This window comes from Patiria miniata, unplaced genomic scaffold, assembly GCF_015706575.1.
Source record: "Patiria miniata isolate m_02_andy unplaced genomic scaffold, ASM1570657v1 HiC_scaffold_23, whole genome shotgun sequence".
Classification (NCBI taxonomy): domain Eukaryota; kingdom Metazoa; phylum Echinodermata; class Asteroidea; order Valvatida; family Asterinidae; genus Patiria; species Patiria miniata.
The window spans coordinates 576,044-720,222 of record NW_024037062.1 but is presented as its reverse complement, the minus strand read 5'-3'; the positions used below and the strand labels follow the sequence as shown (position 1 = coordinate 720,222).

General features: G+C 40.3%; 4 protein-coding genes and 1 non-coding gene across 10 annotated transcripts; 2 read left to right on the top strand and 3 right to left on the bottom strand.

The window, feature by feature from the left end:
- Positions 1 to 8,468: 8,468 nt before the first annotated feature.
- LOC119731314 (pituitary homeobox x-like) lies at positions 8,469 to 38,488 on the bottom strand. 3 transcript variants are annotated; one of them, XM_038204461.1, is made up of 3 exons: positions 37,757 to 38,488; positions 23,312 to 23,529; positions 8,469 to 10,161 (listed from the first exon to the last, which is right to left on the bottom strand). In XM_038204461.1, the coding sequence occupies exons 1-3, from the start codon at positions 38,190 to 38,192 to the stop codon at positions 9,619 to 9,621; spliced, it is 1,197 nt and encodes a 398-aa protein (XP_038060389.1). In that variant the 5' UTR covers positions 38,193 to 38,488; the 3' UTR covers positions 8,469 to 9,618. The 3 variants fall into 3 exon arrangements, with proteins under 3 accessions (XP_038060389.1, XP_038060391.1, XP_038060390.1); XM_038204463.1 differs by lacking the exon at positions 37,757 to 38,488 and adding an exon at positions 30,858 to 31,610; XM_038204462.1 differs by lacking the exon at positions 37,757 to 38,488 and adding an exon at positions 27,133 to 28,084.
- Positions 38,489 to 46,519: 8,031 nt separating this feature from the next.
- Positions 46,520 to 88,002, top strand: LOC119731167 (cyclin-dependent kinase-like 4). 2 transcript variants are annotated; one of them, XM_038204222.1, is made up of 12 exons: positions 46,520 to 46,771; positions 51,000 to 51,266; positions 56,778 to 56,987; positions 70,823 to 71,017; positions 73,416 to 73,594; positions 74,088 to 74,200; positions 76,079 to 76,218; positions 77,757 to 77,969; positions 78,959 to 79,060; positions 81,034 to 81,290; positions 82,260 to 82,498; positions 84,252 to 88,002. In XM_038204222.1, exons 3-12 carry the CDS (start codon positions 56,802 to 56,804, stop codon positions 84,422 to 84,424), a joined length of 1,797 nt encoding a protein of 598 aa, XP_038060150.1. In that variant the 5' UTR covers positions 46,520 to 46,771; positions 51,000 to 51,266; positions 56,778 to 56,801; the 3' UTR covers positions 84,425 to 88,002. The 2 variants fall into 2 exon arrangements, with proteins under 2 accessions (XP_038060150.1, XP_038060149.1); XM_038204221.1 differs by having other exon boundaries at positions 46,521 to 46,771; positions 78,959 to 79,105; positions 84,252 to 84,830.
- Trnal-uag lies at positions 68,240 to 68,312 on the bottom strand. Its single transcript has one exon. It is a non-coding gene; the product is annotated as a tRNA-Leu (tRNA).
- Positions 88,003 to 94,512: 6,510 nt separating the features above from the next.
- Positions 94,513 to 118,674, bottom strand: LOC119731142 (SH2 domain-containing protein 4B-like). 2 transcript variants are annotated; one of them, XM_038204171.1, is made up of 9 exons: positions 118,384 to 118,674; positions 109,808 to 110,035; positions 108,088 to 108,244; positions 106,482 to 106,989; positions 104,393 to 104,555; positions 100,795 to 100,951; positions 98,906 to 99,045; positions 96,283 to 96,518; positions 94,513 to 94,987 (listed from the first exon to the last, which is right to left on the bottom strand). In XM_038204171.1, the coding sequence occupies exons 2-9, from the start codon at positions 109,983 to 109,985 to the stop codon at positions 94,865 to 94,867; spliced, it is 1,662 nt and encodes a 553-aa protein (XP_038060099.1). In that variant the 5' UTR covers positions 109,986 to 110,035; positions 118,384 to 118,674; the 3' UTR covers positions 94,513 to 94,864. The 2 variants fall into 2 exon arrangements, with proteins under 2 accessions (XP_038060099.1, XP_038060100.1); XM_038204172.1 differs by lacking the exon at positions 118,384 to 118,674 and adding an exon at positions 113,714 to 114,019.
- Positions 104,543 to 136,964, top strand: LOC119731141 (probable E3 ubiquitin-protein ligase HERC4). Of its 2 annotated transcripts, none has more exons than XM_038204170.1 (10): positions 104,543 to 104,630; positions 122,642 to 123,030; positions 126,704 to 126,866; positions 127,849 to 127,925; positions 128,837 to 129,061; positions 129,220 to 129,311; positions 130,537 to 130,667; positions 131,645 to 132,167; positions 134,349 to 134,533; positions 136,198 to 136,964. In XM_038204170.1, the coding sequence occupies exons 2-10, from the start codon at positions 122,754 to 122,756 to the stop codon at positions 136,313 to 136,315; spliced, it is 1,791 nt and encodes a 596-aa protein (XP_038060098.1). In that variant the 5' UTR covers positions 104,543 to 104,630; positions 122,642 to 122,753; the 3' UTR covers positions 136,316 to 136,964. The 2 variants fall into 2 exon arrangements, with proteins under 2 accessions (XP_038060098.1, XP_038060097.1); XM_038204169.1 differs by lacking the exon at positions 104,543 to 104,630 and adding an exon at positions 119,491 to 119,666.
- Positions 136,965 to 144,179: the final 7,215 nt, after the last annotated feature.

Sequence of the window (144,179 nt, the reverse complement as noted above, 5' to 3'; positions counted from 1 at the left end):
CCAAAACTGTCATACCGAGCAAGCATTGCGTCATGAAAAATTACAAAAGTCAATCAAAGGTCCAAAATATTTTTTTTGTGCCTTAATGTTGTCGTTCACATCTGTATACATGAATTTGACACAGAAGGCTCTGCCAATTGTAATTTATTCCTTCAAATGCTTGTTTTACTGCCCTTGTCTTTGGTTTAATATAAAGCTAACGGGGCGTTGGCCATTCATGTCAAGCGAACGATTCATAAATCAGAATGGATCTAATAGAACATAAATGGGTCACGGCCCCTTTCGCAAGCCTGATGCGGCGTGGGGCTCCACGCTCCTGTGTTTTGGAAAAGCGCCCCCATATGGCAATTTAATTAGCCCAGACCTCCGCCGTAAATTGGTCCTAATCCAGGGGGCGGAAAATACGGACATGTCACTTACACTCCTATCGATTTACACACAATTGGGGCCCGGCTCAGCCTCCCTCCGGAGAACAAAGTGCAATTTTGATTACCTTTTTGGCGGTCACGTACGAGCGCGTCTTGATTACTTTGCGACATCGATCCCCCGTTTGAACTTTGACCCCCAGCTCTACTTTCGACAAATGGGGTCAATCGTGCAGGCTGTGCGACATTCTACTGATTGATACTTTCCGGAGTGAACGAAAAGATAGACAGTAGATAACATTGCATTTGAGTCAAATTAAAGTTGTTATGACTGTCATTTTGTACAGTTGCTACAGGTTCCGCTGATCAATTTGCATAATTGATTGATTAATTTAATTTAAAAAAATTACCTCATTCTACAGCAAAAAAAATGTTTTTCATTCCTCATTTCCAATAATATCCAATTCTTTTTAAAAAAAAAGGAGTGAGGATTCTGTTGAAAATGTTAGATTTTGTTGCAAACTTCGTGGAAATGGTTCCCCCAAAAGAAGCTTGAATTATCTTAGTGCAAACTCTAGAGGGCGCCCTAGTTGCAAACGTGCGTCTTCTGATACTTCCCAGTCTGGTAATTAGTTGTTTGTGTGGTGTAGGTGCTAATGCTATCATGATATCGATGAGTATAGTTTGGGCGAGTTTTGGATGGAAGTTAGGTAGGCCTATACCTATCAACGTGGAGCAAAATAACTTTACCATACCCAGGAGAAAGACGAAGAAGAAAAACGGTTGTACACTTTGTAGGCTCTGTTATGTCTTAAGTCTCACCAAGAAGTGTAGACTCATGAAAAGTACGCTTACTGACAGTCACTTAGCCCGATAATGGCTGGTCAAGCTGTCCTATATTGGCCAAAGTGCTAATTTGTCAATTTCACTTATAACGTGAGCAGAGGCCGACCAATTAGGAATAGCTGCGGCATCTTCATCCCGGGAGGGTGAAATTAACTCAATCGCTTCTCACTTGCTCAAAAAAAGTACAGGACCATTCGAGACATCAAGGCCGTAGTTTGCACAATTTAAAGTGCAGATAATTCCGTCTAAATCTTGCACTGACAGATACACCGAGCAGGGGTTTGGTGAGCGCTCGCCGGCCGGCCACACGTACATCCGCCCGGCTATAGCAATGCCCCAGACCCCCGGCGTGTTCTAGTTTGTCGCGTGATGATCACGCAGTGCTCTGCTTCACAGCAGACACAATTAATAGTACGGCTTCCCTGCCTGAACCCCAGAACAACAGAACGATAAATGGCGATTGAATCGGACTCGAAGACAGAAATCCGGAGAAAAGTAGGTCTCGGACAGCCGGGTGCCTTCTTTCTTGCCTAAGTGTTGAACAAGGGCGGTGCGGATTGGGTGCCAGACGGCTGAGGGGTTTGAGGCAGCCTGATAGACAAGACTTGATTTTTTTTTTAGACGCGTGGATCTAGGTCGGACATAGCGAAAAGTCATCATTTAACAAGCGCGGCTGTCATCAGCGTGTCCTTCTACGATCAATCACGGGCGAGCTGCGGCCGAGGCTTGCTGCTCGACTTGGCTCAAATATAGGTAGCCTCGTACTTTTTTCTTACCTGCATCGGCTGCCGTGGCAGCTGAGTTAAAGGAATGCTCATCAAGACAAGAAGCCAGTGCTGTAAATGAGGTACTTGGGTGATGGATCACAAGTGCATCACAAGTCGAGTCACAAGTATAGGCCTGAATAAGTCAATTTCAGGGGCGGAGCCAGGTTTGGCTCAAGGGGGGGGGCTATCTGTCCTCCGAATGGGAGGGGGGGAGGTAGAAAGCCCCTATCGTAGATCCGCCACTGAATTCACCAGCCCAGTCACAAGGATCAAGGGATGAAGTCACGATTCGTTTGATTTGAATTGCATTGTGAGTTGACTTGAATCTAAGCACAGACCATTTACACATGTGTAAATGGTCCGTGATCTAAGTGACTTGCGATTGACTCTTGAACCCGTGATAAGTCGTGATACATACACAAGTGCCTCGACCATAAATTATTCAAGAAACATTCAAAAATCTTTAAGGTTCAACTTATGACATATCCACATTTTTTTCCTTCGAGAGCAGTTTTCTTCGGTATTTTCTCCACTTCATTAAGTGTAAATCTCCACTTGTCCAGCTCCTAATCCTCAACGAATTGATTTGTATTAACTACAATAAATGACCGTGTTTTTCACCTTAAAAGTTTGAAAACATTGATTCTTGCAACAAAACTCGGACCGGCTAGACGCAAATTCATCGCCGACTAACGGTACCTTTAAACGGCCTAGATTGACTCCCCAACTCGCTGCCCATATACCGGGGAAAGTAATCAACAACGGGGGCTGGGTGGCATAGGTTCACATCAGTATGGTTCATGGCACTTTCCTCCGCCTTCTCACTCCAGAAATATCTGAAAACACTCGACCACAAGTCGTTCAAGAGCAATTATTCCGAGTGAAATGGGGTCGAGGTTGTCCCTTTTCGTGGTATACGAGACGATCTTTTTAGGTGGGATAACTTACCACGACCCTTGGCCACATTCGTTTTGCATTTTTAGCCTACTTTTTGGCGCATGGATCTGCCTGAGCAGAGGGCGCCACTTTAAAGATAAGTTTAATAACAGACATGTTAAGTCTTCGGAATTTGAGCCCGCAACACAAGCGTCAGTTTAACACTTGCGCCAAATCTTACGCAAGCTACACATGAAATTACTTATCATACGTGTTTATACTACTAAATTCTTGCATAGACTGCTATTTCAACTGCCTCTTTCTTACCTTTTGGTTGTTCAAAAACGCAGTCTCTTTGCCTATTTCGTCCATGAATGAACCAAAGAAGATAAGTACACATTGGTTTGCAGAGAATTTCAAGGCTAGCCCAAGTGGCCGAGTGGTTAGGTTCGTTTTCCGCCAAATTTGGGTCCCGGGTTCGAATTCCAGTTGCGTAATTCCTTTGGTTTTCAACACGCGCTCACACACGCAGAATCCATTATGAGTTTTCACACACCCATAGGGGTTAGGGTTAAAAGATTTAATTTCCCTTCGTAACATACCAACAGAACTTAGCGTCATCGCTTAGCTCTACAGTTGGGACTGTCCGCGAAGTCCAGAGTTGTAACGAGTCACTGAATTTTGTGACTCAAGTCGAGTGGAGTCATTTTAAGGAAGCGAATCGAGTCGAGTCATAAGGTCAAGAAGGGAGAGTCGAGTCGAGTTGAGTCGAGTCACAATGTGTGGTCGAGTCGAGTCGAGTCGAGTCGAGTCGAGTCGAGTCGAGTCAATTTTATGCTCGAGTCAATTCGAGTCACTGATATTTGAACACCATCTAATAAATTACAGAATTGAGAAGGAACACATGGGAAGCACAGTTTATGAAGATCCAAAGACTAAAAATATGCTGCCTGGTACCCAGCAGACAGCTTCGGCTAGATGTTTCTTACAAAGATCTATGTAGCAGTTCACAAGAAGTGAACTTTCGGTTTTAATCTCTGCCTTGACTTCATGTCTGGAATCATTTTTATGTTGACAATGTCAAAACCAAATTGCAACATACAAAACTTTTTCTGATTATAATGAAATATATCTAATTATTTTTTGAAAGCAGGACATAAATTTAGCCAGGGTTCCATCGAGGGCTTAAGAAATCGTCCAAAGCCTATGATGAAACCAAGAATTGGGAAATGCGTTTAAAGTCTGGTTCCGGGATAGAAGGGTGTTCGCTACAATATACAACCACGAAATTGGAGTCCGTGATAAGGCGTATATTTTTACAAGATAAGCGGCCACAACTTGACGGCACCGGTAACGCGAAGTACGCGAACACAAATAACTTTGTACCGTAAGTTACCGCAAGTATATTTTCGCACAGTTTTGGGACTAGTCTTGTTAGCTTTCCATCCACTCGAGTCGAGTCGAGTCTTCTGATGAGGGAATCGAGATGAGTCGAGTCATTTGCTCGCAATGACTCGAGTGGAGTCGAGTCGGTTACTCGTTGGGACTCGAGTCGAGTCACCAAAAATTGTGACTCGAGTCGGACTCGAGTCGAGTCGTTGACTCGAGTCATTACAACTCTGAGCCGAAGTCCATGGTTAGCATCTTCGTAAAGGTACGGGGCTAGTTTGGCTGATCTCGGCAGCCAAGACTATTAGGGCACCGCCTCGTTTCCTCCCTTTTATGGTGCTTGGCCCTTTGGGTTATATGGATGGACAGGGAAGGAGGTGTAGTAGGCCAGGCCGGGAAACCCGAGAGCCCAGAAGAGTCCTATACAAGGAAGTCGGTAACCAGTCAGACTACCGAATGCTTGGTCAACACCGCATGACGTTTTGGTTTCATTGTTTTCCCAGAAGATGGGCGAGGGGTAAGACCTAGGTCCTCATTTAAATTTTTCTTTTAAACTAAACTGTGCCCCTTGTAAGAGATAAGAGAAATCTGATATAGATGAAGATCGCCCCCAACGGTACGTGTTTCTACTTTCATAAATTCTGCCATTTTTGCTTACATGAACCTTTTACCAAGTTTCGAAATCAAACAAATGTTTTTATTTACATCTTTTGTAAGAATATAATGCAATGATAAACCGATTGCAAAAAAGGGATACAATACTTACTTGGCATCATGTAATTTAGCTATAACGGGTGAAACTGCAGTGGCAAAAAAGTATGAGAACCATAGAAATAAAAAGGACGCCCTTACATGCCTTCGTATCTGACGGGCGCGTTCGCACCTGTCGCGCGCGTTCTTAATTTAAACTGAAATCTTATTGGTCGAAGGAGCACTGAGCGCGCACGTGCCACCTGCTGACGCAATACTCAAGTAGCGGCTTTTAAGTTTGACACACGTAGAAACATTAATTACCAGAGAACGTACTTACCGATTTAAGGAGGGAAAACCTTGCTTTATATTAAGAATGGTCTGGTATTAAATACCCTGTGAAATGATTCCATCTGAAACGGTACCTTTCGGAAGAAAACAACCATTAAAGGTGTTTAAAAAATGTGTCCGTGGCCCCACTTTTTCATTTATGGGACCTTGAGGTCGCAACAAGTACTTGACTGAATGAGAATCATGTCCCGATTAAAGATTAAAGGATTGCAAACTTGATGATGCGAATAAAGAAAATTATGAAACAGCATATTTTCAATCGGAAGCACTAGCAATTAACAGAGTCCACTTATGAGACCAAATAATGTGCATAGGTTTTCTCTGTTTTCACAAAATGTATGTTATCTATTGAGCTGAAACTTCAACACCTTAGTTAAGATTGTGAGCAATGTTGTTGCCTTTAACAAAAACAACCGCACAAAAAAGCACATCGCATGACAGCTTTAAGTCTCCATTGGTATAGGCCTATAGGACGTGAATAAGTGAGAATAGTCAACCAAGCCTAGAATTGGTACGTTGGGGGGGGGGTTGCCGGGGACGCTAATTCAGGAAGTAAGGGAGCAAGGAAGCCGCGAAAAATAACTTGTTTCAATAACCCATGCCTTGCATGACTGGAAGCGCTGACAAATTGCTGTAAACCAGAAACAGATACTCCGACATAACGATGGATGTCTCCACTGTCGCTTTCCCAATCGGCAGAAACCACTACAATTTGTGAGGACAAATTATCAGCTGTTTATCAACTTATTTCCGCCCTCTTGCAGCTCATGATTACTCCCATAACTTCACAAACATTTTGCCAGAATCCTGAACAATTATAGGCCTAGAAAAGTGGTTTCTTTTCTGCAACAAAACAAAAATCGAACTCCTGTCTTCAGCTGAAAGGTACATCATCTTCGCTCAGTGCTTTTTGATTGCGGTAACCTGTCGGTTACCGCTCGTTAATTTGAAGCACAACATGCGATGCGTTAGGTGAAGGCTTGTTCAAGTTTGGACCATTTCTCATGGGTGCAGAAAGTAACAAATAAAGGGAAGAAGTTCCTTCGCATGTCGCAGGGAGTGGAGCTGTCGGAGTGACAAACTTTGAGTCATTTTCATCGAAGGCTTTATTCAAAACAAAACTCATTTTCTGTTGAGCAATCTTTTTTTCTTTCCGAAACAAAAAACAATAATATTGAACCATCTATCTTCGTAAAGTTAAGAATTAATGGGGCATCACGGTCTGAAATTCCCGACAATTTCATGTTTTGGATTGTTTACTTATCCTATTTCAAAATGTTTGGCTTGAAGGAAACTAACCTAATGTCTTACCGTTTCCGAGAAAAGACGAAAACCCCCGGTTGTTTGCATCGAATTTTTTTTGTGGCATAAGCATACGTATTTCAAGCCGTCTCTATTCAATGAACTGTACATGTAAGTGTCTATGAGTGTGTCACATAATACACACAGTACCAATGCACAAATATTGTTTTTCACACGACCGCAGAAGGCGATCACTGTGCGGCTGGATTCACAACTAGCACTCAACAGCTCCATTTTTCAGAGTCAATATTGTGACCCCCAAAATAAGTTCTAGCATTCTCGCAAGAATAACATAAAAACGTCAAGTTTTCAAAGGATGGTTGTGTGGACGTTTATATCCTATTTTTAAATGTTCTTTCCAATTAATATAAATTCGTTTCAAACGTGTTTTATAGCCCACTTGGGCGCATTCCAGGCCGTGATATCCCTTTAAGGAACTAGATGCAAGGAGGCAAGTGGCTTATTTTCAAGGAAAGACATCAGTGAACAGAAATCTTTTCAATCAGTATATACAATAACGATCATTTACATGATAAAGTTTTTTTTTTCAATTTTAATTTAAGCTTCATGAAACTTGACATTCTCTCATGACCTCAAAGGTCACTTCAACAAAGTGCAGCTACTTTAATAGTTAAAAACAAAAAGTGAACATTACCATTATATGTTAACTCACATTTTGTGCTGATTATGTCTTAAACAGCTTCACCATATTAAAAGAAACTCGACACAAATTATGCCCTGACTGATCTAATAAAAAAAAATACAGTTTCTCTTGCGGAAATTCAGTTTTCGATTTCAGGAAATGCATAAAGAAATGCAGTGAGAAAAAGACAAAACGACGGTCTATATTCTGCGTGATTTTTACCTAAGAACAAAATCCAAGCCAATTAAAATAAAACAACAAATATAATGAGAAAAAGACAAACTATCGGTATAACATGAAACCGATAAAAGTATGTTGATAAAAAAACCCACACAATTAGGCCTAAACAGCGATAACAACGACGTCGAGAAACGGTAGAAGCGGGAAAATGCAGGAAAGTAGAAAGAGGGAGATGAGAATATTCGACAATTGCTAGCGATCGTGTGAAAATGAAAGCCTTGAATCGACGACCTTCGTGATATGTGGCATTTTCCTTGAAGGTATTACTCAGGGTCAAAGCTAATCCCACGGTCGGCAAATATTTATTTACTATCAATGTAGCACCTGTGGTGGTCCGATCTTATCTTGAGAATTCACATTATTTTTGTCCCTACTAATCAATATTTATTATTTCCATATTTCATATCTTGTATTTACACCAAGGCTCCTAACTGGAGGAAAATTTACCGATCCAAGGCAATTCGTTGGGAAATTTTATTTTTTGATACGTGGGAATTTTCGTGTATCAATTATTGAATAATGACAATATTCCTTCGTTCGCACCCACACCTTTTTTTCAAGGGAACTAGTGTCGACCATTTTCTTTGAGTTCTCATTGGATAGATTTAAAGTCATGTGATTGGGTTAACACCTGCGCATGCGCGTAGCGCGTGCGTGGAAAATACGTGCAATTGTCATGCGGTAAAGTAGCCACAATGCTTTGCGTTCCTTCTTAATGTATTCTTAAGATGGAAGTTACGTCGAGGTGATGTAAATATTTAATTCTTAATACATATTAAAAAAAAATTACTTAGCCGTCACTAGTGCCCATGGATAGAGTATTGATTACATCGAGGGATGTTTTGCAATAAATTCTTTAATTTTTTGCTGCAATATCTGTTAAAAACCCTGAATTCATGCAAAAAAGTTACATATGTACAAAGAACTTTGGAATAGTCGCTCTAGTGGTAAAAGTATGACGTCCAGGGGCGGGTCCGGGAATCTTTGAAGCGGGGGGGGGGGGTGGTCAGGCCCGTCAGAATGTTTTATGCCTGATTGTTGCGGACAGGCGGGCATATGTAATGCAGCACATTATTGTTATAATTTTTGTTAGTGTCAGAGCGGGGGGGGGGGGTGTTTCGACACCCCCCCCCTCTCTGGATCCACGCCTGACGTCATACGGTGGATGCTACCCCACACAGAACACACATCACAGAGCAGATATAGTGTCATAGCAACAGCTTCAGCTTTTAGGGTAGCCTTACAAAAAGACGGCTTGCTGAACAAGCGAGACATCACTCAAAAATGAAAAGCTACCAATATAACCAATTTTAAATAAATAAACTTTAGCAACCATAGTACGAATTTGTATTCCGTAGTTTGTACACTTGTCTCCGTACTATTTTTTGGTAGAAAATGTGACTTTCCTGACCCTGTAATAATCTGATAATTTCTTTCCAATATATAGAAAGTTCTTGAATATCTAATAATTTACAAAAACCCGCTAAGAATCTAGGAAATCCTTTGGTGCGTGTATAGTACATACAATCACAATTGCCAACATTTTTTTTGAAAGCTTATCACCTTTAACAAAATCTTTGTACACAGTGGCCTTATTTTAAAATTCTGCGGCAAAATGTCATTCACTCATTTCGGGTCTCTGTCCATAAGTATGGGGAAACTATATGAATAGAGCACGAATGACTTTTGACACAGAAACGAATTACCACTCGTTGCTAGTTAGGCAAGAAGTTTCTGACGTGATAAAAAAAAAAAAAAAAAAAATGTATATTTAAAAATTACACCATTATTGTGACCTGTAACGGGCATGGTGCTATGGTCGTGCAATCCGCCAACAAATTGGGATGTTGATACGCCGATAGCAAAACCGTCATGTTAAAAATAATTCATATGATTGATTAGATTCCGAGGGAATCGAAATCCTGACAGAATCGATAAATCCTCAACATAAACTAGGCAGTCAAAATATTCTTAAATGGACAAGATATTGATTATTTAAAAAAAAATTCTATTGTGCGTTGCTTTTTGTTATTAATATGTCATTTCACCGTAATAGCCCATTGTAAGCCTCTCAGGTACTGGTTGACAAACTATTCTTTCCTCAAAACTATTGAGGAATTTGAATTCTAGAAATATCGATGTCTGCTTTTCATGCGGGGCCATTGAGTCCAGCATACTGACAAGCTGATAATGTAGGCGATTGCCTGACCGGGTAGCTGAAACCACCCATAGATGTTGAATGTTGTTTAGCTTTAAGGCGAAGCGAAGCGATACTGCTGGAGCACGGCTCCCGATAGACGTACGGGGAAGCCGGCACCGAGGCGTACGGGCACGCCGCCGCGGCAGCCCCGGCCGAATTGTTCAAGTTCTGGTGGCTCATCACGCCGTTCACGGGAGACGTTGGGAACGTCGTGCTCATCGTAGTCTGCGAGTTGAAACACATGGGTTGGTTGGAGACCCCGGCCAGCGGGCTGACGGAATTCAGAGACCAGGGAAAGCTCTTAGCCCCCAGGGGGTTAGCGGCTGCGGCTGCCGACTTGGCTGCCCAGTTGTTGTAGGAGTAGCCGGAGTACAAGCCGTCGTCAAACGGCTGCATCAGACCGTTGAACTGCGTGCCAAAGCCGTTCTTCAGTTCGTTCATGTGGTTCCTCTCACGTTTTCGCCACTTGGCGCGACGGTTCTTGAACCAAATCTGCCCATAAAAAGGAAGACAATCACAGATGTTTAATTAATCAAAAATGTTACTCATATATCTTAATTAACATTAACGTGAACAAGGGCGAATCCAGGGGTTTCCAAAGTAGGAGCCTGGAGGCTTACAGCCCGATAGTCCGAAAGTTCTTTAGTCCGAAGGGTCATTAGTCCGAATGGTCATTAGTCCGAAGATTCGATAGTCCATTCGATAGCCCATTAGTCCGAAAATAGAATAAGGTTCATTAATCAGAAGGCTCGATAGTCCGAATAGACGATAGGGTTCGATAGTCCGAATTGACAATAAGGTTCGATAGTCCGAATAGATGATAAGGTTCGGTAGTCCGAATATACGGTAGGGTTCGATAGTTCGAATTGACAATAAGGTTCGTTGTCCGAATGGGCAATACGGTACGGACACTTCGGACTATCGGACCTTACTGTTGATTCGGACTATCGAACTTTATTGTCGATATTCGGACTATCGGACCGCATTGTCGATTCGGACTATCGGACCTATAGTCTTTTCGGACTATCGAACCTTATTGTCAATTCGGAATAATGAACCTTCGGACTATTGAACCTTATTTTCGTTTCGGACTATTGAACCTTCGGACTGATTATTAAAACCTTATTCTAAATTCGGACTACCGAACCTTCGGAGAAATGAACCTTCGGACTAATGAACCTTCGGATTAATGAACCTTCGGACTATTGCATCAAATGTTCGGATTAACGAACCTTATTTCATTTTCGGACTAACGAACCCCCTCTTATGGAAATTTTTGTGCATTCGGACTATCGAACCTTCGGAATAAAGAACCTTCGGAGTATCGGACCTTCGGACTATCGGGCGGCCCCGCGCCTGGAGTGTTGAATTAGTCACTCAAAATGTTCAAGTAATGACGTAATTCAGGGGACTAAAAACAAAATGTTATGTTTCTATCATGAAAGAAATTACCCTGCGTCTTTTTTTTTGGGCGGGGGGGGGGGGGTGTATGGTAAGCTACACCAACCCTTAGACCCGCCCTTGTTGAACTTGTTTGAAATACTGTATAGTCTTACAATGAGCAGGAAACACAAGAAAAATTGAACAACCTTTCAGTTCAGTTAGTCGGCAACTTTAAAGTCCCAATTCTGATCTGCATGATACGACGATGGTTTAATGCTTCATTAATTTGCAAAATGTCACTGAAGATAATGGCAATTTGTTAATACAGTTATTTTTGCTTTATATTTTCCTATTTTTTAAATATTTTTAAACTGCCTTACACTGACGAATTTCACTCAAACTATAATGGTACAAGAAAATCCAAGCTGGGAATGAGTTCACAAGATACTTTTAGTAGATGGAGATCTTTATCTTTCGTCCTGTTGACTTTCACACTTTCTGGTGTGGTTTCTTGAGTATGTAAACACCGGCAATCGTGGACTAGGGACAAAAGCGTTAGGGAACAAACAACGGGTCCTCGATTGACCGATAGTCCACGATTGAAATTCGTGTACAAAACCAATGAGAGCTACAAACAAAGGAGTAAAGGAATGAGGATTAGGGACAAAAGGGGTCCACCATTGCTGGTGTTTACAAAGATTTTGCAAGCATTACATTCACTGTGTGGACTTCCGAACAAAAGAGGTCCACATAAACCAGGCAGCAGCGACGTTGTGTGGACTTGCCCACGTCCACACAATGTTTTCCCCTCTCTGGAAAACAGGTTGAGAGGCATTTTGAGTTAGGTTTATCCGTGGCAAAATGAAGAGAAACACTAAAAGGAATCGTAGACAAAAACTGATTTGAAAGAGTTTTCACAGTGTGAGTAAAATGAGTTTTTTTCACAGGTTTTTCTTAACTTCACGAAAACAAAAGAATGTCCACACTAGGTATGTAACGTAAACATGATTGGGTGCGTGCGTGGGTGGTGCACACCTGATTCCCTGCTCGCTCACATGCAACGGTGTCTTTTTAATTGTTGCTGTCTCTACACGTATACTCTCACAATTTCCTGGGCAATAAATTGCTTTCCTGATCGGATATTATTGGATTGCAGATCTCCATTTACTTGGCTTTGTGATGCTTGTTTGTACATTTATTTTATATATCCATTTGTTCCATTAAGAAGCTGTTTTCTGTTTTCAGCTCGATAGCTTTTACGCGCGTTTTTTCCCCTTTCTGTTCGCGAAGGCCCGCATGTGTGTACTCCACATAATAAGACATATCACTAGCAATGTGAGTCACGACTCTTGTTGCAGACGACACAGGCCCAAATCTCACTCAACAGTTTCTCATCTTTTCCCGCCCGATGAGCCGAACGGAACGAAATTGGCGGGAAATGACAACCTTGGCAACCCATCACAATTCGGCGTGTATACCTCGCACAGACAACACAGAGAAGAGAGAAGGGGGATGATAAGAGAGAGAGAGAGAAAAAAATGGGAACAGTGACTGTATCGTGGGGCCTACTTTTCCCGCCGAAAGGCGCGATGCGTTTTTGTGGACGGCTTTCCTATCCCTCAATACGTCAGGTCATCGGACCTAGTTTTCCATGTAAGCCTCCGTTGAGCGATAGGAAGCCAATAGTTTAGTTGGTACCTTGCTCTCTTTAATCATGTATATGGGTCTCCATCAACTTAAAGGTGACGCGAACCATGGAATCAACCGTATGTATTACATTTGCTTACAGAAAATAGATGTTGTGGCAACATGATGTTCTCTATACTGCACTTCATGTAAACCGGCACATCTCTAGAAATACGAGCGATTTATGAAAATATTGACATAAATTATTTAACGCAAGGAAACATAACAAAGTCATGCCAACGAGGCCTAAATGTTTAGGTTGCCTATCGATATGATGTCAAATATGACATGGTTTATTCAGGGCGAGTCAAAAAAAGCGAACCCCAAATGTCGGGACTATTGTTTTAGTGAAATTCTGCATGCAGCACTTCCAAACTCTAGGATATGAAAGGTCAATTCATAAGCTTTCTTTTAGTACAAGAATCATTCGAATCACTCATGTACTTCTTAATTTACGGAATTTTAAACACAACCACCGCTTTAAAGTTCTGTCCACGGATCACACAAAATCTGTGCGTTCTTTCAGCAAAACGAAAACAATTCACACACATCCCTATATGATTCGTTTTCGTTTTGCTGAGAGAACACTTACCTTCTTGTGATCCGTGGACAGAACGTTAAAATGGTGGATGTGTAATTCCGTAACTTGAAAAGTACATGGGTGATTTGAATGATTCTTGTACTAAAAGAAAGCCTATGAATTGGGCCTTTGTGTCCTAGATTATGAAAGGGCTACATGCAGAACTGCACTAAAACAATGGTCCTGACATTTGGGTTTCGCTGGGTTTTTTTCACTCACCCTGTATGTTGGGGCTGCCTATCGATTATGACATCACATGTGACATGGTCTATACAGGGCGAGTTAAAAAATGAAAACCCAGTATTTTTTAAGGAAGTTCTGCATCTCGATCTTTCCTGATCTAGGATATGAAAGCCCAATTAATAAACTTTCTTTTGGTAAAAGAATCATTCAAACCATTCATGTACTTTTCCAGTTATGGAATTTTCAACACAAACGCAGTTTTATAAGTTTATCCACGGATCACATTTCAGATATATGTGATATTTCAGTAAAATGAAACCATGTCGTATCATGAAAACGATAGCAAAATAATCCCATAAGTCTCCGGGGTAGCCAAGTTGAGGCCAGGGCAAGACTATGAAATTACAAAGCATGTTGTTTTAACGTTCGCAACAGAAGGTGTGTACATAAAAGTTATGATAAGTGCCAGTTATCATTGTTATGAGAGTGTTCTGATGTGGGTTTTTAATATGTGAAAATTGTCTTCGATTTGGTGAAAGATCACTAACCATTGTGACCCGTGGACAACCTTATAAAACTCTGTGAAATTAAACGTCTATAACTGGAAAAATACATGAGCGATTTGAATGATTCTTTTACTAAAAGAAAGCTTATAACTTGGGCTTTCATATCCTAGATCTTGAACGTGCTACATGGAGAACTTCCTCAAAAATAGGGTGCGCCATTTGGGTTTCCTTTGATTTTATTTACCCTGTGTAGAATAATATATAACATTTTTAGTTTGCCTCCTCTGAATTCGAAATATTTAATGGATTTTCCCATAAAGTCCAACAGTAGAAGCCAGGACTGAATCACACCTTGCCACACTCGTGCACAGGTGGTACGCGCGCACTCAGTTTGCCTTCGACCAATAGGATTGTCAAATTACGCGCGCGCCTTATTATGAACGCGCGCCATCTACCCATGAGCGTTGCGCCACCTCAGTAAATGGTTGTGGCCGGTGTCATTATGAAATTTGGACTCCTATAAAATCTGGTCACTTTTACCTTGTATAGACTCATACAATAGCTGTGTCCACGAGTCTACGGTAGCGGCTGCACCCACTTACCATAGACTAGTGTGTATTTTCAAGCCGTATAGCCAAGTAATTGGGACACGGCCAGTGTATGAGTCTATAAGGTAAAAGTGACCAGATTTTACAAAAGTCCAAAGTTCATAATGACACCGACCACAACCATTATGCCTAGGCATGCGCAATGCAACAAAATGAGTCCGTATTTCACGGAGTCTAAATTTCACGCCACACCGGATTAGTCTGTTCATAACTAAATCACAGGGATAAATTGCAACAGAATTTGAAGAAAAAAATCCCAGAATTCAACACCCTTTCCTCCATAAGTGTTTCCGGAGATGGAACGCGTAAAAGAGGCGGCAAATGGCAGACTTTCTCCCCGCCGCCGCCGGCATAGCTTGCCTCTGAATGCAAACTGATTTTTAATCCCCGAGTTTTTCGATTAGTATTATCTTGACACTTCCCCCTCTCTCGCCGTCTGCGATTGCCTGCTCTCTCTCATCGCCACGGACTGACCCGTCCCCATCCCTCCAGCATGCCGCGCGCAGCTCGCCAGATTATATTCCTCGGATTCACTCCAGTCGTGTCAACGCATTGTTCTTAAGAAAATGGCGAGTATATACAACCAACGTGCACTTTTTTCTTTCTTCAGTTTTTCTTTTTGTCAGGTTCACGTACCCGTCAATTATTTTTCATCATCATCGTCATCAACGACCCTGGAAAATCGCAGCCTTTGAACCACTTGATGGGTTTACCACGTTGACGCACCTAGGCTCAGTTGCTAAATCGCCATCCCGACGGTATTCAGGAGGAGGCATTCTCAAGCATCTTCGTTTAAAATTTCATTGGACTTTCTCAGTTGTTCAACGACTGTTTTATGTGTCACATATTCGACAGATGAAATGTCTGCACGGTTAAAATGGAAACATCTATGTCTATGGCTTTTATAGTGGGGTTAAGCCTAAAGAACTTGCCCCTTTTTTCATCCTGTAACCAAACAATATGAAATATCACAAATGGGTATATTTTTTTAAATAGTTTAATTTCATTTGTGTTATTATAAATGAAAGAAAAATAGATAAGTGTTATTTCATCAGCAGATATTGTTCACATTTTTAGACATTTTTGTAGTTTCCTATCTCGTTAAAAGAAAAAAAAAGCGAGTGCACAATAAGCTCTGGCGAAAAATGCGACGCCGATGGCACATATGTAACACCATACTTTTGGTCAATTTTTGGGACATTTTCTCCTTGTGGATACCGTCCAACCACTACACAGAATACCACGTGACTATAACATTACTGCACATAATTGCCTCCATTTACAAACTTTTCATAAACATCTTTCCGAATTGTTACAAACAAATCCTGTTCAGTATTAGATTTAATTTGTTGTGAAAATTTCAATTCGGTAGTTATATTTTGTGGAAAACTTATAGGGTTTATTTTGGTAAATTTTCGGGGACAGACATATGCAATATAAACGGTCAAATATAGTTTGTTTTTGGTTTCGGGGACAGACAGACAGACAGACCGACCGACTGACAGACCGACCGAACCTCTGCACTAGAAAGCAGGAGGTCGTGGGTTCGAGTGCCACCCGAGTGATTTTGTCCTACTTTCACTCGGGAGGTAACACACTGAGTATACAGTGTTTATACGCCGGTGAAGGGCAAAACCTAAGTTGATTAACATGCACACAATTAACTCTACATCTCGGCTTACGGATCAGACATGAAACAGCCTCAGTGTGTCTGAGCAATGACTTGAAGAGAAAAAACACCGTGTGCACTCTATCGCCGTTCAAACGTCGCCTCAACTGCTCCATGTGACGAGTGACGGACGGGACCACAGCACTTTTTCCTCCAGAAAAACAATTTGGACACGGAGGACGCCACACAGTCTCCAGAAACGCAGGTGTAACAAAATGTATTTTTCGTCTGCATTTTGAATAAATGTGCCACTCCGCGGATTAGGCCAAGCGATTAATATCTTTGGCAGGTTGCTTGGTATACAGGGAAGAGTCCGAAGCTGTTCAGGCTCTACTGAAATATTAAACACGAAGCGACCTGCACTTAACGGAATAATGTGACACCAGACGAATAAAATTAAAGGTAATAGGTCATAGATTTTTTTTGTTGAAGCAACAAAATTGCTGAAAATCGTCTTTGGAATTTAGTCGGTCTCGTAACTGGATTCCGTTGCTTACGCAAAAAACTACGCCCGTGGGAACACACAGTCTTGTTCCGTGTAGTTATGGGGACATAAACGTATACTAGAATATGTATCCTTGTGGAGTCATTTTCATTGTTCTCGTGTACTAAAGTTTTCGAGTTTGAAAGTGTAGTTTCAAAATGCTCCTATTTTAACCAGAATCAATTTCCTGGGCTGAAATTCGGACTTAATATTACTTACATAAAATACTTCAATTTACAACATATCAACACACCTTTGAAATTACTAGTTTTTGAGTAAAATCCATATATTTTTCGTGATAACACTGTGGAGGCGTATTTACCTTTAGAAATTGCCCTGTGGAGACGTATACAATCTTGTGTTCCCTTTTATGCACATGTCTCCACAGGGTACCGTGTACCAGATCACTCGTCTGTATGAGGTATTTGTGGGGACCGAAAACGCTGAGGGGACAGCATAAAGTCCCCATAACTCGGTCCTAATTTGCCTTACAATAAAAAAAAAAACCTCTCCCCATAACGCTGTGTAGGCCTGCACACTTTCTGAAACAACCTCCAATGAGTTTCTGTTGAATGATACCAATTTCAGGCGGAATAATTTCACATGGTAGGCCTATGTGGTACCAGTCTTATCTTCACTTTGAGCAAGGTTTTTTTCTGGTTAATCACTACGGGCGCGTTTGGTAATTGCAAATGTTCCAATGTATCCCTTTAATTTGTAAGTTGTGTATCATTAGAGTTTGGTGTTAAAAATAACAAGTTCTTCCGTATCAAAGTAAACCCTTTGCAAGGGAGGAAGGTACCAATTTAGGAGTGAATTTGACCGCTTTAAAACAAAAATATTACCTCTGATTTGAGCATGACTCTTCTGGGATATTTTGAGTATTTTTAACGTCAACAGCACTACAAAAATACAACTGGGTTGACTGGTGTAACTATGAAGTAAGACAAGCAGTTGAAACTCAGAAAAACGCAGCAATCGTGCGACAAATGAAGACACGAAGTATCGGTATAAAACGTTCCATCGTGAGTTACTATTGACAATGCAAACAAAGGTTGTCGACAAGCCAATAAGGAAAAGGGAGAAAGATTATCCGACGTGACCAATCAGCGCTTTCTCCTACTCTTAAAATATCTTCAAAGACCTAGCATAAAATTTAAAAAAAATCGTCCTGAAAATGATACGGGAGACTAACGGCCACACATTCCAACAGACGAACCAATTTAATACCTCGTATCCATTGACAACAGGCCAATCGGAATTCTCGTGCAATGTTTACGGTTCGATGGAGAGTTCCCGCCAATTTTGGATGTTTGCGCACGCGGGAAAAGAAAATAATGCAGGAAAACCAAATACTGGGAAGCAGAGGGAACGGACTGGAATGTTCACCAATCGGAGGATCGATGAAGATGTGAGTCTCTTGGCTGCTGCACAGCCCCTCGGCATTAGCCGCAAATCAACACAAGGGTGTAACTGAACCCTGAGTAATTTGCCAGAAGCATCTACATCTCTCTCAACTACCGAGAGTTTTCAGGGTTTTTTTTCCCAGCAGATATGACCACCGTCTCGAGTTCTTCGCCGATTGCAACCTTGCCAATTGTCTGTCAATGTTTCCTCAATTCCCATTCAAACAGTTCACATACACAAGTGCCCAAAACGGCGAATAATTTCTTTCTTTACTTACAAGCGAAATGTACAAATAAAGAAATCAGAAGCGTAGAGACACAATGCATGCGTTACTACATAGTGTGGACATTCCTTTGTTTTCGTTTATACTCACACTGTCAAAACTCTTTCAACTCATTTTGTTTTTCCATGATTCCCTTTAGTGTTTCTCTTCATTTTGCCACTGATAAACCTAACCCAAAAATGCCTCTAAACCTGTTTTCCAGAGAGGTGAAACACTGTGTGGACGTGGGCAAGTCCGCAAAACGTCGCTGCTGCTGCTACCAGGTTTATGAGGTCCTCTTTTGTTCGGAAGTCCACACAGTGAATGTAACGCGTGTATCAGTGTGTATGTGTGGGTTTATTTAGCTGCATTTACTATTTTTAAAAAAATAAGAAAATTGACAAAAATCGCAGCGATTTGTACAAAGTAAGTTATGTCAAATATTTATGAACACATGAAAATAAAATAAAAGATAAATCCTCTTCATTTACTTAAACATTCGGCTTATGGTTGAAACAAAAACTGAGTGTAATAATTATGTGTAACTTAGCCTACTTGTAATTTTCAGCTTCAAATCGACCGGTTCAATAGAAGACAGTGACCCTTTTATCTCTTACGACGATCTGCGATTGTTTTACGTTCTCTATATTTTCAGTCGGAACCAATTCTCTATAAACACGAAACGCAATCTCTCCAAGACCGCCCGCCATCCTACTAAAAGATTATCGGTTGATACCAACGCAGAGGGGGCCAAGTCGTACTTGATGATGAATTGAAACCGAATCCGTGTCTTGTACATCTCCGGCCCGCTGGATTTCCAAAATTAATTGTATGTGTATAAACGTGATCCCTCCAATGTTTTGGCGGTTCAGGTTCCGGTTTGGGGATGGATTACTCAGTGTGGAGAAATTTGATAACTTGAAGTACAGTTTTTGTTAATGAGTACGCACTCGGAAATATTTCCGTAATACTCTTTGGTGAAAGTTCATTGTTCAGAGAAATGACAGAGGCGTGTTTCTTGAAACTCCGTCTCTTTTACAAGACATTTCAGCAGAGAAGAACGAAGTCACTTTTGGCTTTTATAGATCATATTGTTTTATACCATGACCGAAGTTGGGTTAATACGTTATATATTGTGGTATTTTATTAAAATATGTTGTATAAGCAATGAGGACGTACGCTAAATGTGCAGTTTTTTAGCGACTTTCTGTCTCGATCGAATCAAAGAAAATGATGCCAGCAGTACAAAAAACTGAGACATGACGAAAAATACGATAATTGAATTTGCCATCTACGTTGGTGCACTGTATTAAATTGAAACTGCTTTCTATTGACTAAGACAACACGTAACGTAACTATAACGTTACGTAAGTGACGTTAACGTAACACAACGAGACGTAACAATTCAGGATCACGCGATGATAAGGAAAAGAGAAAAGACGAGATGAAACTACACAAGACGAGATCACATCAGGCGAAACGACACGGTAAAGATCGACACGATGCGAAACAGGTCAACAACGAGATAGGACGAGAAGGGGCGAGATAAGACGAGACTAGAGGGAACGGCATGTTGTCGTCAATGGAGTGAGGTCTTTAACACACCTTCATTCAGATCCTAGCCAAGCGTGAAGGCCACGAAGCGTGACATTTAACACATAGGTAATTAACGCCGTCTTTGCACTTTTTCTGTTAGCCTTGGGAAGCTCTAATGCTCAGATGAATGACAAGAACATAATCTAACGGACTATCTACTCCTACTAGAAAACACTGGAGACTGCATGTACTGTCTCAGCCTATATACCGTATGACCCTGAGTACTTTCACCCATGATCTACAGGGGTGAGCCAAAACAAAATTGACAGAATCAGAAAAAAATATATATAAAAATATGTGGCTCTCTCCATGTCATACAAAAACTACAGGTATAAAATACATGGTTTTGACTAGTAACTGTGAAAATTTCACATAATCTGCATACCCCATTCCCAAGTTACGTCAGCTCGATTTTCATAAGAAGATCACAAAATTCATTATTTCAAAAATATCATTAATTCGGGTCACTTTCTTTTTGACTCAACCTGTGTAAGACCGCGTAAAAAATCACCTAACTCACGGTTCCGTTTACGCTTTCTACAATTCAATTTTCTTTACATACTTTTATAATTTGTTGTAAATTTCTATAATGTTGACTTTTCTCTAATGTTGCCAGGTCCTGAAGTACTGTGTAGAGCGCCAGACTCTGAAACACGAAGTTATTTAAGGGCCAATGTAATTTTTTTTTATGCAGACCCTGAGAATGCACCTTTGTGTCCCATTTTACCTTATTTTCAATTTTCATTTTGTCATTTTGAAGGGCATTTTGGTACCTTTTTGGTTTTGAAGCTCATGCAAATTTCTATATTCATTAGCAAAGGTGTGATATCATTTCGGGCAGAAACCTCAATGTTACATCTATTTCAGTACCACAATTTGCCAGAATTCGGATATTTTGCTGTCGCAAATTGCCTTTTCTTTGGTGATTAGTTGTTGTTTCGGTACATGACAGTAGACCAATGAGCAAAGTTTTCTCATATTAATGTCTTCAACGAGCAAATTTTGGGTTCACAATTTGAACAGAAAAACCCTTAAGTAAACAGTGTCTTCCTGAAATTACATCACAGCAACAGCGCCCTTATTTGTCAGGAAACGCATGGACAATTTTAAATGTTCAAAAAAGTGCACTTTATGATAAAAGTGACCAAAAGGCAGTGTTGGAGTCAAGTCTTCAAAGCCGAGTACCGAGTTCTCCGAGTACTTTAGGGGCCGAGTCCAGGGCCGAGTGCAAGTACACTGTGACGAGTCAAAAGCACCGAGTACGAGTACATTCAAGGCCGAATACTGGGCCGAGTCCGAGTTCCTAAGTCCGAGTCCGAGTAACGTACTCGGTGTGTACCCCCGAGTACTGGGGTTGAGTACCGAGTACCAAACCGTCGAGTCCGTGCAAAATTCGAGTACGAAGAATCGATTACGGGCCAAGTCCAAAGTTTTTTCGAGTACTGATAGTCGAGTACGGGCCGAGTACTTGTGTGTACTCGAGTTGTACTCGAGTACGAGTACTCAACACTGCCTAAAATGGGTGCCTAATAGATATCATACATTTAAGAAGAGTAAAAAGTTGCACAAAAAGTGTTCCCAAGAAAAATTCATGTCATGTGCCCTTTAAAGAAAGTAACTGGAAAAGATCGAGTGCTATAGTTGTACTATGTTACCCCACATGAAATAATATTTCATCCAGAGATCGTCTGTGAGCCCGATATGGATTCTAGATTATCTCGTAACACAGATACCTCTTTTATTGGCAATTTGTCAAAGGTCATTCTTCTTTTCTACCCAAGCGAGATGTCTGGATTACGAATCAGTTAAGCCAACAAGGGGGAAGAAATCCCTCACACGCAAATGACACGACTGATGGCCATTGCGTTACAAGGTCGTACTGCCCAGGATTCCTTGAGCTTGGCTGACACTGATGGGTTCTAGGCCTCACGTGTGAAACTCGCGGCGAGGTATTTGGGCAAAACATCAACGTCTGGAAAAATGATATCAATTTGAGGAAACTAGGGAACGGCTGACACAGTTATGTGACCGCGAAAACAAGTCTGAAGCCCTACATAGGCTTATCCGTCCAGTCTTCACAGTTATTATTATTTTTTTTTTTCAAAACAAATCATAGGCTTTGTTGTACAATCTCTTGTTAAAGAAGATCAGAACATGGTGCATCTGGGTGCAGACCTGTAAATAGGCCCAAAATTGCCTACGCCGGCCAACTCACGATTTGAAAGTATTATCCGGTATTAGAGCATTTTGAGGGCCGTGAACTTGAGGATTTTGTAAAAAAAAAAAAAAAAAAAAAAAGTTAGGTGGAAGCCGTGTAGAAAACTGCGACCTCCTATTTCTGTGAAAAATGACGATGGGATTCAGGACTGCTTTTAGGGGTGATCATCTTTGGATGGAATTTTCTCCCAAAAGTCATTGTTAATGCCCCAAAACTTGAACGGAAAATGAAAGATGATGAAATAAGCTTTAATTTGAGGGGTGTCTCGAACACCTCGGAGAGTTGTGAGTATTTTTAATATTTTTGGGAAGTGCCCGTAATTATCACTGAGGTCTATGGCAGTTTATTTACTGGTCTGCAACGATCACACTTGATGGCTCAGAGAAAGAAGTCGGAAATCCACTTTTTGTGAACTTGAGAACATTCGTTGTGTCAAATAAAATTATTACATGTAACATTTACATCAATCAAGAACTTTTCCTGGGTTTTTTTAGCTGCGGAATAGCAGCTCAACCAATCATCAGGTCTCTCCGTTAGTTCGTTAGTTAGTTAGTAAGTAACAAACGTTGACATTGTCTATTGCTCCTACATAATTTGACAAATTTTCACCAAACTTTGTCAAAAAATCAGTAGTCCACCCCAACATGTCACATGACCAAACTGGGGTCAAAGGTCATCATGGGGTCACTGGGGTCAAAAACCTGATTTGTTTAAAACTCAGAACACTACTCCTTCCAGAAATTACATGGCACAATCACGTGACTCATGCATGAACACGAATTTGATGGCCCGCAGCTTCCGAGATATTTCCGATCGAACTTGAATGTGTTAAAAGATGGTTGGTCTTGAAATATTTTAGCGGTTATCTAAATAACTCTTAGACAGAAAGAGGAAGGTGGTCTTATTACTCGACATACATAAACAACAGCAAGTGATGAAAAGCAACAAAAACGACGACAACAACAACAACAACGGCAACAATGACAACAACGACAAACAAACAACAGACAAACAATAAATAAACAAACAACAACGACGGGTCAAAGCTGTGGACACTCACCCTAACACGAGCCTCGGTCAGGTTAGTCCAAGCCGAAATCTCCTCCCGTGTGGACATGTCTGGGTAGCGGTTCCGAGCAAAGTGGGCCTCCAGCTCCTGCAGCTGTTGGCTGGTGAAATGCGTCCTCTGTCGGCGCTGCCGCCGCTTCTTGCCCGCGTCCCCATCCCCGCTTCCCTCGTCCGCAGGCCCGACGGCCTGATCCTCGGCACTCGCTGAGTCTGTGGTTTGTTTTTGGAAGGAAGCACAAGGAAAAAAACAAAACATTATTGGGTGGTAAAAAATACCTCGGTATAATTATTGTCAGTGGTGGCGGACTCCAATGTCAAACACAATTCGTGGACTTGAATAGAAACCCTGACTTTCCACAGCCATTTGTTCTGATTTTGTGATTGTTTTTAGGACTCAAAACACAAGTCGAAAGTCAAACACTTTTTGTCAAAAATCTTGACAACATTGTCGATAATGAAGGACTCCAAAAAGGCAGAACGCTCAGATAAAAACTGATTTTCTCGCAGCCGTATCGTTTTAGTAGAAATCGAATAACTTTGGATTAACAAGGTTCACGAGTTGATTATCTTCATTACAAAAAATGAGAAATTAGTGTGCTTTGATTTAATAGAATTTTTTCATTCAACTGCATTCTTTAAGTTTTTTTCCTTATGGTAATTCATTAACAATGAATTAACAAAATGTCTACACATGCGTATTCCCGTAGAACAAAAAATCACCAAACATGGCTACGCTGCTATTGTTGTTCAACTTTCTTGTTCGTCTTTTTTTTTCAGAGGAAATTGTTGAGAAACGAAACGGTACAGATTTTCTCCAGACTAAAGTCAAAGGTGAAACCGGTACAAATTTGGGGTCACGGTTTTGTCGCGCTCCCGTTTTTCTCCGAGGCGGAAGTTGTTTTTGCCAGACGCAAACACGCTGGGGTCATGACTTTGGGGATTGACAACAAAAACACGTGAGGTGTCAAGACGCCATGTTGTGTCAGGAGGCACCACACGACAAACACGGTGATTCAGTCCGGTGTACAATACAGGGTGAGTAAAAACAAACGAAACCCAAATGTCGAGAGCATTGTTTTAGTGAAGTTCTGCATGAAGCACTTTCAAAATCTACGATATATAAAAGCCAAACTGATAAGCTTTCTTTTAGTACAAGAATCATTCAAATCGCTCATGTACTTTTCAAGTTACGGAATTTTAAAAACAATCACCATTTTAAAGTTCTGTCCACGGATCACAAAAAGGTAAGTGTTCTTTCAGCACAACGAGATCATATCACATAGAGATTTGTGTGAATTGTTTTCATTTTGCTGAAAGAACGCTCACCTTCACTAAAACAATGGTCCTGACATTTTGGGTTTCGTTATTTTCTTTATTTATCCTGTAGAATTGTATGAGTATCATGGGAAATAAGTCTGTCACAAAGAGCTCATGTCCTTTTCTAGATGGAGAAAGAATTTTGGAATTATTGGTCCCCTTTTATTTTTGGTTTTTACAAATAGTCCAAAAAGCCAGCTAGGACCACCACTTTATCACATAAAATGAATTTTATTTTTAAAATTATATTTCAGCCACTTCCTCTAAAGATAATTATTTGTATAGAAACAAGTAAACTTTTTGGAAACCTTCTTTGGTCTACGGTTTGTTCTTCAATAAAACCCAGGAATTTTATTTCGACATACAATTTGATTTATTGGGATTAAGGGATATTCTTAATTCGCTTCAGACGAAGAACTATTAACATTCTAATCGGTGGAGGAATATCGACAATCACATTATAAAAACGGTTTTAACCGTAAGGTGGGTGATCTTGAATAAAAAAAAACTAGGTAATCTTAAAGAAAAAACTTAATATAAAAAACCTATACTAAAAGATCATGTAGGCCTACAACAAGAGATATCCGTCCGTCGGGAAATACAATCAGAGGCGGTGTAGTGGTTTAGCAGTGATTAACACTGACTTGGAACATTAATGAGAGCGGAGACATTGGAGGAGCAGTGCTTCAGGACGAACTCGGGGGAGGGGGAATCGTCATTTTCGAAATTCTTGGGGTATAGAGCAAAAGAAAACGGTGTAAATATGTGGTATATGTGTAAACACATGTACCTTTGTTCCCGTAAGGTTCCACAAATGAATATGGTAATTGCTGGATTATTTTTCAGTATCGCAGGGATTTCACAAAACGAAAGGTTTTCTCTCCAATTCGAGCTGAGATAGTAACACCTGTCTCGGTCTATTAAGCTTTTTTTAATTAAATGCATTTTACCTCACTAATATCGCTGGTTGAATATTAACAGACTTTCACACATCAATAACTCAGAATAACAATCATTTCAAAAATTTAAGGTTTTTTGGTAAGGAAGAGTTCCATACTTGCAATTTTCAGCAAGGCTTATTATTGAGCTAAGTCTCAGACGAAATAATGTCCATACAATTACGAAAAGTGTGATTCAGATTCGGGCGTTTTATGCTTCCATTTGGAGTGGGAAGTGCAGCAATTTAGGTCGACAAGCGATTGAAATAATTGCAGCAAGACCGAACCAGACAATGCGAAGGTCACGATATTCCCATGACTAAAATCAAGTCGTTCTGAATATTGCTCTACTGGGAGAACATTACATAGACAACTTATGGAACTATTAAAATATAACTACACACGCAAGTTCAATATTTTCGTAATGTTAAATATTTGAGAAGTACGACTGAAGAATTAATTCTGTAAACTGTATTGCCCTACTAATTAAACATTTATATGAACTTCTTAATACCTTCAAACCAGTGTGAATAATCCTGATATTTGTTCACGCAATCTACAATTAAGGATTGATCCGATCAAATCACAAGACAATCGCGATGTAAGTAAGAAAAAAAAGACTGTTCCAGTGTATTTGTCTGAATAATAACGGTGGGGGTTTAAAATTCATTTCGCATATTTTACACTTGGCTATGTTTTTGTAAGTTGACTAAGAAACTTGGTGCATGCCTAATAATTTCATATTCAATTTCGATTTAATTTCAATAACAGTTCTTTCCATCAAAAGCACAGTGGTAATCAATCAATACAATATCATATTAGATGAAGACATGATCATGAGAAGTCGAAGCTTGCAGAGGCAAATCTTTACATAAAACACAATAATAAGAAAAGGTTTACGATTGGAAATTTTGAAACTGTAAATATGAAAACAAACTACAGGGTGGTCAACTTGTGACAGCAATTTTCACCTACTTGTCGAGCATATTTCAAAAATTCATTTTAATGGTATTAATATATTGATCTTTAAACATAAGTGACCAAAAATATATAACATATTTGTCTCTGAGATATGGTAGTTTTAAAATTTCATGTGTCAAACCTGTTTGTCAACGGACGGCTTTATTTCATGCGCTTGACTGAGCTCCGGAGCTTGATTTGAAGACAACAAAACACTACACTAGACTTACACGTGGGCAACAGTGATATTGGTGACTTATATTCAGAGTAGCATAATAGCACTATTCTTGCGATTTTTGTAAAGATTTTTTTCCACCACGTCTAGTTGAAGAGCAGCTATACTTCACTACATTATAAAAAAAAGTTCAAATAAGTAAGTAGGTTAAAATTGCTGTCGAAAGTGGGTTTCTTTCTTGTTGCACCACCATGTACAGGCCTAGATTGTGAAAACATTCAAGTCAGATTTGACTAGTAAAAAGTCAAACTTGCACCGAGCTGACTAGAGCTAGAGTATGCTGGTGCAAGTTTCACATTTTTGTTAAAGTAATAAGGAAGAAGAAATTTTAGAGAGGGAGATGAAATATTGGGTACAGCATACCGTGAGTTTCCACAGACAATCTCGTGCAACCCATGGAGGCCACGACGCTAGGATTGGTCCGACTGTAGCGGGAGACTGCCGACTCGGCACCGGCCGCCGCCGCCGTCATGCTCCCCAAAGCACCCGCTGGATGCCTAGCTGACGACTCGGCGCTCACAAGGTCCTCCAGGGTGGAAAGTGGATCGCTCAAGCCGTTCATGGTGTACTTATATCAATCAGGGAGGACTTGGGATTTAGGCCGAGTTGTTGAAGAAGAAGTATAGAAGAGAGGAAAAGGGGACAGAAAAAAACCCGCAGCAGTCGGGGTGTTTATGTTGATGACGCTCCGTTGCTGGCTACTGCTGTTGCCTTCGATGATGATGATGATGATGATGATGATTGTCGTAGTGCTGATAAACTTGCCAGGATTCACAGGGATGACGAGAAGAAGGCTCAACCGTGAAGTCTCGCAAAGAAAAGTGGGACGGACCCAAAGCAATCCGGGGGATAAAAACCGGCCTAGCAAAGTCCAACCAGGTTTGACTACAGCACGCTGACAGCATGGAGCAGATAGACTTCTCGAAACAACAAAACCACAGCGTCTTTGTCGTTAGAGTGTACCTGCTTGAAACACGCCTTCACGGTAAAGAGGCAAAATCCTGAGGATGGGATTTACGGAACCAGTCCATGCAATCAACTACGGTGATTCAATGGCCTAGATCGGTAAGCCGTCTCGCTTGGGCTTTCCCCTTGCCGTCTGTGCGTCCAGATCCTTACCGGTAAAAACGAGGCAATCACGCACCTCCCACCTACGCCAGTGGACACCCGACGTGAGCTACAACACAGAACCCCTTTATATTGGGCACACAGCACCGAATCGCCCTCAATGCCAGCCAGTCTCCGATATTTTGTCAAGTAAAGGCCTGTGTGTCTAGTCCACACACATGCAGCGTTCTCGGTCTAATTCTGACCGTGCCCCTTAGATTTTCCTTGGTAAAGAGGCAGAAAATACGCGGAGATAATACGAAAACTTCACTTCATTCACTCCACCTCATTGTTAACTTACCGGATGACGTCACGGAGATCGGACGCGCAAAGTGGGGGTGGGCGTGGCCTAAGGTGAAATGCTTGACCAATGGCGAGCCTGGGATCGCGTGTCATTTACGTTACGGCCCATCATCAATTACGATTGACGTTAATTCCCTCCTCTGCAGGTGCTTCTCCATGGTGGAAAAGGAAGTTCAGACTTGTACTGCTTAAGTATCACAGTTGAAACGCCTAAATCTACTGAGCTTTTCGTTTTGATTCAAACACAGCGATTGATTGAAAAGTGCGGTTAATTAAACTGACTGTGACCTAAATGTGGACAAGTTGTGCATATTTTAACATCGTGCGTTCCCCAAAACAGCACTTACTAAAAATGATCAAAACTTTTACAATGTTTTTATTATGAAATTTCACCCATCACAATCATGTCTGTTATCATCATCGTCACTATAATCACCAGAGTTATTGCACACAAACAGGAGCAGATCTAGGGACCAGACACACACACTCAAACTGATGAATATTGCCTTCAAATTAAGTTTCCTCTAAACCTACAAGAAAACTAACAAATTTTATGAGTAACACAGTTGAATTGCCTGGCTATATAGACAGTAAAGTCACATGGACAAAGACAATAATGTACGAGTTTACAAAAGGATAATGTTCAAAATAGAATCGAAATAACCCATTTCATCGCCGGGAAAAAAGTAAATGGTTTGGTGATTCTTAAGTATTTTTTTAAAGACGTCTTACGCGTTAAATTTACATTTTGAAGATCGAAATTGATTTGTCCTTATCTGACACGCCTGAACGGCTAAGCTGATTTTAGTCCAGATTTTACAGAGAACGGACTATTTATTTCCTTCGAAATGATAACAACTTATGAGATATAGATAAACAACTTGTTTTGTATTATTTAGGCCTATTTTTTGATGACAGAATATAGACAGGTGATTACCAGCAGGAAAGCCCAGGCAAACACGGACAAAATGGGATTATTTTTGCTGAGGAATTAAAAACAAAGAAATCAAAAAGTTTATACAAAATATCTGGACGTGATACCGTCATTCGAACGGCCACTGCGTCAGTCACAAATATGCATCACTTCACCCAGATCCGCAAGAAAAACTAGTTCAGCCGGAATCCCCGGATTTTTGCATACAAAACGCTTTATTTTTGCGGACAGAACTGGAACAGAAGCTTACGTGGAAGATTTGGTCAATTTGTTTACGGGATTGAGAGCTCGAGCGAGTCTTGGGTTCCTTGGAGCACGGGGATCAACCGCAATCTGCACGGCTACGGGCCTAAGCCGTTGCATCGAAATTTGATAATGTCGAGAAAAACGGTAAATAAGGTGGGATGTGGGGGAAACCGGTAATGGAGCCCTGGTTTTTCTGGAAGATAAGTTCCGAAAAACCGAAGATCATCCTGTTTTGCCGCGGGATAGATGCGCGTGTTTGAAGGACGATTGCCCCTGCGCGGGCAAGGTTAAGAAATTGTTGGTTTGATTTGAGAGACGCTTGTTTCTCGCATTTTCTGACTTCTTTATCAGTGTACGACAGAGGAAGAGTAGCTGAGAGTTATATACGAAGAGCGAGTTTACCAACCAAACAAAATCGGATGCTTCTCATCAGTCCGGTGGATTAGCCCGTCCAGGAATGAAAATTGCATTTTCGACCGGCCACGCCGCGGCGGGGGAAACGCAGCGCGTAGCGCGGGGCCCGAGCAAGGGGCCTCGGGGAGCACCGTGCCCATGAATTTCAAATAAGCCCGAGCTTCGGGTAGCCAGCTTTTTCGCATCACTCGCTTGTGTCATGCATGTATCTCTATTCTAAAAGGATCAAGGGGGATTTACAGCCAATTCCGCTGCCTCTCTATATTTTCCTTCATCGTGGAAAAAAAACACACACAAGATGGCAACTTGAAGGTATATGAATTGAAGTGGAAAACACGGCATTACGGGGCAGCGTCCATTCACCGCGAATTGGTAGCCGAGTGGGCCCGGGTAACTGTAGTAGTCACCCCGGTATTTTCGCGCTGCGCTGCGCCGGGTAATCCACGCCCGGTCCCTGTTGACAGTCAACCGCCTCGTTCTTTTCAAAATTAAAAAAAGAAGAAAATCACAGAATCAAGCGGTTGATGTTGAAACAACAACCCGGTGGAAATCAAAAACAGCAAGCTATACAGAAAAGCCAATTTCTTTGTTGTCACTCAATTCTGGGCTGTAGATCCCCGCGAAAGCCTCATGAATTCGCGGGGCTAAATATTCGAATGCCGGGGAATCCATGTCTTAAACCTCCATGCATTAAAAGACGTTGCGAGGAGGAACAAATGATATGTATTGAAAATCTTGAGAGAATGTGAGATTGGAAGAGGATTATTTTAAATCTTCACCGAATAAAAAGCGTGTATATATATTGTTTACTTAAATTCAAAAAGACAAAAGCACCGCGTGCTCACTTTTTCGCGATTTAATTTTCCAAAGTAGGTCACGACAAATAGAAGTTTTGTTTTTCTGGTACGCGTTTTTAACCAATCTCTTGTGCTTATCAAGTAAACCAATGTTCAAATCGAAATCTCCACACTGGCTTATTGAGGACACTGAAGTTTGTTTTACTGTTATATGTATTTCAAGTTGGTCTGTTTGTTTGTCTTTCTTTCATGTTTGTTTCTATAGTGTTTCTTTAAAATTTAATTACCTGCTTTCTGACGAATCTCGTTATCCCGAGGCAGGACCGGTTCCAAGTTGGTCAATTCCAACTCGTCCATCTCCACCATGTCGGCCTCAAAGGTCCCCGCACTGACCACTCGCTCCGCCTGCATAATTCCGATCTGGGTGTAACCGATCACAAGTTGGGAAGCCAGCTAGTTTGTGCACGAAGTGCGCCGATTGATCACTGCACTGTACTACACCTCCGCAAAAAGTTGTTTCCAAATTCCATGCAACTACCTTCTCTGTTTTCTACCGACACTCCAATTCATCAGTCCCAGTCAAGTGCTGGCGAAGAACTCGTGAGAACAAACAGGGCATTTTTTAAATACTTGCAGCGACAGCCTCAAAAGGAGATAATCATGCTCCGGGATAATATTTCTATGATCACAAGATGGTCCTCGGAATGGTTAATGTGTTCTGTTCACGGCCAAATCCGTTGGTGGTCTTTGTTGTGTCGTACAATCTTTTGTCAGGTCGACGGATCTTGGGCCACAATGGATAGAATGCATTCTTCCACACTGAATTCATCGTCTGCTGAGTGTATACTGGCTATAGAAACTCCAGCGTGTCATAATTGATGATGAGCCTGTCATCTTTTTTGTTGGCAGCATGTAGACCGCCGTAGGTGTATACACGAAATTGAAAACTTTGTTAGACGCGCTAGCGTCGAGGTTGTTCTGCATTCCAACACTGAAGGTGTTTTCATTTGTTCTATATCTTTCACGATATTTTGCAGTTCTGAGATTCAAGCGATCTGCCCGGTTTATTTTCGTATATAGCGATACAACGGAAGTTACCTTCGTACCGTAAACTATGAACTGTTATCGACAATGAAGGCTTCAGTTGTTTTGTTGGTTTGATAGGCATCCGGGATAGGTGTTCCTCTTCATAACTCAATGGAGCTTGACGTAAAGACGACCAAACACAAACATGTCTTTTTATTGTAAGGAACAACATAGCCACCCTGCATCCCTGATCACAACAACAATCATTTTACGGGAGTGATTTTGTGAAGCATTTGAGTTGGGGGGGGGGGGAAGGAAAATAAAACTCTAGACTGTCACTAAATTAACGGGGTTTCACCCCACGCTGACAGTTCACACACATCGATCTCCGGTGGGGAAGAAAAGCACCCAGCTGGGCGTGGCCTCGTAAGACTAAAATGGAGGGGGGTACCGGTGTGTTAAACGACGTACCGAGGTCAGTCGGTAAAAGAAGAGACCTAAATAGTATTGCCTGGAAGACGCACAGGTACAATACACCTAATTGGATAGGTGTGAAAGAGATTTTCTGGGGTTTAAGAAAACAACAGCGGGATGCGCGGTCTATAATGCCATATTTTTCGGTCGTTAAGAGCGGGATTTAAAACTTTTGTAGTGTCGTAATTGCATTGTGAAAATTGTAAGCGAAATAGCGTAGTCCGTAAAATTGAGAGAAGCAGTTTTTTCATGTTACTTAACAAGCTCGATCGAAAATATCTCGGAAGGCTGCAGGCCAACGTTCGTGTTCATGCATGAGTCACGTGATTGTGCCGTGTAATTTCTGGGAGGCGGAGTGTTCTGAGTTAAAAAAAAATCAGGTTTTTGACGCAGTGACCACATGATGACCTTTGACCCCAGTTTGGTCATGTGACATGTTCGGACTGGGCTACTGATATACTTTTTGACAAAGTTTGGTTGAAATCGGTCAAAATAATTATGTCGGAGCAATAGACAATGTCCACGTTTGTTACTAACTAACTAACTAACTAACGGAGAGACATGATGATTTGTTGAACTGATATCCCGCAGCTAAAAACAAATTACGCTGTTCTGTGTTAATTAATGTAAGCTTCGCAGGGGGATTTATAATTGTGTTTATTTTGCAAACGTATTGGGAACAAATGCTGTATGCCTATAGATCAAACCCACTTGAGCATTTTCTTTTTTTGGCCAGGGGGTGCTGACTGCTGAGTGGTTGGATGTGCATTCACGTCTACTAAACGTAGGGGGTGCTTTCGTGTATTCCAGCACCCCATCCAAAAATGTTGTGTGTGGGGGGGGGGGGGGGGGGCTGCAGCACCCACAGCAAACCTCCCCCACCTGCTGCAGACTTGCTGTAGATTTACTATCCAAATGTATTTATTTCGCCGTAACATTCAATTTTTGCATACGATCTGAAAGAATATGTTACCTTTTTTAAACGTTAGTTTCAAATTAGTTTTAAAAATCTATGTAAACAATTAAAAGTCATTATTAATTCCAAGTATAGCTAACAGCGCAACCTTGTGGTACCTTAATAAGATGCAATTAAAAGTTAAACTAACCAGCAAAAGGAGGAATTCGTCCTCATTCCTTCCAAAAGAAAATGCTTGAATTATCGGTGTTGAAATTTCAATAAACCCAAGAGCCTATAGGATTCATCGTTTGGTTTAAAAGATTCACAGCTGAAAAATCCATCGATCCCTCAGTTAAAAACTACGACATGTCTTTAGTCGCGATATCTGGTTAGTGTTGGGCATGCCTGCATGTCAGGCGAGTTGCTTTGAGCTGTAACGAGACAGACTGAGTTAATCCCTTCAAATCCACCCCGGCCTCACCCCTGGATTATCTCTGGTTACTACCCTGCCACCCTTGGCTAATCTTATCTCTACTTCAGCCGAGATTTGATCCGCAAACATCTAACAGGGGTTTTGTGTAGTGCACTAATTTGTGGTTACCCTGTGTTGTTCAAGTGGTCAGGACGAAACATACACTTTCTTGTAGACGGTGCTTGTTCTCCTTGTAACTTCCTCCTCAAACTTGTCAAAACTGCCGCCAAGTTGGTCGCCCTGTTTCCCATCAAAGTCAACTTAAGGCTGCCGAAGGATAAAGGTACAGGCAGCCTCTTAAAGCCATCACAGGACAAACCTTGTTTCCTGAGGCGACAAAACTAGTATTATTTACAATTTTTACTTTTTGATGAGGGGAACCATTAGTGAGGGAGTCACTTAACAAGGCGAGATGTTGGCTGTGGTTTTCGTCATGTTTACAACTGTACAGACATTTTTGTTCTTGCTCTATACTGGAGTCTAATTTCGCCCCAACGATAATTTGCAATGACAATGATTTGGAGAATAAACAGATCACAAACTCCAAAACAAGTACTCCAAAACAAAATCTTAAGAACTCCCGGGCCTGATGTTGAAACAGATCCTTAAGACAGGTCATACAAATAATAATTTCGTAACATCAATGAGGGTCCAGTGAAGAAAAATAGTGGTATGCATATCCACCTCGATTATAAGACACAAAGCTGTTATTAAGTAAAACAAAATCGAGACCGATATTGCCACACATTTTACACTCCTTAACAAGGGTAAGTCTGCAGGGCGCCCCCTCAAGTTCTGTCCTCAAATCGCTCGCCGTCTGTTAATGACTTAGGCTAATTACAATTTCTCGTCAGCGTTTGTGAGCGGTTGAAAAATGCAAGAGAACGTACAGTTTATACGGGGTTTTAACTGACCACGGTCGTTGGTTAAAGGCTCTAAAACCGATCATGTACTGTATGTGCGGAAAACATACGCCAGTCTGATTTAATTACCGACACTATAAGGTGGACGCATCAAATAGCGCCCCCTGTTGATAAATGCTGCATCGAATTTCAAAGAAACAAAGGGTTAACACGAAATAAAGACTAACCTGCCAATACAATAGTAGCCCTACTTCTATATTGTGGGAAAAAATGCTACGAAATACACATGTCCTTGAAACAAGACTAGTATTGATTGCAACTAATCACAACTCATTAGAGTCATTAGAATGCTGTACTTTTTATTGTATCCAATACGAATGCGTACCAATTTATGGAAAATCCCCCGCCAGACGACGAGACTGCATAGACTTTCCCATTACACTTACACAGCAAGTTAATTATGCGTTAAATTTAATTTAGTTTTATACGACCAGGCGACGGCAGAAGTATTTTCAGCTGTTAAAAGTACCAGTATAATCCTGACTAGTTTGGTTTTTACGCTGACACGCTTGGGAAAGCAGCGATTCAATTACAACGGGGAAAACGTTGCTGGTACCCTTGTCAACAAAGCAGCGACGAAACCTGTTTCGTTGGACGAAAAATGCATTCGACATCAATAGCAGTGGCGGTTCTAGGGGGGGGGGCTGGGGGGCTATAGCTTTTGGCTTTAGCCCCCCAATTTTGTCTTAAAAAAATCCATAAAAAAAAAATGCACTAGCAAAATGTAAGACTGCGACGTACATGTGTACGCTCTCCCCCTAAATAAATAGTCGTGAGAAGGGTGCATTTGTACACTTTTAGTTAATATAATGTGCCCGATTGTAGGATTTTATCGGCGCTCCCCATTGAATATATGGCGCAAGCCCCCCCCCCCCCCCCCTCCAACCCCCCAACCCCCTATTGATTTTCGGAGGCCTAAGTGTCTGGAGAAAATAACAGGTCTACATTTCAGCACACCTCCCTGAAAAAAATTCTGGATCCACCCTGCTCTAGAACCGCGCCTGATCAATAGATTATCGAAGATATCGAATTTGCTCCGTCTCTTGCAGTTTGGGTAGACACCGTGTTACTGGTCCTATAGAGGGGCAAGCCCTTATTCCTCTTTGCGCCTCACTGACTGACTGTCTGACTAACTCCCCGACGGACTGACACCCCGACGGACTCCCCGACTCCCTGACTGATTGTCACTTGTGAATTAAGCTTGCCTACAAGCCTCCCCTTGTCCCAAAAAAAGTATGCCTCGGATTACTTCTTCGATTCCTTAGACCAAATTGGTCGGCTTGCCAGCTTGTTTAGGCTTCCCTAGCTTTGTCACGTTGGCTCTGGCCATGTATGATTCAATTTACATTAATTTGAGAACTGCACAATAATGATATACGCGCAACATACGTGTATGTATAATTATTATGCAAAAAAAAAAAGTAATTTAGCATGCGAAAAACAGCACGAATACTATACGTATTTGCACTCATGCAATTTCAAAAGTTATCCTCTGAAAATAAAGTGACTTGCATACAATCGCAGCTAAGTCGAGAAAATTGACCAAGTGATTTCGAGTAAAGATACAATTCAAAAAAAAAAATCTTTCACGATATCTATTTTTTTACGAAGAAGATTGTTATAAAAGACAATAAGAATGTTGATGATTTTAACTTCGCAATTTGTGGTTACTAATTTTCACGCCAGGACAGTTACTGTGAAATACAAAAGAAAATGACAAATGAATGAAATTTTGCTTTTGAAAATTTCACTCAAATTTGTGAAATTTACAGTTTGATTTTAAAACAAGCACCCGACGCATCATAACATTCCACTGTCTCTTATGTATAGGATCATTTGTAATTACCCGAAAAAGTACTATAAGCTACCGAAGTAATGACAGAAAACCTTGCTTCTTAAAGTAAAGATATGACTAGTGTCAAATACCCTATGAAATTATTACGCCTGATATAATTTTGTTTGAAAGAAAACTAACATTAAAGGTGTTTTCAAAATAGGATGCAATTGGTATGGGCACATTTGGTTTTTTTTAATTGCGTTAGCAATGGAATCACGTTACAAGACTTAAAGTTGTGCATACGTTCCATCTGTTTACTCCAAATACCCTCAACCAAAAAGAAAGTCCCCCTTAATACTTGTTTGTCTAACTCAAAAACTACTGGGCACATCTTGCTCAAATTACAACTGATCAGTGCAGAAATTCCTTAGCAATCCAGCCATACTCTTTGTTTGGCCCAAAACAGTGATAATGTGTACAAAATGATGCAATTTATTACAAGTGGTACCGAAAAACAAGTTGCACTTTTGTATACGTGCAAGGTGAATGTGAACCGCAACATGCGTGTATGCAAAAGTGCAACTGTTTTCGGTATCATTTGTCGTAAATCGCATAAATTCGTACACATTATCACCGTTTTGGGGCCAAATAAATAGCATGGCTGGATTGCTAAGGAATTTCTGTACTGTTTAGTCGTTATTTGAGCGAGAGGTGCTCAGTAGTTTTTGAGTTAGACGAAAAAGTATTGGAAGGGGGACTTTCTTTTTAGGTTGAGTGTATTATCAACTGAAGGGAAACCATCATAGGTTAGTTGCTATGCATGCACCATAAATCAGATTTTTAAGCAAGTTTGTTGCTTCAAACGAAAAAAAAGGCACAAAAAGGAAATGTAATTTTAACAGCAAAAACGCTACCAGACAAAATTCCCCAGACATGAAGACTATATACATGACTGTATGATAATAAGTTATTTGCAAGTTCACCAGGGACCGTATGGCGCGGGTACCGCGAATATATCTGCATCTGATTAAGGTAATTATCTGATTCGGAAAGGATAAATATTCCTTTTGGAATCCGTTGATATTTTTCTGCACTTTCTCAAGCGCTGCGGATTCGAAGTGGATTTGTACGCATTAGGTTTTACGATCGACCGTGTGTATAGTTGTTTTGAAAAAGTGAGAACTCGAAAGTCTTTCTGATCCCTGTTTGGTCTATAAACGAGCTTAGACATTGTTTTTATAATTCTTAACATTAATATACTTGAAACTCTGTCTTAGTTTAACCATTTTCAAGTTAAAAATGTGTCGACGGAATTCGAGGTAAATTTAAAGTTAGCCATAATATTGCATGCCTCCCAAAGTTAGGTCTCATAATGCAATTTGTAAAATATTAGCCAAACATCCGTGTACATTATTTTCACCTAGAGTTGTTGTAAGTTATCGTTTTCAGTAGTAAAAAAAAGGAATACATGTAACTAAAATGATTGTTAAAAAGTTTCTTAAATTAGTTTGGGTTTTTTAATATAGCAATAATTGTAGGCCCTGTAAATCGGAAATTCTGACAATTTGCGAAAGAAATGTGAATGAATTATTATCAAATTGAATCCAAGATCTTACCTTGCATCTGTGTCTGTATGTTCGTCATACTGTCTGCTTGTTGGGGCTTGATATCAACCTGTCCCCCACTTCTCAGGAGCTCGGCTTCCTTGGACACGCCCATGTCGAACCCATGAGGTTTCTCGCCGAGTGCGTCGCGCGTGTTGGACGAGGTCCGCGGAACTCCGGAGTCGGGACTCGTGGCGGGGTTAAACTCGCCGCGCGTCGAGCCCCAGGCCGGGTCGGTAGGCGGTCTCACATCGGTGCAGCTACCGGCCGTCACCCGCGAGCTTGCCCCAGAGTTCTCGCTACTGCGCACGGGGCCCGGGCTGGGCACCGTACCCGCTTGCTTCTGAGTGGGGGACAAACTCTTCATCCCGTAGAAGCTGAATGGAAGACTCATTACGCTCGAAGCAGCTCCAGATGTCTTCGGTTCATAATCCACAATTCGGAACATTGTGCACTGGTATAGCTGTAAAGCAATTAATTTGTGTGTTTTAGAGTATAAGTATTCGCCAAAGTCTGCTACCGTAGCAAGTAAAATTCTACGGGCCTTCACTATAATTACAGATAAGACTTATATTAATCCTTAATCTGGTATTTCATCTGAAGACTACAAAGACAGAGGAGATAGTTGTACGTGCCGTCAGTACACCGACCCTAATCAATTTGTTGAACCATGTTATGCAGGTGGTTGTCAATGAGACAGCAAAACGCTGGTCACCTCTGCCCGCCTTTCGCGCCAAAAAAGGAGCCGCTAGTAATGGGCTTGCGAGCGGGGCGTTAATCAAGACTTGAGGGAAGAATTAATTAAAGGGTTAGTGCCTGCGACTTTTTAATCATCACCTCAGTGAAGCGAAACATGAGGGTCTTTTTTTGTTTTAATTTTCTAACAAAAGCTCCCTGTACTTTTTTTTTTATCTGAATAATTGGCTTGGCAGCCGTTTAAGGCTTTGGCCATCTCGGTCGGATGACGTAAGGATGGCATTACGATTATGGACACGCCCTCCACCTGTGACGACCTGCCAGTCATGGCGGTCATGAGAATATTATTAATGAATAACCCTAATTTTAAAGGATCATTTGCTTTTTAAGCCTTTTTTTTGTTTCGTGTGAAGAAACAAAATTGCTCAAAATCGTACAAGGTAGAAATTCATTACCAACATCCTGAAAACGTTTCAGCTCATTAAGTTGTCAGAAAACAGAGGAAACTTATAAAACCTAATTATGTTCAGTATCGTGAGTGGATTCTGTTGGCAAGCTTCCGATTCAAAAATAGCCCTTTCGTATAGCCTGATTCTTAATCAGCCAGTTAGTGCACGTAACGACGAGTTCCCAACGGACGGATAATCCTTGCAGTATTTCGCACTTTGCAGATATCGTCAAATGAAAACAAAAAGGTGTGCCCGTCAGTACATGTTTTAAAACCCACCTTCAATTGGTGTTTTTATCCGAAAGATATCATTTCAGGCCGAATAATAACTGCTTCGTGTGCTTTTTGTAAGCTTTTTCTCATTTAACCAGTCGGTTCGTGTCTGGTAATTGAAAAATTTCCTGCTTTTAAACACCCAGCACTAGACTCTTTAGGTCCGCCGGTGGCCGGCCCTGAAACCCAGTCTAAAACGGGTATGAATATAAAATCAAATTGAAGACATTCAGAATGCAAATAAAAAGTGCATGAAATTGTTTCGAGTAATTTATTGCATAGTTTTTCTTAAATGGTCGCTTTTAAAGCTTAACTATGGTGGCCCTGAAGGGACATCGCATATAGCAAACGTGTGCGCACACGTGTGCGATGTCGCGAAATTTATCGCGAATGTGTGCGCACACGTATGCAATGTCGTGAAACAATTCGCAAATATGTGCGCACACGTATGCGATGTCGCGAAATTTATCGCGAATATATGCCCACACGTATGCGATGTCGTGAAATTAATCGCGAATATGTGCGCACACGTATGCGAATTTGTTTGCAATGTTGTGAATTTTATTGCATACCTTGTCGCATACCTTTCAGTAAAATTCCTAATGAACTGGGGAGTTGTAGCAGCTAGTCTGGAATCTAGACGTACTGTTAGATATAAATAGGGTCTGACTAATAAACCTTCGCGCGCACGCTGTTCCTCGTGCAATCGTTACTGCAATTGTTAGTACTGTCGAGCGCAAACTTGCTACTTGCGCAACTTTGAAATTTGCGCGCGTAAGTTTGAAACTTGCGCGCGCAAATTTCAAAGTATGCAATAAAATTCACGACATTGCAAACAAATTCGCATACGTGTGCGCACATATTCGCGAATTGTTTCACGACATCGCATACGTGTGCGCACATATTCGCGATAAATTTCGCAACATCGCATACGTGTGCGCACATATTCGCGATAAATTTTGCGACATCGCATACGTGTGCGCACACATTCGCGATAAATTTCGCAACATCGCATACGTATGCGCACACGTTTGCGATATGCGATGTCCCTTCAGGGCCACCATACTTAACAGTTTTTTTTCTTGAAAACGAGAGATGTGCTCATGAAACTGACTACGCTCGGCTCTGTCTGGAACCCTTTACTGAATTGAGTGGCACCACGCGCGCGCACAAGTGGTACGCGTGCGCTCAGTGCTGTTTCGACCAATAGGGTTGCCGAATTACACGCGCGCCTCACATTAAGAACGTGTGCGGCATGCGCGTGGGCGTGGCCGGTGCACCTCAGTAATGGCGATCGCTGGATTATACACCAAAAGAGTTAAACAAGCATCGATACCACAGTTTTGACTCCCAAAACATCCCCCCCCCCAAAAAAAAAGTTCGTCCTCGTCTTCATCAAATCACACTTTCTCTTCGGATATAGAAAAGGAATTGGCGTTCCAGAATTTTTGGATAAGTTCCGGGTGCAACTTTCTCGATGGATCACCAAATACACGTCGGAAGGTGTTAATTAGCTGGTCTATGACTGTCACTAACCATCTCAAGTCTATCACGCTAACGAATTGCTACCGGCTTATCATCCCCAAATGCAACGCCCCGCATAATGAGGCATTTTATCTGAATATGTCACACTCATGCCGGATTTAGTGCTTTCTTGTGGTTTTTATTTAATGGAAACATTCTTCAGTATGCATTAAAAGAGCGTATAGGCCTATGGACAAGAATTTAAAGGCAGAGTGCATCATTTTGCAGCTATCCAAAATGTAACTGACAAAATTATTATTGAAAAGCATAGGCCCTACTTGTATTAAAGACGGTAATGGTACTAAACTCCCTGTGAAATTATTCTTTCTGTCATGCTGTCATTTTGAAGAAAACAATAAAAGAAGGTCATTTCCAAAAGATGCGTCTAAAGACGCATTTTTGGAAATTTCCGTTATTAGTTCGTTTTTTTATACGGCGCAGCCGTGAATGGGTGCGCGCAAGCGTTAAAACAACGCACACGCGCGCACGGTTGCTTTTATTCGTCGGTTCAGTGCGTGACATCGCGTATAGCTGCAATCGGCTGAATGAGAGGGGTCCGCTCATAAGTCCGACGCCTCATAGGTCCGACGCCTTATAAGTCCGACGCCTCATAGCTCCGACGCCTCATAGCTCCGACGCCTCATAGCTCCGACGCCTCGTAAGTCCGACAAATTAAACGCCTCGTTTTTCCGACTTCGGACCTATGAGGCGTCGGACTTATGAGGCGTCGGACCTATGAGGCGGAATAAATAAATGTTATGCCTCATAAGTCCGACGCCTCATAAGTCCGAAATTTCGGACTTATGAGGCGTCGTACCTATGAGGCGTCGGACTTATGATACGGCCCCGAATGAGAAAGTGTCCCGGACGCTGATTTCGGGCGCAATTTAAAACATGACTCGGCAACTTTTGAATTGAAATCGAGATCCTAGAATATTGTTTCCTGTATCCTTCGAATATACATCATTCGCTGAGCTGAAAATTCATCAGGTTAGTTGTTCAGCACCCTTCTTTAGATTTGAGCACTTTTGTTGAGCACTTTTGTTGAGCACATTTGAAACAAAATAATGCACAAATGACGATGACGTATTCTACCGTTAAGGGTGATATTTAAAAGAAAAAAACTGTCAGAAATTACTTGAAAATAGGCCTAATATGCCTGTGAACAAAATGATCACAAATGCACCTCCTTATCTATCGGTTCAAACCAATGTCGTCAGTTCACTCAAAGTGAAAATGAGTTTTTGTAAATTCGTGCATGATAAAAAAAATATGAACGATGCGCGGATGTTAATAATTACTGCATGATGTATTTTTAAAACTCCAACTCTAAAGTCCAAATACTCATTTTGACACTGTGAACTACCCACAAGAATTTGCATTTCAAATCCAAGAATCTGACATAAAGTGGTTTTGGATTTCGATTTCAAGAAATTTGAAATACCGATTTTTAAAATAAATCGGCGTTGCCAGATTGTACACATTATTATAAGCTTGAAAAAAATTGAATAGCAATCAAGCAATACTTCCCTTGATTTGTGTCCGTTTATTATTTCAGGATTTGAGCTCGCTAATTCCCAGATTACCTGAAGTGCGACCCGACCACTAAAATTGACCACTTGGAATCTTCAAACTCGGAATAATAATCAGTAATCGAATACCAAGAGGCTTACCTTGTACTACCTTAAGAGTACGCGATAGTCCTTGGGTCCCGATCCGATGGTAAAGCCCTCTATCCACACGAAATGCCCGCATCAGTATACTTATACCAAGCATAGCCTGCAATATTATAATGTTACCAATTCTCTCCGATGGAGCACTTATAGAATAAACTCCAAAACTAATTAGGGCCGTAAATTGGCGCGGATACCAGCAAAAACAATTTTCCCTTGTAGGTTGTGATGCCGGCATCGAAACCATTAAGCGACAGGCTTCGATATAACAGTATACGGTGCTCTCCGTCGGCGCGGAACGAACATCGGGTCCCGACACTTTAAAATATTCTGTATATTTTTATTGTCCGTTAGATATGCACATAATTCTACGAATTGAATTGTCTAGCGGCACCTGGGTTCTTTCATGTAATAAAAATATGGTGCACGTTTAACGGTTCGTATAGGCCTATAGGATCATTTGCTTTTTGTGTGTTTTTTTTGTTTTCGTTTGAAGTAACAAAATTGCTCAAAATTTTAAGTAGGATGTAGAACAACTATTTATCCTGTTGAAGTCTCAGCTCAGTGGATACTGCAGGCATTATGAGAAACAAAGCAAACACACCGTGGAATTTGTATCCTTGTGGAGTCGTGTCTTTGTTCTCGTGTACTAAAGTTTTCGAGTTTGAAAGTGTAGTTTCAAAATGCTCCTATTTTAACCAGAATTAATTTCCTGGGCTGACATTCGGACTTAATATCCCTTACATAAAATACTTCAATTTGCGACGGATCCACACACCTTGGAAATTCCTAGTTTTTGAGTAAAATCCATATATCTTTTTCGTGATAACCTTGTGGAGACGTATTCACCTATAAAAATTACCCTGTGGAGACGTATTCAAATCTTGTGTTCCCTGTTATGCACATGTCTCCACAGGGTACCGGTATACCATGTAACAGATCGTTATTGCACAATTTTGTTGGGGTCTCTCAACTGGACTCCGTTGATAACGCACGGAACAGAGTGCGCCCTCAGGCACCTATTTTGAAACAACCTTCAATGTTAGTTTTCTTTCAAACGATATCATTTCAGGCGGAATTATTCCACACGGTATTTGATACCAGTTCTATGTTCAATTTGAGGAAAGTTTCTGTCAGTTAATCGGTAGGTACTTTTTTTCCCAGCTAAAAGACACCCTGCCACTATTCCAGTCATGTTCAGTGTATCCAACAACAGAACTGAATGATAATGTTTTTTTCTGTGCAAAAAGGAACCAGACTATGTTTCCTTCCCGCCTCGCTTTGGTTACGTTGATTTGAATGGGAAGAAAAACAAAATGGCCGCAACATAATAATAGTCTATTGCAAAATATGATCGCACTTGGTTTTAACAACATTCAAATTAGGTTTTGCCCTTCAACATTAACAACATTGCCAGGACTTTAACTCGGATAGGAAACCGAAAATGAACATTTTTTTAGGAACACCTAGTCATCCCAGCGGGCATTGGCCTAATTCAAAAGGATTAAAACGTCATCCATTTTCAAAGAACGAAGCCAACAGAAGCGAAATAACTTCCTCGCCGGATATCCCTAAGTACTCCGTGTCAGTTCCAAACACTCTGTTGACTCTGACGAAATGTGAGCCATTTGTCACGGTGTATATTAATAACTATCGGTCTCATCTCTACTTCTCATAAATTGCTGGTCGAGTATATACGGGATTTGGGTGTTGTCCGTGGAAAGTAGTGAGCTATGAGACGACAGGAAATCCGTAGGATGTGATAATTATTTGACATGATGCGACGCTGATATTAGGGTTTAACGTTCAAGACATAAGTGTGACTATTACTTATAGTCTTGGAACAAGACTAACCGTTGTCTGTCTATCGTAGTGACGTCATGTTACTATACATCTTTGATGAGCCAATCAGAGCGTTCTTTTCATAGCCACTGGATTACGTCAGGGTAACTCATTGATGGGAAGAGTTCAGGTACTAGTAGACCTATCTCCATTCATGTTCGTTTAATATCGTGTGTTGGATTTTAGTGTCTGTGTGCATTGGTCTGTGTTTTTGAGGGGCACTTTTGTTGGCCAAGTGCCCCCCCCCCAAGCCCCCCCCCCCCCCCGTTCCGCCGCCCCTGCACCTGGAGGGTGCTCCGATTTTTCAAGAAGGGCACTGAAGACGACTGGTATATTGTTTTTAAGATTTTAAACAGGGGGGGGGGGGGGGGGGGGGGGCACGGGGGTGGGGGGGGGATGGGGGGGGGGTGGGGGGGGGGGGGGGGGCACGAACCTCCGCTGGGGGATGCCCCTGAGCGACGTCCGGCAGTTTTGGGGAAATCTATATAAGATAATAATGAATCAATCAAATTTGGTTGACATGCATCAGACCTTAAGTCAGACAATTCTAATCATCTATATAGAGGCAGGCCTTGCTGTAAATTAAATAGGATTTACGTGAGCTCGGCTTCGTGCAGGTAACAATTATTCTAGCGTAGTGCGTAGTGATGGTCTAACTTGTCTAGCGCCCCCATACAAATAATACGAAAAATAGGACTGATTTGTCTAGCGCCCTCACGCGAATGATAGGAAAAAGAAACTTGTAACTCGTACTCTTTTGTGTGTGTATTTTTAGAGGTTATGTCTTTAAAAAAGTCCTTAAAAATAAAAGAAATGTCCTTAGAAGTGGAAGCACTGCAGGCGCCGCGCACTTTACTTTGCAATGGGCGGCAGGGACGACGGCGACGACCCACTAAACAGTGATCCACCAACAGAGGGCAGTAGACTAGTAAACTGTTCTCTATCTATTTTGTTCTAGCCTTGGGAAACTGTTCTTTGAGCTGTCTTGGGAAACGCCGACACCGAGACAAGTGACCCGAGGTCAGCAATATTTGTGCGTGCGCACAGAATTTCACTTTATAGAAGTTGCTACCGAGCAACCGACGATGCTTTGCGTTTCATCATCACAAGTTTTTGAAAGAGTATAGACCTAATTGTCCTGAAAAAGACACCACTCCAGAAAAAATATCGTTCCGACGGAACCAAACACGTTGAGTATGAAGATCGGGAGGGGGGGGGGTATAAACTATTCCTCCCCACCCCTCCCCCGGGATCGCCGTCCATGCCCCTTACCCACTCCCTTTTTTCAAAAAGTTTTCCTGAGTGATTTGTTTGGCTTTCATCTTGGACACTTCAAAAGTTGTTTCTGTTTACTCAGGCTGTAAAAGTAATTAATACATGAACATAACACAATATTGATATTAACATAATAAATCGATTCACTAAAGCTTGGGGTATGAAGTTACGTGTCACTCCCCATTGGTCTTCAAATTAATGTTAGCTGACAAAGAGGAAAGACAGACTGAATCTGAATACTTCAAGGGAAAGAAAATACATACAGCAACAATAATTAACAATGTGGACGGTTAGACTGTAGTGTAGGCCTATAAAACGGTTTCCTTCGGCTCCGATGCGAATTAATTTTCGTCCTTTCCTTTCTTTATTTTAAAATCTTTTAACCCGTGTTTTGCTTTGAATAAATATATAATGCGCCTGAGGTTGTTTATACTTGATCTAATTTTAGTCATTGAGCCGCTCTGCGAAAAGGCCTATAGGCTAATCCGGTTTAGTTTACAGAGTCCAACTGAACTCGGACTGCAAGGTGGCCATTTTAAATCCTCGGGATTCTTTTTAATCCTTGCCAAGTGTGCCGTATGGGGCGTCGAGTGTTTATCCCACATTTGGACGCGATTATCTTCCCCCTTTTGTTTGCCGTGTTTATTGTCATTTTATTTGCATGTAAACAGACCAAACCAGGGATCGAACGCCACCGTTATGGTTGCCTCCAAGTACCACTCATGCGTGAATGAAAAGATCCTTCATTGATACATGCCACTTTTGGAGGGCCCCATTTCCAGGACGAAATTCCTCTCGAACCAATCCAAGAAACAGATGCCACGAAACATTTTCAAGCGAGCAAATAACTGATTGACAAATTAATAGTGTTTTTCAAAAATTATATGTGAATTCTGGAAGATTTTTGACAACTTTTGTCTAGAGACAAAAGTTGTCTTCACACTTCGTATGCCACTTATTGACATACGTTGCCCTTAGCAACTGCGTAATGAGACCAATGAATAATTCAACCACGCATGTACATTGTACGTACGCACACGCACTGCACAAATGAATACGAAAAATCGCACTACACGTTGTACGTGCAGTTTTGTATGGCGATTTTGAGTCAACAAAAGTCCTGCAGATTGCCCATTTTACTGCCGACGAAAAAGCAAATTTATTTAGAAGCATGAACCCCCACATTACAAGCATGGTGTGGCTGAGATCTAAAGGAGTTGTCTAGGTGAAGTTTAGATGCTTTTGAGTGCAGGGAAGCTGATCAATTTGGGACTTTTTGGTGGTTAGATTTTGACGGTAAGTGAAGCAAAGTTTTGCCGTGGCCGGTACCGTGGGACACACACTGACCGTAGGCCTACCGGTTATCCGTGCTGTGCTGACGGGATACGTTGTCAAGTGATTATTTAGTCGTTAAAAATGTGATTTGTGGTTGCGTTGGAGTTGTCTGATGTTGTCAGTTTGTTGTATGATTACTTATGAGAGTGATATACAAATTTCTGAAAGCACTGCCTGATTCGGAAAATGTTGCTTTTGCCAAACAATTGAACTGTTTTTAAACTTGTAAGTTTTGTGAAACAAGTTCAAATTAACTATTATTAAGTAAGTGCAAGTTTGAATCTGAAAGTGTGAAATCTGTCCAAGACATGACACTTGACAGCATATTCAACATGTTGAAGCATGGCTTGTGTGTGCAGTAAAGTTACTTTTGAAAGAATGTTGAATCCTGAAGCCACTTTTTTAAAATGAAGGTCAGTCATTGTAAGAATTTAGAATGTTGAAAAGACATGAGTCTGGGAATGAGAAACAATCCAATTTATTTTAGAAAATAAAATGCACTCGACTCTCCCATAGACTTGTACACAACCAAAGAAGTGGCGTCTGGATACTACATTCTTTCCCATATGGGGATTATTGTTGCAACCATTTCATGCATTTCAAGGAGTAAATATTTGTATGAAATGAAATTTAAAATTTAATGTAGGCCTATTCATTTAGGCCCTACCCTGTCATAGTCCGAGTAACTTGGACCCAACTTATCGCCTTTTTTAACATTTTGGACATGGTCTGGCGATAGTGGGGTCCAAGCTAATACCGCGACCTGGACAACATCATCCTGTCACTGTCCCGAAAACCAACATTTTCCAACAAAAAACATCAGATTTCACCTTCAAAACGGCCTCCAAATTACTAGATATGTCACCTGAGGTACAAGTAGACATCGATAATTAAGATGGTTGTACTGAAGTTTACTTACGATCCGGAAAAAAAGTGAAATTTTCCGTTCATTTCGGAGAGCTCCCCTCGCGATCTTGAACACGTTAAATTTCCGATCGTGTTTAATGTTTGAACAACGCGATTTCTTCTACATGCCCAGCGTACATTCGATGGTCCCCGTATCCCAAGTGCGATTCCGTTACCGAGCGCGCGCGATGCATCGATTATGATAATGAGTCACGTTTGTAAACACATACATGTGCATTTCGAACTGTAAAAGGGAATCGGGAACCAGCTTGAACTGGTACCCGCCATAAAAGCTGCGCTAGTTCCCGACTCCCCTATTATCGTTTGAAATGCACATGTGTTTACAAACGTGATCCAGTCTACTTATTATCATAATCGCTGGTTGACGCACACAGTTCCTTGTGTGTGACGCACGTACACCAGGGGATTTGTACTATGTAGGCCTACACGCAATGGCCGCGCTTCGTGGCAAATGGGCAATTCCACGGTAACGGAAGGACGTTTTCACTCATTAAACAAAATTTCAAATGTGTGTATCACAGACACTGTTCATAGTTACAGCAAACAAATGTCACAATTGTATTGCTATAATGCTACTTTCATTTTCCACACTTTTGGGGGGCATGAATGCCTCCCGTTTATGAATTATGAATATTAATGAGGTCGGTAACGGAAGGACGGTAAAACGGACAAGGGTTTTCCAACTTACTCGCGTTTTGCGTAAACTCTGTGAATTTTATGGGGCAATTATATTTTAAAGGTAAGAAATGGAATCCCTGAAGCTTTATCTATACTATACCGCCTTTCATTTGACTTTAAGTGTTTCGGTAATATAATTACAACGTTTTAAGCAGATTATGATTTGGTAACGGAAGGACGGTAACGGAAGGACAAAAGGTTTACTCAATTATAGCATGAACAAAATGTGAATTTACACTAATTATACAAGTGAAACAAATGGCTGAAATGTGTAACTGAATGTGAAATCAACAATATGCAGACCTGGCATAAATAATTATACCCAAGAAACTATTGAGATAAAGATAGAAGCCTGCTAATTAATGATAACAAAAGAAAAACGAAAACTACCCAAAACACATAATTCACGAACACAAGACAACTACAGAAATGGACTTCAAACCCATCACCTCAATCCTTAAAAGTTTAAATACACAGTTTTGAGCACTTGAGTATATTGGTTACATGTTCACCAACTACTTTTAATAATAATACCGGTAGGTTCAGTGGTTTACCTAAAGGGGGGGGGGGGGGCGACCAGCCTACATGTACATTTAAGGTAAAAACATCTACCGGTAGAACTGATGGCTTCAGTTAGGTGTTGCTTTTAATTGAACTCTAAAATCAATGTTTGAAATCAAATTACAATGATTTGGAGTAGTAACAATTAATTTGTAAACATCCAAACTGCAATTGTTAACTTGGGCATAATTTGTCAAAGATTGCACCTCACATGTCTTACACAAGTAAATTGAATGAAAGTGCCCCAAAGTACCGGTACTTTCTGCCATCTCATTTTTGACTTAATTTGCTTCTGGAATGGCTTCACAGAATTCATATCTTTCTTTATTGTCCATGAATGCTGATGGCAGCAACTTTATGATTTGATTTTCTGCAACAACTCCATACATGTACAAGTACTGGTACATCAGCATATATGTACATGTACATTGTACATGTTGTACATGCCTGTGCCTTCCTTTGTAATAAACACCTTGCCCTGCTTATCCCGCCTTTGTGAAGGTGGGTCACATGAATGTCCTTTCAATGCTCATTATACATGCATGTATTTGCAGTGATTTTCATTTTTCAAACATGAGCGCAAATGTTGTAACATTTGATAAAATACGATTTGTCCTTCCGTTACCGTCCTTCCGTTACCAATTTGGTAACGGAAGGACGTGATTTAATTAATTGTAATTAAAAAACGAGAAGTACAGCAGTGTCAGTTATAATGTCATATTGAAGGCCTACCTAAACTTGCTTTGCACAATAACTTTCAATGCATTCATACTGCAAGTTTTAAAAATAAATTAAAAATATGTATTTTTTCGGTAACGGAAGGACATTTTCGAAGGCTGAAATATTAGAAGTCACTGAAGCGAAGCAAATTACGCAAAATGTTAAAAACAAGTTTTAGTCGGTTTTTCAAGACCAATACTTTCTCATGATAGAAACTGAAGGCATTAGTACATATTTTTGTGTGTGTTTTGGTAGAATACTTTCATATCACTATTTATCACATTTTTAGGATTAAAACAGGATTATTACATAATCCTATTTTTTGGTACCGAAATGTATAAAAAATAAAATTCTGACTTCAAATCTTGAAAATATAGACTTTTAGCTTTCATTTGATGCCAAATTTGTTTAAGTCACATGTATTTGAATTTTTTGGTGTCATGTCCACTTTGGTGTGGAATTGCCCAAATGAAAATACAGTCGGGCAAGATGGCGTCGTTCGGTCACCCCCAAATGTTAGCGGATAGCGCGCCTTACTCGTAAGTGACGGATCTGGGTTCGAGTTGCTGTCGCGCCCATTCAACATTTTAGAAGTTCCACCCCACAAAAGATGATTATTCTTCTTTTATTATTTGAAACTGACTCTATATAATTGCAGAGTATTACATTTTCTTTTTCTGATTCGTGGCTCTGGAGGATTTTTTTTTAAAGGGAAATAAAGTCTGAAATTGTAAATGGTCTGATTCCCATCTCGTGAATATGAAGTCACAATGACAATGTTGGCGCAGAACCAGACTTAGATTTGTCATGGTAAAAATTTTGAAGTCCCAAAAAGCAGTCACTGCGCATGTTCAGTGCCGTGCTGGCTGAATTAGAATGTCGCTTTACTAAAAGAAAGCTGGCACCGGCAAAATATCCACTGCCTAACTATAAAAGTAAGAAAGTATTGGAAAACTAAAAAAAATTTTTTTAAAAATGCATCTTAATTCTTATGCTTATTGAGCGCTTCAACTGCTTTGGGATATGAATCCATATACTGTAGATTCGCAGTGTTAATTTGCATGGCAAGATTACCATATGCGAAGTTCACTAATTTTCCTCTGTATTGACTAACAAGCCCCCAGATAGCAATTTCATGTCATCAAACTCAATTTGAGCAGTGAGAAAATACAAGCATTTTCTTAGAAAACACTTAGAATTTTTCAGTCCACTCTCATAGGGTTTGTACACAGAGTGTTGAGTGAACTTCTTATATGGAAATCTTTCCGTTTAATAATTCACTTTTTCTTTTTGAATACTACAGAATGTTCAACGTTGCCTGTCATGCCAGTTCAACATGTGCAGCATTTGTGGCCAAAAGTTAGCCGGTTTTGCGGAAGCTGATCGACATTTTAGAACTCTTTGAAACTTTTGTGACTTGTGCAAATTTGATGAACTGGACTGAAATAGTATACGACATTGCAGAAATACAAGGTCGTAATCCAAGGTTGGAATCAACCGGCTGAACGTGGAGACTACTCAACTGTATGTGTGGATCAACATTTACATGAACTAGTTGCATTGTACCGTGGTGAGTATTTATAAAACAATACTTCAATATTAAAGGGAAATACCTTACTGAATTGTTAGGGAATGACAGTCTAAAGCATCGTGTAAAATTGTGGCTCCTGATGTGCTGACATTTTCAAGAAAATCTGTATTTTTCCAACGCTGGTCGGCCGACCAGCGTTGGGAAAAAACTGGCTTTTTCCAAAAACTGCTCCTAGTTTTTCATATTTAGCTATTCCGCATTTTCTTTGCAATTGATTACACACCTGTGAAGTGGTACAAGCCTGCTATGGATTGATTCTTTTACCTTACAATTCCCCAAAGTCTACAAATTGCTCTGTTTCATCTTAAGTGGGGTCAGGGAACCATACTACAAGAACATGATTGGTTTTCCATGTTTTTCCAGCATCTACGAACCCAAAACATGAAACAAGTCAGTTGAACAATATTTGCTATAACATACTTATCCTCCAAATTCATTTATTTCTGAAAACTGCAGCAAAAGCAAATGTTGTACATTCCCTTTAAAAAAGTAGAGTTTTTGCAGTTCATGTACTTGCTTATCTGCTATTCAAAGAATGCTCACAACTTCTTTGAAATCACAGTGAAATAACAAAATAATTGAATTGACTTTTTTCTTGATACATGTATGTGAATTTCACATACATAAATGTACATGTACACATTTCACTTTTATAGCACTTGTGTGACGTCAATTTTCAACTGACAACATTCGGTTGTCTGGTCAGTAGTTTGAAAATCCATTTGACATGTTTGTGGTACATTATAGGCGCATTTTGGTTATTTATAGACATGGCATACCTTCTCCCCAATGTAGAAATATGAAACCACATGACCCTGTGCCACATTCAAGTCCCGTTACTTATAAATCATTGAACATTGTGGCTCTTGTCATGCTTGTAGAAGAATTTACAATATATATCATAATGTAGCCACTTACGGTGTTCTTTTTCCTAGGTACCGGTATGTTTACGCCTCCCAAGTCTTTTTCTTAAAGTGTCTTGTATCTTCTTCTCTGAAAGTGAAACTGACGCCTCCTGCTAAAATCTTAACTCCATCAGTAAATCTTGACTTGTATTCTATTTTTGTCTCTTGAAATGATTGCCCCACTTTTTCTCCCCAATAAATTTTGTCAACCCAGTTTCCTCTGAAAACCAACTTTCAACCATTTGGTACTCGCCCCTAGAACCTCCATAACACCCCCCCCCCCCACCCCAAACCGTCCCTCCCCCCTCAAAAAAAACAAAACAATATTTCCGTATGTCAGACACTGGTTTGACAATTGAGATTGTAGAAACTGTAAAAGATGAGTCAATTTTCTAAACAAATGCCTCACCCAAGACTTTTGTAAGGGGAGTTTACGATTGCAAAGGTGAACTTAAAGATATAGTCCATCATTTGTAATTTGTGCATTTTGTTCGTTTGAAGCAACAAAAGTGCTCAAAATCTAAAGAAGGGTACTGAATAACTAACCTGATGAAGTTTCAGCTCAGCTTCAGCTGTATATTCCGAGAAAAACAGCATTCTAGGATCTCAATTTCAAATCAAAAGTTGCTGAATCATGTTTTGAATTGGGCTTGAATTCAGCGTCCGAGACCTGTTCTCACTGAGCTGATGCAGCTACGCGGTGTCGCGCACTGATCCGATGAATTATAGCAACCGCGCTAGCGTGTGCGTCGTGCCAATGCTTGCGCGCGCTTCGCTGAATAACAAAACGAACTGGTTTACTAATTTAGATTTCCTACAGTGCGTCTTAAGAAGCACCGTTGGAAAGGCCTTCTTTCGTTGATTACTTCAAAATGACAGCTTGCCAGAAAGAATAATTTCACAGGGAGTTTAGTCCCCTTACTATCTTTCAACCAAGTATGTTTATTAACAATAATTACGCCAGTTACTTTTCGAATAGCTGCAAATGATGGACTATAGCTTTAAGCTCACATTAATTTTTTTCTTCAGTTGTCCATATTTGTCTATCATCTGTGTACATGTAGGAGTGGTGCTGGTTTGTTTTTATTTTAACACCTTACAAAAATATTTAGCAGTCGGAATAGTACACATGTTCTCATGCACAATACACAATATGCTCATTTTAATTTATGTAGCAATAAAGTCCAGACATACAGACTATACTAATGTTCAATTTAGGTTTTTGCCATTCACCGATGTATTAAGAAACACCGTATATTCGGTGTAACACCCCGAGTGAAACTGAGAAAAAAAATCACTCAGGTGGGACTCGAACCCACGACCTCTTGCTTTCCACAGCAGACATCTTACCACTCAACCACTCTCAGCTTTCCGGGATCGGTGGGTTGATTGGAATCGGATGTTACGGCGGCTACCGCAATGTTATGAACAGACTAATGTTGGCTGTAACCAAACTAATGATTCTGTTTGTCGCAGACATGATAGAGTTGTCTGTCATTTAATAATTGAAACAGAAATCTCTCCAAAATACACCACGTCGTGATGTGTATGTTGCACAGTGTACCGAGTACCGATCAGTACACACCTGCAGCCTATTGATTTTGCAGCAGGCTCGGTATTAATTTTAGAGTTGACAGGAAATTAAGTTGAAAATCACCGACACCCACCTGCCTGCAGTCATACTGCTTCTAAGAAAAAAAACAATGACATTTGCCATCTGCGTCCGATCACAATAGGATGTAGGTCGGGTAATTTCTTTATTTTGCAAATTTGGCCAGGAAAATTATTTAAGGCTTATGATACTATAAATATGAATGCATTTATGTACACAGTGGCATGCCACTATACTGAACAATGCTATATACTGCGATATTTTTGGTTTCAATGTCCCATTCAAACCTGAATGAGATTTCATTGCCCAAAAAAATAGCAATTGAATTTTTCTTCAGAACTTCCCGGTTAATTAAACTACAAAAACAGAATGGACTTGACATACACACGTACACTCCCTGTGCTTTGTCCAAGTTTCATCCGAAAATTAGATTTTGTTTGAAATTGCTATTTTTCTAGTGATCTAAAGGTTATTCCCTTTGGACCGAGACATTGAACCAAACTAATCAACCCATGTTTAGTCATTAATTACACAATATGCACTCTACAAATTTTGAATTATTTTCGGCCCAACATTAATTCAGGTGCATCTTTAATGCACTATGGATGCAAAAGAAACCCAAAGTAAAATTTTATTTTCAGAGGGGTTGAACACATCCAAAATATAAAAGTAGCCTTTTTGTTTAAATACAAATTGATTCTGGTTGAGCAACGTTCACGTTAAAAGTCATATATTCAGCTGTGTCGTCTGTACAGTAAAATTACATTCATTCCTTAAGTACATGCAGGCATTGTACATACAATACATGATGTACGGTACGTGTATGTATGTAAATTGCTTTTCATCCGTTTTCTTTCACATACCCTTGCCGTCACCCTTTCATGCTTGTCTTGCTTTCGACCTTGAAGTGCTAAATTGAAAATGAATTTGAGAACAGCTAGCAGGCAGCCTCTGTAAAATAATGCATGAATCTGTCGAGTCATAATTCATGCAGGCACTTGAGCAGTACACGGAATGCCTGGATTTCGCTGTGTAATTGGTATTCTTTTCTGAGAATTTCAATTTTCAGACTGTTTTTAAAAATCAACGTGAGAATGTTCAGATGTATTGTACATATAATTGCAACTTTCACTCTGTCATCTCTTGCTATGAAGGCATGCACATTTTTTTATTTTTGAGAAAACAACTAATTTATAAATAATACGGGCAAGGGCGTCAATCGCTTCTGAAAAGTGGAGGGGGGGGGGGGACATACCTTGACCAGCAGTGATGTGAGCGCGAAGCCCTAACGGCCTGGGGTCCGGGGCCTGCTCAAGGACCCCGGAAACTCTAGATGCTCTGTGGTGCGATCTGACATAATTTCTGACCATGCGAGCAAAAGATCATCTTTTAAACATCGGTTTTTGAGTTTGGAGCCATTGAATTAGCTATTCATAAATACCTCAGACAATTTAGCCATTCCTATTGGTCGAGAGCCCGTCACGTGGCCGGTATTAAACGGATGATAAAGACATGGCTAGCTGGTCTTAAACACTTTTCCAGTGTCACAATAAAATGTGGACTCCTAAAAATCCAGTGCCTCTTATCGTTTCATTGGTTGAACGTTCACAATCCTCACGTAGGCATGCGCAACACTACCAGGGAGTTAGAATTTTATAGTTCTAAATTCAAAATGCAACGCGCCAGGTGCGTTCTGCGCGACATCGCATAGAACACGATACGCGCGCGTCAATCTCCATAAAAGGGTTGTTTTCATCTTACTCGCCAGCTGAACACTCCATTATTTTGCAGGAGGGATGATTCAAAAAGCATAAAGTGAATTTGTTGAACAAAATCGGGATGTTTTGAACGAATTATATGATTTTTTTTTACCGAAAAGGTATTTATGAATGGGAATAAATATGTACTCCGTCGGTATTTATCACTCTGTTTAATACCACTTAGAGTCTGGGTGCTGATAATTACCCTCGCCTCCGGCTCGGGTAATTATCAGCACCCAGACTCTAAGTGGTATTAAACAGAGTGATAAAAACCTCCGGAGCACACATTTATTCCCTTATTCTAAGCTATAGAATCATTATGTAGGCTACAAATTTTATTCGGGGACAAAAAAGTATGGGGGGAGGGGGACAAATGATATGATATCCCCCCCTCTCGTCCCCTACCAATTGACCCCAAAAGTACGGGACATTGAGAATGGAAGTTTGTAAATAATATGGGACATTGTTTGCAAAATATCATAAGGCCTTTAAACTGCACCCGATTTCACGAAGCGCTGCGACGCGTCGCAACTCCAGTTACGACGTGTAACACGTCGCGCAACTCGCGACGCGTCGTATCTTCCATTTCACGAAAGTTGCGATGTGTTGAATGCGTCGTAAGTTCCTTGACAACGCCTTAAAACACGTCGCAAGTTACGACGTGTCTAGTGGTCATCGCAAAATAAGAAGAGTAATTTCTAAGCCAGTTTTATGCCATAAACATTACATTAACGAGATTATAATACCGAGGCAATGTGTGTAAAGTTGTAAATGGAAAATTCATTGAATAATTATGAATTAGACCAGAATAATAGAGTTGAAATTTCAAAGTAGCTATACAGTCCAATGAGAGCTTGTTTTCCTTCAAAATTGCATCGCACGGCCGCCATTTTGTTTTACGTTTTAACAAATTTTGAGCTGAGATCCGACGACTCTTTGTTGAATATCAGACGACTATTTACTGTACGCTGACAAAATACATGAAACAGTCACCGAGTTGTGCTATAAATACACCTACGACGCGTCTTACCTACGACGTGTTTTGTGAAACGGATCGCAGGACGTGTCGCAGCTGCGACGCATCGTAGAGATACGACGCGTCGCATCGCTGCGATGCATCTTAAGTTACGAAGAGTTTGATGAAATTGGGTGCAGGCATTGCAGAGCTACAGTTACTACACTTGCGTTGTTTTTGTTTATGTTTGTCTATCAGTGATATCTTGGCCGGTGTGCGCTCATGAGGACCCTGACGGCCATGGAGAAGTATGAGAACCTCGGGCTGGTCGGCGAGGGGAGCTACGGCATGGTCATGAAGTGTCGGCACAAAGAGACCAATCAGACGGTGGCCATCAAGAAATTCATCGAGTCGGAGGACGACAAGATGGTCAAGAAGATTGCGCTACGAGAGGTCCGGATGCTCAAGGTATGGAGAAATTGGCAGTTTGGTGAAGGGGAGGTGTGGATGTTACGGGCCGGGGAGTTGGAGGAAGGTTGAAGTCTTGGCCATAGACTCCCCAGAATGATCCTAGAGCAAAAGATTCTGACCATTCTGAAAAAATCTTAGCTCAGGTAGCTGCCACGGCTTAAAATAAACATGATGGCCCTTTCTCAAAGCTTGGCTTCAACTCCGTTTCGACTTTTGAAACAATAGAGGCCTTTTGTTCCGACCAAATGATAAAAAAAAAAAATTCGCTCACTTGCTTCGATTTTTTTAAGAAGCATTGCAGATATTTTGTTCTGCAAGTAATTTTATTTTATGCCTGGAAACACCCAAGAGCTTTGCTTCATCTCTGTTTCGACTTTTGGAACAATTGAGGTCTTTTGTTCCGACCAAGTGATGTAAAAAAAAATTCGTTCAATTGCTTCATATCATACAGTTTGATATTTTTGTAGAAAACATTGTCTCGTGATGAGCCGAAATCTCCAAAGCTAGAAACCCAAATATATTGAGGCACAAAATGAACTTTAAAAAAAAATTAAAGCAAGTATATATATGAACTCAAAATTTTCAATTTTTTTAAGAAACATTGTAGATATTTTGTAACTGCAAGTACTTTTATTTTATGCTTGAAAATACCTGGGAGCTTATCTGGAGTTTGGACAAAATGCATTTGGTAAACTTTGGAAAATTTTGGATCCTGCCCGTTTTGTTTTTGGCCACGTCTATTTTCAGCCGTGGCGGGTACCAGAATCTTTTGGTGTGATCCTTAGCGTGGCAGTAGAGGGAGCAGTCAAAAAGATGAATCAAATCCAATCTTTGGAATTTTGGCACTCAGACCTTAAAATTAAAAGTAAAAGCATACCTCCGGCGTGCAGTACCTTGAATATTGCCCAACCAAGGTATTCTCAACTTTCTTGGGTAGGAGTGGCAAAGTTCCCAAGACATTTTGTTCATTCATTCATTCTACTGTTGCAGCGGCTTGCCAGGGACTGACCGCACATAAGGTCCCCAACGAAACCTAAATCCAACCAGGGGACCGAGGCAGGTTGGGTTGTGTCAAAGTAATGAGGCAGCTGATTTCTGACGTAATAAACAGGACTCGTTTATACTACGCTGCATCGGGAGTCCTGTTTATTACGTCACAATTTACTATGTTTTGTTTGCTGCCCCCAACGACAACTTTTACACAAATTGCACGTTCGGGTCGAAACAGGACCTGAAAAACAGCTCTCAAAAGTACCTTTTGTACTCATTTCATGACAGACACAATAGTCGTTTTTATTTCATCACACCTTTGGCTACATATACCCGAAAAATGACGGAAATGTCTTCGAGCATTCCACAACCTCTTTAAGTCTTATTACCGGGTTCATGTAAAACTTTAGCTCTCGTAGAATCGTGTGATACTTTCCTTGCTGCACAAAGTTGTTGCAAAGTGGTATTTTTTGGCAGTTTTAAAATATGAGAAACTTCTTTTGCAATTATCTCGAAAATGCTTTTTCTTCAAAATCCACATCTGTGAGAACGGTGACGATGTATGATTCTTAGATCTACCGGTATGGTGCGTTGTGACCACACGTGAGAACTCGATTGAAGGGACACGTTGTGTAAGCCTTGGTTTATAATGCTACGAATTACGCATGATTGATTTGTTCTGAACTTAAAAAGAAATCATGTTGTCGTCACTAGAGCGTGAAGCATACAGTGGCAATGCCTTTAAAAAGTGCTATAAGATCGTTGAAAATTGGCAGGGATCACAGGAAGATGAGGCAGCCAATTAAAGATACTGGAATCCAGAGTGACTGCAATTTGCGCTCTGTCACTCACTCATTGTACCAGAAATTGTAAATCATTGAGCGTCTCCCTGACAATAAGAATTTTCTCATTAAAAAAGAATTGTTGGCCTGCAATTAATTGGGGATCTGTGGATATTGCATTGCATGAATACTTGTTCATCCAATGTTGCCGCGCTGTTTTTTTGTCTTAATGCCAGTTTCTAGTCGGTCTTGCAATAGTCGTGCGACTGAAAAATTGACTCGCCATCAACTTACACGTAGTTTGTAGTTGTCGCTGAAGCACCAGCAACTGGTCGCCGAAGGACGCTGGCGACGTCGCTTCAGAGTTCAAATAATGGAAATTTGACGTGGCTGCTGACCTCATTTTTCATCATTGAGCCAATAGGATTGCTTGATCCTTAAGAAAAATGAATATGCAAATACGGCACAGACTAATGGACAAAATGTCTAGACGACCATGTTTTTGTAAAGCAATTTCTGGGTATTTTGCTATTTAGCAGGCTGATTACAGAAACGGAAATCGTTGGAATTTTTTCTTTTTCAAATGATTCCTGTCAGGAATCTGTGAAAGCAATTTTCTACCTGAGGCTGAACACTGAAGAGCAAAGCAACAGAAATCGACATGTCTTTATGATTAAATTCATATTAATTAGCGCCTTGAGTACCTAATTGTTGGTATATCTATACGTGCACTATATAAGACTCTGATATTATTATTTTTTATTATTACTTGTGTCATTTATTTATATTTATCGTTTTTTTTTTATGTATTTATTTTTTACATGGTTTGAGATGTTGATAAAACTGAACATCAAACAACAACCGCCAAAGTGACAAATGGTCATAAACACCTAAAAAAAAGAAAGAAGAAAGTCCACACTCATTGGAGAGGGTCATAATTTTGAATCTGATCGTCTTATGAAGACGTCATTTATATACATGTAGACCTTTGGGGAATGTTGTTAGCTACATTTTGATACCCCGTTTGCTACCAAAGACTGTAAATCGTCCAACACTGACAACGGTTTATGAAAAATGATGCAGTTTGAAAAGTTGCAAATTGAAAGAGTACGCAAGTGGAAATTGCTGCGTGCAATGTTACACTGCCTGAAACGAACGGCAGGGAGTATCGATCGCACAGTGCTTGTATGCATGGGAGCACGCGAATTGAATTACCCGCGCTTTGTTCGGGCACTGTGCAGTTGATACGATAGGGGCCAATTACGGGCATGTGTGATTGCGCTTAGCAAGTTCTTCTCACGTAATCTTTTAATTTGCAACTTTTCAAACTGCATCATTTTTCATAAACCGTTGTCAATCTTGGATGATTTACAGTCTTTGGTGGCAAACGGGGTATCAAAATGCATCTAACAAAATTCCCCAAAGCCAAGGTCTAGATATGAAGTCATCGTAAGACGATCAGATTCAAATTATGACCCCTCCAATGAGTGTGGATTTTACTTTATTCAGCAGTAGCAATGCCTGATCATCACACTTCACAGTTGAATTTTGAGCGTATGATGCGTCTACAAACGTCGAGCGACGACTATAAACTGCCAAAAAAGGGCGTAGCATCCAGCGATCATCAGCATTGGTCGTTCCTTATGGTGCGACCGGCTGACAACCAGCCTTTATGGTTCTCCATAATGAGCAGAATTATTGCTGCTTTTTATTTGTTGTGTATACAAAGAGAGAGAAGAGCAACTATCAATACAAATGATGATAGCAAGATGTCAGGCCTCGTCCAAAAGGTGTTCCATTGTCAACATTCATCAGCTTTGTTATCTTACACAAATTTAATGACCATTGTGATTTATCATGCTCACAAGTCATGCCAGGCTGACTGCAAGACACAGTTCAATCATCCGTTGCAGACTCGCGTATCAATGTCACCTTTATACCATCGGCTCCGACACCCTCCAGACCAGAACCCATATTATGCTTTCAATTCCCAACAATTGTGTCGCGGAATCCGATTACTTGATGTATCGTGTTCCGTTGGCGTTCTGTCTGGTCTGTGCAATGCCTGCCTTGTCCTGTCAAACTCAGCCAGTTATTTTCAGAGGGTAAATGGAAAATAGCACAACGGAGGGCCGCTGTTGATTTTTTTATCGCTTGTAATTCATATTTTTGGAAGTGCCTTGTGTGAAGGTAACGCATAAAAGTCCTGAGCTGCTGTATTGCAAATATACTGAAAAACAAAGAAGACTAATTACTTAATGGAATGAAAGTACCATACTTTTCTGAATTTGTGCTTGAAAATTAAGTTGAACTTCTATACTTAAAGGGAATATACAACATTTGCAGTCAACAAAAAACAAAACTACCGAATTAGTATGAAAAACCTTACTGGACTGTTAGTGAATGGTAGTCTAACGCATCCTGTAAAATCATGGCACCTGGTGTGCTGTCCTTTTCTAGAAAAGTGGTATATTTGTATCAATTCCAAAGCTGGTCGGCCAACCGGTGTTTGAAAAAAACTGGCTTTTTTTCAAATACTGCCCCTAGTTTACCATATTTAGTTAGTCTGCATTTTGTTTGCAATCAATTACACACCCTACCCCGGTATGAACAGGAACAAGCCAGCTAGACTGTTTCCCTGACCTTACAATTGCCAAATACTGTACACAAAACGATGTTCAACAATGTGAGAAAAAACGTTATTTAACAGCCAGAGGAATAATTCGTACATTGACCACTATCATGCTTCGTACCTACATGTAGTCTACACATGTACCGGTACATGCTTGACCTGACACAAAAAGACAAATTTTACCTGAATGCGAGTTTAAATGTCAGAAATATCAATTCAAAACAAATTCTACAATCAGTTTAATAATAACAAATAAAAAAAGTTACAGTTGAAACAAATTTAAAAGGAAAATTAGATGAAAAACTATTTCATTCATGACATACATGATGTCTTGAAAGCTGACCGCAAAGCATAAAGTGGACACTATTTGGCAGCGGACAGTTTTCGGCATGACACCGGTACCAGGTGCTAAAATTTCACAGAATGCTTGATACTATTATTTACTTACAATTAAGTAGGCTATTTCATAACATTTTGCCGGTTTCGTTTTTGAATGTTTGCAAATGGTGTTTAGTGAATAAATTAGAACAACCATTAATCCTAAATAAAAAAAAACCATAAATGTGCCACAAACTCCACAAAATATAAATTAAAAACGTCAGAGCCAAGAGTAAATGTTTCTGACAGTGACTTCCTACGCTTGCAGAATTGTTTTGGATTGGCTAAAAAGTCTGCAGCAAGACCTCGACAGCCACGCAGTACATTTGAACATTTACAAGTGATAAAGTGAAAATAAATTGGTGGTTAAAAACCGAAGGCATCAGTTTAAAATGTGAACAAAGCAAACATATTTTGGAAGCGCTGCATTTCATTATGTGAAGTAATGAACTGAAATTTGCTCAGAAATTCAGCCCGTTCTGTCTCTCTCTCTCGGCAAATCTACACAACACTTCATCTGTCGATGACAAATGACCCATGATTGCCTAGTCCCGGCAATTATAACCCTTAAAACGAACACGGATACTCTGTTGTCGTAGCAATACAAGCGTGAAGGATACCGCCAGATTTGAAGCCTTTCGTCTCCCCCCGAACGGTCGAGCAGCAAGTCCGCACACACCTATCCAGAGTGGCAGTACTTATGCTCGTCCAGAGTACAAGTGTTTTTTTTGTGCTGTAAAAATCCGACATACCACATGTTGATGATTGTTGGAATGAGAATGATAATATTGGTTTTGGGAGTGCTTTGATTAGACTATGAGCTGAGTTGAGTGGGAATTTAAACACGAGTTGGGATCACTGTTGGACGGTGGGTTTTAACACAGTTTGCGAAATGTGTTAATGTTCTACACTACGTAAATTCTTTTGAGTGAAAATTCGATCCAGCTTTTCGCAATTACTTTAGAAGTGCAAGAAGAATGTTTTTATTCTTGTGATTAAGAACACCTGGAAAAACCTCAATAACAGTTCCATTTAATACGCCACAGAGATGTTTAATTTTGTTTTCTTAGAAGAACTGAAGAGTTAAAGGGAATATACATCATTTGCTTTTGCTGTAATTTTCAGAAATGGATAGAATTGGGGGGTTGGAAATATATAGCAAATATAGTTACACTGACTTTTTTGAGGTTTTGGGTTCGAAAATGCTATAAAAACCAAGAAAAACAATCATTTTCCTGTAGTCTGGTTCCCTGACTCCATATAAGAAGAAACAGAGCAGTTTACATACATTAGGGAATTGTAAGGTCAGGGAAACAGTCTAGCTGGCTTGTACCCGTTCATAGGTGTGTAATCGATTGCAAGCAAGTGCGATGATCAACTGGGGCCAGTATTTGAAAAAAAGCCAGTTTTTTCCAATGCTGGTCGGCCGACCAGCATTGGAAATTGATACAAAAATACCACTTTTCTTGAAAATTACAGTATACCAGGTGCCATGATTTTACAGGATGCTTTACACTGTCATTCACTAACAGTCCAGCAAGGTATTTCAAAATGATTTGGTAGTTTTATTTTTTGATGTTTGCAAATGTTGTATATTCCCTTTAATTGTCACCGCAGTGGACTTCTAAAATAGGTAGATAATCAAGTTAACCCGGTGCATAGTTTCATAAAAATTACATGGAAGGTCCAAATCTGAATGTGACAAGTGGTGACACTTATAAAGGTGATGTGTACAACATTTGCAAGCATAAAAAAACAGAACTACCCAATTATTATGAAATACTTTTACATGACTGAAAGTGAATAATAGTCTCACGCATCCTGTGAAATCAAGGCACTTGGTGTGCTGTCATTTTTAAGAAAAGTGGAATTTTTATATCAATTTCCAACGATGATATGCCGAAAGTTGGGGAAAAAATGATTTTTTTTTCAAATACTGCCCCAAATTTACCAAATTTAGTTAGTCCACATTTTGTTTGCAATCAGTTAAACACATTGGTGAACGGGTGCAAGCCAACTATCGGTACATGTAGTCTGGATCCTTGACCTGACAATTCCCTGACGTCTACAAATTGCTCCATTTCGTCTGAAGTAGGGTCAGGGAACCAGACTACAAAACAGCATTTTTTTTTTGGTTTTCCCAGCATCTTTATGTATGAACACAAAACTTTAAGTGGATGTACATGTATGTGACAGCCAAAATTGATAATACGAATGAGATCATTATGTCCCAACATTTTTGTGTTTTATTAAATATTCTCTGCACAATTTCTAAAAGCACTCATGCACAATGTACTTCAATGCTCAGAAAATTTTAGCCGTGCAGGAAGGAATGGTTCAGCTGAACATTGTAAATTGATGCTTGGAAATTTAAATCCTCGTATGGAAATTACATGTATAATTTATGCCTGCAGCCTCCACAGTACTAATCACAAAGTTCAAGGTTGTGCGTTTTCAAGTAATTAAGTGGGTCATTCCATGCCAACTCAACAAATGGTGCACACCATCACCTCTTTGATTTTTTTCTTTTTTGGTGTACTGAAAGATACTTAGGAGAAATGCAAATTCTGAAAATTTGGGGTCTCTACGACTTTTCGTTCTTGCGCAACAGCATTTTGAAATTTGAGATGGGCGGGGCCAAAAGCGCGTCGCGTCACGAAATTCAATGTTTAAAGGGCCATATATTTTAAACTATACCCCCCAGACATTTCAAACTTGGTAATCTGGGCTATTTTTTGCTGTAGATTTCAAATATTTAAACAGAAAGAAAGTAGCTTGTTTCATTTTTAAGTTAGAGGGGCCCCAAAATGGCCCAAAACTCATCTGGACCAATGTTGGGGGGGGGGGGGGGTAAGTCAAAAATTGAAAAAAAAATTTCACCAAATTTTTTGCCTGTAATAGCCCCCAATTGAAACTACTTTCATGTAAAATCTTACACTTATATTAACTTCATTGAATGAGATATAGCCCTTGCAAAAAGCAAATTGTTTATTTTTACGATAACTTGACCCCCCCAAAAACCAACGTCAGACATTCCGCACCAAATTTTGCTTCACATATGTTTGAGGTTGGTCCTTAGTGAAGTCCTCTGAAAAGTTTCATGTTGGTGTCTAAATGTCTTATAAAGAGTCTATATCTTATGATGCTGCAGGTTCCGTAACATACATGTACATGTACATGTACATGTACATGTACATGTACTTGTATTTTACTGAACAGCACAACAAAATCCCCCGACTGTTGAAATACTTTGGTCAAGACTACCCATTTCTTGTGCAATAAACAGTTGCTTGCAGACCTACATGTGCATTATATGCAAATTAGGTTAAATGACTTGAGAGTCTTATTCTTTCCATGTGCTCATCACACAGCATGCATGTCATGTATGTAGTAATTAACCAGTTCTCACTTGCACAGCATAGTATAGCACTAACCTGAACCAAAGAGAAGTGATTCAGTTTGAGTAGAGGGTCTATGGTTTTAACCTGATTGATCTTAGTTTTCATTATGGATAAGGGGAAACCTAGTTCATGCAGGAAACTCATCATGCACCAATTGTAGCAGCTGACCTCAACCCAGGAAAATATGTTTGTGTGGTCTATGATGATGTTTGGTACATTGCTATTGTAGAAGATGTATCACAACTTCATGAGGATGTGTATGTCCGCTTCTGCAGGACGGAATCAACAAATACTCTCTATTGGCCACAAAGAGAGGATAAATGTAACATTCCATTTGTTGATGTGTTGTGTTGCGTACCAACACCAGAACTTCTACATAGCGGTGGAAGGCAATACAAACTTAGTGAGCCAACCATCATGCAACTCATTCAACTTCATCAAAACTACATCACAAGGAATGCATAATTTCACCTGTGAAACTGTAAACAATTATATCAACTGTCTACATGTACAAATGTAAGCTAAGTTTCATACCCAACTTATTCCTTATGTACCGACTGCTGTTATTCTATGTACGTGTACTTGTATGTTACGGAACCAGCATCGTAAGATATAGACTCATTATAAAGCCCAGCTATCCACTGAAGACATTTAGACACCAACATGAAACTTTTCAGAGGACTTCACTAAGGACCAACCTCAAACATATGTGAAGCAAAATTTGGTGCGGAATGTCTGACGTTGGTTTTTGGGGGGGTCAAGTTATCGTAAAAATAAACAATTTGCTTTTTGCAAGGGCTATATCTCATTCAATGAAGTTAATATAAGTGTAAGATTTTACATGAAAGTAGTTTCAATTGGGGGCTATTACAGGCAAAAAATTTGGTGAAAGTTTTTTTTCAATTTTTGACTTACACCCCCCCGAACATTGGTCCAGATGAGTTTTGGGCCATTTTGGGGCCCCTCTAACTTAAAAATGAAACAAGCTACTTTCTTTCTGTTTAAATATTTAAAATCTACAGCAAAAAATAGCCCAGATTACCAAGTTTGAAATGTCTGGGGGGTATACATTGTAGTTTTAAATATATGGCCCTTTAAACATTGAATTTCATGACGCGACGCACTTTTTGCCCCGCCCACCTCAAATTTCAAAATGCTGTTGCGCAAGAACGAAAAGTCGTAGAGACCCCAAATTTTCAGAATTTGCATTTCTCCTAAGTATCTTTCAGTACACCAAAAAAGAAAAAAATCAAAGAGGTGATGGTGTGCACCATTTGTTGAGTTGGCATGGAATGACCCAAGTACTCCATTATTCAAACTTGGATTTGATCAAATTAATATTCAAATATTGGAAGCACACGATCAAGTTTTACATGCTCAAGCCTAAATTGCGTGCGTCTGTTGGGAATTGCATTTGCTTTAGTCAGGAAGTGCATGTATACATGCCTGGTTGAAATTTGTGTACACTGATTGGGAAATAAATGGGGCGCTTCTCAGGATTATCATATTAAAATGTTTAATTTTAACCCTAAAGTACATGTACCTGAATCCATCAAAATCTGTTTTGGAGGATTTCGGTGGATTCAGGATACCTCCATATTGAACAAGTTGGGGGATTCTGCAGGATTTTGATGGATTCAGGATAGGCCTACCCCGGTACCTCCATATTGAAGAAGTTGGGGGATTCTGCAGGATTTTGATGGATTCAGGATATTGAACAAGTTGGGGGATTCTGGACACATTCTTAAATGCCTTCTACCAGTATCTCCAAAGCAATGTGCCTGCCAAACAAACCAAAAATGGTTTGAAGTCAATTTTAATAATACTTGCATGGCGAATTACACAGGTCAAGTGTTACAAGGACACACAAAAATGTCACACTTTCGGACCCCACATTTATAGAGTGACTCAAAAACGCTACATTGGATGGTGGATTAATATGTGAATTTCAGCACAATTAACCCTAAAAAAAGTTGATTTATCAGCTTCGCTTTGATTTACTCGCATACCTATCCCACCTGAAATGCACGGCAAGGTCAAAGGTTGACGCCTAACGGCCAAGTGTCTGGTATCAGGTCGTTAAGGCTAATTAATATCAACAGACATTGTGCGCGGTGTTTGCATTCAGACGAGAGAGGGGTCCACCGAGCATGTGCAGAGATTACCACGGTAAACTTTGGTCCTGTGTGCAGACCGTCAGAGCACCGACAGAGTTTGATGGGCCCGTTCAGGAAGGACGTTTGATTAATGGGCAATATTTTCCGACACTAGCGGCCATTTCATAGGCATTTCTTGCCCTTTGATGAGCGTAGAATGCTGGAGATTCATAATGCATTGTGTTAAAGACACGGCTTTGTACTCTGTACTCTGCACTTTTGGAAGTGTTTATACCAAGCAGGTGCATGATCACAGTTTTCACACCGTGCTTAGGTTCATAAAGGCGATCCCACCAATTTGACAAAATTGTTTGCTAGTAAAGTGCAAAGGGAAACTGGCTATTACGTGTATTATAAAGATAAAAAAAAAAAAAGTTGAACAAAAAACTTGACTGGAGCAGGGTTTGAACCTGCGACCTCCGGATTACTGTTCCGTTGCTCTACCAACTGATCTCGTTATCCAGCCGTTCATGAATGTTGGCAGTCTCCTTATTGTTTTGCAAGAGTCTTTGTTCAACATGTTCAATGGGCTCTAGTCATAGGCAGGTTCATAACTTGCTCCAGTCAATTTCTGCGCTCAACTTTGAAAAACTTGTTTTGTTATGATTTTAATGAATTTCATACTTGAAGGAAATATACAACATTTGCAAACATCACAAAACAAAACCTCCACATTACTATGAATACCTTACTGGACTGTTAGTTAATAATAGTCTCAAGCATCCTGTGAAATCATGGCACCTGCTGTGCTGTCATTTTCAGGGGTGCTGGCCCCACCCAAGTTTTTGTAGACATTCAAAACCCCCCCCCCCAAAAAAAATAATATATCAAATTATTGGTTTTGCCCTTCACCGACAATTAAACACTGTATACTCAGTGTGTTACCTCCTGAGTGAAAGTTGGAAAAAAATCACTCGGGTGGGACTCGAACCCACGACCTCCTGCTGTCTAGTGCAGATGTCTTACCACTGGACCACCGAGCTAACGGGATCGGTTCGAGTCCCACCCGAGTGATTTTTTTCCAACTTTCACTCGGGGGGTAACACACTGAGTATACAGTGTTTAAAAACGTCGGTGAAGGGCAAAACCAATCATTTGATTTACATCACCCCGACGCAAAATTCCATCTTATAATAATAATATAAACGAAAAAATATACATTAGGGGGACATTTCCAAAGACTTGTGCACACAATTTCCCCCGACTTTCTGACCTCTAACCCCAGTTTTACCTTATCATACTAATTGGACCATGAGCAATCAATCTAGCCTATTTGTGACGGTAAAATGTTGCCTCTAAATAGGAGCTGAGACATCGGGGAGACATTGAAATATCAAGTTGTGGTAAATAAGTTAATTATATGGGCAGTGGTCAGTCCTTATTACAAGGGGAATATTGCGTCAAATACTCCAACAGCATCTATCTATTGATCATGATGAACAAAATTAGAAGCAATTACTGAGTGGCACCATGTGCACTCAGTTCACCTTTGAGTTTTCAGTACATGCGTGCCTCAACGTGCACGACATGCCTATTGAGCACGGCGCCACCTCAGTAATTGCAAATTAACCAATTAGTATGAAAGGTCTATACCTTTCATCATCATAGGTAATTTGTGCATTTTGTTCGTTTGAAGCAACAAACGTGCTCAAAATCTAAAAAAGGGTATTGAACAACTAACCTGATGAAGTTTCAGCGCAGCTTTAGCTGCATATTCCGAGAAAAACAGCATTCCAGGATCTCGATTTCAAATCAAAAGTTGCTGAATCATGTTTTGAATTGGGCCTGAATTCAGCGTCCGTGACACTTTCTCAATGAGCCGATTGCAGCTACGCGATGTCGGCACTGATCCGACGAATTATAGCAACCACGGTGCCTGTGCGTCGTGCCAATGCTTGCGCGCTTTGCTGCAAAACAAAACGAACTACTAATTTAAATTTCCTACGGTGGGTCTTAAGAAGCACCGTTGGAAAGACTTTCTTTTGTAAATTTCTTCAAAATGACAGCTTCCAGAAAGAATAATTTCACAGGAAGTTTAGTCCCCTTGCTATCTTTCAACCAAGTATGTTTTTCAACAAGAATTACTTTTGGGATAGCTGCAAATGATGGACTCTGGCTTAAAGGGACATATTTTATAAGTTGCTCTACCTGTGTTCTTCGATATATTCAATTTGTTTGTTTTTTGCACCTAATAAATGTTCAATTTGTGTCTTTTTTTTTTCCAACCAAAACACTCTCATTCTTATATTTTGGGCATCTGCACCCTCCAAAAAAAGGGTTGGTTCCCAGTCCATACACTGTTGATATTGAGTATGGGGCGAGAACCAGTCACCCTGACAGAACGGAATTATTGGCGGCCACAGTAATTCAAAATGTGTAACCTAATAATTCAGTAACTTAAACACGACTGGATTGTTCATTAGGTTGATATCTCATGCAAAAGCAAATATCTTTTGTATTGCTAGAAAAATAGTATTGAGAAATCTATTTTTCAAGATGGAACATGGAAAGAGCAAGAGGAATGCATCTTGAAATGAAACAAATTTAAATCAAATTTAACCCTCCTGCTATTTAAGCAGTCACAGACAGTCAAAATTCACTTCCACTTTCCCGACTATACATTTAACAAAGGCTAGTCACCAGCAGTCAGATCAAATGTCAAGCAAGCACTGTGACTAGTCAAACTGTGTCAACAGACAAAGCAGGCAAGTTGTGGTCACAGCTGTTTTAACACTCACCCCAAGTCAACGCATATTTGTATCGAGTTACTTTCAGTCCCAGTTGGTCAATCCTGCTTGCTAGAAGTTCTTAAAGCTATAGTCCATCATTTGCAGCAATCCGAAAAGTAACTGGCCTAATTATTGTTGAAAAACATACTTGGTTGAAAGATAGTAAGTGGACTAAACTCCCTGTGAAATTATTCTTTCTGGCAAGCTGTCATTTTGAAGTAATCAACGAAAGAAGGCCTTTCCAACGGTGCGTCTTAAGACGCACCGTAGGAAAATTTAAATGAGTAGTTCGTTTTGTTATTCGGCGAAGCGCGCGCAAGCATTGGCACGACGCACACGTGCGCGCGGTTGCTATAATTCGTCGGATCAGTGCGCGACATCGCGTATAGCTGCAATCAGCTCAGTGAGAACGTGTCTCGGACGCTGAATTCAGGCCCAATTCAAAATATGATTCAGCAACTTTTGATTTGAAATCGAGATCCTAGAAAGCTGTTTTTCTCAAAATATACAGCTGAAGCTGAGCTGAAACTTCATCAGGTTAATTGTTCAGTATCTTTCATTAGATTTTGAACACTTTTGTTGCTTCAAACGAACAAAATGCACAAATTACAAATGATGGACTATATCTTTAACTATTGAAAACAGTCACTTGATTGATTTTGACTTCAAGAACAACTTGACAGTGACTGTATGTTTTCATTGGAGGGTTTATACATACTTTTTTTTTTGCTTATTTTCCATTTTTCATTTTTCACATTTTATAGCAACTGAGGCACGAGAATCTTGTCAACCTGATTGAAGTCTTCCGACGTAAGAAGCGTCTGTATCTCGTCTTTGAGTTTGTAGATCATACCATACTGGATGAGTTAGAGCGATACCCCAACGGTCTAGAGGACAACGTGGTACGGCGGTGCATGTGGCAAGTCCTGAAAGGCATCGACTTCTGCCATAATCATAACGTAAGTAGCATCAATAATAGTTTATTGGGTTTACTAATCTTAGAAAAGAAATTGAAGTTCTCCTGAAAAAAAAAGTGACGTGAAAAAAACTAAAGTTTGGCCCATGAATGGCGTTTACATGTATCTCCAGCACCCGATTTCACGAAGCGCTGCGACACGTCGCAAGTCGAGTTACGACGTGTAACACGTCGCAACTCGCGACGCGTTGTATCATCCATTTCACGAAAGTTACGATGTGTTGAACGCGTTGTAAGTTCCTTGACAACGGCTTAAAACACGTCGAAGGGTTACGACGTGTATAGTGGTCATCGCAAAATAAGAGTCATTTTCTAAGCCAGTTTTATGCCATAAACATTACAAAAACGAGACTACATGTATAATACCAAAGCAATGTGTGTAAAGTTGTAAATAGAAAATTCATTGAGTAATTATGAATTAGACCGGAATATTAGAGTTGAAATTTCAAAGTAGCTATACAGTCCTCTGAGAGCTTGTTTTCCTTCAAAATTGCATCGCATGGCCGCCATTTTGTTTTACGTTTTAACAAATTTCGAGCTGAGATCCGACATCTCTTTGTTGAATATCAGACGACTATTTACTGTACGCTGACTTAATACATAAAACAGTCACCGAGTTGTGCTATAAATACACCTACGACGCGTCGCACTTACGACGTGTTTTGTGAAATGGATCGCAGGACGCGTCGCAGCTGCGACGCATCGTAGAGATACGACGCGTCGCAGCGCTGTGATGCATCGTATGTTACGAAGAGTTTGATGAAATCGGGTGCAGTTTTAGTAAAGTGAAGCGACTGAGAATTAAGGGTGTACATCGGAACCGTGTACCCAAGTACCCGACCGCTGATGTCAGGAACTGGTTCCAGATTATGGGATCTGGTAGCCGTTACCAACTTTACATATTACTTAGTAACTTCTCAGACAATGAAAAGAAAGGTTTTGAATGCCATTTGTGGGGAATTTTCAACATGAAAACCTGCCTACATTGAAAACCAAAACAGATTTCAAGTTTGTGTTCCTTTTTGGCGATGACGCTCGCAAAAGCTACGGTGTACGCCGTAAAACTATAAAGCTTTTCAGACAGCTCCCGGGATTTGAATTTTGGGGTTGGATTTCTTTTGTAGGGTACCTGGGTACCTGTGATTCATTTTATGGGTACCTGGGTACCTGTGATTCATTTTATGGGTACCTGGGTACCTGTGATTCATTTTATAGGGTACCTGGGTACCTGTGATTCATTTTATGGGTACCTGTGATTCATTTTATGGGTACCTGTGATTCATTTTATGGGTACCGGTACCTGGGTACCTGTGATTCATTTTATGGGTACCTGGGTACCTGTGATTCATTTTATGGGTACCTGGGTACCTGTGATTCATTTTATGGGTACCGGTACCTGGGTACCTGTGATTCATTTAATGGATACCTGAGTACCTGTGATTCATTTTATGGGTACCTGGGTACCTGTGATTCATTTTATGGGTACCTGGGTACCTGTGATACATTTTATAGGGTACCTGGTTCGCATTTCGGTATTACCTGTCAATTCACAACACTATACTGAGAACATTTCTGTTTCCCCTGATGGGATGCACATACTCCGGGGTGGATAGAGGCAAGTGGGGTGAAGTGGCTTGCCCAAGGACACAGCATATGACCAGCAGCTGGATTTGAACCCCTGACCCTCTGATCATGAGCCACGGACCCTAACCCCTCCCCAAGATAAAGTGTGCTGGAGAACAAGCATAGTAAATGAAACCTAGTTGTTGGAATTTTAAGATATCGACTGTGTCGTAGTAGAGGTGCTTGCGATGGATCACATTCACTGGTTCTTGTGCTCTTGAGCAAGGCACTTTACCATTATTGCTTCGTCCTTCGGATGGGACGTAAAGCCCTAGGTCCCGTGTGTTGTGAAATGCACGTTTAAGAACCCAGTAACACTTACCGCTAAGAGAAGGGGTTTGCCCTGGTGTTTCTGGCAGTGGCTGCTGCACCGCAGCACCTTGTAAAGCTCATAAAAGTGCTACATAATGGGTCTCATATTACTCATAAACTTCATTAACCTGTCTTTAAACTAATAGACATTATTACCAGCGCCTTGAGTACCCAATTGTTGGTAGATGCATGTACGTGCGCTTTATAAGACTCCAGGATTATTATGATTATTAACTTACTCAAAAACTTTGTTTCTGCTCTACCTAGTTTTGTAGTGGCTAAGGTTTTTGTCGCATTTTATTATTGAAGATTTTCACTCAGAAATGTACTGCGTTGTTTTGTTTTGTTGGATATATGATAAATGTGTGGTTGTACCGTTATATGTACTTTTGCTTTCAGTAACTTCAACTCTTCGATTGAATTAATTAATGTCTTTTTCCCTGCAGATTATTCATAGAGACATTAAACCAGAGAACATTTTAGTTTCCAAGTCCGGCATTGTCAAGTTGTGCGACTTTGGCTTTGCAAGGACGATAGCTGGGCCAGGGGAAATCTACACGGACTACGTCGCTACTAGGTGGTACAGAGCACCGGAATTATTAGTAGGAGATACGAAATATGGAAAGTAAGTTCAAACACATTCAGTGTTATTTTTTTAATTTGGTGGTTCCAGAGGGATATCCCAATGTCCTTTTCACTCTTTTACTGACCGCGACTTGGACTGGCTACCTCCCCCACTGACTGACTTTTTCTCTGGAACTGATGTAGGACTAGCAGCTGATTTCACGAGACTTTATGCGATGGCGTAACTCCACTTGCACCACAATTTAATGGCCACATTTCACAACATTTCAGTTATGAGACATTTCACGCAATTTTCATAGTGCGTAAGTCCGGGACTTTCGCAACAATTTGTGGTGTAACTTGCCCAGTCATTTTAGGTGGCGTAAGTTGTGGCGTAGTGACTGAAAATGATCTGTTTTACTAGCACATCATGATTGCGTCAAGCTGTTTATTGGTTTGTTATTTTTAGCAGCATCATTATAATGGCTGGCCATCCACAAAGAAATAAAAATGTATATAATTTGTGAGAATGTGATTGGTTTTTCCCCATGCAGAGCTGTAGATATCTGGGCGTTAGGTTGCTTACAAGCTGAAATGTGTACAGGCGAGCCCTTATTTCCGGGAGATAGTGATATAGATCAGCTGTACCATATCATCAAGTGCTTCGGTAAGTTATCTCAGAGACTAAAAGCGCAGCGTCCAAATTACTTGGCTAACCAACTCATTCCAAAGATGTGATTTTAGTACATGGAAAGTTCAGCTTTTGGTATGAGCACTGGTCAGCGCGCGCGTCGATTTTAATCATGCGCGTCAACCTTTTTTTTCTTGAAATTAACACGGAAACTTCAACAGCGCCCTCTATTGCCGCACCTCAAATTTTTGTACCAAGGAGCACCAAGGAATGGGGAAATTGCACCAAGGCAAATGATAAAGGGCACCAAGACAAATTATGGAGGACACCAATGTATAATGAGGACACAAAAAAGCAAAATAGTACCCACCTTGTCTGTACAATACAAGCTTGAAAAAAAAAAAAGCCACCAAAAAAAAAAAAAAACCACCGCGTCGCCGCATCAATTCCGGAACTTCGGTCTGACCAGAGACCGACTATTTGTTTTGGCCTAAAGTTTGTCTTCTAAAACCGCAATTATGTATTCTTGTTCACTTAATTTGCTCCTTATACTATTTTGTTCAGCGTAACTCTTGAACACAGTCTGAAAAAGATGTAAAATTCCAGAAAGAAACTTATACCTTGTGCATACATGTACTTGTTTCCTTTATTTAAATAGATGTCATTTTTATTTGCATGTATCTTTGTTCTAACCTTTGCCACTTAAAGGTATATTCCATCATTTGTAATTTGTGCTTTTTGTTCGTTTGAAGCAACAAAAGTGTTCAAAATCTAAAGGGTGCTGAACAATTAACCTGATGAAGTTTCAGCTCAGCTTCAGCTGTATATTTCGAGAAAAACAGCATTCTAGGATCTCGATTTCAAATCAAAAGTTGCTGAATCATGTTTTGAATTGGGCCCGAATTCAGCGTCCGAGACACGTTCTCACTGAGTCGATAGCAGTTACACGATTTTGCGCACCGATCCAACAAATTTTAGCAACTGCGCGCATGTGTGCGTCGTGTCAACGCTTGTGCGTGCTTCACCGAATAAAAAACGAACTACTAACAGAAATTTCTAACGGTGCTTCATAAGATGCACCGTTGAAAAGGCCTTCTTTCGTTGATTTCTTCAAAATGACAGCTTGCCAGAAAGAATAATTTCACAGGGAGTTTAGTCCCCTTACTGTTTTTCAACCAAGTATGTTTTTGAACAATAATTACGCCAGTTACTTTTGGGATAGCTGCAAATGATGGACTCTGGCTTTAAATTTTTTCACAGCTGTTGGTAGTTCTGATGAAGTTTCAGCTCAGCTTCAGCTGTATATTTCGAATAGTCCATCATTTGTAATTTGTGCATTTTGTTCGTTTGAAGCAACAAAAGTGCTCAAAATCTAAAGAAGGGTGCTGAACAACCAACCTGATGAAGTTTCAGCTCAGCTTCAGCTGTATATATCAAGAAAAACAACATTCTAGGATCTCGATTTCAAATCAAAAGTTGCTGAATCATGTTTTGAATTGGGCCTGAATTCAGCGTCCGAGACCCGTTCTCACTGAGCCGATTGCAGCTACGCGATGTCGCGCACCGATCCGACGAATTTTAGCAACTGCGCGCGTGTGCGTCGTGTCAACGCTTGTGCGCGCTTCACCGAATAAAAACCGAACTTTTAACAGAAATTTCCAACGGTGCTTCTTAAGATGCGCCGTTGGAAAGGCCTTCTTTCGTTGATTTCTTTAAAATGACAGCTTGCCAGAAAGAATAATTTCACAGGGAGTTTAGTCCCCTTACTATCTTTCAAGTATGTTTTTCAACAATAATTACGCCAGTTACTTTTGGGAAAGCTGCAAATGATGGACTCTGGCTTTAAATTTTTTTCACATCTGTTGGTAGTTCTTCTGCTGAACGATAATCTGTCTTAACTGTTGTCTGTTGTAGGTAACTTGATCCAAAGACATAAAGAGGTCTTTATGAAGAACCCGCTGTTTGTTGGGATGCGTCTTCCTGAGGTCAGGAACGTAGAACCGCTGGAGAAGAGATTCCCAAGTCTGACAGGTCTATCAGTCACTGTCATGAAGGTTAGTCCAGCTACTTGCCCTCTAGTTGGTATACAAATATAACATGGTTTGAGGGTGGATAGTATGCTAATAATGAATGTTTATGAGTGCAATGGTAAGAATAATTTCATGTGGTGACAGATGAAATGTTCCATTTCACGAGGCGAAGCCGAGTGGAATGGAACATATCACGATTGCGCGAACGTGAAACATTCATTATTTGTTTTAAACAACACCTGAATGAATCCTCTTCATCTGATAGTGTGCTGCGTTTTCTCTTCTCAGTCCTGAGTAAAATCGCGATAAGAAGTTGTTCAGTTTTGAATCAGTATAAATCAACAGATGTTCCTGTATGTTTTGTCCAATCGTTTGGCAACAGATTTCATTTGCTTCTTTGTGTTAGCAGCATCAGCATCACCTGCAAGTTCTGATATTTCATCTTCTGTTAGGAGAACAAACGGTGTTTCAGTCTCGCGTTACATCCGCATTTTGTGAAATAGATTCTTGTCACAACGCCACCACCGGCAGCAATGAAACTGTGTAATGGAAGTTCTATTCACCATACAATAAAACTTCCATTACGCTGCGCGCCGCGCACGCACGCCGTGCGTTGGGAATAATTCAATGACGTGATCAACGATCCACCAATCAGATGACGGGGATTTATTCAGGTGTGGTATTATATACAAATAATGAATCGTTATGAGTGCAATGGTAAGAATAATTTCATGCAGTGACAGATGGAGTGTTCCATTCCATGAGGCGATGCTGAGTGCATTGGAACATTATTTGTTTTATACAACACCTGAATAAATCCTCGTCACCCGATTGGTCAGAACCACCAAAACGTGTGACCGTGTAGTGGAAATTCTATTTATCTCGGACTGGAACTGCAATTTTTGTGGTGCGTTTGGGCCGTGGGTTGGGACGAATAATTCAATGACATGTGATCAATGACCCACCAATCAGTTGACGGGGAAGTATTCAGGCATTTTATAATCGGTATTGTCGCCCCAATGCATTGGAAGTTGACAAACTAGTTCCCTAGGCTTCACCTCGGCAACTAGTTTGTCAACTTCCAATACCGAGGGGAGCTAATAGTGACCATCCACTAGAATTAATCCATAATTTGTTGTACTTTACCTCACACATATTCACAAAATTTCATCGAGCTTCGTTCTGTCGTCGTGTTTGTGCAACAAGGTCATATATATCCTAAAATGGGCCATACTAGAAACGTGAGTTTCAGAATGTCAAAAGGTCGTATCTCACTTAAAATAATCGGATGTACACACAATTTCAGTGGACGTCGAGATAAGACCTTGGTGCACGGAGCATAAAGTGCAAGATACGACTTTGTTGCAGAATGGAGTTACGACCTTGTTGCACTGACGCGGCGATGATATGTAATTAGTCATCATACCCGTACATCGTGTGTGACTTTTGCAGGCGGTAATGGTCCATTGCATTGTACCTGAGCAGGGACCTCTGTAATTCAACACTAAATTTTCCAAGTTTTGTCTCAAATTCTTGTAAACCTTCTGTCGTCACCCCCACAGAGCTGTCTCCATCTGGACCCCGACGAGAGACCAACCTGCTCCCAGCTCCTGCGGCATGACTTCTTCAAGAAGGACGGCTTCGATGAGAAGTTCCCCTCTGAGCTGAGAGTCAAGATAGCCAAGGAGTTCGACTGCAACCCGCTGCTCCGGCCCAGCGGCGAGGAGAAGGAAGGAGGCGGGGAGGAGAAGAAGAAGAGCAAAAAGAGCAAAAAGGTCAGCAGCATGGGCCGATTCTCTGCTAAGCACGGAAAATATCTGCTTAGCGGAGACAGGTTACCAGACTCAATGTCATGATCTGTGTATTGCTCTGGACAGGTCTTCAGCATGGGCTGATTCTCTGCTAAGCACGGAAAATAGCTGCTTAGCGGAGACAGGCTACCAGGCTTAATGTCATGATCTGTATATTGCTCTGGACAGGTCTTCAGCATGGGCTGATTCTCTGCTAAGCACAGAAAATATCTGCTTAGCGGAGACAGGTTACCAGACTCAATGTCATGATCTGTATATTGCTCTGGACAGGTCAGCAGCATGGGCTGATTCTCTGCTAAGCACGGAAAATATCTGCTTAGGGGAGACAGGTTACCAGACTCAATGTCATGATCTGTATATTGCTCTGGACAGGTCAGCAGCATGGGCTGATTCTCTGCTAAGCACATAAGACATCTGCTTAGCGGAGACAGGTTACCAGACTCAATGTCATGATTGTGTATTACTCTGGACTGGTTCTTAGATGATTTTTGTTTAGAGGATAAATTTGGCTAGCAGTCTTCTCTGTTGAGCAGCTTAACTCTAACTCTCCCAAATCCTGCAAAATCTTCTTTGCAAAGTGGAGGATTTTGCAGGATTGAGGCTATATGGCAAAAGTGTGTTGCTGATTTCGGAGGATGCACTGTGTCAAGGTCTTGGGCCGGACCTTGTGTTTATATGCTCAGCCGTGCATAAATGTAGGCCTAGAATATACTTGAAATCCTCCGCATGCTCCAGGATGTCACTGGCTCTGCCTCAACATATTGAGAATGATTGCTGGAGGAATTTGCAGGATTGAGGCAGTGGTCACCCTTCCAAGGACCACATTCAAGAAATTACTGAGGATTTTGCAGGATTCAGGCTATATGCTATATTTACAAGGAAGCAGTTGGAGGATTTTGCAGGATTGAGGTTATATCCTTGCAAAAAAATTATGCTGGTTTTTCCTTTTGCAGGACCAGAGCCACAGTCACTCGGACAAGGAACGAGAGAGAGAAAAATACAAGAAGAGGCACTCAGATGCCGATAGACACAAGATATCGTCAACGCCACCTGATGTGAGTGATAAACACCCCAAAGTCTCATCGGAAGGCCATAGGAAGGTCAGAAACTAGCAGTAGAAAGAACATGATGTATTTTTACCACAGTAATGGACTTAACTCAGTTTAGTTAACCTTAAAGGGAGAATACAACATTTGCAAACATCAAAAATTAAAACTACCAAATCATTTTGAAATACCTTGCTGGACTGTTAGTGAATGACAGTGTAAAGCATCCTGTAAAATCATGGCACCTGGTATACTGTCATTTTCAAGAAAAGTGGTATTTTTGTATCAATTTCCAACGCTGGTCGGCCGACCAGCGTTGGAAAAAACTGGCTTTATTTCAAATACTGGCCCCAATTGACCATCGCACTTGTTTGCAATCGATTACACACCTATGAATGGGTACAAGCCAGCTAGACTGTTTCCCTGACCTTACAATTCCCCAATGTATGTAAACTGCTCTGTTTCTTCTTATATGGAGTCAGGGAACCAGACTACAGGAAAATGATTGTTTTTCTTGGTTTTTATAGCATTTTCGAACCCAAAACCTCAAAAAAGTCAGTGTAACTATATTTTCTATATATTTCCAACCCCACAATTCCATCCATTTCTGAAAATTACAGCAAAAGCAAATGATGTATATTCCCTTTAACCGTGCTCAATGCAACAAGATTTTGCATAATTCAAATGAACCCTTGAAGGCATGCAAATCTTTGTCAGGTCATCTGGCTTCCTCGATTTTGGCAGTACAGTGGAACGCCGCTATAACAAACATCGTGGGATTCGCAGAAAGTGTTCGTAATAAGGATCGTTCGGTGTGCGATTTTGAACCGCCGGTACCCTTTTTTGACCAATAGTGAGCTGGCATTTCTCACATCCCGCGGCCGCACGAGGAGTCGTCGCGAAAGTTAAACAATGGTTTTCCCATTTATTCCTTGGGGAAATAATAGCCATCTATCGCTCTTTAACATTCGAACACGATGTAACTATGGGTCGTTTGATGTTCAGGAATTAAAAGTGGCCCAAATAGTGTTTAATACAACCGGTAGATTTTTGTGAATCTGTTGACTCTTTTCAACAACGATGTTCGGTACGTTTGGTACATTAAAACCGGGAGCAATGGATGATGTTCGGTATAGCCGAATGTTTGGTATAGCTGTGTTTGTTCGGTATAGCGGCCTTCCACCGTATAGAGTGCAGTGCCTGTATAATAGCGCGCCGTATCTACACCTTACCGTTGCGTGAAAGTGCCCTTCAAAGAATGGTTGAATCTCGACTCAATGTTGCTTGATCGTCCCCTTAAAAAAAATGTCGAAGCCAACCTCACTGTTGCATGATCGTCAAGCCCATACAGCAAACCACCATTTGCATGTGTGTTAACCGGTACCCGTTGCGCGGTATTGTGTGCAGTACCTATTCAAAATGTGCAGTATAGAAGTGCGTGGCGCCGGTCTGTATTTACACGTTTGTGTGATGTAGGCCTCCAAAAATGCTGCTTTTTTGCAGCTTCTTTGAGAACTGCTGATCCAAACAACTTCAAACTTGTCACTGCACATTCTTGGGTCCCGAGCAATACACCTGCTTATTTTCAACTTCATACAGTGCGCAGCTCTGGAGATAATCAAAATATAGACGAACACACAGTCCCAGAGAGATTCCTGGACTTACAGAAAGATGCGTGTGTCTGGAAACTCATGGGAAATGGTTGTTGGATTGCCAGTGTTTCGCTATGGAGAACTTTAATCATTGAAATCTCATGTTTGTGTCAGAAACCCGTTTTGTAATGATGTACACTCGAACTTCTAGGAACTTTCATTTTAAAAGGTGAAATATTAAAGTTGATATCGTGAATATTAAATGCCTTCGGCCCGACCACGTTGTAGCTGCGTTCTTTGCAATTCAGTTTTGCTGAGCGTAAGGATGATTAACCCCCTCCCAAAAGTTATTTTTTTATGTATTAATATTCTTATTTCTTTGTGTTATAGTATTCCGATGCATCAGACCCCCACAAGAAAACCTCCAGCAAGACAGGCTCGGGTTCACCCATCCCTACCATCACCCCTACCAGCAAAATGCTTCCGTCCACTGTCACAGCCAGTCACAATAGCTCCTCGAATCCTCCACTGCAATCGCAGGGGGGTTCCTCCAGCCAGGCTCCCATCAGTACGATAAATGTGGGGACTATCGGTGCATCCAAAGGGAGTCATACGTCCAATAATACGAGTGGGCCTCCTCACCTCAGGTATGTTTATGATCATCTAAGATAAAAACAAATTGCCCCCCCCTCCCAAACCTCTTGTGCCCCTCCCCCACCCACAATTTTTGGGGATGAAAATCTGGCTTTTAATTGTTAACATGGTTAAAAGAACCAATAAGGTCCCCTTCAAGAATTGGATGTCCCTTAAGTGCCACACCTGCAAATTAGACCCCAGCTTCGCCATTTGCCCAGATTCAGAACCCTCCTATGCAAACATACATTCTATGCCAAGTTCTTCTTTCGGTCAAAATCAATCAAGTGACTGTTTTCAACCATTAAGAGCTCCCAGCCTGTGCATAATGCAGGATTGACTGGCTGTGACTGTTTATGTAACTTGATACAGCTATGCTTGGACTGTAATACAACAGTGGGTTACGGAAGACCTGATAGAATGCACCCGCTGAATGGTCAGAATCTCGAGGTCAAGACGCAGTCTTGTTTTGCATTTTAAATTAATCAACAAATTTACTCGCATAGACCCGTGCTGTGCAAGGGGATACTCCATAGACTACATAATAGGGCCTAGGCACAAAAACTCACACACTCCTGTCTTTACGATTTGTTTTTTAACATCAAATGAGTACTGCAACTGTACTTCCAAGAGCTTAGTTGAGGATGGAGCACAAGTGTTTTGAGTACAGAACATGCCAAATGAGGCTTATGATGCTCTAGACTTGGGCGAGTATCAACGAAAAGTACTCCTGAAGGCTGCATACTTTATCCTGATTTTGTCCACCAAAGTCCTATATTTGGTTTTTTTTTTTTCCCCCACAAATTTTGATCCTACTGTTCTCTTTCTTTTTTCACCTGGGTCTGCTTAAAAGCATAAATAGTCAATCTTTAAATGTTCTTGATTCAGAATTAGGTCGGTAACTCTGGAAAGCCATTCTGTAATGGTGTATAGATTCTAATTTTTCTAAATCAAATTTTGTTGGTCCCCCCCCCCCCCTGCAGGGCTTCAGATAAAGTCAAGAAAGGCACGACCAACACTTACTACAAGAAGCCCGCCCAGCCCCCTCCCGCCCACCACAGCACCAGCATGACCACGCCTGTCCAATCCGAGAAAACCATGCTGCATGAGAGAACGTTACAGTTTGATGTCCTGATGGCAAGTCAACGCAAGAGCAAAGGAACGTCGTCTCCTAAGCTGGAACGAGAGATTACGCACCTGCCCAACTTGGCTGGACTTGATGGTGAGTGATCACGGAAATTGTACAATCACTATTCACGTTTGAATATCCACATTAGAGAGGTATTACATCCATAAAGGAGCATGCATACATATGGGTCATTTCACTGCGTTGGGAAGCAGTGCATGTTACATCCATATATTTGGTTATATTATTAAAAGTATCAATGCATTCTAAACAATTGCTGAACATAGTATTTGTCTTAGGGTGTTTCAATACTTGAGAAAGTTTGAAATCATTTGAAAGTACTTTGACAAAAATATGAGCAAAAATGTATTAATTCGGATGTAACATTGACACCGTGTCAATGTTACATCCAAATATTCTTTTTTGGCCATTTTTTAGACGTATGTAAAATATTACCCAAACTGACATTGCATATTTACAACTGGACACCTAAGCACCAAGAAAAGCTTTTGTTTTGGTATGGTCAGGGTTCAAATATAGCAGAAACAATACCTCAAGTGTGGATGTAACGGTGTAAAAATCACTCAATGGAAGTGTGACATTGGGTTTTACACCGTGTCAATGTTACATCCACACAACCAAGCTATCATTTCTGCTCCATTTGATACCCGACTACCGTAACAAAAGCTTTTCTTATTGTGTTGCATGTATAGTAAGAAGTACGCAAAGTGAATTTGGGTGATGTTTCGCAGAAATTTTAAAAAAGGTACAAATGTCACATTTGGACGTAACTCTGAGACGGTGTCAATGTTACATCCAAAATGACATTTTTTGCTCATATTTTTGGCAAAATACATCGAAATCATTTCAAACTTTCTGCAGTCGTGAAACACCCAACAACAAATATTATGTAGAGCAACTGCTAGCAAGGTGTTCATGCTTTTCTTATGGTCATAATATGGTCATATGTCACACATTGTTCCCCAACCTGGTGGAATGACCCATATACAGTCAAACCTTACAGAAAGACCACTCAAGGGAAGCAATAAAAGCGGTCTTTATAGACAGGTGGTCTTTCTATACAGGTTGATTATATTTGCCCTACCTTGCCTTAACCCTAGATCATAAGTCTGGAGCACAAATCTAGAATATATTTCTGGGGGTTTCCTCCCACCTCTACAGCTTTCTTCAAGGCTTGAAGTGGGACGCTGTGGTCCAATGGTTACGGTGTTCGACTCGCGTGCCGTGGTACGTGGGTTCAAACCCTGACGGGAACATGGTGCTTGTGTTCTTGGGCAAGACACTTTACTACGATTGTCTCTCTCCACCCAGGAGTATAAATGGGTACCTGTGAAGGTAGAGACCAAATTGCGCTGATCTTGAGCTGCTGCAGAAAATGTCTCATTCCTGATGAACAGGGATAATAATTGTAAAGCGCTTTGAAACCTTAGGTAAAAAGCGCTAGATATCAAATGTGATGCGATCAAGCTACATGAGTCGTTTGTCGACCCTGGTCAATTTTTATTTTTTTACAGATTTGAAAAGAGCACAATCTCAGCATTACTGCTGTGAAAACTGCATGCTGATGCCATCTTTAGTTAAAAAATTATGGAAGTCGGAACACCGAGAGATATCATGAAGTGATTTGATGAAGTGATCTTATTTTGGCCTGTATCTCCAAATAAAAATTCCCGACAAACGACTCATTTAGCTTGATTGCATCACAAGTTGTCTTTCTGAAACCAAAATCTATTTGGGTCGACTTTGGTTGCTCTAAATACATTTTCGTCCGGTGGATAACAGAACTAACCTTGGATGTCTTTTTGACGACTGTTTCTCTCTGCCACAGTTGACTCCAACAAGAGATCGGATAAGAAACCCAAAATCAAGAAGAGTCAGCACACCCCGATGCCTCACATCGGTCTCCACAATGACCCTGGTCACTCTGGCGCTAACGGCTCTCACCTCAACCAATCATCATCTGCCGACGACTTCAGAGAGCACAACCTGCCGGCCGTATAGCACAGGACGAACGATTGCCGTCGGCAAGTTTGTTTTCTATAACAAATCACTAGTTGGGCTGGGTTTTCATGTTGTTCAGGAGTTGTATGTTGAAAGTGAGGAGCAACTGTGCAGCGTACCTCAATGAAGCGTGACAATGCAACGACAGATAGACTTTCTGGATTGGACGGGAAGAAACAAGTTCCGGACTGAAGCAGACCATCTCTGGCTCGGAGCGTCTTGAGAAAAGTTTCTCTTGCTTGGACGAAGCGCACAGCGCCAACCAAATGAGATCATATGAAACTAGCATTGCACGGCTATGAAATATTATGAGAAAGGATTGTATAGTGTACAGTATTTGTTCGTCTAAACTTGGTCATATTTCTTAGTGCCGATGACACGCTTTGAAAATGTGGTATTACATTTTTTTAAAATTTAGAAAAAAAAATTCAATTACACATTGGTGCTTTGTGCCGATTTCATTCAATTTGATATGATTCACATTGTAAACTAAAGAGTTAAACATGAAATTTGAGAAGTTTACATGAAATTTTTCATGTTGTTGCAAAATTACTTGGTATACCAAAAAAAGCCCTAAAAACCGCAGAAAATTTTATTTTCTGTGTAGAGGATTATTTGTTATTCGGTGCTTTGAAATGTAACCGTCACGTGAAAGAGGCCACATAGTTTTATCAGGTTGTTTCTTGTACATAGAAATGTAAATAATGACATATATATAGGCACATTTTGTTTTTTTGTATTCAGCCAAGTTTATCGTTCCACTCATTTGGTGCGTTTTACCTAAAACCTCAGCATTGCGTAAATGTTCCGTGTTTTTTTGTGTGGCTTGTACATTCCGACTGCAGTTTACAAAGCACATATAATGCGCTATTTATTTTAAAAAAATGTTTTGTGTTTGCATCTTTATATTCGAATGCCAGTTTGCGTCAGTGTTTGTGTATTAAGTCCAGGAGAGATTGCAGAGCTTTTTTTTGGTAAGATACAGACTTATTCTTCTTGACTTAAATTTGACCGTAAAAGTTACTCTCCTCTGATAAAATCTTTTCAGGCATGATATTTTTTAGACTTGAGTTTGTAATCAGACTTTTTGAATCTGATGGAAAGACATTATCAGTACAGTAGAACGCCACTAAACCGTACATCGCGGTTTCCACAGAAATTGTTTATAATAGCGATCGTTCCGTATAGCAATTTTTAAGCTCTCTGTGCTCTGGTACTCACTTTTCAATAAATAGCGCCCTTCATAACTTCACCCTGCACTCCCTGGTAGTTACTGAAAGATGACTTTGAACACGTGCCGGCTATTAAATTTTGTCTTGAGACAGTTTTTGAGCTTACTACCTGCAGCAATGAGTGGCTTTCCCCTTCTATTCCTTGGGGGAATAATAGCCACTTGTCGCTCTTCTGTTGACAAATTTCAACAACAATGTTCGATACATTTTGTACACAAAAATCCGGAGCCAAGGACGATGTTCCGTATAGCCGAATGTTCGGTTTAGCGATGTTTGGTATAGTGACGTTACACTCTATAGAAAAAATATGTCTTTCAAACGTGTCATCCAATTTTCATTTTTTTTTTTTACATTTGAAAATATCATCCCTGTTTCAAAAAACAACTGTTTGTGGTTAGATTTACTGAAACGACATTTATTTATATGCTAATGACACAGAGCTGAAATCTTTAAAAATCCTGAATATGTTATTTTAATATGCAAATATTATAACCCACTTAATATTCGTAACCTCCTCCCTGAAATACTAAACATTTTAGACTCGTACGGTATTTTAGACTCGTACGGTATTTTTTTTCATATTTTGTTAGAATAATGCAGTTGTGTTATATACATGTAATGCTTTAATGAGGAATGTAAAATCCTACAGTTACAGCTTTTTTGCTTGTTTTTTTTCCCTTAAAAAAACCCTGAACATATAATTTATGCAATTATTATAAACCCTGTTAGATGCTAAACCTCTATCCTGAAATACCCAACGTGTAGAACTCATATCGTTATTGTCTCATTTTTCGTTACATTTTTAGTTGTTGGTACAGAATCCTGTACAAGCCGGTTCGGTATTTTAACTGCGTATGCGCACAGTGATATGGGTCACGGGCCATTCATGAAAATCGAACGCTCATCGAAGGTGCATGAACTCACAGGGAGACGAGCGCATGACGCTCGTGTGTGGATTACGGGCAAAATGGGCGTTCGCGTTACACTGCGTAACGTCACGTCAGTGATATCCCAAATGACCTTTGACCTGGACTACTTCATTGCGATATCGAACTGGTTTACTCAGGAATCGAAGTCCTTTTTTTACAATATTTCCCTGTTTTTCTCCTACATTTCAGATTTATAACTTCCATCTTTACTTCGTATTCTTTTAGGCGTCTAGATTTCCTGCAAAAAGTTCAAAGAAACAATTTATGATTGTACTTTGTAACTCCTTGTACGAGTATGAATAACTGCAAGATTTATTTCGAACGTGCATGAAAATAGACTGGTGCCATAGCACAATGGTTTGCGTCATTGCAAATTTACTGCACTTATCGTGGAACTAGTCCAAAATGGTTGCTGATAACATGAGCCAAGGTTGGTAAAGCACCTTCATTTTCACCTGCCCTTATTCATAAATAAGACAGTTTTTACCCGTTCCTATTTGTCGAGAGCCCATCACGTGGGTAGTTTTAAACGGTTGATGAAACAGCGACTGGTTTTAACACTTGTTTCCTGGTGTCACATGAAATTTGGACTCTTATGAAATATGGTCCCTTTTACCGTTTTATTGGTTGAATCCTCACACGTGACCAGTCCCTCTCCTTATCGTCACTTAGGCATGCACAATGCTGCCAATGAGTCCATATTTCATAGTCTAAAACTCACACTACACCGGCACCGCTGCGTTCTGCGCCACATCGCGCAGTATGCACCATGCGCATACCAATCTCCTTATAAGGAGTTTTTTAGTACCACTTTGCGAGGCACATACCGTAACCATAGCTAGAAGGGTGTTTCACAAAACATGAATTAGAATTGTTGAACAAAATTGTTGGAAATGAATAATTTTTGACTTGTTTAGACTTTTTGACCGAAAGGTATTTATGAATAATGGGAATAAATTTGTGCTCGGCCTGTATTAAACAAGTATTTTTACAACCGGCTAGAGGCCTCGTGATCGGTAATGGCCATTATGCATGTCCAGGCTCCTAGCCGGTTTAATTGTACCTGTTTAAAACTGGCCCAGCACATAATATTTCTTTAATATTACTTATTTATTTTGCTCTTTAGCCGAATGTGGTGTACTAGTTTAGAAATGGGTTTTAAAAACCAAGTTTAAATTGCAATCAGAACCAAACACACAAAAGATGAAACTTTCCACACTTGTTTATGCATTTTGTGTCTTATTCACGTGCAAAACACCCCCAGTCTTGCTTGAAATAGTGTACAATAGTTGTCTTCATTGTGTAAGCCTGTTAACTACTGCAATCTGTCGTTCTTAAAAAAGGTATTCAGTTTTGTAGGTCTGTTTTTATCAACTTTTTGGTAGAAATAAATTATAAAATGGACTTATTCACACTACCTCGGTTTCATTTGAAGTGATTCTTAATAATACTGTCTTAGATTTTCCACTGGATAGTCCGAAAGTTCGTTAGTCCGAAGGTTCAATAGTCAGAAAATAGAATAGGTTAAATATTCCAAAGGTTCGATAGTTGGAAAAGACGATAAGGTTTGATAGTCCAAATCAAAATGAACCTTGTGTTCATTTCAAACATTTGCACCTTTGGATTATCGAACCTTCGGACTATCACACCAAATGTTCGGATTAACGAACTTTATTTCATTTTTGGACTAATGAACCTCCGGGTATAGGAAATTTGTGTGTTCGAACCTTTGGATTAACGAACCTTTGGACTATCGAACCTTCAGACTATCGAGCGGATCCTAGTTTTTCACCATTGAATGCTACATTGTGTAAGCATTGGTGTGGACACCACAACAAAACCGCACCCTTGAAAGCTCCAATTAATAATCCGATTCTCCAAACTTGACTTTGAATTCAGAAAAGAAGAGAAATTCTAAACCACAAATTCAAAGCTGTATCCTCTCTGAGTGATTCTCATTTGCTATTTCCCGGATTTGCAGAATTGCTGATATTAATGGTGCTAGCATTGTGACTTTGGGCATGCCTCGCTATAGGGGTGTGGGTTTGGATCCCACCTCTGACACCATGTAATCCCACTTCTGACACCAACGATAGAATGTAATGCACTTAAAATGACTGATACTGGGAGACCATGTTGTGTATATTGTAATGAAATAGCCCTTCATCATTACCTTCTTTCCCGCCTCCTATTTTTGGTTTAGCTTGCCCTACACCCCCTGAGCTTAGTGTGTATCAGTCCAGCCAGGCATGCTCATTTGCATAATTCTATTGTTAGCCCCATGCGCATTGAATTTGAACTAGCCATGTGTGCTTCAGTCTGCTGGGTGCTGTGCTAGGGATAGGTTGTCTGTGGAGGGCTGTGCAGGTTTTGCCTGGGCGTGGCAAGGAAAGGCCTTGATGCAATGACCAAGTAAGTTGTAGTGCATGATAACTTAATTAAATCCCCCTGGGTTGGGAGTAGAGTTATGGTGTTTTTACCATAAGCTACCCCACTCACACTGACCATCACCGAGCCCCGCCCTTTGTATTTTCTCATAATTAATTGTTTTCCTTGCATTTAGTTCTACAACAAATTCCTTTATTCGGTACTTTAATTAAAGAACTTAAATCGTAGTTGCCCCTAAAATTAGAAGTAACCTGTAACAGTCGTTTGGTATACATATTCAACATGGAAAATAATGGTGGTGGAAGCGCACCCGACCATTGCTTAGCGCTGGTAAACATCGCGTGCTACTTAATGCAAAGTACCTTGCATTGACCTGTGACATGTGTTTACACCCAACAGTCATTTTGAGTGTGCTTCAGTGTGAGTTGACAAAAACAGACCTCCAAAAATTATCTGGAAAAACGTGAGTTTTGTCAGTATTTTACTATTCATCTGTTCATCATTTGGTGCATTATAGGTCTGTACTTAGTATAATACTTTAATATTGAATATATTTATAAACCTTTTCGTATCTGAAAAAAAATTGCCATTTTTGCTATTGTGAGTTTCCTAGTGTTTATGCATAAACATAACGCTAGGATCATCCTAGCTACACCTGACCACGCTACAATATCCAAGATGGTTGTGTACTTGACCCAGTTACCGGCCCATCAATAGAGGGCGGTATATATATTTAACAGACCTCGTGCACAGACATACTCGTTACAACATGGCTACGGGTTTAAGGCTTCTGACTAGCACCCCTTGAACTAGCCCCATAAATGTGGCCTATTTACTGGACTGCCTCCGTAAACATAGGCCACACATCCACATGTACAAAAATCGTGTCGACGGAGCCAAATTTTGATTTTCACATTTAGGCTTAGTTTGTAGGGTTTTTTTGCTTTAGAAGCATACTCACCCTCTTTACAGGCTAATCAGAAAGTGCTGCCTTTTTCAGATGTCTAATTTTTGTGAAATTTCATGTTGAAATTTTGATACGCAAACGTGTAAAAATGAATCTGGAAATTTCACGAAAAATATACATCTGAAAAAGGCAGCACTTTCTGATTAGCCTATAAAGAGGGTGAGTATGCTTCTAAAGCAAAAAAAACCTACAAACTAAGCCTAAATGTGAAAATCAAAATTTGGCTCCGTCGACACAATTTTTGTACATGTGGATGTGTGGCCTATGTTTACGGAGGCAGTCCAGTAAATAGGCCACATTTATGGGGCTACCCTTGAACAAGGTCAAAATGGGGAGTCAGGTTGGCGTAGTGGTACTTTCCCCGCCTTCCACCGCTGTGACTCGGGTTCGAATCCCGCCTGGGCCAACATGTGGATTGGGTTTTCAGTCCCTACCTGATTCCGTGGGTTTTCCTCAGAATATTCTTCTGGGCTTTTCCTCCCACCTCTAAAACTGTAATTTCTTCTCATTGTCTTCTCTCCACAGGTTTCTTCAGGCTTGCGAGCTACAGTGCCTAGGGCGCTTTTGAGGAATCCTTGGTTTCATTACCAGAAATGATTAATAATAATAATAATAATAACCAGCATAGGCCTGGATAGCTCAGTTCAAACCCCGTTCCAGTCAATTTATTTGTTCAACTTTAAAAATATTCAAAACTAGAACACTCTGATGAAAGAAACATGGCGGACTGTCAAATTGTAATATATCAAATACTGTACTTTTATTTATACTAATATCTTTTTAGTAAATAGAGTACTGAACCTGCAATAACTGGGCAAAACAATGTTAGTTCTGGACTTGGTGTAAAACTATATACCATGTCAATAAAAATGTAAAACATTAATGTAGGCGAAGGACACTTTATTTCCATTATGCACGGACGTTCACATGATAGAAAACCTTCAGGTTTGTTCATGATTACAAAACCTATGAGTCCTTCAGTGCGATGGCCAAACAGTGCCAGCTACTGGGCATACGTAGTCTGGGTCCCAGACCCAAAGATTCTGACTATTTCTGACAAATATTTTGTCAGGTAGCCGCCACAGCTAAAAATAAACATGACTAAAACAAAGGCTGCACCCTCTCATTTTTGAAAAGCTCAAAAGTTCACCAAAAGCATTTCGCTGACTCTTGGATATGTTTGGAACAGCTCTGGTATTTTCCAGGGAAAAATAGTTTTTATTTACCAACAAAATTCATGACATGCTTTTAACAGTTTTGAAAATTTGAGGTTCATAAATGTATTGCTTGCATTTAAAAAATTTCAATGCCAGGCATATTACTCAGTGTCTGTATTAAATGTTCAACGTAAACGCTGTCCCTGAAAAATGCATCATGTTCTGGTTTAAATTGAATGTGTCCGCTACCCGACCTTAGATTTGTCAGATTAGTCAGAATCTTAGGTCTGGGAACCAGACTCGGTCCTACATGGACTCCTTCAACAAAGGCACACTCTGTTTATAACACCTAGCAACCACGTAAGTTGCTCATTTGCATAAATACATTTTTTTCTGTAAAAAAAAATAGGTTTATAATTAATCATCCTCTAGACAACCAGTGCAATTTTTTTTTTAAATATTGTGCAGTGTGACAAACCCTGCTCAATTGCATGCACCAAGTACTTTCACAGTAAATTTTAATTAACTTTTACAAATTTAAACTTTTAACTCATGAACAAAGCTGTTATTCGCAAGTTAAATATTAAAAGATAACTTTATGGCATTCCAAAGGCATATCAGTAATAACTAAAATGCACAAAATATGTTAAGGTGTTGTACAACCAAAATATAAACTATGCCCTAGTCCTCAGAAAAGGAAACAGTAAAATATCCCAGACATATCATTAATGTCCCCGACAACCTCGGACATTAAATAGTCCATCTGGATATGTTCAACTGATATGCATTACTTCTGCTATAAAACAAGTACTCATGCAAACACATTCACTTAATTGTGTCAGCATACACAAAACAAGTAAAATCATTTCATTTGGTTATTCATGGATGTACACAAAAAGTGATTTACATTCATGATTAACAATCATCGATTACATACCAGCATATGATGGAAGCATTAATCTCCTCCACAATCTATAACTTTTACTTAATAAAATGACAAAGTCGGCGGGATATTCACTTTTTATCAATGGACATGCTTCTAGTTCAATGCTTTTTCATCAACTAAACTACAATAAAGAAGATTTTTCAGAGGTCTTGAACTCACATCCCACCTCAGCTGATCAAGTAGTTGAACAAATTCTGTAAATGCACCCTTAACCAGTTTGCGCCGGGATTATTTTGACAAGAACGGAACGAGGCGTGGGATTACCTTTCACCCGACCTCATGCCAGGCGGGTTGAAGCCATCATCCTCGGGCAGCACACTCATATTCCCAGCCTCGCTCGCTGCAAGCGGGTCTGAGACAGATATTTCCGGCCTCGCTCCCTTCGTGTTTATCCGTCATCCGTTCCAAATACCGCAACACCTTTGCGGGTATACATGGCCTCTGGCATGAACTGCTTAAGGAGAATTTTTTCGCCATAAGTAACAGGAAGACAAGGTAGATTAAGGAGACATTTCAATATCTCCCTAATGTCACAACTCCTATTTAGAGGCAAAATGTTCTGGTCACAAAAAGCTAGATTGATTGCTCATGGTCCAGAACATAAATGTACCAAAATTTGTTGGGGAAGGATAAGGTAACATGGGGTTTGGGGTCATGTACGACCCTGTAGCAATGTCTCCCTACCCTACCATTCTCGTTAATAATAAGAACTGTTTTGTTTTTAATCACAATAAAATCTATAATTTAACTCAATATTACTGGCAATTCAACTCAAGTTACATAACAAGTATAGGTTTTCCTGGCTACTGTAAAACAATTTTTCATTCAAATTCACCAACTCTAACATTCAATTTCGTCCGAGAAAAAAATTCACAAGCTTTTACCAAAACTATTTTAGTCATCTACTATTCAATTTTAAAGTTTGGTTACCCTCTTTAGTCACCGGGTTGAGAATATTCGACATTACAGATCAAATTCGTCAAAGCTGTTGCCAAATGGCAGCATTCAGAGATCAAATTCGTCTTATGTAAATCAATTAGATGAATTTGATTTCTGAATAACAAGGTTTGTCGTAGACGAGACGAAATTGAATACTCCAGGACGAAAACATGAGCACATTGTTTAAATTTGCTTGAACTGAATTTGAAATTGTCTGACAAAAGACGAAATTAAACATTGGAAGTGCACTAAATCAAAGTTAATGGACATATTTGAATATAGAAACGGTGAATTCGAATGATAAACGTTTTAAAATAGCCGGGGAAACATATATTACAATTCCTCCGAAAAACAAACAAACAAACAAGGAGTACCATTCTAACAACTGTTTCTTTTGCAACTTTAGCTTTACATCTTTCAATATTTTGAATGTACATTTTCTTCAGCTTTTTCTCTTAAATTAAATTCTAATGAGTACGTGATAAAATGAAGTACTGCTTTCTCAACCTACATACACCAGAACACTCTATCGTGTGCATAGATGTGTGTTTAATTTTCACGTACACAAAACTACTTGTGAAGTGTCCTCTGCATAAGTTTTTGGAAACATTTCGCATCATAGATTATAGATTTTCCTCTATATACTGTTTTCTGTACAAAAATCAACTAATTTTTTGGTGATAACATATAAATATATCAAAGTTGTACAAAATAGACTTGTGTTTGATATTAGTACACAGGTCGTCTGAGTTGTTGAAAGTTAATTTTTTTAATGCAAGATTTTTTTGGGCCGAGCTGTTAAAAGTTCAGAACAGCATTCTCAAGGCAAGCTCATAAAACAAAAATTATGCAATGAAAACAAGAATTTTTGATGAAGTCAATTTCTTCAGACGTGCAAGTTATAAAATATAAATACTGTATGCAGTGGTTTTTGTAGAAAACTAAAGAAGTTGTCAAAATATACTTTCTGACCGTAATAGTGTTAAAAAATAGAAGAAAGATTTGCGGAAGAAAAATGCGTAGAAAACAACAACCTGGTTAGTTTGTTCGAAATGGGCAGGATTCACAGAACTGTTATCTCAGCCATTGAGCATGTTGAACAGAGCACACTACCACGTGTCGGCCAATAGTTCTGCTGTGTACCAGCACGGACATGTGGAGTCACACGCACAGGGCAAAACTGCACGCGCAGTAGACTTTTTTCTATGCACATTTTCACTCCCGTTTGTGTCCTTTGGAAATTGACGCCAATTTTAAAATCTAGGCCCAACTACTCGGCTGACATGCAACCATAGAGCTATATTAAATTACTAGAGCGCTAAATCATGTACAAAGTGATGCCTGCTGGGCGCATCCATGTTTTTACACAAAGCTATGGAGAACTAGACATTTTGTACGTATTTTGTACGTCTATTTATATAGATACGCCAAAAAACGAAACACACGATCAGCAAATGAGCGTGTCATTTTGCTCTACGCAAACACGGCAACGCGTGTGCGTATCCGCTGCAGCCTTGATTAACCGTGTTATTTTTTTAACCGTAACATGCGTAAGAAGTTTGCGTACGTTCTACTTGGCGCGTTGCATTTAGAGTACACTTTCAAAATTCAATCCATCTAATTTCATTGTGTTCTACAAACACGCACATGAATTGAAAATATCTGCGCCCAGAGCGACTTCAAAGCGTCTCCATGCGCAAGAATGAGGAGTTAGCGCTCTAGTAATTTAATATAGCTGTATGTATGAAACAGACTGAAAGCGTAGTAATGCAAAGCAGGTGTTAACAGTATCATCACACGACAATACTACATAAATAGCACATATATATCAAATTTAAAACAATGAAACTCTCATAATGCAAGGCCACTGAGGAATCACATCTTATAATGATGTGGACTGGCCTTTCCCAACGTCCTCGAAGAGATCAAAGTAGTCTGGTACCGGACCCTCCTGCCCGCATGGTTCCCTCAGGATTTCCTTGCCGTGCTCTGAGATTGGTATGACCTGTTGGATTCAGAGAAACCAGACTAAAAGGTGAAAAAAACTGAAGTGCAATGTTTACCTTTTGAAACTAAGCTGGAACAGAGCAGTAATGAATCATTTCAACTTGTGTTTCCCGTACCAGGTATTTTCGAGTCTCATCACGAATAAGTGATCCTCAGTTCGCGTGTGTCGCCTTTTTCAGCGGTCAATCCCTATATGTTTTGTCTTCTAAAAAAGTCATTTTTTTTGTCGTCATCAAATTATTTGCAGCGATTTGCCTTTTGCGGACGTGTCAGAAACCACATTTGTTGTGCAGTACATGTCACACAATATATGACCTTTCACAGCGCGCTAAATTTTATGCAAGTTTCCACGCAACGATCGACCAATAAGAAAACGACGTTTAAGGTCATAGGCTATTAGCAAAATGAGCACAACCACAAAAACCTCACATGGACGATTGGATTAAGGCGTAGTCTCGGTCCAAATGATTTGCATATAAACAGTGGCCGCATGAGGTCACTGTTCGAGCTGTCAGTCAGCGCGCGGCGAGGATATGCTGCCGAAATATCATACGGACGAATAATGGTGAACGCCTTGACCAAGGCTATCAAAATCCATGAAAGCATGCAGAAATTATACATGTTTTTCAAAACTTTAACATACGGGTCTATGGTCTTACAGCAGTTAGGACTGGTGTCTCATAAAACTTTGTTTAGGACGAGACAAAAATGTTATTCAGATATTTGGTGGTTAATCAAATATTTGGGTATTCCGTTTATTCAGGATAGGCTTAAAGGCAATGTACAACATTTGCTTTTGCTGCAATTTTCAGAAATAAATGGATTTGGAGGATTAGTATGTGACTTGTTTCACGTTTTGGGCTTGTAGATGCTGGAAAAACAAAGAAAACCATTCATGTTCTTGCAGTCTGGTTCCCTGACCCCACTAAAGATGAAACAGAGAATTTATAGACCTTGGGAAATTGTAAAGTCAGAGAATCAGTCTAGCAGACTTGTACCCCTTCACGGGTGTGTTATCAATTGAAAAGAAAACGCGGAATAACTAATTATGAAAAATTAGGAGCAGCTTTTGAAAAAAGCCAGTTTTCTCCAACGCTGGTCGGCCGACCAGCGTTGGGAAAATACCACTTTTCTTGAAAATGTCAGCACACCAGGAGCCACGATTTTACAGGATGCTTGAGACTGTCATTCCCTAACAATCCAGTAAAGTATTTTCTGATAATTTGATCATTTCGTTTTGTGATGTTTGCAAATGTTGTATCTTCCCTTTAACAGTAATCAAAACAATTTTACCTTGTGATAAGTGATGAGATCCCCCAGCCTGTTATGGACGGAGTGTTGCTGGGAGGGGTCAGCCCCGAAGAACTGATACGTCTCCCCCGACGCGTCGATGAGGAAATGCTTGACTTTATCATCGTGAGCTCGGTAGGACAAGACGTAACCCCAGACCTTCTCCGAGACTCGGACTAAGAAAGAGCCTGGTTTCTTGTCTTGGAGGAGTTCGTTGGCTCTCTCGCGCGGGATGACTCCTAAATAGAAATGGGTACAGATACTATCTGTTGATAAAACCATGTCCTACTTTTGATCCTAAATAACTCTTTGTCATTTACCAATGAAATTAAACCAAAATCTCAGGTCATGTAAACAAGCATGACAAATTTATGGAGCGAGTTTCATCAGCTTTGTGCAAGAGGGTGAGATTTAAACGCCATACGGAAAAAATATCAGTTTTAGAATCTGCCATTTTGACTTGATGTCTTCCAATGCTGACGGCGGTGGCGGAAGGCGCGTGCTGCAGCTGAAAGCTTCTGAAGGAATGCAGGATCACCCCTGATGTCATTGCACACCTCCTCCATCGTTTGGCACAACACACGATCGAGGAGGTGGGCAATGACAGCAGGGGTGATCCTGTATTCCTTCAAAAACTCTCAGCAACAGCATGTGCCTTCCGCCACCGTCTCCAGCGCTGTATCGACATTCTAAAAGTGAGTATTTTTTTTTCGGACGGCGTTTAAATCTCACCCTCTTGCACAAAGCTGATGAAACTCGCTCCATAACATTTGTCATGCCTTGTGTACATGATCTGAAATTTTGATTTACATGTAATTCCATTGGTAAACAACAGAGTTATTTAGGATCAACAATAAGGCTTTTTTTTTTTTTTTACATGTAGTACAACACGTCTAGTTCAAAGCAATAAAGTACAACGCCAGGATTTGTTCGCCAATACAGACCTACACCCCTTTTTGATCTCAGAAATGCAATGATCGATTTCACAAACTTTGGTAGGCAAGTACATGTACATGTAGTAGAAACACTAATGCTTAGTCTATATTTACAAATTTTAATTCAATCGGACAAACTGTTTTGTAATTATGGTCGTTAATATTCCATGCTTCTGTCTGTGAATGAGTGGATTTTCCGTTTATTTCTTGAATGTGGTCATGGGAGGGGTGACCACTGCCTCAATCCTGCAAAATCCTCCAGCAATCACTGTCAATATGTTGAGGCCGAGCCAGTGACATCCTGGAGCAGTGCGGAGGATTTCAAGTATAATCTAGGCGGCATAGAATTTATGCACAGCTGAGCATGAACAACACAAGGTCCGGCCCAAGACCTCGACACAGTCCATCAAAAATCAGCCACACATTTTTGCTGTATAGCCTGCAAAATCCTCCATTTTGCAAAGAAGTTTTTGGAGGTTTTGGGACGGTTAGGGTTAAGTTAATACACAAGGCTAGTCACAAGAACTGGGGTTGAACAATAGCAAAGGAATGCCTCTATCACATTTCATTGAATAGCTTATAGGGTGACTTGGGACTGATATGACTTGTGATTGACTTGTGATCTAAAACTCCGGCCAAACTGACATCGCACAACTCGTCAAATCGCTCAAGTCGGCCGTCTGAATTAAGTCCCGATTGTCCGTAATGCATTTCCATTGAATTTTTAATTTCTTAATCGGCTTTTATAAGTCGCCATTTCGCTCAAGTCGTCGTGTTACTCTCGGTCCCCTTTCCATAAAAAGCATTACAAACTCCTTTGTGTAAGTTGGCATTCAAAACATCGACTTCCTGTACTGCAGTTGGCAAGAAGTGTCGAGTGAAAAGTGGTTTGGCACGGCCCGTGATCGCTGCATGCATCAGTGTCGCAAAAGGGTGTCCTACTGCATACATCGCATGTGCATCGTGAGCATATCAATACCAGTACCCCCTCTCGTCTGAACACATGCGCTCTGTCCATTTTGGGGGTCGTCTTATTGAATGACTAGTGCTGCAGTCAATGCGTGCGTGGTATACCGGACCACGCACGCATTTAATTTGTTACTGTGCACGTACTTTGTACACGTGGTCTCCACTTTCAATATCCCAAACGTGATGATACAATTCGAGGATTAATTTGCTGGATTCAACTCAAGCATTAAGGAGATAAACCGGGGTAAATCGAAGCCAATTAGTGCAGTGAATCGTGTGTGCAAAAGACCATTCATGTAAGTCGGCAAAATGACGATTTACAGCAGATGTCGGCATTCGCGTAAGTTGTCGCAAATTCTCGGGTCCCGAGAGTGCCGATGATGGGCAAGTTCGCGCAAGGACTATAGTTAACCATTGGTCGACTAACGCTTGCCCGAACTCTGTCTAGTCGACGATGGTTGACTACGCTAGTCGACTATTTGGAACCAGCCTACTGGGGTTGGTTACTTCGCTGGTAACCAATAGCTGCGCGCATTCATAACGCTAGCAGAGAGCCAGGATCCAGAAGTTTTGCAATGACATTTTGACCAGTGTTTGACTAGAGACGTTCGCACTTTGCTATTAGTGCGCAGGCGTAAGGTACGTCACAAATCAACCACTAGTCGACTAATGGTCCTTGCCCGAACTTGGCTTTCGCCGGAGTTGACTGTACCGGTACTCACCATGGAACCATTTGGCAGGCCTGCTGCCGTTGATATCCACACTGATCCCTGCTTGCTTGCGATACTGATCATCCTTATACCAAGTAACGACGTCGTTTCTGTTGACTGGCTGCGATGGTCTAGGCATGCCACTGGCCGGTCTAATAATAATAATAATAATAATAATAACAAAGTTTTATAAAGCGCACATATCCACCAAGGTGCTCAGGGCGCTATTACAATGAAAACGAAACAAAACAAAATCAGTTTAATTACGAAAAAAACGGATCTTTCGACATGAGGTGTGTTTTGAGAGATGTTTTGAATGAGTGAATAGAAGTGGAGGTTTTGATATGAAGAGGTAGTTGATTCCAGAGATGTGGTGCTGCAACAGAGAAAGATCTGTCCCCCCAGGTACGATGAGATTTGACTTCTTGAAGAAGATATTTATTTCCAGATCGAAGATTGCGAGATGGTTTGTATATATTGAGCATGTCCAGGATGTACGCAGGTGCTTGCCCATTAAGTGCTTTGAAGACAATGAGCATCAGTTTGTAGATGATTCTAGACGATATTGGGAGCCAGTGAAGATCCAAAAGGACAGGTTTTATATGGGAGTGTTTTGTCGTTAAAGTGACCACACGTGCAGCAGTGTTTTGTAGGCGTTGGAGGCGGGATAGCTGAACATCTGGAAGCCCAAATAAAAGTGAGTTTCCCATATCAAGACGAGATGTAACAAAGGAGTGGACAATCTGTTCTGTGGAAGCGCGATCAAGATATTTTCGGATCTTTCCTATGTTGCGGATGTGAAATGAAGCAGAGCGAACTGTGTTAGAAATGTGATTTCTAAATGAAAAAAAGTATCGTTTATCATGTTTATAGTTTTTGCAACTCACCACAGTACTCCATGGCTACCGCCAAACACAATAGTTTGACAATGGCATACGGCTGTGACTATTCACCACAGTGAGACAATGGCAACAACCAAAGCCTTAGTCGTAATATACCAAAATGTTGTCTAAGGCTATAGCTATTCACAGTGCGACAATGGCTATAACTAAAGCCATGGCTGCAAATATAGTTTATTTTTTCTACGGCTTGAGCTATTTACCATTGCGTGACAATTGTAATTTATAAAAATTCTAGCCACAAAATATCTGAATATTGTGCATGGCTTTGGCTATTCTTTATAGTTAGAACATGGCCATAACCAAGGCCATAGCCATAAAATACCCGAATGTTGTCTGTGGCTATGACTTTTTACCACAGCACACTTAAAGAGGCGTGCGATGAATTTTTCTTAAAAATACTTTTTGTGCAACTTTGTACTCCTCTTAAATGTATGAAAACAATTTGACATCCCTTTTTGGTAAATCATTTTGAAAAGTATGTACTTCTTTAAACATTTAAAATTGTCTATGCTTTTCCGGACAACTGAGGGCGCTGTTGCTGTGATGTCATTTCAGGAAGACACTGTTCAGTTTAGGGGGTTTTCTGTTCAATTTGTGAACCCAAAAGTTGCTCATTGAAAACATTTTGTGAGAAAAGTTTGCTCGTTGGCTTTCTGCCATGTACTGACACAACAACTAATCACCAAAGAAAAAGAAAATTTACAACAGCAAAATATTCAAAATCCTGGCGACTTTTTGTGCTGAAATAGCTGTAACATTGAGGTTCCTGCGTGAATGACATCACAGTTTTGCTCATGAATATGGAAATTTTGCAATTAGCATGAAACAAAAAAGCACCAAAATACCCTTGAAAATGGAAAAACGAAAATTGAAAATAAGGTTAAATGGGACACCAAGATGCAATTTCAAGGATTGCATTACAAAAACTACATTGCATGGGTCCTTTCAGCTAAAAACACAAAACCACAGCCAAAAATACATCAATCCTTAACAGCCTACCTTATAATAGGTTTCTCCTCAGGTGCTAGCCCTTGTTTGTATATCTCATCCAACGTTAGATTTTCAAAGTTTCCACTAAGTCTTGATCGTCGGATTTCCTCCCGAGCCCATCGCGCTCTCTGACTACGCTCAGTGTCAGCACGCTTCGATCTTCTCACTGTCCGAAAAGTTTAAATTGGAAATATAAATCAATTCCTTATGAAATAAATGCTTTGAAATACGGTAAGACTAAATATAAAACACACTGAAATGTGGTATGTTGCATATCTGGTCAGTGTTGCAATAAAACAAAGACTTATCTTAAGTCGCCAAGTGAACTAGTTAAGAACTCTAAAAAGCCAACATTTTAAAGGTAATATACAACATTTGCTTTTGCTGTAATTTTCAGAAATGGATGGATTTGGAGATTGGTAGCCTATTTCATGGCAAACATTGTTACACTGACCCGTTTAAAGCGTTGTGTTCATATAGATGATGGAAAAACCAAGAAAAAATTCTGTTCTTGTAGTCTGGTTCCTAATTGACCCTACTTCTGACAAAACAGAGCAATTTATAGATGTTGCAGAATTGTAAGGTCAGGGAACCAGACCAGCTGGCTTGCACCAATCACGGATGCGTAACCGATTGCAAACAAATTGAACTAACTAAAAAAGCAAGTTTTTTTAATGATGGTCAGCCAACCTTTGCTGGAAATTGATATAAAAATTGCACTTTTCTTAAGAATGTCAGCACACCGGGTGCCATGATTTTACAGGATGCTTAAGACCGTCATTCAGTAACAGTCCAGTAAGGAATTTCATAACAATTTGGTAGCTTTGTTTGTTTCATGTTTGCAAATGATCGTGTAGCCAAAGAGTAAAATATCAGCTTTACAAAATATAATCATAAAGAAATACTGTAAACCACGGTTGTTAAAAATCCAGATATTTTCATTTTTCAATAAAAACGAAACAAAATCAGATTTTATTCGAGTTGTTTTAAAATATATTTTTTTTCTTTGTAAGAGTTCAGTATCCGAAAAAATTGTTTGTCATCTTCAACATTTAAATCAAACAACCCTGCTGAAAACTTCAATAAAAACAAATTAAAAGTGCATTCACATATTGTTAAATTTTGTACACCTATTGTAGCATGTCTGTACATGCTCATGCATTGTACCGTTATGTGAATGTAAAGTCAACAGGTTAGATTTCCTTTTCCTGTACTCACAAATATATCAGCTGTGAGATGCAAGCAGGAAACAAAGCGGAAAATTATCTAGCTATATGCAACAAGACCCGACTACTGACATGTTTCAAATTAAAGGGAATGTACATCATTGGCTTTTGCTGTAATTTTCAGAAATGAACTATTTGAGAGGTTAGTATAATAGATCAAATATTGTTTAACTGACATGATTGAAGTTTTGTGTTCGAAAATACTGGAAAAACAAAGAAAAACAAAAATTTCAAGTAGACTGGTTCCCTGACTCCACTAAAGATAAAATGGATCATTTATAGATGCCGGAAAATTGTAAGATAATGGAACCAGTCTAACTAGCTGCACCCGTTCATGAACATGTAACCAATAATTTGGACTGAAAAAATTGGTAAATTTGGAGCAGTAGTTGAAAAATAGTTAGGTTTTTCCAATGGTGGTCAGCCGACCACCGTTGGAAATTTATACAAAATACCACTTTTCTTGAAAATGACTTCACACTTGGTGCCATAATTTTACAGGATGCTTTAGACTGTCATTTACCAACATCCTAGCAAGTATTTCGTAAAAAAAATGGTAGTTTTGCTTTTCGATGTTTGCAAATGTTGTATATTCCCTTTAAATTCAGTGAAAATGGTGTTTTTCTATGAATAACAATCTGCTTTGATGATACAATATGTAAATTAAATTTCAACACTCAAAATATAATTTCATTCTCTGATAATCTAAACTACATTAAAACCCTGACTCCCTAGCATGATTTACTAGGAACCATACCCATCCTTACAAATTCCAACACCATATGGGAAACTGCACACACATATTTCTGACTTTGATTCTTGAGATGTGCCAACCCAATGTAAAAGACTGTCAGTTTAGGGGTACTGTACCCATCCTGACAGATTCCAACAAAACATGCTGTTGGAGTTTGATGGGTTGAGTTCTGTTAGGGTTAACTTAAAAAGATACATAGAAATAGATATTGGCAATTCCACGGTTACGAAAATGTAACGTGAGTAACCGATTTTGTGCGTCTCGTTTATCATACATAACACATTTTTCTGGATGTCATCTATGGTGCTTAGGTAGGTCTAGGTCTACTCTATCTACCATGGGGATAACAGTTATTAAACCTTTTCAGTAAGGTAATTACAGCCCAAGGAAACTCAAAAGTACATCAAAAATGTAACGTGAGTAACCGTGGAATTGCCCACATGTACATGCAGTTACTGTACAGCTAAGAAATCCCTCCCCCACCCTTTTACCGTAGGTAGCAGGTTTCATTTTCTGTTCCAACAAAATCACAAAGATATGTATTTTGATGCTAATCCTTTTGAAATATTTGTGTGGCCCAGATTGACAATGAGAGATCTGGATATATGTGGGACAGAGGTCACTGGAATAAAAGAGGTCGACAGATCGACTGTCATTTCATAAACCAGGAAATATCTGCAATGGATTCAGCATGCATCATTGCGGGCCAGGGTACGTAAACAAAACAGGTAGGCCTATTGTAAGCATTTAAAACCCTTAAATAGGGATTAAGTACACAAGGAAATGATAACAGAGAGTTCATGTAGTACATGGAAATATGTGGACTTTTGTATTATATATGGAGCACGGATGCGAACAAATTACATGTACATGTAAAACAGGACGTTAAAGTTACGTTGCCGTGCTATTTTCATGTTTCATCCCTAAAAATAAATTCTTTTCCATATCGCTATTTTTCCAGCAATACAAAAGTTATTCACATTTTAAAGGGAATATACATGTACATCATTTGCTTTTACTGTAATTTTCAGAAATGGATGGAATTGGGGGTTGGAAATATATAGCAAATATAGTTACACTGACTTTTTTGAGGTTTTGGGTTCGAAAATGCTATAAAAACCAAGAAAAACGATCGTTTTCCTGAAGTCTGGTTCCCTGACTCCATATAAGAAGAAAAAGAGCAGTTTACATACAATGGGGAATTGTAAGGTCAGGGAACCAGTCTAGCTGGCTCGTACCCGTTCATAGATTTGTAATCGATTGCAAACAAGTGCGATGGTCAATTGGGGCCAGTATTTGAAAAAAGGCCAGTTTTTTCCAACGCTGGTCGGCCGATCAGCATTGGAAATTGATACAAAAATACCACTTTTCTTGAAAATGACAGTATACCAGGTGCCATGATTTTACAGGATGCTTTACACAGTGTCATTCACTAACAGTCCAGCAAGGTATTTCAAAATGATTTGGTAGTTTTATTTTTTGATGTTTGCAAATGTTATATTTTCCCTTTAAGTGCAAGTTAGAATTTATAATCAAATACTCAATTACTCGTAACTGCACAGCCCTAAGAGTTCAGATATGAGTTTCGTTATAAAAACAAAATGAACTTTCACATTTGCCAACTCACATTGAACTTTCCAGATGTCTTCGATTTTGTCTCGATCCTTCTCAGCCATATTATTCTTATCCTCGTCCGTTTTCTTCAGGCCGTCGTACAGCTGTTCCACCCTGTGTTTCAACTCCGTCTTGGATTGCTTTTCCCTCTCTTCCAGGGCTTTCCGTTCTTTCTCCTACAGAGGGAGTAAGCAAACCAATTGGCATGGCGTACTTGACCTCAATGATAAATATTAGGACCTGACGCTGGAGTGAGTATTAGGACTTGAGTACTAGAACTCGACCTTGCGTGTCAGAACTCGAAATTGAGTTCTGGAATACAAAAAAATTAAACAAATCATGCAGTCGTGAATTTCTATACGCCAGAGGACAATGCTTTGTGTTTCCCTTTTTCACAGTAAACACTCTCCCATAGACTACGCACATAACCATATGATCAAAGACCGTTTTTCAACAAAAGACCCAATGCTCAAGGACAGAAAGGATCTTTTGTTCTCCTTTTGTGTGTCTGTCCTCTATCGTAAAGCCAAACATGTGCATTATTATTGACCTATAGGCCAATGTACACACACGCTACTTTGTCGTGCCACAATGTTGCACGTGTTTATAAACACACACAAACAATATGAGTGTGTTTTCATTTATGCGTCAAGGTTGTGTGACTTATCGCGCAACTATTTTTAATCAAATTCAAAGTGATTTTGTCACGCGACACAAAATGTCCGATACCTATCTCACATAAACCCTACGCCTGACAAGTGATTATTTCTAAAGGATCGCGGAACATATCGCTGTGGTCCAATGGTTACAGTGTTCGAAACACGTGCTGCGGTACGTGGGTTCGAACCCTGACGGGGAACATGGTGCTTGTGTTCTTGGGCAAGACACTTTACTACAATTGCCTCTCTCCACCCAGGTGTATAAATGGGTACCTGTGAAGGTAGAGACTAGAATGCGCTGATCTCGAGCTGCTGCAATAACTGGTCTCATCGCCTGATGAACAGGGGTAATAATTGTAAAGTGCTTTGAGACCGTTGGTATAAAGCGCGGTAAGCACATTATTATATTGTTACTATAAATATTTGTTCGCACACAAGTAAATACCGGTACGACGCTGCCGCGCGACAAACTTGTTGCGACTAAATTGCATACACGTGTGGAAATAGGCCCTTCATGATTAAAAATTATAAAAACTCAACAGTGAGTGCTGAGCTTAATATTGAGAGCTAGGACTCAAAAGTGAGTTTTAGTACTTTATTATCACAAGTACTAGAAAATTAGTACTTTAACCCCTTAAGGAGGGGTGTAATGGGGACATTCCTCCACACATAGAGCAAGTGGCCCGCATGACTGCACAGCCTTTGTGTGGGAGCGGGACTGCACAAAAGCAGCAGCTGTGGAACTACCCACTAGCCGTGTGCCACGGCATACCACAGCTGGCAACTGCATTCCAATGAGGATTAGCGGCCGCGGCCATGACCGCTTCCCGGGCCCATGGGGTTAAGACTACACATGTATCTTTCAAGCCTTTGACAAATTTGAAACAAATTAATGTATTTTCGTTTCCCATTCTGAAATCAACCCTGATGGTGCTGAGACACATTAAAGAGGTTGTGGAATGCTCGAAGACATTTCCGTCATTTTTTGGGTATATGTAGCCTAAGGTGTGATGAAATAAAAACGACTATTGTTTCTGTCATGAAATGAGTACAAAGGTTACTTTTGAGAGCTATTTTTCAGGTCCTGTTTCGACCCGAACGTGCAATTTGTGTAAAAGTCGTCGTTGCGGGCAGCAAACAAAACACAGTAAATCGTGACGTTATAAACAGGACTCGTTTATGCTACTCTGCATCGGGTCAAAACAGGCATGACAGGACTTGAAAAACAGCTCTCAAAAGTACCTTTTGTACTCATTTTATGACAGAAACAATAGTCGTTTTTATTTCATCACACCTTAGGCTACATATATCCGAAAAATGACAGAAATGTCTTCGAGCATTCCACAACCTCTTTAATGATATGGTGCTTTAGATGGTAAGCCCTACATCATAGTACCTACATGTACATCGAGGTAGTTCCTTGGGTTATAACATCCTACTTACTGTCTGTAGTCTGATTTTCTTGGCCTTTTCAGCAAGCTCCCTGGCCTGTCGATCTTTCTCCTGCTTCTCTCGTTCTAGCTGGTCCCTCTTTCTCTTTGCGGCTTCCATCGATGCTCTCCTAGCCTCCTGTTCTTCCTTCTGCCTCACTGCCAACTCCAGTCGCTTTTTCTCCTCCTGTTTGAGCCTTTCCTCCTCTTTTCGTCTGGCCTCTTCTTCCCGGGCTAGCCGCTCCCTCTCCTCAGCCGCTGCTTTCTGCCACTTGACTTTCATCTCTTGGAGTCTCTGCTCTGCCTCCTCTGCGGCTTTTCGTCTCTTTTCTTCCTCGGCTTGCTCTTGCGCCAGACGTTCCTTCAGTTCCCTCTCCGCGGCCTCTTCCTGCTTGATGCGTTCCTCTTCTTCTCTGGCTTTCCTTTCGATTTCTTCCTGCTCTCTGGCAAGTCTCAGCTGCTCCTCTCGGAGGATGCGTTCTTCTTCTTCTTTTCGTCTTAGCTCTTCTTCCTCTTTTAGTCTGTTTGAAATGAAAACAAAAGACACCAGTTTTACAACTTAATCATTATAAAATTGAACTTTTTTTTTACTGGAGCGGGGTTAATATATTAACATTTAATATAAGTACTTGCTCTATAACACGCCGTCGAAATCTCATGTTTGAGAGGACCAATTCTGCAAAAAGAAAACTTTGACATTTTAAGCACTGCATCGCGCGTTAAACACATCGACTGCAGTCCTTGAAGGTCACTGCTTATTTACATACATTTACATACATTTGCAGTGAGTTTTGCTCATGACTAGAGCGACGTCTGAGATCAAGTCGCTCCCGAATCATTCTAAACGACTCCGACAGTCGATCTTTCGCCATCTTGCACATCTAGTCGCTTGTAATTGTTTCAGACATCAAACTTTTCATGTACTTAAAAAGACTTTCCATGAATTGTCATTCGCACACGACCTGTCATTTCCCAGAAACAAAGAGGAATTGAAGCCCGTACGAATCAGTGAAACTTTTCTCTTGCAAGTTGCATGAAAAGAATTCGGTCGCGCACAGAACCCTGACTCTTCAGTTTCCGTACAAATGGTACAAGCCATACGAGACAATCATCGGCATCGGTCTGCTCAAGAAATAGACAGGTATAACGAAGGGCTCGTGCCATTTTGCACATAAACAAGTCCGGGTACGGTGCCCCGAGAGAATTTTTCATGCTCCTGCATCGGGCTCCAATTTTCATCTTATTTCTGGGGGAAAAAAATGACAGGACCGGTGCGAATTTCCAATTTGCGAAAATAAAAATGTAAGTACTAATCGGGTGCAATTTCAGCTCAGAAAACGTCAGATGGGATTAAAGATAAATAGAAATTCTTGACGTTTCTCTGATGGCAACAGAAACTTCAGTTCGCCCACTGGTTTTGAGCTTTAAATTTATAAGATCCTTCTTCAAATTACAATGTTAATTGATTGTTCGGGGAATTGAGCTATCCATCCATTTATAAGATGGTCAATCTGCTGTAACTTTACGAGAGTCACTCGTTCGTCGCACACACTACTTACGCCGCCATGATTGGTGGAGATATATATAAGCCCCGCCCACTTTCCAATCCCTTCTCTCACCTGGCTGCCTCTGCTTCTTTCCGAGCAATCTGATTGGCTTTCTCCAGACGCTCCCTCTCTAAGACGTCTTCAATCTTGAAATCCGAGGGATGGTCTCCCATCACCCATACCCATTCATTGTTGTCTGCACCTAGAAGCCACCCGACTGACTTTCCGTCTGCAATAGAAAAAGAACATTTTTGTATCATCCCTTTTAGTATTGAAAATTTTCATAAGAAACCATGATTTGGGTCTTAACCAGTTCTTAGGCCAAAAAAAAAAAGTCTCCAGTTTCTGGTATGGAGCTTGCCCAAAAAGTGGTGCGGCGACGCGGCTTTGTTTTTTTTTTTACCCGACTTTTTTGCTTCAAATGTCGGCTGATGACTGCAAATGGTGCCCGACTAAATAGGCCTATATGGGATTGGGAGTCCAGAGAGGCCACATAAAGCTTATTCTCGACCATAACCCCATCTAAAAACACGTTAAAAATGTGCAGCAGCAGGATTCCAGTCAAACCAGTGAGTTTGGCGGTTTTGAGACATCATCTTTCATTGAAAAAAAAACTTTTTCATTTTGCCGACGCGCATGGCTACAGCGACGCACGCGCGCATACCAGAAACCGGAGACTTTTTTTTTTTGGCCTTAACCCCAAAATGCCGCTAAACCTGTTTTCCAGAGAGGGCGAAACGTTATGTGGACACGGCTTAGTCCACATAACGTCAACACAACCTGCATTATGTGGACATCTTTTGTTCACATGTCCACATAGTGAATGTAAGACAAACTCACCCTTGTAAACACCGGCAAGTTGGACGCCCCATTGTCCCTAATCCTCATTCCTTTGTTCGTACTTTTGAGAAACAGCTCTCATTGGTTTTGTACATGATTTGAGATCGTGGACATTCGGTCAATTGTCAATCGTGGACCCTTTGTTTGTGCCCTAACCCTTTTGTCCCTAGTCCACGATTGCCAGTGTTTACACATGCAGACACACGCACGTTTGTTTATGGTGTAAATCGAGGATTTTCTATTGTTCCTCTTACCTTTTCCTTTGTTTGTACTCTTTAACCTTTTCAATAGCTCTCATTAGTTTTGTACACTTTTGCTAATCGAGGTCGTCCTCGATTTAGTTTCTGTCCTCAATTCATCGATGATGTTGCATGTGTGTGTCCTCAATTTACACCATAAACACGCGCACGCAAACGTGTATTTGCCTAACATCGGGACCCCCTTGTTTGTTTGTACTTCAAAAAAATAATTCTTTGTCAGTTTCTCTTTTCATTGGTGACCCAACATGCGACCCGACCAGTGATCGACTTGAATACTAAATCTGCAATTGACATGTTTCTGAGGAATATATGGGCGTACACACAAGCATGACAAGTCATAGACATAATAAAACCTAGACGCGACATTTGCTATTGCGCCTGTGAGCAAAATGCTAAGCGTATAGAATAACTAAGAAGTATGCGCGTAAATCGAAGCCATATGCATGACATTCGCGCAACGCATAATTAAGCCGCGTGACGCAGCCCGTTTCGCTCACAGAATTTACAACGTAAAAGCAGATAATGTCGTGTCTAGGTTTTATTATATGTCTATGTGACAAGTTTGTGCCACGAACAGCGCCACCTGGAGTCAGGTGGTGTCCAGCCGCAACTCCTTTGTAAAATTTACAACGTTCCCGGCTCCAAAATTCTAACAAGAAATCACAACTGGCGACTTTAATCACGTACTGTACCTTTTTTCTTTTTCTTCTTTGCTTTCTTCATCTTCTTCTCATGCTCGGCCTCGCTGATCTTCCATCGTCGGACTTGCTCCTCTCGCATCTTACAGAAGAGGATTTCCCGTTGCTCGTCCGAGAGTTCCGCGAGGATCTCCGGATCTATGTACATGTCCTTGATTATCTGCTGCAACATCTTGGGATGTGGTGTGGTCACTCAACTCACAGGCAATACAAAATGTCCATCTACGGAGGCAAATATACATGTATACCGGTACATTGTTATAATAGAGAAACATTAAGGCAAAAAAAGCCTTGTGGTCAATGCGCACCATGCAATCCCATTTTAATAGTTATGGTGATGGTTCTTGTAGCCATAAAGACACTTCAATTCCTAAACACCCATTTCCAATACACTCTGTACGGTATATGGGTCATTCCACCGGGTTGGGGAACAATGTGGGACATATGACCATATTAAGAAAAGCATGAATGCCATGCTAGCAGTTGCTCTACAAAATATTTGTTGTTGGGTGTTTCACAACTGCAGAAAGTTTGAAATGATTTCAATGTATTTTGCCAAAAATATGAGCAAAAAATGTCATTTTTGATGTAACATTGACACCATGTCAGTGTTCAGGTGTTACGTCCAAATGTGACATTTAATTGTACCTTTTTAAAAAATTTCTGCGAAACATCACCCAAATTCACTTTGCGTACTTCTTACTATACATGCAACACAATAAGAAAAGCTTTTGTTACGGTAGTCAGGTATCAAATGGAGCAGAAATGATAGCTTGGTTGTGTGGATGTAACATTGACACGGTGTAAAACCCAATGTCACACTTCCATTGAGTGATTTTTACACCGTTACATCCACACTTGAGGTATTGTTTCAGCTATATTTGAACCTTGACTATACCAAAACAAAAGCTTTTCTTGGTGCTTAGGTGTCCAGTTGTAAATATGCAATGTCAGTTTGGGTAGGCCTAATATTTTACATACGTGTAAAAAATGGCAAAAAAAAATATTTGGATGTAACATTGACACGGTGTCAATGTTACATCCGAATTAATACATTTTTGCTCATATTTTTGTCAAAGTACTTTCAAATGATTTCAAACTTTCTCAAGTATTGAAACACCTTAAGACAAATATTATGTTGACATGGTTGAGCAATTGTTTAGAATGCATTGATACTTTTAATAATATAACCAAATATATGGATGTAACATGCACTGCTTCCCAACCCGGTGGAATGACCCATATAGCTCTGAACACGTCACTGAAGGAAGTGCATTGTGCAAACTACCCAAACAAATTTGTGTCCCGTGTGGAAAGCCAGCCCAGTAATCACAAAAAGTGGGCAACTCGAATTGGTCTATATAGCCGGTTGCAGAACCCACAAAATTCTCTTCAATAGTTTCAAAATGGGCTATTATTACTAGAAGCCTTTTCATGCATCTGGGGTACACAATAGGCAGGATTGTGCACATTATGGGGTAATCCTATATGATAGCACTGCCCGACTCGCTCCATCAGCCAATGACCTGACTACCGGTAGGTTCAGTGGAAGTCAGATCGGTCAGTCACTAATTCAGTCAGTAATTCGGTAAGTCGGGGGGATTTTTTTTGCTAGCCCTTTGGGACCAGAAAAAAATCAAACATACATATTTTGTTTGTTTACCTTGATGTGTCAACATCATGTTGACACAAAAGGAAAGTGAGTAAACAATTTAATAGCTCGACCAGACTAGAGGCTTGCCCAGAGTGCAGCTGGACTTAACTGAAAGTACCAGTTTAGCACAAACTCAGTGACTCGGTCGATCAGTCAGTCTGGTAGTCAGGTGACAGTACGCTGGCTTTGGGAACAAGCATAATTCTACCTCCATGAAACCAGCAACCAACAATATTTGATCACGTTTATACTCACAACTTAAAGGGAATATACAACATTTGCAAACATCGAAAAATAAAACTACCTAGTTTTTACGAAATACCTTACTAGGATGTTGGAAAATGACAGTCTCAACCATCTTGTAAAATTATGGCACCTGGTGTGAAGTCATTTTCAAGAAAATGGTATTTTTGTAAACATTTCCAACGGTAGTCGGCCGACCAGCGTTGGAAAAACCTAACTATTTTTCAACTACTGCTCAAAATTTACCATTTTTCTTTCAGTCCAAATTTTGTTTGCTATTGGTTACATGTTCATGAACGGGTGCAGGCCGGCTAGACTGGTTCCATTACCTTACAAATTTCCGGCATCTGTAAATTGATCCATTTTATATTTAGTGGAGTCAGGGAACCAGACTACTTGAACATTTTTGTTTTTCTTGTTTTTTCCCAGCATTTTCAAACACAAAACTTCAAACATGTCAGTCTAACAATACTTGATCTATTATACTAACCCCTCAAATAGTTCATTTCTGAAAATTACAGCAAAAGCCAATCATGTATATTCCCTTTAAGCACCGTCAATATCCGAATTTGAAATAATTTAATTGGAAATCCAATATTGAGAATATCCAATATATTGATTATCCCATATATGTGTAAAAGTTAAAGACCATAAAGCATTGTAAAGACGACACTTTGATTGTAAAAAAAAAAAAACCCAAACAATGTTTAGTCAAAATTTTCCATGGCTTTCTCTGGTGCATATTGTCTGGCACTTTGTCCAGAACGGGCGCTTTCTTTTGAGGTTTTACACTGGGACCGCAAATTCCAGCGAACGCAGAGCACAAAGCGACGCCTTGGCATTTCGTGATGGTTTTATTTTGAGTCACAAGTACAAGTTGCCGCCAACTAATATTATACAGCAAATGTTAAACAAAAGTAAAAGCACAAACGGGAGATTTATTTTGACGATAATCTGACGGATTTTCGATATCATTCCTCAATATCGATAATTTCGATATTTTGATATGATTAAAAAATTGCTATTGGCGATATTGATTTCAAAATAGTATCGAATAAATGAGCAAAATCGATGTATGGACGGTGCTTAGAGCAACTATGCACACGTATGGAGAACACAATAGTGCAGCCAGAGAACAGCAAAAACAGGAAGCTGAGAACAACATGTACCGGTATACCGGTGCCTTTGTCATGTGTGAGCTGGCCAACCAACTGAATCATGACCAAGCACAATGAATACACAAATCAGTACAATACAGGGCGATTAAAAAAAACGGAAACCCAAATGTCTGGACTATTATTTTAGTGAAGTTCTGCATGTAGCACTTTCAAAATCAAGGATATACATGTAAAAGCCCAATTCATAAGCTTTCTTTTAGTACAAGAACCATTCAAATCACTCATGTACCTTTCAAGTTTTCAAGGAATTTTAAGCACAAACACACAAAACGAAAACAATTTACATAGGGATGTGTGTCAATTGGTTTCGTTTTGCTAAAAGAGCACTTACCTTTTTTTGTGATCAGTGGACAGAAGTTTAAAATGGTGTTTGTGTTTAAAACGTAAAAAGTTCATGAGTGATTTGAATGATTCTTGTACTAAAAGAAAGCTTATGAATTGGGCTTTCATATCCTAGAATTTGAAAGTGCTACATGCATAACTTCACTGATAAAATGGTCCCGACATTTGGATTTCGATTTTTTTTTTTACTTGCCCTGTACATTATTAAAAAAAACAGTTCAAATAAATTAAGAAAGTAGGTTAAAATTCCTGTCAAAAGTGGGTTTCCTTCTTTTATGCACCACTCTGTAGTGCAAATATGGAGAACAGAATACAACAGCCAGAGAACACAGTACACAGGAAAATGAGTGCAACATACCTACATGTACATGTACGTGTCATGTGTATATGTCGGTCAACCAACTGAACCATGGCCAAGTGCAAAGAAAAAATATGCACATGTACACAAATCAGTACAATAAACACAGGAAGCACATTTCTTACCAGAAATAGCCGACACCTTACCCGCATATTTCGAACAATATCTACTTTTACCGACTACAAAAATATCCACTTTTAAGCACAACCATGTAATTCCTGAGTCAGATTTCCTTGTATAATTTGTCTGTGCAGAGGTCGACGTTTCTATGCTTATTCACAACAAAACAGTTTAATTTCCTGCCCATATCCTACAAAGGCCAAGATGGGTGCAATGTCCAGCCAAAACAGCCATGGGATCCTATCATGGCCAGGCCAATTCTTTGCTTTGTTTCTCCTACAGACATTTCCCTTGTTTCCTGCCTAATGTTCCGAAGGTCTTTTAGTAATAAGCAAAAACAATGGATCAAGTTAAAGGGCCATGACATATATTTTATTTGGAAGATATTATGTGCAACTTTCTATGACTCTTTGATGTATGAAAACTAGATTTGGCATCCGTTTTTGGTTAATCTTATTAAAAAGTGCACTTCTTTAAACATTATAAATTGTCCATGCTTTTCATAACTAATGAGGGCGCTGTTGCTGTGATGTCATTTCAGGAAGACACTGTTCAGTTTAGGGCTTTTCTGTTCGAATTGTGAACCCCAAATTTGCTCATCGAACACATTTGTGAGAAAACTTTGCTCATATTGGCCTACTGTCATATCAGTAAAAGAGTTGAGAAAATAGAAGAATCAGTCTGCCGCTGGGAAAATCCGCCATTTTGGAAGAAGAAGAAAAAGGAACAAAAAAGCACCAGCCTCGTTCATTTAAAAAAAAAAGCCTGGAGAAACGTTTAAAAAATTTTTACTCGGCCTACAATTCCCAAGCAGGATAATTGACTGCTATTGCAGGATAGGTTTCGGTCTATTTATTTTCATAGTACACGTTACTGATGCCTTATTCTGAGGAGTTTCCCCTTGAAATGAGTTTTCAGCTCCCATTTCCTTCCTTCTGTGTTTCCTGTCTCTGCATGATTTATTAACTTTCTGTTACAGTTGAACATTTTTTTTCCAAGAAAAATGGCTCGCAAAATGTTAATTGACAATTAAATGTATGGTACATGTACATTGTACTGTGTGTACAAGTATCCTTGATGCTCCTATATGCGCAGGTAAGGCTTTGCAACGCGCGCATGTTGTCAAACGCAAATTAAAGGTGAGTGCGTAGAAATAGGATCACGTGATTTTAAAGGGTCTGACGCTGTAGTGACATGCACAAATTATGTAAAACAGAGCTACATGTATTTTAAAGGGAATGTACAATATTAGCTTTTACTTCATTTTTGGATTTGGAGGATTAATATGTTATAGAAAATATTGGTAAACTGACTTGTTTCACATTTTGGGCTTATACATGTAGATGCTGGAAAAACTAAGAAAACCTATCATGTTCTTGTAGTCTGGTTCCCTGACCCCATTTAAGATGAAAAAGAGCAATTAATACACTTTGGGGAATTGTGAAGTCAGAGAATCAGTCTAGCAGGCTTGTACCCCTTCACAGGTGTGTGATCATTTGCAAAGAATAACTAAACATGAAAAATTAAGAACAATTTAAAAAAGAAGAAGCCAGTTTTCTTCAAGTTCAACGCTGGTCGGCTGACCAGCGTTGGAAAAGTACCAGTTTTCTTGAAAATGTCAGCACACCAGGAGCCATGATCATACAGGATGCTTTGGACTGTCATTCCCTAACAGTCCAGTACGGTATTTCGTGATAATTTGATCATTTCGTTTTTTTGATGTTTGCATTGTATTTTCCCTTTAACAAATGTACAATCATAGAACAGATTTTGTGTATGTTCTGAAAACTCGAAGTTGATTCAGTTACTTATTGTAAAATGGATTTCAATAAGTAACGATATGAAAGAACAGAAACTGATACAGAACTTAATTAACAATACTTAAAGTCAATTTGTAAACAATTCATGCATCTGTATTCAGGTATTTTCTTATGGTTATACGACAATGTACCAGAGTACCGGTGTCACGTGAAAATCCGACTCCTATGAAAATCGGACCCCTATTTCCCTATTATTGGTTGATCCCTCGCACGTGACAGGTCACTCTCCCGAAACGATCCTAAAAATAGCATAGTATCGTACTCACGCGTGCGCAGTACTACCAATGAGTCCACATTTCATGGAGTCGGATATTCACGCTACACCGGTACATGTACATGTATACACATCTGCACGTCAATCGTGTTGATGTGAACACATGTAACATAGGCCTATTGTTTGCTACATGTATATGGCTCAACTCGGGTCTGACCCTCCCCCCCCCCCCCAATTGGAGGACCGCCCCCTCCCCCCTAGATAACAAAGTTCTATAGATCAGCTACTGGCAGCCATTAATAAACTCTTTCAGTTGGGAATAATTTTGCCATAAAAAAAGCTCCTTATGCACCACTACGTGTTTAGAAAAATTGAAATTGTACTTTCCAAAGCAAATTCAGCAACATGTGGCAAACAAAATGTAGTTTTTGCATGGCCAAGTTCAAAGATGCATGTATGCGTTATGACAGTACGCAAACATCATATCCTACAATGAAAGTGCTGGTACACGCACTTTATCGGAAAAACAAATATATGCACGTTGATTAAAACATCAATAGGTGTGTGATTCATTCGCTCAATGGAAACTTCCATGAAGAATAGTACATTGCAACTGGTATCTCTCTGTACTAGTTTAGTCATGTGTTTGCACTACACAGCGACCAAAATATCCTACCTTGGACAAGTTACATGTAACAATTTGCCCACACCACGATGCGTCACAGAGCATTCGTTGTTATTCCGTCAAGGGTCAAAACCTGTACTGAGCCAAGTTTTACCTGGTTAAATTGTTAGCTGTCGTTTTGTTTTGCAAAGATTGAAAATGATCACTGTGTCAAAACTGAATAAATTGTTTTTAAAGAAAAGAATGTCTTCTTTCTTTAAAGGGAAGATACAACAGTTGCAAACATCAAAAAACCAAAATGATCAAATTACCATGAAATTCTTTACTGGACTGTTAGGGAATAACAGTCTAAAGCATCCCGTACAATCATGGCTCCTGGTGTGCTGACATTTTTAAGTCAAGTGGTATTTTTGTATCAATTTCCAACGCTGGTCGGCCGACCAGCATTGGGAGAAAACTGGTCCTTTTTTTTTTTAAACTGCTCCTAATTTCTCATACTTGTGAAGTGGTACAAGTCAGCTAGACTAGTTCTCTGACTTACAATTCCCCAACGTCTATAAATTGCTTCGTTTCATCTTAAGTGGGGTCAGGGAACCAGACTTCAAGAACATGATTGGTTTTCCCAGCATCTACGGGCCCAAAACGTGAAACAAGTCAGTATAACAATATTTGCTTTAACACACAAATCCTCTAAATCCGTATATATTTCAGAATATTACAGCAAAAACAAATGCTGTACATTCCCTTTAAATCAAGCCAGAACACCAAAATTGCACAATCTTGGCTCAGTACAGATTTTGACCCTTGACCAGTTGACAGAATAACATTGTGCTCAGTCATCCTTGGCCATGACACATAATCAAGGTATCATTGGAAAGAGGACACGTTGGTGTTACCTATGGTCTTTAACGTACTTATTTCAAAATATTTATTACATTTTTTCATATACATAATTTGCACATTTTAATGTTTTATAGCATACCCATACACAATGTATTTATAAGCATTGAGGAATATGAAGTTGAACATGACCATGGCCAATGGGTTTAACAGAAATTGGGTGCACCCCCCCCCCCCCCCCCCAAGTTGTAACATATCCAGGGCCCCCACCCCACTCGCCCCTATGGTGAGAATCCCAGCTACACAGCTGACAGAAACAAAACCTCTTGTCATGCTTGTGAAGACTGGATCATTGAGCCAAAATAGCAGGAAAGAATGTTGCAACCTGATGCTACTTCAGTGGTTGTGTACAAAGTCTATGGAGGTCAAGAACATTTTCTAAGTATTTCCTTTAGCCTATGTTTCTCAGTCCCAGGTTCATGTTTTGTTTTCATTTTTGCAATGACTGACCTGCATTGAGGTGATATAACGGTATGAAAACAAAGGTAGTGTCAAGTTGCAGCATCCTTCCCTAATAATAATTCATGTAATTCATTTATTTAGGCCAGTACATTTTAGCAATATGTGTACATGATATATAGCAAATCTAATACTGAACAATTGCAAAATCCTGAAAAAAATGCAAAATCTGGATTTAGATTTTGATGAAATTTATAGGCAAGTTGAGCAGGTGTAATTCTTTACTCAACAAAACATATACATGTACATCAAAAATACAGATTTAAAATTATATAAGCCAGTCTAAACAATAACATGCTAAATTAGCACATTACTAATTGACTGAATTCCTTGAAAGGTAACATAGGCTATAGTCCGAGTAACTAGGACCCTACGGATCGCTTTTTTAACATTTGGACATGGTCGGTACTATCGGATATAATACATCATGATATACATCTCCTTAAAGTTGAACTTCAACAAGTCACCAAAATAGCAAATTGCAAAACCACAACAAAATTTGCAATTTGTTCTGAATAATGGATAAAATGTGATCCAATTCAAAATGAAATACTAAATGCATGTATTGGACTCTGGAGACACAAAGTTAACACTTGTTTGTCAGTTTAAGCAAACTATCACACGGCCATGACGGGTCCAACATTTTGTCCAACTTACCAAGGTACATAAAATGCCGATACTTCCGGGTAGGCCTACCGTCCTGTCGACTATGCAAAAGGTGTCAAGTTCGAAGTGCCACACAAATACCTATAAAGGTCGTTCGAAGTCAATGCACAGGTTTCTCATGAGCTTCCATAATACCTTTATCGCCAGAGGTGTGCAATCATGATAAGATAAAACTTTGAGCTGACAAATTTTGATATCGGCGAACAATGACCCACACATCAGCATCCCCCCAAAAAATCCTGTTTCCTGTGTTATTGAATTGCGGTCTGGTACCCAAAATGAAGCGAGTTTGCTGCACAATGCAACGGCGAATTGAGATTTGTCCTTATCTAGTCTAGTCTGGTGCTGTAATTTTTGTGGGTTGGGCCGGGTGGGTGGGGTGGTCTGGTGTTTTTATTCATAGTTGATTGACAAGTCACCCACTGGATTAAAAAGTGGTTTTCTTGAATGAAACGACTAATTAAGTAAATTAATCCACAAGATAAAAAATGAACTAAACATTTTACTGAAAGTTGCAGAGGGCATTAATTTGAATTGTAAAAAAAAAAATGAAAGGAGAAGTCATGATGTATTGGAATCGATGTGATTGCAGGGTGATGAGGTTAAAAACACGGGGGAAGAATGATCTGGTATAAACAAATATCATGGGAAAAAAATGTTTAGGAAAAAAATGTTGTATGCTACAACAAATGCTACAAAGTAAACAAAATTGATTACTTAACGAAATCGATTCTCAGTCTAGTCCCGGCCCCATGATTTATGTCCTTTTAACATTTTTATGACTGACCATTATTGAGAATTGAGATGATAAGAAAAACTGGGGTCAGGTTGCTACATTCTTTCCTTTATTTATCCCCCCCCCCCCCCCCCCCGCTGAATTACTGCTTTAATGCAGAAGTTGGCCCAGTTTCTAATCCCAAATATTACAATTTCCCCCCAAAACTCCCTAGTCTATGTAAAAGACGCTCGTTGAAGACGTACGGAGCACACGGCTCGCTCCGTAGAACGGGTGATACTCAGACTAAAAACTCCCCCGGTCCCCCCCCCCCCCGAGATATTCGACATCGGAAAAATGTATGACCGTTGAGGGCAGTATTTAACCATGGCGGCCTGCGCTTCGTCGACAGAAAGGACAGACTACAACTTTACAAGTTCATTGATGCGTAACAAAATACACACGGTCACTCATCATTGATGCATAACAAAATACTAGTATATTCACACGGCCACTCCTGGTTTCTAACTTTATCATCGGTTTGAAGAATACAGAAGAGGTTAGTTGGAAAGAATTCATACAATCTGAGGTAGAGTGTAACACCATCCATAGGCATAGTCAGGTGATAGTGCTGCTGCTGGCTATGGATGCTGCGCAGTGACATTATTTCAAGGCAGTGTATATTTTGCCGGAGACGGCAAACCATTAGTAAACGTTAGTTTGCCGGATATGCACTGAACATGCGCAGTTACTGTTTTTTTTTACTTAAACATTTTCCGGTGACAAATTTTAGTCTGGCTCCATGCCAAAATTATCATTGTAACCTCGTATTCACAAGATGGGATTCAGACCATTTTATAATTTCGGACTTTATTTCCCTTTTAAAAAAAATCCTCCAGAGCCACAAATCTGAAAAAGAAAATGTAATACTCTGCAAAAAGATGTTTGAGACATGTTAAAATAATAAAAGAAGAATATTCTTATTTATTTGGGGATGAGAAAAAAAAACTTAAAAATGTGCTGCGGTCGGAATCGAACCCGAGTCATCCCGCTTACTAGAGCCTTTGCTTAACCACTACACCAGCTGTGCTACACAACTTCGATGGGAATTTAATACATGTTATAATTCAGCCCTATCTTAAAGAGTACAGCGCCCTCTGTTGATATGGATTGCCGCCGGCAAACCTTTAGTAAACGTTAGTTTGCCGGCGTTACCTCCGGCAAAATATCCACTACCAAATAATAATGAAAAGAAAAATCCACTGTCTAACTTTTTCACATGCAAATTTTTAGGGATGGATGGATACCATAAACGCAACATAAAATTGGCCTCACTATGAATACCTGGCAACTAAACATGGTAGCTAAGCAACCAATGGTGTTTGCCAATTTTTTTGGGGATTTCCCAGCTTTGTATTGAAATTGGGGTTTCCCAAGCTCACTGCAATAACATTCATATAATGCACGGAATAAGCTTGCAGATTGGGTATTGTCATGTTTCAGTCTTTTTAACGGACTTTACTGTGTTGCAATAATACACTCTGGGACTGAATGTGTCAATACTTTGTGGAACAGAACTATTATTCCAGGTATTCTATGTGTCTGTGGGTCTGTGTGGGTGTCTGTATGTTGATTACCTCCAGAGCTGCGCACTGTCATGACTGTGTTACGCCCCAACTATCGCATCGGTCCCAACTATAGTTGGGCCTGTCCCAACTGTAAGTTCCACTGTTGGGCTGGCCCATCTATAGTTGGGCCACTCCGATCTTTTTATTTTGCGGTGTCCCAACTTACATTGATGTACAACTATAAAACGTTCCCTACAGCTCTGATACACGTCTGACTTTACTGGGGACCACTGAAATTAGCTATTGACGGGGCGAATCTATAGTTGGGCCACCCCAATTTTTTTATTTTGCGGTCCCAACTATAGTGTACATTGTTGTACGATTATAAAACATTCCCTACAACTCTAATACACATCTGACTACATGTACTTGGGACCAATGAAATTATCTATGGGTGGGGACCATCTGTAGTTGGGCCACCGCAATATTTTTATTTGTCGGTCCCAACTACAGTTTACATTGATGTACGACTATAAAACATTCCCTACAGCTCTGTTACTTGTCCGACTTTACTTGGGACCTTTGACATTAGCTATGGGTGGGGCCCATCTATAGTTGGCCGGCCATGGCAATCTTTGAATTTTGCAAAATGTTGCTGGACATTAAAACCCAGCAGCCGGACAACTCATCCAACTAGGCAGTACCACGTGACCGGCCAGCCTTGCGGCATGCATGCACGACGAATACACGGTGCCAGCGCCGCGGAACATTTAATCCAACAAGATCTATCAAGCATGAAGCATCCGGCGCAACTCCAGTCCTAACTATAGTTGGGCCGACCCAACTGCCGCACTATAGTTGGACCGATGCGATAGTTGGGGCGTAACAACTGTATGAAGTTGAAATTCGGCAGGTGTATTGCTCATCAGCACCCCAGAATGTGCAGTGCCAAGTTTGAAGTTGTTTAAATAAGTGGTTCTCAAACTCAAAGCTGCAAAACAGCTGCATTTTCGGAGGCCTAGATCTTGCAAATGTGTATACCGTTGTGTCCATGCAACAAGGTCGTATCACCGAAAATGGGCTTTACGTGAAACACGAGTTTCAGAATGTCAAAAGGTCGTATCTCACTTAAAATAACCCGGATGTACACACAAAGTCAATGGTCGTCGAGAAACGACCTTGTCGCACGGAGCGTATTCGCACGAGATAAGACTTTGTTGCAGAGTAGAGTTACGATCTTGTTGCACTGACGCGACGATATACAGACCGCGCCACGTGCACACACTGCTGCACATTTTTTAACTTGCACTGCACTCTATATCCCACCATGGGTACGGGTGACACACGTGCAAATGGTAGTTAGCTGTATGGGCTCGACCATTTCATGAAGGGGGAAGATCACGCAACGGTCAAGTGGTCCTCGACCATTTTTTGAAGAGGAAGATTGCGCAAAGATGAGGTGTACATGGTGCGCTGTTATACTGGCACGACCAGCCGACCAGCGTTGGAAAAAACTGGCTTTTTTCAAATACTGGCCCCAATTGACCATCGCACTTGTTTGTAATCGATTACACACCTATGAACGGGTACAAGCCATCTAGACTGGTTCCCTGACCTTACAATTCCCAATGTATGTAAACTGCTCTGTTTCTTCTTATATGGAGTCAGGGAACCAGGCTACAGGAAAACGATTGTTTTTCTTGGTTTTTATAGCATTTTCGAACCCAAAACGTCAAAAAAGTCAGTGTAACTATATTTGCTATATATTTCCAACCCCCCAATTCCATCCATTTCTGAAAATTACAGCAAAAGCAAATGATGTATATTCCCTTTAACGGGTTCTGCACTAGCGTTACAAACAAGACCTCTTTAAACATGTTAAAGAGTTGGCCCAGTAAGTGTACGTTCTTCATGCAAGTATGAAAAGCTTAAATACCATCTCTTTCTATTTTTAATGTCTTTTCAGATTTTGTGGTGGAGGGACATGGACAACATTATTATGATGTGCTAACATATCCATACTACACTTAAGTAGACTTTCTTTTCGCCTTGGACAAGTTGTTAAAACTCCGTCAACAATGTTCATGTACTGCTGGGGTGCCAAGTGTCATGGTCAGCTAGGTCTGGACGACAGGACTGCGGGAACCAGTGACACGGATACCGATGAACCCGATAGCAACAAAGGGGATTTGGTTTCGACGCCGCTGGAGGTGCGGTTCTTCAGAAGGCGGGACGTCTGTGCGGTCGCGTGTGGATTGCGTCATTCTGTGTTTTTGCTGAAAGACGGGACGGTCTATACGTGTGGGTCCAATGACAAAGGCCAGTTAGGGCATGAAATGCACGGTAGAATTCCAGGTAATTTGTTATTTTTTTTTTATTAAAGAGGTTGTGGAATGCTCGAAGACATTTCCGTCATTTTTCGGGTATATGTAGCCTAAGGTGTGATGAAATAGAAACGACTATTGTGTCTGTCATGAAATGAGTACCGTAATTTTCGGAATATAAGCCGCGCGGCGTATAAGCCGCAGCACGCAAAAATCTGCAAATTAAGATTTGAAGTCGGCGTACAAGCCGCACCGGCGTATAAGCCGCACCGACGGCAGCGGTTTCAATTTTGTAAGGCCTCAGAATTCTAGCCAAAATGCTCTGAACCAGTTCTATTTACACTACAGAAGCTATAAAATGGGCCACAAAAGTTGTATCAAATCATTTACAATCGATACTCTCACAAACAAATGTGGAAAATGATGATGAGAAATAAACACCGGGAATTGCTGCCGGCTTCCCCGTCCGGTCCCCGGCCGTAAAAGTTAATACATCGCCCGGCGCGGCAGCCGGCGCGGCAGCCTGCGCCGCGCCGGCCTGTGACAACATTTTCCTGCAGCACGTGAGAGAGTATGCAACCCACCGTGATTTTCCCCCATTGCGTGTGTTGTCTGACTGGAGCGCTACGTACAAATCTTGCTTTGTGGCAACAGATGCTGATTTGTTTTGTCCTAAAAATATACAGGTCCGTTTTTATCTCAAAACTTATCAAATTTTTGTGATTACTAACGAGCAGTATTCAAGTTTCGATCGTAACTTTCTTCGAAAATTGTCAAAACGATGCTGCCATTTTCATGGATGAATCCATTAATTGTGTAAGGGGTGATGTAGTCCCTGTTTTGAGGTTTACATCGTTTCTTGAATACATTTCAAGTACAGAATTTTATATTGTGACGTTGAACAACGGATTATCAAATAAAGAAATGTTTCGGACACCATAAAAAATATTAGTCGTTTTTCCCCCCTTTTTTTAAACAGCGGAAATGTTGGTAATTATTGTTTCCAAGATAGTACACCCCTATATTACCTCAAATGGTGTGGTCCGCTGGGGAAAGCATGCTGCATGCAGCACTAGAATCACGTACGGCTTGTTGCAAGCGTCGATATCGAAGACAGCTTTCACCGTACTTTTTACCGCTCGGCACCTTTACGTGGCACGTGGTTTCGGTTCGTTAATGACTTTCTTAATTGATAATTCATTTCAGCAACATATCTCTTCTTATACCAGAACATTAAATACACATGTGAATTTCATTTTTATTCTTCAAGGCTCGGCGTATAAGCCGCCCTGTGTATAAGCCGCAGTAAACATTTTCATGGGCAAAATCAACGTATAAGCCGCGGCTTATATTCCGAAAATTACGGTACAAAAGGTACTTTTGAGAGCTGTTTTTCAGGTCCTGTTTCGACCCGAACGTGCAATTTGTGTAAAAGTCGTCGTTGGGGCAGCAAACAAAACAGTAAATCATGACGTAATAAACAGGACTCCCAATGCAGTGTAGTATAAACGAGTCCTGTTTATTACGTCACAATTTTTCTCATTTTAGGAAGAACCCGACGACTGTTGATTTCAATTATGCGCTCGCCGACCAATAAATTACTCAATGAATTTCAGTTTTATAAACATATAAAACGCTCATTACAAAAGAATGGGACTTTGTCATTATGATATATAGGGCCTATGGGTCTACTCTACAATAAAAAAGTACAAAAAACAAAACGACTTTCAGCATTCCACAACCTCTTTAACTTGAATGGTGAAATCAACAACATCAACTTCTATTATTTATTTGATCTTTTAGAAGTGAATAAACAATTGTTAGTTTGAGCTGTTGGCTATTGGATGTTCAGAACACTTCACATCCTCCAAAATCAACATTGCATCCTCCAAAATCAGCCAAACATTTTTGCCATACAACCTCCATCCTTCAAAATCCTCCACTTACGCAACAATGATTTTGGAGGATTTGGTAAGGTTAGGTTATAGCCATGTAGAGAGGGTCCAATGTTACAGAACCATGTAAATATTACTAATCAACCCAAAAAATCAGCCCCCCCCCCAAAAAAAAACTATCTGAAGAAAATGACCCCCCCCCCAAAAAAAAAAATTGCCTGGGATTTACATATCTCCTCAATCCTGTGGTTTGGGTAAATTTCCGCCTTTAACATACTACAGTGCTTCATATACATGTACACGGTGGATCAAAAAAACCGAAACCGAGATATTATTGCTAATTGGAACAGAAGTAGGGCACATGTGAATCAAAGGGAGATATCCTCTGTTAGGGTTGAATCTCCTCTTTAAAATGACACCCTGGTCATGTCATTACATTCACGGTTGACTGAGCAGTGACCACATTTATGAAAGGGTCTATTTAGAGACTTGCGCCACTTTTCAGTTGTGGTTTTAGTTGTGTCAATTGTCACAGAGTGAAAGGCTATGGTTGCCAACTCAAGCCAGGTGGGAAAAAAAAGAGATTTCACCATGAAAAGTGGTGCAAGTCTCTAAATAGACCCTTTCATAAAATTGGTCACTGCTCAGTCAACCGTGAATGTAATGACATGACCAGGGTGTCATTTTAAAGAGGAGATTCAACCCTAACAGAGGATATCTCCCTTTGATTCACATGTGCCCTACATAAGTTCCAATTTGCAATAATATCTCGGTTTCGTTTGTTTTTATCCACCCTGTATATTGTTATAATTACAAAATGTATGTAAGGCCTCAATATTCTAACTGCTTGGAAAAACATGTGTCTCATTAAAACCCTCCTTTGTTTGATCAGTCACAGACAGTCAAAACTTCAATCCTGTTTCCCTGCCATGCTTTTTACACAGGCTAGTCACCAACAGTCAGATCATATTTCAATAGGCACTGTGACAGTCAAATTCCATCAACAGACAAAACTAGGTGACTGGTAGGCACAGCTGGCTTATCAATCACATACAGTCAAAGCATGGCTATAGGCTTATCAGGTTTTATAACAATCACAGCCAGTCAATCCTGCTTTATGAAGGCAGGGAGCATTCAACTGTTCAAAACAGTCACTTGATTTATTTTGACTGCTTGGCTGGCCTTGTTGAAATTGCCAGCCAGAGAGGGAGGGTTAATAATAAAATTAATATTCAAGACCAAACTTGCCTGCATTAACCTTCAATCCTTGAAAATCCTCACGGCGGTTTTGGAGGATTTTGGAGGATTGAGGATGAACGGTGATTGAGAAACATGAGGATTTTGGAGGATTGAGGATGAGTGGTGTTTGAAGAAGAGGATGATTTTGTAGGATTGAAGGTGAATGGTGTTTGAAGAAGAGGAGGATTTTGGAGGATTGAGGGTGAATGGTGTTGAAGCACATGAGGATTTTGTAGGGTTGAAGGTGAATGATGTTTGAAAAAGAGGAGGATTTTGGAGCATTGAGGATGAATGCATTTTGAGAGGCAGGACTGTCTGACGATTTTGAAGGATTGAGGCACTGGGTATCCTTCATTTGAACATAAGTGCAACATTTTGGAGGAGTTTGGAGGATTGAGGATGGTTATAAGGCCCAGGGGGTTAGGGTTAAAAAAATTGCTGCTTAGAACTTATGGCCTGTAGTAACTTCACAACTCAAAATTTGACTGTATAAGAAAATAAAATTTCGCTCTAGGAAACTGCCTTTTGTGGAAATTTAGCATTTACGTTTTTGTGAATTTTTTTCGGCAGGGCAAGTAAAAGCTCTTGAGACCTGCGTGATCCGACATGTAGCCTGCGGGGAAGCGTTCACGGTTGTGACTGCCGAGAATGGAACCGTGCTAAGCTGGGGGGACGATAGCTGTGGACAGTGCGGATGCGGCTCAGAAGACAGAGAACCCAAGAGAACTCCTAGGTGGGTGACAAACTGAAGACAAAAATGGCATCTACAAAAATGCATTCTTGTTGGTAATTCTGCAGGTTGTGGGTTCGAGTCCAGCCTGGGGTTTCCTTGCGTGTGTCCTTGGGCAAGGCACTTTGTCATGAATTGCTTCTCACCCAGGAGTTGACTGTTGCCTGTGAGAGCAGAGATGATGGTTGTGTGTGATTTAGCTGGTCGCGCCAATTATGGCAGCATTAAGCTGCATCCACTCCGTTCACAAGTACCCCCTCACCGGCAAACAAAGTACAGTTGGGGGCGACCAACCGATGCCATCTTGCCCGACTGCAATTTTGCCGCGACGCACGGCCGTACCACTGCGTGTACATAGTACAAATCCCCTGGTGTACGTACATCACACACAATTGGAACGGTGCGCGTCAACCAGCTAAATGTCCCGCCCATGGGACGTCGTTGCTAGGTAAAAGGGCGCCCTCTTTTGTTGGCGCACGGAGCTCATACCCCAGGGAATTGAGACTCCAAGTTGGAATCGGGTAGAATTGATTTCCAACTTTGAATTGCAATCCTGACTCCACTTTTTTTTATGAATCAGAGTCCTGTAACCAGGGTAACAGTCATTTCCAGTCCCCCAAAATTGCCAAAGAATACATTCCAGACATTTAAGACAGGAAACACAACCATAAAAGATTTTGCATTATAGACTTATCCGGTGTACAAAAGTAACCACCAATTTTGAGGTGGAACTGCCCCTGAACATGCTGCACAAGCCGTGCGCAGATTTGTTAACCCAATTCGGGCGATTCACAATGCAGTGCGCCACCAAGAGTTTGCCAGAGAGTTCATTTTTCCCAGTGCATTGTGGGAGATGGTCGACAAATTCGCAGCGCGGTACATTTGAAATTGTTAGCGTTTCCAGTCAGTAGTTTCGTAAGCGTATGACTCGAGAATGTATTTGCCCTTTTCTTTTCTTTTTATCAATATGGTGTATTCCCTGCAGATTCCTGAAACGATTATCAATGCATCATGTCGTTCAAGTGGCTTGTGGTGGAGCCCACTGTGTCGCCCTGACCAAAGGTAAAAGCAAAATGCACAGCGTTCTTGGTTGGTACTTTGTACGAATACCAGTACAGGGTACCAGTGTATAAACGCCGTGAGTTAAGAGTCGAAACTTTGGTATCTGATATAGTCTTGTTTTTGTTTTTGTCCGGGTGATTTTTAACGAGGGATAATGTACAAATATTGACTGCTTCAAGTGGTGAGGTAAAACTAGTCTTCTGAGTTGATCTTTAAAACAGTTTGTTTTCCCGAGGCATATCCAAGGAGATGGAACACTCCACAGGCTAGTTTTACTAGACCACGAGGTAAAAGCAGTCAATGTTTGTTTTGTAATGCCTCGGCCACAGATTCTGCTTGATTTTAAAAGATAACTGATTAATTTGACTAAAATACAAGTAAAATGTACCTCTGTAATGATGTAGAATTAGTTATTCATAAGAGGAGTTTGCGTCGGGTGATGTAAATCAATATTAGTTTTGCCCTTCACCGACATATAAACACTGTATACTCAGTGTGCTATCTCCTGAGTGAAAGTTGGAAAAAATCACTCGGGTGGGACTCGAACCCACGACCTCCTGCTTTCTAGTGCAGACGTCTTACCACTGGACCACCGAGCTTATGGGATCGGTAAGATTAGTTGTATACAGATCTCGGTTAGGGCTGTCCAGTTTGGAATAATTTAGTATTCGATTATTTGTTACTTCATTTGACCAAGAACATGAATATTTGAAACTCGCCGATCAAGTTTTACACACACTCGCTACAACTATGTGCCGCGCCAGTCAAAAGTTGAACAGAAAGCGCGTGGGTTAAATTTTTAATGCGGCGATCAATATTATGGGCAGCTGGAGTCTTTTGCAGTTAGCATTTTATAACTATCCATATATTTTTGTCATCTTTGATTTTTTTCTTGTAATTTTTCTCTTTAGGAGGCAGGCTATTTGTCTGGGGAGACAACACATACGGTCAGCTAGGTCTCGGTCACACCTCGGTCAAGTACGTAGAAAAGCCCACAGAGATCACGTCCCTTCACGGGTTACCAGTCATGCGGGTCGCCGGTGGTGGGGCACACACGTTTGTCGTGTCGGTCTCGGGGACGGTATTCGGCTGGGGGCGCAATCATTGCGGACAGTTGGGTGTAAGTGACACAAAAGGTACGTGGATGTTCATCATAACCGTGCTTGAAGGTAGAATAACCGTGCTTGAAGGTAGAAAATGTCATTTGTCATTTGTGCATTTGTAATAAAGTCATCCATTTCTTGAAAGCTTTTAACCACTCTTACTTTTTTTCCTTTTTTTCACCAATGAACAGATCGGTCGCAGCCCACACTTTTGAAAAGTCTACGTACACAAAAAGTCAAGTTCATTGCATGTGGAAAGAACCACACTGCTGCACTGACTGCTGTAAGTACATGCTACCATTGATGATCTGTTCTAGATTGTGTACGTTTAATCTTTACTCTCTTGATAAACCGTTCCTGAATCCTAGATCCTGCAGAAGAAAACTAGTGACATATTCTTGATACTTAACCCTAACCGCCCTGAATCCTTCAAAATCCTCTTTGCCAAAGTGGAGGAATTTGAAGGATTGAGGTAACATGGCAAAATTGTGTTACTGATTTCGTAGCATGCACTTTGTCAAGGTCTTGGGCCCGATTTTGTTTGTTTTTGCTCAGCCATACATAAATATAGACCTGGATTAAGCTTGAAATCCTCTGCACTGCACCAGGATGTCACTGGCCAAGCCTCAACATATTGACAGTCACTGCCACAGGATTTTGCAGTGGTCAGCCCTCCATATTCTGAAAATAATGGAGGAATTTGCAGGATTGAGGCTATATGCTATTTTTCCATGAGGCCAATTTGAGGATTTTGTAGGATTGAGGCAACATCCTAGCAAAAAGGCCTTGGGAGTTAGGGTTAAAGTTCATGAGTAAACTTTAATGAGCTATATCAACCCAGTTTACCCATTCCTATTGGTCGAGAGACCGTCATGTGGCCAGTTTTAAATGGTTGATAAAGAGCGGCTGGCTGGTCTTAAACACTTTTCAAGTTAAATTAGGTTTTGCCCTTTACCGACGTTTAAACACTGTATACTCAGTGTGTTACCTCCCGAGTGAAAGTTGGAAAAAAATCACTCGGGTGGGACTCAACCCACGACCTCCTGCTTTCAAGTGGTAAGACTGGTCGAGTGGTAAGACATCTGCACTAAAAAGCAGGAGGTCGTGGGTTCGAGTCCCACCCGAGTTATTTTTTCCAACTTTCAACGGCATTTGTGCACTATTGTGCTATATAGTGTTGCTATGTCGTGTGCATGCTGTTCGGATTTGAATAGCGCCCCCATTGTAAGATGGTACCATCTTACACTTTTGGCCTTACACTCTCAGCAATCAGCTCCTGTAATTTAGTCTGTGAAATGTAGAGCGGCATGGGACTCCACGTACTGATGTAAGGACTCAGGAAGCTGACTGTGTTTGGCCAAACAGCTGCAGATATTATCAGGGCAATCTCAATGGGCCCGATCTTGAGCTTGAACTCGACCTATATGATGCTATATGCCTTTCGTGTTACTAAAACCTAAAAATTGAAACGATTTGTGTTTAATTTCCTCTCAATGTGATTTCTGTAGGATGGAGGTGTGTTTACGTTTGGTGCAGCTGCGGACCGTCAGCTAGGTCATAGTTCATCTAGCAACGAGATCAACCCTCGTAAAGTCTTTGAGCTCATGGGGAGCGAAGTCACTCAGATTGCCTGTGGCAGGTACGTCATACCATAATAAACATGGCTCAGTTTAGGTCATAGGTCATAGTTCATCTAGCAATGAGATCAACCCTTGTAAAGTCTTTGAGCTCATGGGGAGTGAAGTCACTCAGATTGCCTGTGGCAGGTACGTCATACCATAATAAACATCATGACTCAGTCTAGGTCATAGGTAAGCTTGTATTCGAGTCATCAAACATTGAGTCCAAGCCACCTCTCCAAAGTCCTAATCTTTGAAAATTAATTTCTCCAGTTTGGAAGACTGTATCTTCATGCAACTTTCAGGATTTATTTCCCTTATAATGATCCAAGTATGTGCTAAAAATTGTTGTGATATGTTCATTACTTATCGTTGAAATTGGAAAAATAGGCCTGGCTACGTGCATTTTTTTAAAGTTGTAACACTGGCGTTTGCAATATCTGTAAATCTTTTCAAGCCTCCCGAATATTAATAAGGTTCCTATCCTTATTATGGTGTGCAGTAAAAATTTGGAGAAAAGCCTGCTTCTTGAGTTATTTATTGATAAATATCACCCTTTTTTGCCGGCTTCCATTGGCCGTGATTCTCACAAATTATGCTGAAATAACAATTTGGAACATTCCTATAAATGGATATAAATACATAGATTTGGGGAGGTTTTCGAACGATTTCTTTCAGACTTGAAGGTCAGCTATATTAGTAACCAGTATTGACATTTCAGCATCGATTATGGCGATTTTTTCACTGACATGAAGTTTAGAATTTCTTCTTTCGTTAATAATTTAACATTTCAATCATGCTGAGCATATTTTCTGAGAAACACAATGTTCAAAAGGCCATGTTTTTGGTGGTGCATGAATTTCACTGCTCTGCTATAGCGTTTAAGTACGTAATCGGATTATATTTGCTTAACAACGGCAGACTCTTTGCCTTAGCAACCACATGACTGTATAGGTCTGAGAAAATGGGCCTGATTGTTCTAACTTTCTCTCTCCAGATGCCACACCTTAGCATTCATCCCCAAGACTGGCCGTGTCCTGTCATTAGGACTTCTCAGCCATCAACAGTCAACTACTCGGCCTGCCTACAGACGAAGCATGAGTACACCGATCAACATCAGTGGCCCATGGGCGGAGGGGGCATCCACCCAAAACAATCTCCCCAACGAAACTCCCAAACACCACAAATCCACGGAACAATCCCCGAGTGAACAAAACAGGAAAAAACTTAAGGAATTCCAATCAAATGTTGATGATGAGCATGGCGTATTGGAACTGGAGAGTGACTTAAACGAAGAAGTGTCGATACCCGAGGTAGTGTCGGCGGGCGAAGACAGCGCTGAAGAAATGGAAACAGATGATATCGCAAACCACGAGGTCGATACAGACTTTGGTAGATTACGTCGGGGATTGAGGACGAGAACGACGGGAGAAACCCAAGATGAAACCAAGGAGGAGAGGAGAGTGAGAGAGATCTTCAGTGGTGGAGATCACTGTTTCTTGGCTGCTACTTTTGCAAAGGTAAACTAGTAATCCAGTCAGGATATATGAGGAGCTGAAATGAAACCTGGGGCCAACTTCACGAAACTTAAATTTTTTTTTAGGGAACTTTGGGGGTAAAATAGCGATGAAGACGACAAACGCAAAATGAAAATGACTGCGATGCTAAATTGCGTTGGCATCAACTGAAAAATGTGTAAGAAAATCACTTTTTTCTACCCGACATGCCCGAGGGTAATATTCAAATTTACAAAAAAGGGTTTCATAGAATTTATTAAAGACTGCTTAAGGTTGCAGAAATCTTTTTAGAGTGACCAAAACACTTTAAAGACTAAAATGAAACAGGGCCCCGTCCTTACACAGTCTCCAATTTCATGCACATGGACGAAACACCGATTGATTCCGGCCGAGTACCAACCGCGCATATGTACTGTGCACAGAACCGCGTTGGGAACCATCGCAGCATTCGCATCCCTCACGGCTCATCAATAAGCAAAATATTTTTCACGTCCTTTTCTATGCTGACTGGATAGTTGTGTCAAATATTTCGGGGTCTGATCCACCCATTGCGCTTACACTCGAACATTGCAGGATCAGATCCACCAATTGCCGGATCTGATCTTTCCCAAAAGGGGGATTGAGAAAGGTGGATCAGATCCGGATCAGACCTCGATGCACCTCACGTTTACACTTGTTGTCGACCCCCTTCGATCCTCCTTGCCAGATTAGATCCTCCTTCAACCCCCCTTGCAGGATCCAGTGTAAACGCGGCGTAAGGCAGTTTGGCCTTGAGACTTTTGACCTGATGGATCTTGCTGCACTGGGCAGGCTTGTCATTTTAGACAAGTGTTGCATGTTGCTGCGTTTGGCAGGGTTTCTAACCAAAATGCCCTGGAGGGTTATAGTTACAGACAAGTCCCTGCTTCAAGACCAATCCTCGTCCGAGGACTGATTTCATTTAGCAAGACATAACGGAAATATATTTTAAGGGATTGTTAGTTATTAGCCAAACTAAAAACGACGCTTCTCAATTTTGTCTGGGTTTTGCAGGAGCAGGTAATGAACAATGGACATTAAGCCAACAGCTTAGTTGAGCATTCCATTTTATGCCGGCTTCCTACTGATTCGAAATGGGATAGTAAAGAAATGATTGATTGCTGAGTGACATTTTTTCATGAGCACATTGTTTAGTTGTTGAGTAGGACCCACATAAAATATGATATAGAATTAATTTGTGAAATTTCTTTGGGGATTTTCTTTTACGTGTGCCCACAAAAATGAAAACGGCATTCACCATTCTTTCATGCTTGCCTCTGAAAAATTGAAAGTTTTCTGACATGAGTTTGACTTGGGTTTCCAATGATTTGTTGCTTACACACCCCACTTAAGGCTAAACCGTTGCTATAGAACTTTTTTTGTTGCGTCGTTTATTTACCGGTACTTCCCCCAGGTACAGTTTCAGACAATTGGCACGAATGTGCGTATAGATTTTGTTATTATTGGGCGGCCGCAGCCGAGTTGGATGAAACCAAACTCTTCCAGACTCTCTTGTCCGCCATGGCCGTGGTGATGACATCAACGTGCTGGCTCACATCATTGCATACAGTGTCGACGTAGTTGAGGGGTCTCCTCCCTCTGTTGGGGCAAGGCAATCTCCAGCAGATGAGGTCGGAGATGGGACATGAACAAAAATAGAGCTCTCAAAAGTTTTCTCAATATACTACATGTACAGTGGAACGCTGCAATACCGAACACCGCTATACCAAACATTCGGTTATACCAAACATCATCCTTGGCTCCCGGTTTTATTGTACAAAAAGTACCGAACATTGTTGTTGAAATAAAGTCAACAACTAAACAAAATCTACTGGTTGTACATGTATTTAACACTATTTGTGCGCTTTTAATTCCCGAACATCAAAGGACCCATAGTTACATCGTGTTTGAATGTTGAAGAGTGATAGATGGCTATTATTTCCCCAAGGAATAAAAGGGAACACCACCCATTGCTCAAGTTTCCGACTCCTCGTGCGGCCGCGGGATGTGACAAATGCCGGTTCGCTATTGGTCAACAGAGGGTACCGGCCGTTCAAAATCGCTATACCGAACGATCGTTATTACGAACACTTTCTGTGGATCCCACGATGTTCGTTATAGCTGTGCTCCACTGTATCTACATGATCTATTGATTTCTCTTTCCAGGCTTCTGAAGATGTTGTGGACCATCGAGAGATACCCATCGATAATCACATAGCAACCATTGATGCGGTCTTCATGGATACCTTAGAGGCAGCATCCTCCACAGAGAGTCTCTCAGAGCCCGTCATGAGCTCCATAGAAGAAGTCTTCTCATCAGCTGCATGCCTGAACGCTTCCTTCCTCAAAACGTTAGTCAAATTTGTCTCCGTTATTGGGTCAAGTGGGTCATGTGCTCAAAGTTTTCTAGAACATTTTGATTTTCAAAAATTGCCATGTTGAGATAACCCAATTCACATGTACTGTTTTATTCATAAATATATACCTGGGACGGTTAATACCTTTTCTTACCGATCGAGAGCCTGTCACATTGGTGGGTTTAAACTGCCATTCATAAATAACTAAGACAGATTACCCATTCCCATTGGTCGAGAGCTCGTCACATGGCAGGTCTTAAACGGATGATAAAGACATAGCTGGCTGGTCTTAAACACACATACTGAAATGTGTATCCTTGTGGAGACATTTCTTTGTTCTGGTGTAGTAAAGTTTTCGAGTTTGAAAGTGACGTTTCAAAATGCTCTTATTTTAACCAGAATAAATTTCCTTGGCTAAAATTTGGACTTGTAGATCCCTTTTCTAAAACTCTTCCATTTGTGACAGATCAACCCACCTTGGAAATTCCTAGTTTTTGAGTAAAATCCATATATCTATTTCGTGATAACCTTGTGGAGACGTATTCATCTATAGAAATTGCCCTGTGGAGACGTATACAATCTTTTGTTCCCTATTGTACACACGTCTCCAGAGGGCACGGTGTATCAGATCACTTTTCCAGTGTCGCGTGAAATTTGGACTCCTATGAAATTATGCCTTTTACTGTGTTACTGGTTGAACGTTCACAATTCTCACGTAGGCATGCTCAGTACTACCAGTGAGTCAGTATTTCATAGTCCTAGATTCACAACACACTCACCACAGCTGCATCTGTGCGTCATCGCGAAGTACGTGCCGCGTGCACCAATTTCCATAAAAGGAGTTGTTTACATCTTAATCTCGAGCTGGACACTCTATTTTATAGCTAGAGGGGTGTTTCAAAAAAACAGAAAGTAAAATTATTGAACAAAATCGTTGGAATTTTTAATTTTTGACTTGTTTTGACTTTTGGACCGAAAAGTTTTTGATTTTTTGACCAAAAAGGTATTTATGAATGGGAATAAATATGTGCTTGGTCAGTATTAAACACTGTTTTTAAGACTGGTTGGAGTCTGGACTACTTTTATCTTACCGAGGGTGACTAATAGTATTTCAGACTCCAACCAGTCTTAAACATAGTGTTTAATACCGACCAAGCACATATTTATTCCCATTCATAAATTTTGACTTTTTGGTCAAAAAATCAAAACTTTTCAGTCAAAAATTAAAAATTCCAACTATTTTGTTCAACAATTTTACTTTCTGTTTTTTGAATTCTTGTTATCAAGCCAGAGGGTGACCAATCAAGTTCATCACAAGTCAATCAGTCCCAAATCAAGTCACAAAGTACCCAAATATACTGTGACAAAGACATTATTATTTTTAATTGTTCATACCGCAGCACAAAACAGACAAGGTTGGAGATCTCTGATTGTCCAGGTCTGCTGGCAAGCGGAAGGCACCACGACTGACCGACCGCATTGCTTCTAACCTTTACTTGTGATTTACTTTTGATTGATTTGTTACTTGGCTTGAGAATGGACTTGTGAGATTACTTTTGATCAGACTTGGGATTTTGGTGTTTCGGTTGTCTGTGATGTCAGTAATTTACTGGATTCAAACGGGATTTATGTCTGTGTTTTACTTTTGTTCCTGACAGGAATGATGAGCATTTTGGCAGTAGTCGGCAGAATCATGGCATGGACCTTGATGCCGCTAGAGAACAGTTCAGAAGACTGGCGGGCAAAGAGGCTGTGGTCAGATATGTAAGTATTTAACGACATGCCATTGACATTGTTTTTATTTTCATTGTCTGCATCGTCATCATTGTTGTCATTGATTTCATCCTTATTATTATTATTGCGCAATTGTCACCATTCTCAACTTCATCCTAGAATTTACCATGGTAATGCATTTCATTGTCCTTTCCACAGTCATCATGATTGCATGGCCGTTGTCGTTGTAATTGGACATCGTCATAGTTACCATTCTCTTTGTCACCTTGTCATTGTGTCACGGCGTATTTTTGTCATTTTTGTCAATGATTTTTCCATAGTCACGATATATTTTCGGCTTCAGTCATTATCAGTGACCAGGCCCCTACTTGGTTTGAAACCAGACGTTTGAAACTGCTCCATCACGTTTTTATTACCATTCATACAATATACTTTTTTGGTCAAAATGTGGAACAATTGACAAAACGTTCCAAAAAGTTGAAACATCGACAAATTTCCGAGGATGTTTTGTTGGTGAATTTAAGGTTAGATTGCTATTCATGTTCTGGGGCCCTTTCTATGAACAGATAGTGAGATTGCATTCCCTCTCTGAAAAAAGCAACCACACAAGATGACACCCTCTGCCTCAAATAAGCAACTTGGTGGATACAAATGAAACTAAAAGCCCTAGTCACACATTTACGGTTTGGAGCTACGGATGTCTGCGGTTTGAAATTCGTTATAAACTGTAGGAGTACCGTATTCATCCTTAGCCCTAACCCTCCAGGGTATTTTGGCTAGAAACCCTGCCAAACGCAGCAACATGCAACACTTGTCTAAATGACAAGCCTGCCCAGTGCAGCAAGATCCATCAGGCAAAAGTCTCAAGGCCACACTGCCTCAGAGTCTGTGGTCCCCCAACGCAGCAGGATACAACTGTGGCATTGTTCTATGGGGCTAGTTCTCATTGTCTCAGAAGTGGTAATGTATGCAGTGGTGTTGGTAGCTGAATGCATCAAAGTGCACCAGACTTTTCCACCTGATGCACTGTGCTGCGTCTGGCAGGGTTAGGGTTAGTGCATCCGTGGTTATCCGTCATCTTCCTTGGGTATTCCTGGAGGGGCTACGGAAGTTTGAAATTAGTGAAAACTTCTGTGGTGAAACGTCATGAAAATCAATTGAATTACGCCTGTGTACTACACTCAACCAAAAAAGAAAGTCCCCCCTTCCAATACTTTTTTTGTCTAGCTCAATCTTTATCATGTTTATTCAGCCTGTTTTTCTTCCTTAAAATTAGAATATTTAATTAAAAATAATGTCAAATTATTTGCCTTATTAAAATGTACATGTATCTATAGGTTTTTTTTCTTCCGCCTTAAATCAAAATAGGTTTTTTGTCAAACTTAAACCTACACATTCAGAAGAATGCATTTTTGAAAGTACATGTAGACATTTATTTTTGAAAGCATTTTCGAAAGCAGAAATTGTCTTACATAATGTATAAATTTACAAATATAATTTTCACAACCATCATGACTGCATGCCACCTCTGTTGTCATTGTCTGTACACTTACACTTACAGCTATGTTACAGCTACAGGATTATACAGGATTATACTACAGGATTTTTTCCAACTTTCACTCGGGAGGTAACACACTGAGTATTCAGTGTTTAAAAAAACGTCGGTGAAGGACAAAACCTAATTTGATTTATATCACCCCGACGCAAAGTTCCATCTTATAATGGTTTATGCGGTACCCGCTGCTATGTACATCAGATTCGAACCGGCCAACCGATCCCGTTAGCTCAGTGGTTGAGTGGTAAGACATCTGCACTAGAAAGCAGGAGGTCGTGGGTTCGAGTCCCACCCAAGTGATATTTTCCAACTTTCACTCGGGAGGTAACACACTGAGTATTCAGTGTTTAAAGAAACATCGGTGAAGGGCAAAACCTACCGGTAATTTGAGGATTATACTGGATTCTGAAAACTATTCAATGCTTTCGATGCCATGTTTTACGGGATTGCTCTGAGGAGTTTTGCCCACATATGTAATCCCAATATGGCCATCTTACTCACCACAGGAAATATATTTGTTCGGAAAATACATTACTTTGGAAAACAGGAAATAATTACATGTAACTGAAATTTAATGGTTTAATTGAACATAAACTTTAACAAAGGGATATCCATTGGATTTTTTATAATGTACATTTTAAGACAAACGATAAAGAATTAAGTTTAAGTTTAAACATAAAAATATAGAAAATAAATATGAAAACATATAAAATAAGAATTAGAATACAAACTTTTTTTAAGTACAGTGTACAACTGAAATTTCCAATTCTTGTCATTTTAAAGTGAACCATTACCAGAATGCCTCTAAGTCCCATTTATACATTGTTTGCAGATGCTATTCACAACAAAAACTTTAAATTCTTAAAATAATCTACAGTTACCGGTAGGTGTAGATTCGAAAAATAATGCACTGTACAGTGCAGATTCGTAGAAATCTACACTTTAACAATAGAGTGACGTTACAGAAATAAGTTAACAACAACTAACTTTTAGCTCTATGCTTGACCAAAGATGTTCACAGAGGTACATTTCGTTTCTAAATGAACTACCAGTGTACAGTATTCATCAGCTGCTTCTCCTTGGGTGAACAATGATAAATTATTGCTGCATTGCTGTTTCCAAGATATGGTAACATTACAGGGCAAGTTCGCGCAAGGACTATAGTTAACCATTGGTCGACTAACGCTTGCCCGAACTCTGTCTAGTCGACGATGGTTAACTACGCTAGTCGACTATTTGGAACCAACCTACTGGGGTTGGTTGCTTTGCTGGTAACCATAGCCGCGCGTGTTCATAACGTACAGCAGGGAGCCAGGAGCCAGACGTTTTGCAATGACATTTTGACCTGCGTTCGACTAGAGACGTTCGCACTTTGCTATTAGTGCGCAGGCGTAAGGTATGTCACATATCAACCACTAGTCGACTAATGGTCCTTGCCCGAACTTGGCCTTGGGTGTCAACTGTTGAACTTTGTACATTTGTACTGTGTTACACAGTACGTAATATGCATATTAATTTGCTTTAATAGGAAGACTGTTTAGTATGGGACCTCATGAGTATGCATGAAATGCTGCAGTAAAAATTTCACTTTCAATGAACTTCCTTATTGTAAGGCACTTTTGAATATTTTACTTGAAAAATGGGCAGTAGAAATGTCATGTATCGTTTGACTTACAGAGTGATGACTAGGCAATTATTTTTGATATCACATACACGGAATATATACATGTACACCAACTAAAAGCTTTAAACAGGTTATTTGTAACATACTTGCTGTACAATAATTATACCGGTACCAACCCCCAAATATATCCATTTCTGAAAATTGTATAGCAAAAGCAAATGTTGTTGCGATAACTGCTGATAAATGTACATGCCTAAACAATAATTTTGACTAACCAGCTGGATTGTTTAGGGAAAGGAGTTTACTCGTCTGTATTTATTTGCATTTGGCGGTGTACTACTACAGCTATTGTCGAACCCTGACTGGTCATGCTGGTTGTCTCCACTCCTCAGTGGCCTTTCACAAGTATCCTGGTACTGGCAGGGTAGCGCAGTACAGATACATGCGTGTTTGTTTTTGCAATATTTCTTGTAGACAAATCTCACACCGATTATGATAAGAGGGATTGACGTGATGGCAAACAGAATCCCAAGTACCAATGAGGACAAAGAAATTGAGTATGTCTTAGTCTCTGTGTCTGGCGTTTGCATTGTAACTGCTTGGGTTTTCGGCACTTGGGTTGTCTGCTCGGGTGGGGATTCTTCCGGCAGCGTGAGCTCAACTGTTGTCTGGAGATGCTCCTCAATTGACGGCGAATCCAGACGACAAGTCACATTGTCTCCTGGCATCAAACCTACAATTTTATACTTCTCCACATTCCATGGCCCAGTTTTATGGAAACCAAGATAGCTTGATGATAACCCCTCTCTGTTACTTTGGCAGTGCATCTTTGTACCACATTTGGATTTGTACTCACACGCAAACACGTAACTGACGATGTTTGATGCTTGATGACGCTCCATATCAAATCTGCAACTCATTGTTTCAGCTGGGCAGATTTCTAGCCGGGTTGATTCTTCCTCTATGACGTGTCCATCAGTTGTCTTGGCAACACAGGTGATGTAGCGATAAGTATCCATTTCTTGGCTGCCTGCTTGGACATTCATCTTCAGTGAGTGATGAGTGGCATTGTAGTATCCTTCCAAACTGAGGAACTCAGGAGGCCGATCCTGCCATTCCAGTTGGACGTTACAACTCTCTGCTTCTCCATGAACTGTGTAGGTACCGGTACATGTGTAGACACACAGAATGTGGCTTTTCTTGCCTGCATGGACTCGCACAACTCTGGGAAGATCTAGTCTTCCATAGGCCATGCATAATACATGTAATAGACTGAGAAGCAGGAGCATACATGTACATGCATGCCTGTTCACATGTCTTGCCATTGTTTGGAGCTTTCCTGAAGACACGGTGAAAAGAAGGGGGGGGGGGGTGGGGGGCTGAGCGTATGAACTCCACGTAAGGAAACCTTGGTGGGAAGCAGGTTCTTTCTTGGGTCTCCCTCCAGCTGGTGTTTTTTTTTATTGCGGCCTCACTTACTTGTCTGTAGCCTGCACAAGCTATGAAAGATTGTAAAGGTGGGAAGAATACAGAAAATTATTAATTGGATAAATTGGGTCATTCCGTGTCAAATCACCCAATGGGTTAAACCCCACCTCCTTCAAATTTGCTCATATTTAGTGTGTGGGGTAATTTAGGCTGAAAAAGCTGAAATTTTAAGTTTTAGCGCCATTGGACGAATGGTTTTTGCGATACTGCCCACCATTGTTTGGCAATGTACATGTACATGTACATGTAAGTCAAAATTGGCATGCGGCTGCCAATTTTAAAATGACCATGTTTCCATAACCTGTGGGCCAAATGTGTTAACCGTGGTTGCTTTGGAAAGGTAACATCATAAGGAATCCAAATTTACCGTTATATGTCATGTCGGAGTAATTTAAAGTATGATGACCATTTGACCTTTACTTTGAACTTAAATTTGACCTTGTGGATCAAGTGAACTTGAGACGAACTTCGACGAAATTATACCTGAACATGTTTTCTACAAAATATCAATAAATTGGGGGTATAATATGTTTTGTTTTGTTATTAGGTCACGTCAAAGTTGGCAAATGTGTGGCAAAATGTGATATCCCTATACATGCATGCACTTTTCAGGGACAGAAAAAATCCCTGCATTAAATCCACTAGTACACTGCAGGGAACATCACTGCTCCTAAATTCACTAGTACATGTACATATTGCAAAGGGATATCACAGTTTGCAACATGCCAACTTTGAGATGAGCTAGAAACCAAACAAATAATACCATACTCCCAATTTTTGGATATTTTGTAGAAACCTTGTTAACGTTGGGCAATTCCACTGACATTTTGGGTGGGGTTTTCACAAGATATCCCTTCTGTAAAGTTGCAGTAAGTTATAATTAACACCTAAACTCAAGTGCATTTTGTTCATTGCAAGTGCCCCTATAAGCTGATTTTTTTTTCTCCAAATTTGTTCTTTGTTGGGGTTCTGGTAAACTTATGTGTTGCCATGGGCAACAGACTGACACTTGTGCATCCTGCCTTTTCTAAGCTGTGTGTTCAGTGGAAAAACTCCGTGAAGTTGGCAAATACAAAATGATGGGACCGGTACACTGAATATATTATAAAGCTAAGTCCTTGCTGTTTATAAATGGTGGTTGTTTTCGTAAATCACTGCCGGATAAAATGGCGTGATCAAAAGTATGCTCAGTAACAGACTGACATCGGTGGTAACAGACTGACATGCTCTGAGTTCAGGTGCAACATGTACAGTAAACCTACATACCGGTATGATCTCTTTGTCATTTTGTTTTCTTGTTTAAACTGAGTTTTTAGGTGTTTGAAACCCTTGTGTAAGTATTGGTGTGATTTTGGATGAACAAAAATCTAATTTTGGGCCAAAATAAAAAAAAAAATGATGATGTTGGACCAAAAATTTCATATAGCACCTTCTAATTCAACATTTAAACATTTTTTCCCAGAATTTTCAAAAGGCCCAAAGTAGACACTTACTCATGGGCATCGCGAGGGGGTGCACTTGCCCCCCCCCTTGGAAAAGCAAAAACAAAAAACAAAAAACAAAAACAAAAGAAAAAGAGGGGCGAAGTCATAGTGGTGTAAATTTAATGGGTGGGGGGAAAAATGTCCCTGCCCCCCTCTAAAACTGATAAATCGAGAATGTGTTGAGAAGTACAGGCATTTTTTGGCAAAAATATGTTTTGCCCCCCTCTAGAAAAACTCCTGGCGACGCCCATGCACTTACTGAAGAATGACCCATATCGTCAGCAACACCACGAAGTAACACCCATCTACATACATGTACCAGTAAAAACCAGCAATCGGAGAAAATGGCAACTAAAGTTGAACGCCTTCTAAAACAACACTTTGCGTCAAAACGACAGAGTATTTCAGTTGGGTTCCTCGTTGTGGACACTTGATGAATTGAATTTATTAAATCTGCTGTTTTTCACCCGTTTGTGTATTAAATAAACAAGAAATAAGAGAAAAAAATGAGTGTTAGTTCGTGAAACCGAAAAAGCCGCAAAACTGTAAATTTTTGTTTTCACGAAGTAACACTCTTCAATGTATACAACACGAGGAAAGTGCAACCTCAGGTCAGCGCGCGCGCGCTCATACAACTTATTACAAAAAGAGTGTTACTTCTTGAAAACGTTTTTGCTCACTAATGAGCAGAGTGCGCGCCATGCATTGCAATAGTAAATGGAACTTGAGTGTTACTTCGTGAAAACGAAATTGTCACTTTTGCGCAAAAGTTGCCATGGATACTTAGCCTAATTATTAAAGTAAAGTTCTTGAAGCTTTGAAACTTCGTGCAATGGTAGGCCTTGATGAATAATATTTAAAAATAAAAAAACTGCAAATCGAAAAAAATATGGTTTAACATGGTAGAGTGTTACTTCGTGGTGTCGGTGATGATATGGGACACAAACACACATCGCTGGACCCAGCACCAAGCATTACACACTGCAAAAATATAGCCTAACACCCAGGTTTCAAAGTCCAGATTACCATCAGCCGCAGCCATGTTGTGATAGCTTAAAACACACATGTGTTGCACACTAAAATCACACTTTTTGACAAAAAGTTTTACACAATATAAATAACATCCATGATCTATAGACATAAGCGGATAAACTAAATAATACTAGGTCTATATAATTACCGTATATCCTCCCGAAAATCTTCGTTGAAAAATTCTAAAGGCCAATCGATGTTCTCACCTAGTACGCACTGGGTAAGAGCCAGGGGTCATCAAACTATTATATGAGAGAAAGGGCGCCACCGCACAACGTATAAAATACAGCTTATAAGAACGACTCCTCATAACACTTTCAAAAAAACAAACTAAAGCATTAAGAATACCTTACACTACAATGAAAACTGTCATGTGTGTACGTGTACTGTATAGATTTGTATTTCAGTTTAACATTCAAGTCAAATGTGCACTCGCTATCTTTGGACGTACGTACGTGTACAAAGTACACGTTATTAAAGATTGAATACTTGAATGCTAGTGAGTAATTATCTAATACATTGTGTGAAATCATTGCGCCAGTGTGCTGGCATTTTCCACAGGAACTTTAAATCATTTTCAAAAGATGACTCGGCCAACCATCGCTGGAAAAAAATAGTTTTCTTTTTCAAATACTACACCCAGTTGAACAAATTTAGTTAGTCCATATTTTGTTTAAAATCTGTTACATGCCCGTAAGCAGTCATAAGTCAGCTAGTCTGGTT

Coding starts and splice junctions, on each gene's coding strand:
- LOC119731314 (XM_038204461.1), bottom strand. CDS start 38,192: ATGTTCCGAATTGTGGATTATGAACCGAAGACATCTGGAGCTGCTTCG. Junction 23,530..37,756: donor CATACAGACACAGATGCAAG/GTAAGATCTTGG, acceptor AACAAACCACAG/ACTCAGCGAGTGCCGAGGAT. Junction 10,162..23,311: donor TGACCGAGGCTCGTGTTAGG/GTGAGTGTCCAC, acceptor TTTTATGGGCAG/ATTTGGTTCAAGAACCGTCG.
- LOC119731167 (XM_038204221.1), top strand. CDS start 56,802: ATGAGGACCCTGACGGCCATGGAGAAGTATGAGAACCTCGGGCTGGTC. Junction 71,018..73,415: donor ACTTCTGCCATAATCATAAC/GTAAGTAGCATC, acceptor TTTTCCCTGCAG/ATTATTCATAGAGACATTAA. Junction 82,499..84,251: donor CAACTTGGCTGGACTTGATG/GTGAGTGATCAC, acceptor TCTCTGCCACAG/TTGACTCCAACAAGAGATCG.
- LOC119731142 (XM_038204171.1), bottom strand. CDS start 109,985: ATGTTGCAGCAGATAATCAAGGACATGTACATAGATCCGGAGATCCTC. Junction 99,046..100,794: donor GAGGAGAAACCTATTATAAG/GTAGGCTGTTAA, acceptor TATTATTATTAG/ACCGGCCAGTGGCATGCCTA. Junction 94,988..96,282: donor ATCTCATCACTTATCACAAG/GTAAAATTGTTT, acceptor TGAATCCAACAG/GTCATACCAATCTCAGAGCA.
- LOC119731141 (XM_038204170.1), top strand. CDS start 122,754: ATGTTCATGTACTGCTGGGGTGCCAAGTGTCATGGTCAGCTAGGTCTG. Junction 123,031..126,703: donor AATGCACGGTAGAATTCCAG/GTAATTTGTTAT, acceptor TTTTTTCGGCAG/GGCAAGTAAAAGCTCTTGAG. Junction 132,168..134,348: donor TGGCTGCTACTTTTGCAAAG/GTAAACTAGTAA, acceptor TTCTCTTTCCAG/GCTTCTGAAGATGTTGTGGA.